This window comes from Pistacia vera, unplaced genomic scaffold, assembly GCF_008641045.1.
Source record: "Pistacia vera cultivar Batoury unplaced genomic scaffold, PisVer_v2 Contig78, whole genome shotgun sequence".
Classification (NCBI taxonomy): domain Eukaryota; kingdom Viridiplantae; phylum Streptophyta; class Magnoliopsida; order Sapindales; family Anacardiaceae; genus Pistacia; species Pistacia vera.
In genome coordinates this window covers 77,340-201,989 of record NW_022196645.1, presented here as the reverse complement: position 1 = coordinate 201,989, position 124,650 = coordinate 77,340, and the positions used below count along the sequence as shown (strand labels likewise).

General features: G+C 34.7%; 13 protein-coding genes and 1 long non-coding RNA gene across 20 annotated transcripts; 7 read left to right on the top strand and 7 right to left on the bottom strand.

The window, feature by feature from the left end:
* The first annotated feature begins 6,360 nt into the window (after nucleotides 1-6,360).
* Nucleotides 6,361-8,291, top strand: LOC116116634 (caffeic acid 3-O-methyltransferase-like). 2 transcript variants are annotated; one of them, XM_031402691.1, is made up of 4 exons: nucleotides 6,361-6,852; nucleotides 7,296-7,558; nucleotides 7,717-7,781; nucleotides 7,869-8,291. In XM_031402691.1, the coding sequence occupies exons 1-4, from the start codon at nucleotides 6,440-6,442 to the stop codon at nucleotides 8,169-8,171; spliced, it is 1,044 nt and encodes a 347-aa protein (XP_031258551.1). In that variant the 5' UTR covers nucleotides 6,361-6,439; the 3' UTR covers nucleotides 8,172-8,291. The 2 variants fall into 2 exon arrangements, with proteins under 2 accessions (XP_031258551.1, XP_031258550.1); XM_031402690.1 differs by having other exon boundaries at nucleotides 7,296-7,609.
* Nucleotides 8,292-17,896: 9,605 nt separating this feature from the next.
* LOC116116601 (mavicyanin-like) lies at nucleotides 17,897-18,857 on the top strand. The gene is made up of 2 exons (XM_031402666.1): nucleotides 17,897-18,173; nucleotides 18,408-18,857. Exons 1-2 carry the CDS (start codon nucleotides 17,897-17,899, stop codon nucleotides 18,707-18,709), a joined length of 579 nt encoding a protein of 192 aa, XP_031258526.1. The 3' UTR covers nucleotides 18,710-18,857.
* A 16,552-nt stretch (nucleotides 18,858-35,409) lies between these two features.
* LOC116116532 (mavicyanin-like) lies at nucleotides 35,410-36,790 on the top strand. The gene is made up of 2 exons (XM_031402592.1): nucleotides 35,410-35,622; nucleotides 36,349-36,790. The coding sequence occupies exons 1-2, from the start codon at nucleotides 35,457-35,459 to the stop codon at nucleotides 36,651-36,653; spliced, it is 471 nt and encodes a 156-aa protein (XP_031258452.1). The 5' UTR covers nucleotides 35,410-35,456; the 3' UTR covers nucleotides 36,654-36,790.
* Nucleotides 36,791-40,870: 4,080 nt separating this feature from the next.
* LOC116116534 (inactive protein RESTRICTED TEV MOVEMENT 2-like) lies at nucleotides 40,871-41,537 on the bottom strand. The gene is made up of 2 exons (XM_031402594.1): nucleotides 41,398-41,537; nucleotides 40,871-41,278 (listed from the first exon to the last, which is right to left on the bottom strand). The coding sequence occupies exons 1-2, from the start codon at nucleotides 41,525-41,527 to the stop codon at nucleotides 40,950-40,952; spliced, it is 459 nt and encodes a 152-aa protein (XP_031258454.1). The 5' UTR covers nucleotides 41,528-41,537; the 3' UTR covers nucleotides 40,871-40,949.
* Nucleotides 41,538-43,137: 1,600 nt separating this feature from the next.
* LOC116116544 lies at nucleotides 43,138-44,043 on the bottom strand. Its single transcript, XM_031402602.1, has 2 exons — nucleotides 43,898-44,043; nucleotides 43,138-43,771 (listed from the first exon to the last, which is right to left on the bottom strand). The coding sequence occupies exons 1-2, from the start codon at nucleotides 43,977-43,979 to the stop codon at nucleotides 43,239-43,241; spliced, it is 615 nt and encodes a 204-aa protein (XP_031258462.1). The 5' UTR covers nucleotides 43,980-44,043; the 3' UTR covers nucleotides 43,138-43,238.
* Nucleotides 44,044-47,760: 3,717 nt separating this feature from the next.
* LOC116116729 (annexin A3-like) lies at nucleotides 47,761-49,226 on the bottom strand. The gene is made up of 4 exons (XM_031402791.1): nucleotides 48,765-49,226; nucleotides 48,290-48,508; nucleotides 48,127-48,216; nucleotides 47,761-48,053 (listed from the first exon to the last, which is right to left on the bottom strand). The coding sequence occupies exons 1-4, from the start codon at nucleotides 49,014-49,016 to the stop codon at nucleotides 47,838-47,840; spliced, it is 777 nt and encodes a 258-aa protein (XP_031258651.1). The 5' UTR covers nucleotides 49,017-49,226; the 3' UTR covers nucleotides 47,761-47,837.
* Nucleotides 49,227-53,677: 4,451 nt separating this feature from the next.
* Nucleotides 53,678-57,203, top strand: LOC116116692 (binding partner of ACD11 1). The gene is made up of 7 exons (XM_031402740.1): nucleotides 53,678-53,802; nucleotides 53,908-54,011; nucleotides 54,437-54,512; nucleotides 55,224-55,295; nucleotides 55,376-55,429; nucleotides 55,968-56,308; nucleotides 56,550-57,203. Exons 1-7 carry the CDS (start codon nucleotides 53,797-53,799, stop codon nucleotides 56,692-56,694), a joined length of 798 nt encoding a protein of 265 aa, XP_031258600.1. The 5' UTR covers nucleotides 53,678-53,796; the 3' UTR covers nucleotides 56,695-57,203.
* Nucleotides 57,204-63,486: 6,283 nt separating this feature from the next.
* Nucleotides 63,487-69,908, bottom strand: LOC116116681. Of its 4 annotated transcripts, none has more exons than XM_031402725.1 (8): nucleotides 69,790-69,908; nucleotides 69,560-69,649; nucleotides 68,016-68,121; nucleotides 66,038-66,220; nucleotides 64,730-65,215; nucleotides 64,513-64,599; nucleotides 64,306-64,388; nucleotides 63,487-63,702 (listed from the first exon to the last, which is right to left on the bottom strand). In XM_031402725.1, the coding sequence occupies exons 2-7, from the start codon at nucleotides 69,605-69,607 to the stop codon at nucleotides 64,324-64,326; spliced, it is 975 nt and encodes a 324-aa protein (XP_031258585.1). In that variant the 5' UTR covers nucleotides 69,608-69,649; nucleotides 69,790-69,908; the 3' UTR covers nucleotides 63,487-63,702; nucleotides 64,306-64,323. The 4 variants fall into 4 exon arrangements, with proteins under 4 accessions (XP_031258585.1, XP_031258587.1, XP_031258588.1 ...); XM_031402727.1 differs by having other exon boundaries at nucleotides 64,311-64,388; XM_031402728.1 differs by having other exon boundaries at nucleotides 64,790-65,215.
* A 1,611-nt stretch (nucleotides 69,909-71,519) lies between these two features.
* Nucleotides 71,520-76,474, bottom strand: LOC116116581 (cystathionine beta-lyase, chloroplastic-like). The gene is made up of 13 exons (XM_031402643.1): nucleotides 76,277-76,474; nucleotides 75,915-76,083; nucleotides 75,708-75,820; nucleotides 75,369-75,439; nucleotides 75,193-75,284; nucleotides 74,952-75,039; nucleotides 74,769-74,880; nucleotides 74,216-74,312; nucleotides 74,038-74,119; nucleotides 72,919-73,036; nucleotides 72,590-72,697; nucleotides 72,398-72,500; nucleotides 71,520-71,949 (listed from the first exon to the last, which is right to left on the bottom strand). The coding sequence occupies exons 1-13, from the start codon at nucleotides 76,340-76,342 to the stop codon at nucleotides 71,774-71,776; spliced, it is 1,395 nt and encodes a 464-aa protein (XP_031258503.1). The 5' UTR covers nucleotides 76,343-76,474; the 3' UTR covers nucleotides 71,520-71,773.
* Nucleotides 76,475-76,607: 133 nt separating this feature from the next.
* On the top strand, nucleotides 76,608-82,278 carry LOC116116582 (tubulin-folding cofactor B). Its single transcript, XM_031402644.1, has 8 exons — nucleotides 76,608-76,831; nucleotides 76,935-77,086; nucleotides 77,410-77,528; nucleotides 79,007-79,068; nucleotides 79,271-79,312; nucleotides 80,568-80,701; nucleotides 81,225-81,294; nucleotides 81,766-82,278. Exons 1-8 carry the CDS (start codon nucleotides 76,727-76,729, stop codon nucleotides 81,811-81,813), a joined length of 732 nt encoding a protein of 243 aa, XP_031258504.1. The 5' UTR covers nucleotides 76,608-76,726; the 3' UTR covers nucleotides 81,814-82,278.
* A 2,653-nt stretch (nucleotides 82,279-84,931) lies between these two features.
* On the top strand, nucleotides 84,932-94,576 carry LOC116116569. 2 transcript variants are annotated; one of them, XM_031402632.1, is made up of 11 exons: nucleotides 84,932-84,980; nucleotides 86,166-86,850; nucleotides 87,972-88,149; nucleotides 88,267-88,492; nucleotides 90,377-90,516; nucleotides 90,793-91,082; nucleotides 91,242-91,454; nucleotides 91,543-92,031; nucleotides 92,168-92,839; nucleotides 93,408-93,944; nucleotides 94,076-94,576. In XM_031402632.1, the coding sequence occupies exons 2-11, from the start codon at nucleotides 86,572-86,574 to the stop codon at nucleotides 94,298-94,300; spliced, it is 3,249 nt and encodes a 1,082-aa protein (XP_031258492.1). In that variant the 5' UTR covers nucleotides 84,932-84,980; nucleotides 86,166-86,571; the 3' UTR covers nucleotides 94,301-94,576. The 2 variants fall into 2 exon arrangements, with proteins under 2 accessions (XP_031258492.1, XP_031258491.1); XM_031402631.1 differs by having other exon boundaries at nucleotides 88,264-88,492.
* A 658-nt stretch (nucleotides 94,577-95,234) lies between these two features.
* LOC116116711 lies at nucleotides 95,235-97,480 on the bottom strand. 2 transcript variants are annotated; one of them, XM_031402769.1, is made up of 5 exons: nucleotides 97,332-97,480; nucleotides 97,114-97,258; nucleotides 96,719-96,847; nucleotides 96,549-96,639; nucleotides 95,235-95,540 (listed from the first exon to the last, which is right to left on the bottom strand). In XM_031402769.1, exons 1-5 carry the CDS (start codon nucleotides 97,415-97,417, stop codon nucleotides 95,371-95,373), a joined length of 621 nt encoding a protein of 206 aa, XP_031258629.1. In that variant the 5' UTR covers nucleotides 97,418-97,480; the 3' UTR covers nucleotides 95,235-95,370. The 2 variants fall into 2 exon arrangements, with proteins under 2 accessions (XP_031258629.1, XP_031258630.1); XM_031402770.1 differs by having other exon boundaries at nucleotides 96,719-96,782; nucleotides 97,145-97,258.
* A 5,369-nt stretch (nucleotides 97,481-102,849) lies between these two features.
* LOC116116713 lies at nucleotides 102,850-104,036 on the top strand. Its single transcript, XR_004125841.1, has 2 exons — nucleotides 102,850-103,532; nucleotides 103,635-104,036. It is a non-coding gene; the product is annotated as an uncharacterized LOC116116713 (long non-coding RNA).
* A 6,875-nt stretch (nucleotides 104,037-110,911) lies between these two features.
* Nucleotides 110,912-114,368, bottom strand: LOC116116716 (FT-interacting protein 3). The gene has a single exon (XM_031402776.1). It carries the CDS (start codon nucleotides 114,224-114,226, stop codon nucleotides 111,056-111,058), a length of 3,171 nt encoding a protein of 1,056 aa, XP_031258636.1. The 5' UTR covers nucleotides 114,227-114,368; the 3' UTR covers nucleotides 110,912-111,055.
* Nucleotides 114,369-124,650: the final 10,282 nt, after the last annotated feature.

Sequence of the window (124,650 nt, the reverse complement as noted above, 5' to 3'; positions counted from 1 at the left end):
GGCCATTGGCAGCACTGTGCCAGTAACCAGTTACATGGCCACCAAGAAATCTTGTTCATAATGTTTTGGAAATTTAATGGTTTTAATTACTAATAAATGATTAATATTACAAGTTTTGTTTCACTTAATAAACAGAAATGAGGGTGATTAAACATAACAAACTAACAGCAAGCAACCTAGTGCAAAGTATGATTGTAAATATTGAAGCATCAACTTCTACTACGCAAGGTGGTAAATCTAATTGTTCAAAATGCCTTGTGATGACTGATATGTTATAAGTGTAATTTAAAGCATTGTGTTATTATTATTATTGTTATTTATTTTAAATTTTGAAGAGGGATTCAATAGAAATCCTACAAAACAACTTTCTGGCTCAAGAAATTTCTCTGGATCATGTTGGTGTTTTTGTAAATCGATCCAAGAATCTTTAGATCATCTTTTCTTCACTTGTGCTGTCACAAAGTCCAATTGGTGTTGTGTTCTTGTGGTCTCTTCGATCTCTTGGTTATAGGGAGGTGCCTTGGCATGACTATGTTAATTCCTTGTCTATGAATTGGAAGTGAAACAAACTCAAGTATCCCATAGGTAAATTATGCTTGGGTGCTACGGTCTATTTCATTTGGAGGGAGAGGAATAATAGATTTTTTTAAGGGATTTTATGGATGCTTGGACAATTCACAACCACATTCGGAACATGGTGAGAGATAGGGCTATGGACCTCAACAAAATGAAATCTTCCATGGCTAATAGAAGACTTGCAAAGATTTTGGGATTACCTATGACTATCTTCAAAACCAACATGTGACGAACATGGATTTCCCTAACCTAAGGCTTGTCCTGAGGTAAGAATGATGCTGTGTATTGTTGGGCTTAGTCTTGTTTAGGTTTTTTTGAATCCTATCCTAGGGCATATCCTGTGGTAGAATGTCTTTATCTTTGTGTTCTTTCACTTGCTCCTCTCCTCTTGTCTCTTATCTTTCACGTGCTTAAGATAGACAAATAAGGTGATATTAGGTTCTTAGTCTATTAGGTTTGTATATTTGTTCCTCTCCTAGGGCCTATCCTAAGGTAGGATGGTCAGTTTTTTATGACATTTCTGTATATTCTCTCTCTTTTCATGATACTACTTACTAAAAAAAAAAAAAAATTCTCTAGGATATGATTACATTACAGTACGTATAAAAGAAGAATAGACATTACTCTTCTTTCCATTTCTTAATGTGAATAATGGCTTTTAATTGTAACAAGTCGATTTTTTTTCCTATTTATTTAAAAATAATAATTAAGATTATAGTATAATGAGAAAGCATTTGTTTTACTTAGTTTAATATTTAAGAAATCTAATGTTTATTCTGGACGAAAGCACAGACGTTTCAAATTTTAAAAGTTCCTTCGAAAAAAGAATATAAGATAAAGACGATCAAACCGATGTTATCTGTGCAACGGTACTGGCCATTTTGCCAAAAATTGTCGCAACAAGCTAAAACAATTAGCTAAGATGCTTCAACACCTTTCTCAAATCACCCGATTAAATTTTACTGATGATGATGTTGAAAGCTTGTTCTCTGGTAATAATGAACCCCACTAAGACAATGTTCTTCAACTTACACGTTATTAATATTCAATAAAACTATACTTACAACTTTTTCATACAACTTTTTTATACAACCTTGAGGTGGCAACTTGTGATTGGTCAGTTTACACTTGGGCAGATGAGATCCACTATGAGCTAACCAATCTCGAGCTGCCACATGAGGATTGTATGAAAAAGTTGTAAATGTAATGCTGCTCATTGATATTTCATAATATAATATCAATAATGTTTTGCTTACAACTAAATCATACATACAAACAAACAAAAAATATACAAAAATTATGTAAAATTATTCAGTAATACTGTAGTTACAAAAAAATCTTACAAAGATTTTCATATAAAGTGAGGTAGCAAAAAATGAATGAAAGAGTGAAACAAAAAGTCAAACTCATTAAATTTACTATTTCATTCATTTTTTATCACGTCACTTTATATGAAGATCTTTGTAAATTTTTTTTGTAAGTGTAGTATTACTTAAAATTATTACCTTATTTTTTATTTTTTGTTTATTTGTATGACATAATGGTAACTATAACATTACTGATACAATATTGTAAAATTTGATGTACTTCTATATTAACTCTTAATTGATTCATAATTATGGGAGTTGACTACGGAAAATTAATTAAGTTGTGAATATTAATTGGCATCCCTTAGGACCCTTACTGTCTCTTGGAGGTGTTTACATATAGTTGATCATATTAATAATTAATTCGTTCAATTGACAGATTTCACGACCATTTATTTGCACCAAATCAGTGATTCGGTTTGACAAAATGTCACCGTACCATTTATTTCCACAAAATCAGTTTGGCAAATTAGCAAGATAATTAATAACCTCATTAATTTCTTGTATCTAATTTAATTTATTTTGAATTTTAAATTTATAACAACAAAATTGCAAATTGTTTAATTTTTTACTAAATTTAATGAAAATGATTATAAATTCTAAACCCTAAAAGAGCTTAACACAATCTTGTCCTTTAACAACTCCTTATACATAAAACTTTTCTATACATATTAATTTTATGTGTTTAAGGGAGAGAGAGATTTTATATTCTAACTCTTGGAGGGGTTTAAATATAGACATTATATTTGGATATATAGTTGATCATACCAATAATTAATTTGCACGGCATCCAATGATCACGAACCAATTATAGAACTCTACTCAATAATACCCTACTCAATAAGTGGATTGCATTAGTTATCCACTCTCAAGTTGGGCAATGAAAGGTTTGAGCAAAATCAATTCGACAGATTTTCGGACTAATGATTTTCGTTAAATCTATGATTCGGTTTGACAAATGTTGCCATAGCATTTATTTCCTTTGACAAATTAGCAAGATAACTAATAACCTTGTTAATTTCTTGTATTTAATTTAATTTCTTTGTTAATGTAACATTTTTTACATTCAGAAGCTTGAATATTTCGCCACCTCTTATGGCTAAAATTAGCGTCGAAATCTAGTGAAAGCACCAGATTTTAGTAAGAGTAATACTACAGTAATCGAAGGTTGTACATCGAATTTGTGCATCGAATGACGTGACAAAATCTTGATCGTTGATTAATATTAACTAATAATTAATCAACAGTCAGGATTTTATCACGTCATTCGATACACGGATTCGATACACAACCTTCGGTGATTCTATCATTTTCGTTTTAGTAAATGGGGACTTTTCGATTCTGATGGGACCGGTTGTGGCTTCTACTGTTCTACAAGCCATCCTCTTGACTTGACTAGTGTTAACAACCAGTCAACGGCAGTTGACCACTGACAGTCTACTTTATATATATATATATATTATGAAATTATTTATTTAATAAATTAAATGATTTAAGTTTATTTTATAATTTAAATAATTATGTATGGGTATACTTGACCTTTTTCAATGTAAAATCAGCTTTACAAAGAATCTGCTGTTTTTCAAAAGCGTAGTTAGCTTTTAGAGTCCTTTTATAAAATTAATTATTTTATAATCAGTTTCAAACCATTCAATTTTAAAAATCATTCCGGGAGAATAATGCAGATGCATAACATATTTAAGATGATGATTTTGGGTACATAACAATTTCCCTATAAAGTAATGTGAATATAATAAAAACTAAAAACAGAATAAATTAATCAACGCAAATGAAGTGGCGAAAACATTCAACAGTATTTTATCGACAATTTGACAAAGCTCTATAAAATATGTGAAGTTACACACAATGAAAGAGAAGCATATCTAACTCCACCACCAAACACAATACTTTAAAGAATATTATCAATTTAGGTATCTCCGTCACCAAAATTTAAAGAATATTATCAAGTTAGGTATAATTTGTTCATCAACTGCTAAAAAATGGACACAAGTTTCAATTTATTTAATTTAAAGATACTAAAATAGTAACTTTGTTCAATTTAGGGGAAAAAAAAAAGAACACAAGTTTTAATTTGTTCAATTTAGGGACACTTAATAGAAAACGAGAGCAAATCAATAATTGTATAAGTTATAAGAAAATTGAAAGCAAAGTAAATCTTTTAAAATAATTTTATCTAATAAAACGTTGACATGTTTAAGAATTTAAAAAATAAAATAAATATTTATAAAAATGAAAAAGGGAAAATTTGTTGCCTTTCCCTCAGGCCAGCAACACAACCAGCTAAAGGTGAGCATGAAATTAGGGTAGAATCAGAACTGTCGGGTACTCGAGGTCCTACTTGGGTACCCGCCAGTTCCTACCCAGAACCTACCTGTATAGCGTCTTACCCAGTTTCAGTTCCTACTCAGAATCAGCCTACACAAGTTTGGTTTCGGTTCCCTAATAGGTGGAATTGGTTGGAACCAGAACCAGAACTAGAATCAGACTTAGAATTGAGATTCGGGTGAGAATCGAGGGTAAAATGATATTTCATAAAATTATGAAGGGTATTATATAATTTTGGTTATTGAATAAGGAATTAGCTTCATTCGTTCTTCCCTTCTTCGAATTAGTTGCCGCCAATCTCTTGTGTTCGACTTTCCATTTGATTTTGCTCTCAAATACTTCTTCCGACCATACTATTGATATTCCGATGGTTTTTTGCTATGGTTTTCTCCGCTTTATACCATTGTGGCGTTGTCCTGAATCTCTTAACAAGGTAAACTAACTTAACTGTGTTACTTTGATTACTTTTGTAAACTTTGATTACTTTTTACTTTAAATTGATTCTGTTATTTTGTTATTCACTTCGGTTTGATTCGTTGTATTGTTATTGTTGTAGAAGTTGATGTGAAACCAAATATGACAAATTATACATTTCCATGTTATAATCAATAAAATAAATGTGGAATAAAAACTTTCACCACCCACACAAGTTATAATCAAGTATCAACAATAAAGATAAGCAATAAATGTGTAGGAAATATAAAATGAGTTGAGAGAGAAAAAATCCTCAGAGATTTATAGTGGTTCAAAGTTATATCTACAAGGCTCTTACATCTACTTCTTCAAGGTAACCTCCTCGAAGTTTTACTAGAATCGAATTGCACCTTTTACACTAGTTTGACAAGATTTCGCCTCTTAGATTCATAGGATTTCACCCACAAGATGTATGAATAAAAGTTGTGACTGATTGCCACTCAAAACTAGACTTATACACACAATAAGAGCAATAATACAAAGTTTTCAATATAAGTACAAGTGAGAGTTAATGATTTGAATTTTTTAGCTCAAGGGATTATGTGAGAAGGCTCTTTATAAACTAGTCTTTCTCTCTGATGTTCTCTCTATTTCTCTTGCACAATATCGCTCTATTTATTGCTTGTCTCCCCCTTTTGAAATTAAGAGTCATTGCTACATTTAATCCACTTCTAGAAAGCTACAGTACCTAGAGGAATAGTCGTTGCACCATCGTGAACGATCACTCCTAACATAACAAATACTTTTGCTCAAATCTAAGGTTTATGGAATGATCATTCAACCATCGTGAACGATCATTCCACTATATGGAATGGTCAGTCCATTGACTTCTCAAAATCTATAAAAATTTCAAAAGCATGAACGAATTTTTGGAATGATGTCATTTTACCAAGTAACGATTTTTGAGTTGGAATGGTTATATGGCATTGCTGTTTTGGTTGAAACACTTGTACTTCAAGTTGGGCTAGATCCTAGCCAACGATGTTGGTCTTTGTTGGTTGTGCTGCTGGCATGAGAAAAAGTCATCGACTTTTCTCTCTTTTTTTTTTTAATAAAATTTTTATGTTTTTAATGTTTTAAATTTGAAAATAGAAATAAATGTTCTTTCTTTTGTGCAAATTTTTTTCTTTAAAAAAAAAAAAAACTGCCTTTTCTCTTTTTTATTTACATTATTTTATTTTATTTTCTTATTATTTATAACATTTAAACTTTGAAATCAGACAAATTTTAATTTTAACTGATTTTTTTGTTTTGTTTTTAAATTTAAAATTGAAAGATTAAAACCAAATAAATAACTAGGGGTATCTAATTGTTTTTGTTGTTTTCTGTTAAAATTAACAAGTGCTCCTAAATTGAACGAAGTTACTGTTTAATCTCCTTAAATTAACAAGTGCTCCTAAATTGAACGAAGTTACTATTTAATTTTTTAAACTTTAAATTAAACAAAATTACTATTTAATATCTCTAAATTGAACAAATTGAAATTTGTCTTTTTCTAAGCATTTCATTAAAAAAGTATACCTCGATTGATGATATCTTATAATTTAACATATACCTGGGCCATTAGCCATTACATTACGACTTGGCCATTCCATGAACTAACAGCACACTTCCTCTCAACCACCTTTCAAATAACTCTCACCTTATCCTGCATCCAAATAGTAATTCAGAATAATATGAGTTCATTCAATCACCAGCTTAAACCCCAGAATGGTAATGATCAAGAAGATTTCTTGTTTGCCATGGAACTCGTCACCGGTACAGTGCTCCCTATGACCATGAAAGCCGCCATCGAGCTTGGCTTGCTAGAGATCATGGCAAAAGCTAGCCCATCTCACCTCTCTTCTTCTGAGATTGCTTCTCATTTGCGGTCGAAGAACCAAGATGCCCCAGTAGTAGTTGACAGGATCTTACGCCTCCTTGCTTCTCACTCTATCCTCACATGTAAACTTGTCACCAACAAAGATGGACAGGCCCAAAGACTCTATGGTTTGGCACCAGTTTGCAGATACTTTGTTCAAAATGAAGATGGAGTTTCTCTTGCTCCTTCCATGCTCATAGTTCAGGACAAAGCCTCTGTCGATTGTTGGTTTGTTTCCTCCAATTCAATTCCTAGTTATACATCTTATGAATATTTTCACTGCTGTCAGGGATGGAGACACAAAAGGCTCAGCGGGGCTTCATGCCCCCTCCGACCCTAATTTTTTGGGTTAATATTCTTAATAATAAAAAACCCTTTATTTTATATCATGAAGTAGTCTCAATGCATAAAACCAGCACTTTTTTTTTTCCCCTCTCTCGAAACTTGTGATTGAATATAGACCATCCAGTACATAAGCAAAATAACCAATATAACTTACAATTCCAAAACAATACTTTTTTTTCTTTTTTTCCTCCTGAGTAAATTATCTTCATCTATTTTAGTAGTAATATTAATCTATGTCTCACGTTTTTATTATATAGATGATCAATTCTTGTATTTTTAATGTTTTAATTTTTTTTCTTGCCCCCACTGACAAAATCTGTCAATAGGTACCATTTAAAAGATGCCGTGTTGGAGGGAAGCTTGCCATTTATGAAGGCACATAATGGAATGCAGGGGTTTGAGTATGCAGCACAAGATAGCAGAATAAACAGTCTCTTCAATCAATCGATGCACAATCACACTGCTTTAGTCATGAAGAGAATTCTTGAAATTTACAGAGGATTTGAAGGCTTAAATGAGCTAATGGATGTTGGTGGTGGCTTCGGTTCAAATCTCAGATTAATAGTTTCTAAGTACCCACAAATTAAGGGTATTAACTTTGACTTGCCTTATGTTATTAAAGATGCAATCTCTTCTTCAGGTATTTAATTAATTATTGTTCTATTATTCTTCTCCTTTCTTCACGTGATCTGAGTTTTGATCAAATTTGAGGAATGATTTGAATTTTTCATTTTTCTTTTACTGTAGGTGTGAATCACGTTGGTGGTGATATGTTCCTTGAAGTTCCAAAAGCAGAATATATTTTCATGAAGGTTGGAATAATTTACTTGAGTAAACACTTAATTGTTCTTGATAAATTTATACATAACCAAATGGTTTTGTATTTTCTAATGTTTCAGTGGATACTTCATGACTGGGGTGATGATAAATGTTTGAAGTTATTAAAGAACTGTTATAATGCTCTACCAGATTCTGGAAAAGTAATTATAGTTGAATCTATACTGCCGGAATTTCCTGAGAATGATGTTGTAACTAAAAATGTTTCAAGACTTGACCTATGTATGTTTAATACAATTCCTGGAGCGAAGGAGAGGACAAAGCAGGAGTTCCAGGATTTGGCAACCAGAGCTGGATTTGCAGTACCGGATGTTATATGTCGTGCTTATTGCTATTGGGTGATTGAGCTCTACAAAAGGAAGTGATCAATCTAATTAGTTAGCTATAATTAATATTTTCTTAACGTTTCTTCAAGAAGTTATATGTTATTTAATGACATCGATCCTGGGATATTTTTATTTTTCTATGTTAATGTCACTTGTCAACCTCACTTTCATATTACTGCTTAAGTTATTATTATTCTTCCTTTTATAATATATGAATATTTGCTGTAGTACAAGTTAGCGATTGCTTGCATTCTTCTCCTTTTAATTTACTAGGAGATATAGTCAACAATTAATGTCCTTTTGTCTATGCTGATAAACAATAACACTAGTATATATATATTTTCTAATGATTGGGGTGTCCGGATTAGCTTACGCATGTCTTAACTAATCCCCCAAGACTCTGAAACTATTAGTCGGATAAAAGCTTTAGTGGCTACCTCTATTAGCAACTGAGAAGGGATTGAGCTTAGGACCTCTTGAGTAATATAACTAAGAGTCTCGATCGAATCACTCGGCTACCCAAGGGTTGGTTAACACTTGTATATTTTGAATATGGAAAAATTTATCATGGATGTTTAAAGTTTATATATCTACTTCAATAAACTCTAAGTCAATGAATTAACTTAAAAATTGATCGATGAATTAGGATAATGATATGATAGAGTAAATAGAAAATAGAAAGCGAAACGTAAATGTGTGCTTGAAGGGTATAGCCGTATAGGGTTCAATAAAATCTTTGAGATTTTAAAAATTAATTCTTGTAATCCCTCTCTTTTATGATTCATTTGATAGGTTTTCCATGTCTTGTTTTTTCTGCGTTGTCCTCCACTTTTACCTTTTATAATGCTTAACTTCTTCTTATTATTTCTTTTAATATATATTTTATATTTTCACAATAGTATTACAACTCCTTTAATTTATTCAGATATACAAGTGAATAATAATGTCGTTTATTCTACGCTGATAAAGAAGCAAACTTGTATATCTTTAACATTAAAAACCTATGATTTATAAGTGTCAGAGTTTGAGTAGACAAGAGCGACAAAGAAAAAAGAGACTATTGAAGTACACTCAGAGAGATATCTTTGAGAAGGTAAGAGAGATAACTAGAAGTGTCGGAGAATGCTTTAGAGATATCTAAGAGAAATTCAATTTAATTATATTGAATTGTTGTAAATTGTATTGAGTATACACAATCTATTTATACAAAAATGTAATAACTATGTAAGGATATATTTCAGTAAATGAAAATCTTAATGTTAGGAAGAAACTTTATTGAAAAAAATGAATACTGAATTAAATGATATAAAATAGTATTTTCAATTAAGAGACATTAAAGGAAATAATATGATTCATTTTGATATTATTAAGTGGGACGTCATTGATGATAATCTGATACAGTAATATTATATCATATATGATAAGTTTTCAAATATGAGTAGTGTCCTTGTTCTTAAGCTAAACAAATTCGTAAATACATTTTCAAAAAAAAAAAAAAAAACCTTTTTTATTTGTTTTCATTTAATTTAACTTCAATTTAATTAAGGTACATCAAGAATTCTTGAGGAGCTTGATTGATGCAGGGGCCCCATGGGACGAATAGCATCGACAGTATCAGAATTTTTAGTGAGGTACTCTGAAACGGCCAAACAAGTTAGGCTTGCTGTAAAACGAGTTTTGTCATTTTTTTTTAGCCTTTGGGAATCTTTTTTGGGACCTTTTTATTAGTTTTAGGGGTGTTTTTGCAAGTTTTTGGCCTTTTGTAATTTTCTTGATAATTGTTTAATTTTTTTTGGTTAAAAGGTCATTGTATAAAAAGAAAGAATGAATACAAACACTATGAATTTTGGAATACGCAACTCTAGTCTCCAGTAATGCACATAAACCAATTCGTTTATTGTTCATAAAAGCCTTAACTTCTTTTTGTTTAGAGGGTCGATTCAAGCCCCTAACATGCCAACATGCAATTTTAGACATGGGAGGTAATTAAAGAAGGGGACTCCCCTCGTCTGTCCCCAAGATTGTGCTCATCTTGGATGTCTCTTCTGTTTTGTTGATCGGACTCACTCAGATTTTGTCTGCAGTTTCCCTCAACTTTATCCTTTTTCAGGAAGCCATACATGGAAGCTGTATCCGAGTCAACATTAGTTTCTACCATGTCTGAATCATTTCCGGAAGTAAACCCATTCTCTTCATTTGCCAGGTTATTGTTGGTTCCTTCATTAATAATAACATGCCCATCTTCGTCCATTTCAAGCCTGTTTAGACATTGAAAAGTGTTACCCATCCTGCTGCTATAATTACGCTGCTGCTGTTGGTTCAGGTTGTTCTTCCCTTTCTTAGAACCCTTTTTTGGTGGCCTCCTAACTTGAGGATTGGCAGTTTGCTTGTTTGTATTCACCGGATTTAAGCCACTCTCGCTTGAATGAGAATCCTAGCCCGAAGGTGGCCGTGACACGTAGCGAGGGAAGTTTTTTTATTATTATATTCAATGAAATATTACCAACCTTGTGTGGTTATTTCTTTATCAAATCTAGTATCCGAATCTTGATATAATTCGATGGTGGTTTTCTCGTATAACTTGTTGTTTTTCAGGTTTCAATCATCTTTCTTGATTGTTTCGACATCATTGATGCCTGATTGATATTGAAATTAATAGTTATCAATCAATTGACAAACAAAGAACAAGCATGAACATGAAAATTATGTAAAGCTTAGTCATGGAATTTTGCTTTAGTAAAACTCATAATTATATATCTTTTTCATTTAATATTTCTTGACTCAATTAATTATCTGAAAATTTAAAAATTCAATATTATTTATAAAACAGATAACATAATAATATAAAGTTGAGTAATTATTTATAGAATTACTCTTTACATTATTATTTAGCAGTTTTTAAAGCAAAGACAAGACTCTGGTCCGCAAAGTGCCTTTGATGCTAAATTACCATACGCTTGTCTACACAGTGAAAAGCATAAATCGGGAGTGCAATTCGCCACCTTGAATGCCCCTGGCAGCAAGCAAACCTTTCCTCCTTGCATTTCTGTGAAAAATAATTCAACGTTAGCAATCTGAGTAGAAGATTATTTCAAATATTTATAATCTTGAAATGACAAATGGAAATCTAATTATTAATTACCGATAGGTATAACAAGAAGAAGCATGACGAAGACGAAGACGAATATGTGAAACTTATTCATGGTTTCTCTTTTACTCTTCAACTAACTAGAAAAGAAATTGTGATATATATTTTGAGCATTCCAATATTTATATTGGGGGGATTAGCAGTAAATTAATTAGAAAATATCTTAATTATTTAGTGTATCTTGAAAGAAAAATATTAATGCCAAATCAGTATCAGAGTAAAAACTATAAAATCTAGGCCAAATCTAAACTATTAAAGAAATATATAAAAATAAAATACCGAGTATCAGTTATAGAAGGATTGAATTTAGGGATTTTTTCCTTTTTTTAATTTTTTAAATCTATATTATACATTTATTAATACATAATTAATATCTCTCTAATGACATTTCAAAATCAATTTTGGTGTCTTCTAGTTTTTTTTTTTTGGGTAACATCCCACCTCATTAAGCTTCTTCTACAACCTACTCACTTAGAATTTGAATTTTTCTCAATCGGAAAGAATTGATCTAGGATAACCTTGAGGGGCAGTTTGGTTCGGGGTTAAGTGGCATTACTGGGGTAATGTCATCTTATATTACTTGATTACCACGTTTGGTTGTCAAGTAATATAAGATACCAGTAATCTTCAAATACCAATAATGGTTACTATTGGTAATATAAGAGGTAATCTGATTATCTCCATTTTCTTAGGTTTTCTGAGATTACCAGGGTTATCTTTTTTTGTTACAATTTTATCCCTTATTAATAAAAATTTTGGACAATAATACCCTTACTTTAAAACAAATTTACATTAATATCCTATTTCAATTTTACCCTTGTTTAATTAAAATTTTGGACAATAATGCCCTTATATTTAAAATAATTTACAGACCACCACTGCCACCAAGCCACCACCACCACAGCCACCCAGTCACCACCGCCGACAGCGGGTCAACCACCACGGACCACCGCCGAAAAATTACCGGAGTCCCTAAAAACACTAGAAATTCTGTGGGAGGCTCCGGGAGGCTTTGATATGGTCGGAAATGGCCAGATCTAGCCAGATCTGGCCCGATATGGTCGTTTTCGGCCATCAATATGGCCGGAAACGGCCATAACGAAGTCTTCTGGAGCCTCCCGCAGAATTTCCTTCTTTTTTAGGAGCTTCGGCGATTTTCCGACGGTTGTTCGCGGTGGCGGCAGGAGGTAGGGGTGATTTCATCATGAATTAAAGTTTTTTTATAAGCGGGGGTGTTTTAGCTAAATCTGAAATATTGGGGGTTAAAAAATTATTCAAAAATTAAAATAAAATAATATTATAAATATTTAAAAGAGGGTCAATTTAGTAATTTAAATAACATACCCACCAATTTATTCCCATAACCAAACATATTATATAACATACCCACCAACTAACCAAACATATTTTCTTAAAGATTCCCAGTAATCTTCCAAGGTAATCTATCTTCCAGTAATCCAATTTCCCAGTAATCTAACATTCCTGAATCAAACGCCCCCTAAGTATCTAGGATATTTATTGTGATTTTTCTTGGATTCCTTCTATTTTCTTTCCTTATTTGTTTTTATTTATTTCCTAGTTTAAATGGGAGAAAACTTCCATGTCTGGAGGGATTTTCTTACCTGTCAGGTGCAGATTTTATTTCCACTTTCCCATTTTTATATTTATAATTATTTGTTTCTATCTTTTATTTATGATATATATGATATAACTTTATAAATATAAGGATTTGCCAAGCCAAATCTATGACCACCGATGGCCATGGGTGTATTTTTTTTTTAACTTTTCAAAAATATTTAAAAAAAATATTTTTAGTTGTTTATTAAAATCAAAATCTTTAGTTCTAGGTATTTGTCTTCTTTTTTTCTTTCAGTAATTATACAGTTAGATATAATAAATTTGAACTTGGGAATTCTTGGAATATAGTATATGTAGTACCCCAAATGTCGCAGGTAATATATTAAGCATATATACTAAATGGAATACTTTTTATCTTATGATTTTCCTAAACATTCGTGGAGTCTCATATTAATCGTGGGATCATATTCATATTAAATGGAATTAAATTAGATAATAGTTCTTTAATTTTATCAAAATCTTTTTATAATTCTTTAATTTTTCCTTACATGAAAGGAATGCAAACACCTTATAAGTTCAATATTTCAGATAAGTCACAAATTAATTTTATAATAAGTGACCCCAAAGCTTAAATCAGGAAGTCTATGAAGGGAACAAACATCCTTGACTGTCAGACTAAACCTGTTAGGGTTTATATTATTCTTTCTTGTATAGAGTTCTAGTTAAGCAAAGACGGTAATTATGATATTTTCGTTTGATACGAAATCGTGTATCAACAACTGGCATCGTTTGTAAGAATCATGGTGACAACCTGCTCTAGTTATGTAGTGGGGTCGTTAATCCTTAGAAATCAGAATGAACCTCGTGTTGAGAATAAACTGCTGAATGTAATGCTTCCTCCAAGCAAGAAAAAGAAAGCCAGGAATCTTGTTATCGGGGCCAGTGTAACGATGGTGGATCCGTAAGAAGTGCTTCTAGAAACCATCCATATTGCTAGATATAGCCCACTAAACATGAGAAGTTTTACCAATCGAAGGAATTTCCTGGGGAATCGAGATCCCATCATTGATCCAAGTCCTAGTAATCAAACGAAGACCCTTAACCTTAAGTGAAAACCGATAAGCCTCTAGAGAAAAATGTAAGGAGGTAGTAAGCATACAGAAGTTTACAAGTAAGCTCGGTCTAAGCCCAGCGTATTTACATCTTTATCATTTACATTAGACAAAGTGACTCAATTATTAACACATAACTTCCTGATATTTGCATATAATCAAGAGATTATCTAATAACTAGTAATGTTAAAATGGATTACAGTCCCAATTACAGTTAGGGTCCGAAACCCAATGTTTAAACCACTATTCTCTATTCTCATATATCGTAGCCCAGTGTAACCGTTATTGTCTTGTATTCTAAAATTTTCTCACACTTATATTAGAAGATACAAAAATTTCATATTAAATTAATCACATTAACTGTTTTCATAAAAAAATGGCACATATATATATATATATAATGGAACTCAAATAACATAAGTATAGGATTATTATAAGACCAACAACCAAATGATACTATAGGAACGATTTTAAGGACTTAAAATCTTTTATTTGTAGCGTAGAATGTCTTGACAATTAATTTTACAACTTACAATATCACTTAATTTTTTAATTATAAAATAACAAAATAAATATCATATAGATAAGAATAATGTTACATGTTTCAAATAGTATCTCAATTTTTTATCGTAAATGATGTACTTTCTCACATGACGTTAATGTGTAAACAGTTGTCTTGTATGTCCAAAAAGATAGGCCTGTCCGTTTTGGTCAGTTTTAACTCTCTCTTCAAGGATGCCCCTCGTATATTTACCATTTCCAGAAAAACAAATTATGTGTAAACATACCAAATAATTAATAGAGGATTGCAAAATCTAAATTATGATCTCAGAAGAAAAAGAAAGAAGATCACAACAATAAGGAGAATCAGAATGAAATAATGTTATGACAATAGATTTAGTTTGGAAACAAACTCCATATTCTTGACTCAGCTTAATCCAAATACCAACAAGAAAGTTCATAACCCATACAAAAAAATTCAGCAACAGAAGTAACTAGCAGATAATCTGCTAAAGGGGCTCATTTTGTAAACCAGTAATAATTCTGTCCCTTGTTTCTAGCTTTAAGCATTCACAGTGTAAAACCAACTTAATTATCATTTTAATTTATCAAATTTTCATGACATTAACGTAAATTTTTTTTTTTTTTTTGGTTTCCTTAATGTTTTCAGAAACATTTTCATTCAAAAAAAAAAAAAAAAAAACCCTTTTATTCATGTTTCAACTCCCACATCAGTTGGGAAATGATAAGAACCCATTCCCAAATTAATAAGAATTGTTGGATAGTGGGCCTTTGATAGGAATTGGGCTGAGCAGTGGGTCTTTTTGTGGGCTTGGATAGAACTCTCCTTGGAAAACCGGTTTGCCAAAGGAGGGTGGCCAAGCCCTTTATAATCCACATACCTCCATTTTCCTTTCCAATGTGGGATCCTAACATTCCCCCACGCTTCGAGGCCTAACGTCCATGTTGGCCCACTCTGAATGGCTTCAATTTGGGTTGCCCCTACCCAAATCGCCTCTTTCGAAACATCGTTGGCCCACTCTGGACGGCCTACTCTTAGAGGTCGCCCCTTCCAAAACATGGGCTCGAGCAAGGTTTGGCTCTAATACCATTTGATTGGAACCCACTCCCAAATTAATAAGAATTAGTTGAACAGTGGGCGTTTGATAGAAATTGGGCTGGAAAATGGGTCTTTTTTATGGGCTTGAGTAAAACTCTCATTGAAAAATCGGCTTTCCAAGAGAGGGCGCCCAAACTCTTTATAACCCACATGTCCGCTCTTTTTCTATTTAATATGGGATCTTAATAGGAAACTACCCTTTGCATTATTTAGCATGTTCTAGAGCAAAGACAATTTGATACACAAATTGATCTTATTTTTGCTGGACCGTAGGTTCGACCGTAATAGGATTCACATTTATCATAGCAATTTCGTGGGTGATCGCAATTCGGCAAGTCTGGTCGCTGTGGCAGCAGGCAAAGCTTTGGTTGTTGTGCTTCATTTTCTGTGAAAATAAAATCACCCATTAATATTCTGAGTAGGGGATTATTACAAGACCAGCAAGACAGCAACCAATGATAGTATATATGTCATATAAACTACTGTATAAATAAGAATAAGGTGATATCCCTCTCATGTAATATTTTAAATTTGACATTCATGTCGCAAATGATGAGCTAATGTACATAATGATATAGTATTATCAACCAACCCCTGGGTGCTGGAGTGGTTCGACAAAAAATCTTGGGTGTATTACTCAAGAGATCCTGAGTTTAAATCTTTCATCGGTTGTTAATAAGGGTAGCAACTGAAACTTTTATTCGACCAGTAGTTCCAAGGTCTCGGGATAGTAGTTGATGTGCGTATAAGCTGACTTAGACACTCCCGGTCACTAAAAAAAAAAAAAAAAAAAAAGATGTAGTATTATTGAATAAGATGACAAATCGCTTGAAATGTAAAATTTAGAATACTATTCATATTTTTTTTTAAATAAATGACTTGTTACAAGGTGAAATATATATAGCTAAAAAAATTTGGCAACAAAATGGACTTTAGAAAGAACTCTTGATGATCTAGATGCCTAATGAAAATCTATCATGTTGAAGTACTTACCCACAGGCATTAAAAAAACAAGCGCTAGCGTAAACATGATAAACATAAGAAACTTATTCATGTTTTCTCTTTTATAGTACTCTTCAACTCTTGAACTAAAGAAATCTGTGATATTGATGTTGGGAATTCTACTATTTATATTGAGGGATTAACCAGTTAGATGATATCCTAATTAATGAGTATATCTAGTGAGAAAGATATACATGCCAAATAAGTATCCACCTTAATTATTAAGCTTCTTCTTTAGCCTACTCATAGGAATTGAAATTTTCTCAACTAGAGATAATTGATGTATGACAACCTAAAGAATTTTTAGGATTTATCTTGAATTTTATTGAATTCTTTGTTTTTATTTTATTTTACTTTCTTTCCTTATTTGTTTTCATTTATTTTCAAGTTCAAATAAGAAATATTCCCGTACATAACCAACTTTACTAATCTTAATATCCAAACTGTACTTCAAGGGTTTGTTCAAAAACCAATTTCAACTATAAAATCACATAACATAACTTAATTGCTTTTAATTAAAAAATTACAAAGACAAAAATAGTTGGAATATACTAGACTATCAAGTTTGACACCATCTAGCATGATCTAACATGTTTTAATTAGACTGTCAGACCATAATATTAAATATCAGACTCTATTTAGGCTATCAAGTCTAACATAAAATCCAATGATCGACCAATTATATCCTCAATGAAATAATGATAGTCTAGTATATTCCAACTATTTTTGTCTTCGTAATTTTTTTTATTAAAAGCAATTAAGTTAAGTTATGTGATTTTATAGCTGAAATTGGTTTTTGAACAAACCCTTGAAGTTTAACACCATCTAGAATGATCTAACAAGTTTTAATTAGACTATCAAACTCTATTTAGGCTATTAAGTCTAAAATAATCTAACGCTATATATTAGTAATATAATATTTATTATTTCATTGAGGATATAATTGATCAGTCATTGGATTTTATGACTAGATTTGTACTTTAAATAAAAACTGTACATTTTGAGATAGTGGGACTATTAAGTTGGCTATATATGTTCAAACCCCTATATATATGGTACAAAACTTGTATCCGTTATCATTTTCTGTTTTAATTAGTGTTTGGTATTTGGAAACTTTCTTTTCTTATACAATATTAATAATGAAAGGTGTGTTTTATGCTATTGTAAATTTGTAATTATAACCGAGCTTGGTCGATAGTAGATTTTATGTAGCCGGCTCTTCCCCATATTCAAACTAGACCTATTCCACTTCTTGGGCTATGCCGTCCTTGGCCAGTTGCTTCTCATTTCTGAAAGCTAAAACATGACACTCTTCATAAATAGCCTTTCGTATCCTTGTAATAAGTATCAAGATTTTTCCAATAGAATCGCAATTTTTGTATCTCTTCTAATTTTCATTTACATTGTAACCCTTATGGCTTTCAGTCGTGTGTTTGTTGTCTTCATGGTCATTGTCACCATTGTCCCAAAGTTCAATTCTGCAAAAGAGTTCATTGTGGGGGATGATTCAGGATGGACGATAAACTTTGATTACAAAGCTTGGGCAGAAGGCAAGGATTTTCAAGTTGGCGATACACTTGGTAATTACATCTCTTAATTATTTAGTTGAGAATTTGATATTACGTCAGGATCATACTATTATGTCGGAATCATACTGAAATAATATTTTACAGATAATAATCCAATGATGATCAAGAATAGTTCTGATATCATAATGTCCTACTAAAGAATACTCAATTTCTAGCAATTTATAATGATGATAAGCTTTACTGAACTCGAATTAATCTGATTGGAAGTTTGATGAAATTTTGTAGTTTTCAACTATCCTGTTGGAGTTCACAACGTGTTCAGAGTGAATGGAACTGATTTCCAGAACTGCAGTAAGCCACCACTAAGCGAGGCTTTGAGATCAGGAAACGATAAAATTGTTCTGGCAACCCCCGGTAGAAAATGGTACATTTGTGGCGTAGCCAAGCACTGCGAGAACGCTAACCAAAAACTCTTCATAAATGTGCTGCCTCAAACACAATCTCCAGGTGCTGCACCGGCGCCTTCTCCAATCTACACCAAGTTTCACTCATCTCGGGCGTCAAAGAGGCCATTTATTTTTTGGTGAAAGTTCCATTAATAACATGTTTTTATTTTAATTTGTTTGAGAGTGGGATAAGAAGTTTAGAGTTGGGTTGGTTACAGATTGCATGCAATAATTTTTTTTTTATATTTTATAAAAATTAAAGAGAAAACGTTTATCACAATGAGAAAGAAAAGGCCACTGAAGTCTGAACATGTAATATGATATAGAAATGATAGTTCAGTTATCAGTTTGAAAATTTCTATGCATGAGTTTAATGATATATTTTTCCCTTGAATCTTGCTCAGAAATTGGAGAAATACTGGCAGTAAATGGAAATTCATGATAACAAATTATTTAGGGATATAACCTAAATACTTACATACATAAAACTTGAAAATTGAAATAAGCTATTCTTAAAGAGTAATAATACATTCACAATCCAATCTCATAACCTTTTTACAATCTCAACGTGGTAGCTGAGTTGACAACTGTCACATTAATTTTCACTATACCCAAGATACTAAATGATTTTGACTAAACACGATTATTACCAACTTTGTTATCAAATTAGGGTTGTAAGATTGGATTGTAAACGTAGTATTTTTTATTCGTAAATGAAATCACATGCAACCAAAACCTCAAGTAAGAATTTCACATTGTGCATGTCTGTAATTGGGTCGATGGAAAAAGCCAAAATCTTCATTTTCAATTTCATTTCTTCATCAAGTTAATTAATTATATCTTAACTTGATCCGGCACCCCTATACATAATACAAGTAAGTATTTCTAAATGGCATGAAACACGTTTACAAGGTCTTAATTAGTTTGTTAAAGCGACAGTTGAAAAAACAAAAGATAGGAATGTTTGTTGGACACCATGGCAGCATTATGCTGTTCAGTCCAAAAAAATCATAGATAATTAACTACTAATTAATGAATTCTTGTATATGTAATTGTCATAAGCTAACAAATTGTTATATTCAGTGTCTTCCCTTGCCTCATTTGAGGGTGACACAAGTAAATTTGTTATGCGAACTGTTGCAACTTTGAGGTTTTTTTTTTTTTTTTTTTTTTAAATTAATAAACCTTATTTAGAAAATAAAACCAGATATTTGCTTCTCCTTTAATTTTTAAAAATTAATTAATTAATATAAACTTTTTTTTTTTTAATTGAAAATGTTAACATCACACTGAAAAAGAAACTATTGATGGGTCAAAGACAAATTTTTGTATAAAATTTTTATGAATATCCGCGTAAAAAAAATGTCCCTAGAGAAAAGTTTAATTGGTTAGATCTCTTGTTTCAAGAAGAAAGTGGGCTAGAGATCAAAATTTCCCTCTTATCGGCTTTGGAGGACGATCAGTTTAATCACATTATGCGGCTTTAATTGCCACTCTACATAAAAAGACCACATCATACCTTAAGAATAAACCAATTTTAATTATTGTAATTAAAACTTTTATTCCTCCAATCAAATCATATATTTATATATAAGTATACAAGAATTTAGAGGATTCCCCCCAAAAAAAAAAAAAAATTACTTAAACAAAATTTCACGGATATATCATCTATAGACTGAATTGAAAAAATGTATGCATTAAAATCATTTAAGAATTCAAATATGGAAAAAAATATAAAGATTAACAATTAATACATTTGTGTTTATTAAGCGAAGGAAAAGAAGAAACAAAAGAGGAGAGAGAAAATAATTTATCATAAATGTGTTAACTTCAATGTACTATCTATTAAATGAGGTGTGTATACAATCAAATCTCAGTCATTGATTAATGTTTAATTTAAAGGTTAAAAATCGATGTAAAAAGTAGAGTGAAATTAAGGGGCTGTTTATTCTGCCAAGTGCCATGTATACATTTGTAAATGAATCTTACAAATTTTTTCATACAAGTCTAATGTAATAATTAATAATTGATTTATGATAAATTTATCGGACAAGAAAAATTATCAAAAACCAACTATCAATTATTATGTTAGGTTTGTGAAAAAAAGTTCGTGAGATTTGTTTGTCAGAATAATATTATTCGTACATATGTAAGTGTGTTGAAATTCGTGAATAATAAAAAAATAGAAAACACATGAAATTGCTTAGAAACCTAATTTGAAATTTATCCGAAAATTCTCCCTCCAGACGTGACCACCAATGAGGAAAAAATTAATAAGCTAGTGAGTTTTGTATCTTGGCCAACCTTTAAGGTAGCTCAGTAAAAAATTATCCTTAAAATTTGACTAAATTTTAATTTATTTATGCTAACGATAGGAATTTTGGGCATTATATATACATCCACAATCTTTAATTAATCTGGTTTATCTTCTAATTTTCTACTTTTATAAAACATGACCAAATGGATTCTAAATCGTATAATATAATATGCATGATAGTAGAAAACTATGTGAAAAAAAAAGGCCGAACCTCGAGCAAGTTAAATTTATTTTGAAGCTAAACCATGTTGTAATCATCTCCAATCATTCTACATAAACTGTTCTCTAGCTAGATAACTCATTCATGTCAATCCTATTCTCCTTGGGCGGCTAATGGCTATGCCGTCCTTAGCCGTTGGTTCACAAAAACCAAACCCTAGCAACACTATATATATATATATATATATTTGGACTTGGGCAGTCGCAAAACACATCAAACTCTAGTAGTTAATTACACCTCAGGGAGTTCTCATAATATTCTTGTGCTAGAAAATAAAGTTTATAGCGACACTCGATATGGGTTTGAGTCGTGTATTTGTTTTACTTTTGGTCGTCGCCACATTTGGACCGATGATCACTCTCTGCAAAGGACTTCTCGTTGGAGATCAATCGGGTGGACAGTTGGGTTTGATTACCAAGGTTGGGCTCTGGCAAGGAGTTTCATATAGGAGACAGACTTGTAGTTCCATCCTCGATCGGTTTACTAAATAAATTAAAGGTCTACTTATTTGATTATTATCCTAATGCGAGTGATTTGATTGATATATGCAGTTTTTAATTACCTGCGGGAGCACACATGTGTACAAAGTGAACGGAACTGATTTCCAAAGCTGCAATGCCCGCTGGAAGGCGCGCCGTTAACCATGGAAATGATACCATTGTTTTGGCAACTTCAGGGAAAAAATGGTACATTTGTGGCGTGTCCAACCACTGTGATCAAGGACAAAAACTGGTTATAACAGTGCAACCTCAAGCATTACCCCCAAGTGTGGCACCTGCTCCTTCTCCTTGGTCATATTCAGAAGGGAGCAAGAGGCCATTTTTCAACTTTAACTACCATGATCAATCAGTACTCAAGATTGTGACGATGGTCAAGGATATTAAATTATAGTTAATTTAGTTTTGAAGTTTAATTAAATAAAAATGGTGACTGCAGTTAGTAACTGCATTGTAGTAGATTGATTAAGGGAGTCATTTTTAGTTAGTTAAAGTTATGTTTGATTTCTTAGCTATGTACTAGTTTGAGAGAGTTCGACTAATAAATATTGTGGCGGGGAAGTTATTAAAAAGACATTTGAAGTTTACATTTATTAAAAGGCTATCAAGTTTTGAAATATTAACTAAATAGCCATATTTTGATTAAGGTAATTAGTGCTTAATTAGGATTAATGTAATCTTTTCAAAATTACTATTATTTCCACAAACCGAAATTGTTGCAAATAAACCCAAACTTCTTCCTCCCGCCATTAACGCATCTCTACCTGCATCTTCTTCTCTCTTCTTGGCGTCGTCAACATCTTCTTCTTCTCTCTGCTCTTTCTTCTCTTCCTCCTTCCTGTACATCTTCTTCTTCCTCATTCCTCTACATCTTCTTCTTCCGCATCTCTACCCCAGCCATACACTTTCTTCTTCCTCCCACCATTAACATCTTCTCCGGCAAAGATCCCCCTCCTCCTCCTCCTGACATTTCGCCTAAGTATGTGTTATCTCCTTTTTACATTTTATATTTAGATTTACAAAGATTAATAATGGATGGGGTTTGGTTATGATTTTGATTTAGTTGTTTAGGTTGTTGGGTTGTTTTGATGTAATGTAGGTTGAAAGGAGTGAAATTTGTTGAAAATTAGTTCTGGGTATTTTTTCTGGGTATGATGGATCGATTGTAGGTGGAGATGACTGAAAAGTGTTCTGGGCACGATGGATCGCTTAAACGATCCGGTGTATCGCTTAAGCGATTCGGTAGGTCTGGTAATGCAGCAGATAGATCGCTTAAGCGATCGGGTATGTGGCATAAGATCGCTTAAGCGATCTGGTTAAAGTCTGTTGTATGGGAGCAGATCGCTTACGCGATCAGTAAATGGCATAAGATCGCTTAAGCGATCAAGGTTATTTATATTAATCGCTAAGCGATCAGGTTGTATCGCTTAAGCGATCCTATATAATAACCTGATCGTTCAAGCGATACATCAGACCAAATATGCGAATGTGCAGATTCTTTTTAAACTATTTGAACCCTTAGTACATCATTTAAGAATTTGTTTTTCTTGCATTACAGGTAGTTCTATATATACATGGGAAAAATTATTTTGGGTGTTGAATATTTTGGTGAGTGGGTGGGGAAGAAAGTGTGGAAGTGGATTGGGAAGAGCAAGAAGTTCACAATTGCTGTGAGCACGGAGGTTAGTTTTGATGAGTTGTTTGATGAAATAATTAGAAGGGTAATTTGAGTTGCTCGCGTAGTGATTAGTTGTGATTATGCTTTACAGCAGCTCCTGAAAATTATAAGGTACCCTCCTGCTTTATTAAAGTCGGATGAAAGTGTGAACTTATTTATTATTGATATGCCATAGTGGTTCGAGGCCGATTTTAAGGGTTCTTATGTAGAAAAACCGTGGAAGTTGGTTCCAAGGAAGGGGATAACGGATGTAGGCGGAGATTTGTCTGGTTTTAATTTGAACTACGAGGCCATTGATTTGTTAGCTGAAAAATCAAGAGTAGACGGTCAATTGGGTGTGAGGAGGACACTATAGAAGAGGTTGGTGATGGGGGCAGAATGAAAATGTTGAGGAGGAGGCCCCCGTAGATGTTCCCACAGATGTAGAGATTCCTTTAAATACAGATTATGCAGAAGCGTAGATTGTGAGGAAGAGAACACTATGGTCGTTTATGCGTTCAAGGGGGCAATTGGAGGTAGTAGTGGATCAGCTCATGTCTTTACGGATGGATCGGACTTGCTATAGGGTATTTATTTGACAACAAAGAGAAGTGGTGAGGAAGCAAAACTTGTTCTGTGAAAGGTAATTTTGAGTTCATCACCAAAAGTCAAATTCATTGGCTGTGACGGTTGCATGTCGTGACCGAAACTGCAAGTGGCGGTTTATTGTAGAAGGTTGGCGGAGTCGGAAAGTTTATTCTTAGCACATATACCCGTGGCACACATGTGGTTTGGGAACTATTTCAGGTGAACATCGACAAGCGTCCGCTGATGTTATTGGACAATTTGTCAAAAGTCGGTTCGTCGAAGGGAAAGGTCCATCTCCTAAAGACATTCAGAGACTTGTGCGCACAGAGTTGGGATGTGTTGTTAGTTACTGGAAATGCGGGAAAGGTAGACAACATCACAAGATTTTGTGAGGGGCACCGAGCACCGGTATGCAGTATTAGAAGCGTACCGTTATATGCTTAGTTGACAACCAGTAGCAAGACGCTTTGAAGTGGGACAGGAATATGATGTTTAAATATTTTTTGTTGTATGTGTGCTGCTATAAGGGGTTTTGTAAACATAAAGGTTGTTGCTTTTGATGGTTGCTTTCTAACGGGAAAGTATGGAGGTACATTGTTGGTGGCACTGCACAGGACAGCGAGAATCACACATATCCTGTTGCATGGTGTGTGGTTGACTCTGGAATGAGTCTGGACTTGGTTTTTTCAGCAGTTACGTATAGTGCCTGACAGTGACGAGTTGTGCATAATATCAGATAGGCACAACTCTATAAGAAGGGGTTGCCACTATTTACCGTCAAGCATCACGGTTCTGTGAGGCACCTTGGTGAGAACATAAAACAAAAGTTTAAGTGTGCTGGCCTCCTTCAACATACTACATGGCAGCAAAAGCTTTCGGGTTGATGAGTTCAGGAACACTTCCAGCAAATCCGAATCAGGATGTTAGAGTTGCTAAGTATCTTGAGCATGAGTTGGTTTCGAGAGATGGAGTAAGCTTACTTTCCTGGAGAAGGTTTGATGTCATGACCACGAACTAGCGGAGTCCATAAATTCGAAGTTGTTATAGAAAGAGATTTTCAATAGTTGCACTTTTTGATGCAATCCAAAGGACACTGTCGCGGTGGTTCCATGAGCGTCGTTGGAGTCAGATAATTTTACTACAACCCTTGTTCCGTCAGCTGAAAAATTATTGCGAGAACATATGGAACTGTCAAATGCACTGTTTGCCTATCCTCTTAATGCTCAAGAGTTACTGTGCGCGGCTATGGTCCGGATGCCCTAGTTAACCTTGTTACAAAAACTTGCAGCTGTAAGTGCTTGACTTCACATTTACCTTGTCCTCATGCACTAGCAGCACTAAAACACCAACGGAAGCTGGATTTTGGTTCAAGAATTTACATGGAACTTTGCTCCCCTTTCTATATGACAGATCACTACATGCTAGCATATTCAAAACGATATATCCGGTGCCTCCAGAAGAGCAGTGGGTGTGCCGCCAGAGGTGGCTGACATTATCCTCCAGCCGCCATTGAAGAAGACACCAAAGGGGAGAAAAAAGGGTTAAGCGTATTCCATCAGCCTTTGAGGTTCCCCGGAAGATGAATAAGTGCTCAATTTGCAGCAACCTGGCACAAAAGCAGTTGCCAGAAGTATTAGGGTCGATTCGAAGAAGAGAAATTATTGATGTTTTAAATTTTATTGTTACCTTTAATAAAATATCCTTTATATTATGTATTCTTATTACATGGTCTAAATATTTGTTGGTGATTTTAGTTTGGAATTAGGCTGTCAAATTGGAAAAAGTATGGAATTAATACGTGTTGGTAATTTTAGTTTCTCAAAATTCAGGATAAAGTGCAAATGTTATATTGCCCACGATCGCTTAAGCGACTAAGTGTATCGCTTAGCGACAAAGTGTTTTCGCAACGGATCGCTTAAGCGATAAGGATCGCTTAAGCGATCGGGCACCTGGACTGATTGATTCTGCCCAGGTGCATGATCGCTTAAGCATCTACAATCGCTTAATCGACCAGGGGAAAAAGGCAATATTCGCTTAAGCGATATCACTGATCGCTTAGCGATCATGGACCTGGGCAGATTTGCTTCTGCCAATCGCATGATCGCTTAAGCGATCCATTGTATCGCTTAACCGATTCTTCTGCAAATGGTTTTAAAATTTAACAGATACACCCCCACCTACCCACGGTGACAGATTCTTGCCACCGGAGCCAGAATCTGACCGGAAAGGGCGTTTCGATGCACAGTGGTCAGATCGTCCGATAGGCCTCTATATGGCCTTTTCCGGCCAGATCGACCACGGATGTGGCCGGAAAAGGGCCCACGATCCGCCAGCACTGGCCGTAGACGAACGGAAAAATCCAGAGGTTGCCGTCTGTGACAGCCAAATATATGGCCGTCGTTGTCGGTCAACGATGGCCACATTTGGCCGTCATTGACCGTCAAAGTCGGACATTTCATTGAAATCCATGACGGGAAGATGTGGCCTTTTCCGGCCACATCGACGGTGGGAATGGCCGGAAAAGGTCACAACTGGCCATTACCGCCATTTCCGGTCGTTCTTGCTGTCGGCGGTAGCCAGAATCTGGGAAGTTGGGTGGGTGGGGTGTTTTTGTAATTTTTGAACTTTTTGTGTGGATTAATGAAATTAATTCACTTAATGGGTCGAAAATTAATTAAAATATACTGATATTTCCTAAATAATTAAGCAAACAAATAAAATATACGAACTGACGTGTAAAGGAACTATATGTTTGATATAAATGTAAAAACGGAACAAGTGCTCGGAACGAATCGTAAACCCTTATAGGTTTCATACTGTCGTGTAAAGGAACTATATGTTTGATATAAATGTAATAACGAAACAAGTGCTCTGTGAATCGTAAACCCTTATAGGTTTCATACTGACGTGTAAAGGACTTATGTTTGATATAAATGTAATAACGGAACAATTGCTCTGAACGAATCGTAACCCTTATAGGTTTCATACTGACGTGTAAAGGAACTATATGTTTGATATAAATGTTAACGGAACATGCTCTGAACATCGTAAACCCTTATGTTTTCATACTGACGTGTAAAGGAACTATATGTTTGATATAAATGTAATAACGGAACAAGTGCTCTGAACGATCGTAAACCCTTATAGGTTTCATACTGACGTGTAAAGGAATATGTTTGATATAATGTAATAACGGAACAAGTGCTCTGAACATCGTAAACCCTTATAGGTTTCATACTGACGTGTAAAGGAACTATATGTTTGATATAAATGTAATACAACAGTGCTCTGAACGAATCGTAAACCCTTATAGGTTTCATACTGACGTGTAAAGGAACTATATGTTGGATATAATGTAATAACGGAACAAGTGCTCTGAACAACGTAAACCTTTATAGGTTTCATACTGACGTGTAAAGGAACTATATGTTTGATATAAATGTAATAACCGAACAAGTGCTCTGAACGAATCGTAAACCCTTATAGGTTTCATACTGACGTGTAAAGGAACTATATGTTTGATATAAATGTAATAATCGAACAAGTGCTCTGAACGAATCGTAAACCCTTATGGTTTCATACTGACGTGTAAGGAACTATATGTTTGATATAAATGTAATAACGAAACAAGTGCTCTGAACGAATCGCTTAAGCCTTATAGGTTCATACTGGTGTAAGGAACTATATGTTTGATATAAAGTATAACGAACAAGTGCTCTGAACGATCGCTTAAGCGACCAACCGTATCGCTTAAGCAATTATTAATAAACCCATGATCGCTTAAGCATTTATGATCGCTTAAGCGATCTTTTCCGAGGCAGAATGACATCTGCCCAGACTATGATCGCTTAAGCGTCTTTCCTATCGCTTAAGCGTATTAATAAAAGACCCATTATCGCTTAAGCGATTTATGATCGCTTAAGCGATCTTTTCCGAGGCAGAATGCATCTGCCCAGACTATGTCACTTAAGCGATCTTTCCTATCGCTTAAGCGATAATTAATGAAAGACCAATTATCGCTTAAGCGATTTATGATCGCTTAAGCGATCTTTTCCGAGGCAGAATGACATTTGCCCGACTATGATCGCTTAAGCGATCTTTCCTATCGCTTAAGCGATAATTAATAAAAGACCCATTATCGCTTAAGCGATTTATGATCACTTAAGCGATCTTTTCCGAGGCAGAATGCACTCTGCCCAGACTGTGATCGCTTAAGCGATCTTTCCTATCGCTTAAGCGATAATTACTAAAAGACCCATGATCGCTTAAGCGATTTATAATCGCTTAAGCGATCTTTTCCGAGGCAGAATGACATCTGCCCAGACAATGATCGTTAAGCGCCCTCTCGTATCCTTAACGATTATTACTAAATACGAATGATTGCTTAAGCGACCTCTCGTATCGCTTGCGATTATTACTAAAGACACATGATCTTATATGGACAAACCTGCATAGTTAATTGAAACTGCTGATATTATCTTATATGGACAACAAAAATATATCCCAAATATCAGATCCAATTCTTTACAATGATCCAACCAACATAGTAAATTATTTATATTTAGTTTTTTATGCCAAACAGTTTAGAAGCCACAGTGATGGTATCAGGGCAGTCCATGCTTGAAAAGATGCCCACGACATCATTCTTCCCGATGCTTTCTGGCTCTGCACTAGCATCCAACAAATTCAAGATGATATCTACAATGCGGCTAATATGGTGCCCGGTGACTTCTGTGGAATTGACCATTCCATCTAGTGACCCGCAGTGTAAAACACCATAATATGAGAAAGGCATGAATTAGAAAATAGCCAAGCAATGAGAACAAATTAAATAAGCAGTTCTGAAGTACACATCAAAACACCATTGAAATGAACATGTATATACACCCTTATTGATAATTATAACAGGTATCACATAAACTCAACTCAAAAACCCAAGTACGAACATCAACATCACATAACTCAAAACGGATCCATCTGCCAATGGAAGCAGTCGCCAGCCCAGCGCTCTCGACATTCTGTCATTGTTTCGTCATTCAAGCTGTCCATCTGTTGGTCATGTCGAACTGAATAAATTTCAGGCATATGCCCCACATCCACGCTACAATAGGAAGAAACATTAGCATTATAATAAACTTTAGAACAATTGTATTATGTAAGTTAGTTTTAAACAAAATTTACCTTCACCATCTATTGGGCAGGTAGAGCGCTGAATTCGCCACTTTCCGGTTAGTACCTGATCACCCAACTGCCCAAACATCCCCTGTCACCAACAGCCGCGGGACACACCTGGACAGTGGCCCCAACTCGACCTCCAACTGCTTGTCTCGACAATGGTTGGTTGCAGTCAAGGATCTTCAGACACCCCCCCTCTAGATGCGCAGCGACTCGTATCAAGTGCATCTGTTTGACGAGGATGATGCAGTACACTCTTTAACAAAGGCCCACCGTGGCCATATTTGGGCCCAACCGTGGCCCCCTTACTTACTGCATAATCCTATCATCAAACCGAAAATCATCAGGGATGCATCCGACTCTGGTGCAGCCAATCATTTTCGCTTCGGTCCTTTTGCTACACCACTAGCAACGACATTTTTATTAAAGACCGATATGCCGAAACAAGCGTTTGCCCAAACCCACATCGGTGATAGCACAGTCGATACAACAGCTCCATCACTAGTTTGTCGTAGTCTCATCAGTGCCAATATCTCATCGATGTGCTACATCAAATAAAACAACAAGATCAGTATGGAAACACAGGAAAAAATAAGGAAAATTAAGTGAACATAACTCACCGAGTCCTCAAGCCATGTCCCCATCGTCAACAACTTCGAAACCATTCCCGGGGAATATCCCCTGTCTTACACTTTATATGGCCATCAATTCCCGATCCATTGTAATAGGCATAAAAGAGTTTTTTCCTTTCCTCTATTGGCCTATACAAATCGACATTTGAGTCCAATTTCCCTTCCCCACTTCCTCCCCCTTCCTCCAATTTTACATCCCCGCTTCCTTCGCCTCCCAACTCCCCCTCCTCCATTATCACCGCCCCACTTCCACCACCAACCTCCTCAACCTCTTCCCTTTCTGTTTGTTCCTCCATTTGTTTCTTCATTTTCTTCTTCTTTACCTGTGTCACTACCATGTAAGGTGATTTCACAAACTTGCTCTTTCGGCTCTCTCTTTTCAAGCCAGTTTGCACTTCAACCGCCTTTAATTCTCCACCAACTTCCTCCTCCATTGTACCAACTTCGCCCTCCATTCTAGCTACTTTCCCTCCCACCTTATCCACTTTCTTCTCCACCCTTTTCATTGTTTCTTCCATCTGCTCAAGCTTTGCATAAACGGCTGTTGTAAAACTCTCAAACAGGCCGTTGATGAGTCAACAACCTCATTCTCCCTACGCAGATGTCTCGGCAAAGCGGTACTGTTGTACCGGTTTGCTGAGGCATACGAACCTCTTCCCCCTCTTCCCTCCTCATCCTCGGCCCCCGAGCTTCATTATCCTCAGCATCACGACTCAAGTAATGGCCTTGCAACTGCCATCAATGCGTGACCCCTTTAGGTCCCGCATCAGGCGGTCTACTGTTCATCCCTTTCATCCTCCATTGCTTTGAAAGATGTGACATAGTCCTCTTCGCTTCATCCCCATAGGGGTCAAAAAGGGACGGACGACTCCCTGCAATAAGAAAAAAATCAATCAGATTGAAGCAAAATAAAAAAGCAACTGCATATTCAAAAGCTTAATCCTCAATCTTACCCCAGCTGCTTGAATCTCAATCTCTAATTGGCCATAATCCCAAGGGTTACAGCTCTCGACATGCCACCGCAACATCCTAGGAATTGCTGTTGCACATTCACATTGTTGCTCCTCCCCCCCGCCTTAGCGAAGACAGGGATGGCCTCGTACATCCAACCTACATTGTAAAAAAACAGTCCATGTCATTATCAAACACACATATTATAAAAAATATAACATAGAGCTATTAATATTTACCTGCATTGCCCATGGGAGCCAACACAATTATACGTGCTTGGTTTAGCCTTCCCCGCCCATTCGGCATGCTTTAACGCCATGTCTGGTTTTTTCAGGCTCTTGATGGTTCGCTCAAATATATCCGTCCCCACGGATAAGCATTAAAGAACCCAAAGTCGCTTATAACAGCAACCAATCTTTCTCAATAGCTTTTGTTGAGTCACCAGCCAATAAGATAGAATGTAAAAACAATATCAAGCACACTTTTATCTTCTCTGCATCACTAAACCGAACTGTAGATAGCCTCTTCTCTAAAACTTTTCCGTATAGACTTTGCCCCTTTCAAAACCTTTTTACAAAGTTTATGGCTCCCGCACTCTTCCTTACTCGTCTGCCCGCTCCGCCTTAGTTGGCACTTTCCCGCATCCTAAGCCCGTCACCAACGCATACTCCATCATACCAAACCGTAGTGGCTTTCCCTCCACCACAACCACATTTCATTTTTTTTCTTGCATTTACTGAGTGCATCAACATTTAATGCACTCCCTGCCCCCAAAATGACTTTTTCCACTTTTTTCCAATTCTTAAAAACTGATCGAACAAGTGTCACCAAAATCTCTTTCACCATGCCTCATTCTACTAAAGGGCCCTTATTCTGTCAAAAACCTCCCAGCTCGACCTCACTTCACCCTTGCAGGGAAGTAGGGTACCTTCTCCTATAGGCTCCAACTCGTACTCTCTACAGCTTACGTCCGCACAATCTGCACAATCGATATAAATAAAATGTCATCAACAAAAATAAACCAAAACCACTGTAGTCGCTTAGCGATCATGGATCGCTTAAGAGATCTTTATTGTCTCATGCAAGATCGCTTAAGCGACCAAAAGTTAACTGAGAGATCTCTTAATCTGTGATTCTGCCCAGACCTAAGATCGCTTAAGCCACCAAGAGTAAACACTCATGATTCTTAAGCGATCATTGCTGCGTCACGAGTAAACAGAATATCGCTTAAGCGATATAAATGATCGCTTAAGCGAATTACAAGCAACATCCAAACTACGTACCCTATCTTCGCCGGCCTTCTCCTCGTCGCCTGGATCCTCCGGCGACTCCTCCTGCCCTGAATTATCACCGGAATCCACCTCCTGGCCTGCATTCTCTCCGGAATCCTCCTTCTGGCCTGAAGTCCCGCCTGACTCCCGTCTTCAGACCCCTTTGCTGGTTCTTCCCTCTGTTCTTGTGCCGCCGGCGTCTCCTCTACGTGTGGACCGCCTTCATGGTCAGATGATCGACCGGAGCAGCCATTGAACTGCTTGCGCCACCGGAATCGAGGATTCGAAGTGGCGTTGGTTTGTCGTCGTCATTGTGAGTGTCAGCCATGGTTTTGGATTGAATTTGGTGTGAAAATTGTAGTTTGGATTGGAAATATGGGCTGTATCGCCGGAAATCGCGCAGATTCCATTTATAGTTGAAGAAATCGATCTTAGGGTTCACAAATCGATCGAAAATCGCGACTATATCGCCGAAAATCGCGACGGTATTCGGTTTAGGGTTCAAGAAATTGACTTAGGGTGCAAATCAATTGGTGTTGGATCGGAAAAAATCGCGTCTCCCTTTCGTCAAGAAATCGCGTTTTCACTGATGAATTTCGATTAAGCGACGGAATAGAGTGTGGGCTTGTTTTTTGCGAAATTTCAAATTTTGAAAACTTTCATTATTTCTGATTCGGCCCACATATGTTTTAATCTTTTCATTTTAACCCATTTTTCGTGTTTAATTAATCCTAACTATGCCACGTCATCTTCTCTAAATTATAAAATATTTGATGAACAGTTTCAAGGCCATTTTCTTAAATGCATACTTGGGGGGACCGGGCAGCTAAATTTTCTCATTTGTGGCTGATACATTCCTTCAGCTATGGATGATCATAAATACTTTTTCTTCACTCGGTCTATATTAATTTATTCTATATTAGATTTTATCCCACTTGAAATTGAATTGAATGGATTCAAATCCAAGATTCAGTTGACCTAATTATTTATATATTTCAAAGTGGCTTATATCCAATCAAATTTTATCTTGAATTAATCATGGTTAAGACTTACGACATAAGGGGCAGAAAACAAGAATTATCCCATAGCCCATAACAATTAAATACTCTTTTAATATCGTTGGAAACATATTTACACTTAAAATTAAACAATTTTTTTTTTAATAACTAGGGTTGTTCATACTAGCTTATACACACCTTAACTAATCCCTCTGAATGTTGGAATTATTGACAAGGTAAGAGCTCCAGTGACCACCCCTATTAACAACCGAGGAGAAACTCAAATTCATAATCTCTTGAATAATATAATCAAGAATTCTTATCGAACAACTCGATCACCCAGGGGTTAGTTAATTACCATTAAAATTGACTAAACTTTTTTTACCATCCCTATACCAGTTGAACATTTGCTTTTCCGCTGACATATATGCATGATCCCAATCAGGGGCGGATCCAACACTTGCCCTTAGCTTAATTTAAAAAAAAAATACTAATATGTACAATTTCTAGATTTTGGCTCACCTTAACAGAAATATTAATGGACGAAAATATTAATGTACGATTAATTTTAATTTTTGCCCATCCTAACAAAATTTCTGGATCCGTTACTGATCCCAATAGTAGAAATTTTAGACCAAGCTCTGCCGCTTCTAACGAATACAAAAAATATTTCTAATCAATTAATGAATTCATGAACTTGCTTGTTGTTGACACTTGATGTTAAACACGAAAGATTTCTGTTAGCAGTGGCATAATAAATTGGTGTGATTAATTACAAAATACTTAAGTCTTAAGAGCTGCTGAAATGCCAATAAGTTTTTCATAGTTTAAAATGTGTACGCAGTACTAATTTTTCTCTAATTTATTTATGAAAGAGCTAGGCTATCTGAACTTAAATTATTATAATACAAATTGTTTTTATATTTATCAAACACAATTAAGAAAATGTTAGTTTGTTGTATATATAGTATATTTACGTTATGACTCATGAATTGACTAGTGACTATAATCCAAAGTGTCTGCTCCAGTAAGGTAACGAATTAAATCTTTGTTTATAATATTTTAATAACATGAAACTTAATAGTACAGTACACTAGCACATGTACTACACAGCAAACTATTCATGGTACTTTCTCTTCCATCTATGAATTAATTCCAAGCTTCTCTTACACAATTAAGGAAAGGGGTACAACGACTCCATCGCGCTATGGCGCCAGGTTAATAAGCACAACAAGACCTATGACGATGCCAATGTAGCATGGTAGCAGACTTCAAAGTGTATTCAAATATATTGCAATGTCAAGATTAAATCGTAGTAGGCTAAAAAGTCTATATTGATCATACTTTATGTCGAAGAAGATAAAACACTTGTCCCGACATTTTATAGCGTCGGAAGGGATCGTTTATATTGATGCCGAAAACTTGTTGGAAAAACACATTTTTTCTTGTAGTGTATTGAGATTCATGGAAGGAGTAAAAAACCTCAAAACAAAGTGATGCAATGTGGTCAACACTCAACAAGTTAAAGAAGAGATTAATGTCAGAAGTATGCAACATCGATGCTCTCGAAGATTATCAAACAGGTTAGAAAGTATCATTTAGCTTTTACTTTTTAAAAGGCTATATAGATAGTTGAATTCTTCATTTATTGATCATACATTCATTGCAATCCTATAAACTTGAGATAGAAGATGAAATTACATACTTTTTTTTTTTTTAGTCACCTCAAAAACGTGTAAATCATTAGATTATTTTAACATATGATTATAAATTAGTGTCACAAATCAAGTTAAATCAATTTTTTACATCGATATAATATAAATATTTTTTTTGGCATCCGAAGGTGTCCAAGTCAGTTTGCGCATACTTCAACTAGTCTTCTGAGGTTCTGAAATTAACGGTTAAATAAGCCTCCAGTGGTTACCCCTTATTAGTGATCGTCGAGATTCGAACTCATGATCTCTTAAGTAATACATCCAAGAGTCTCAAGCGAACCACCAACTACTTAGAGGTAGTTTAAACAAAACAAGGTCTCATGATCTAGTGTTCACAACATTGGACTTTGATATAATATAATTCATGTGTAATATTATATACTATATGCCCATTTAATTTCAAATCAAAATGACTGAAGAATTTGGCCGGTGGAGTGGATCTATATGGCGGTAAAGAACTAATTAAACAACAAAGAGTAAAGAACATTGGAACAAATGTATTGTATTCCTCGTCTACAGCCGGCAGCTTTCAACAGTCAACAACAATACCTCGAATTAATCTCTAAACTTAAATCTATATATTAATTGTTTAATATTACCAAGTTCACCATCTTATTAACATATATCTTGACTCAAAGATACCCCCTCCTTGCTTTCGCCACGTCTAACACATTGTGTAATTACGGTATATGCTACTATGTAAGCCGATCCTTCGCCAGTTTCTTTTTTAATTTTGAAGTTAACGAAGTAATTTAATTACCATTGAAAATTTGCTATAAATATAGACTCTCCATGGAACCCTAATTAACACAATCATATTTGGAGCAAATTATAATTTACTTTAATCCAAGTAATTAAACTCCATCAATGGCTTCTAATTATACGTTTGTCATCCTTGCCATTTTCGCAATTCTTCTCCCTGCAACTGCCGTGGCTAAAGAATACATCGTTGGTGGTGACTCCGGGTGGACGGTAAATTATGATTATCAAGCTTGGGCTAAGGATAAAGAATTTCACGTTAATGACACATTAGGTACATTTTTTTTTTTTTTTGAAATTGTTATAATTTGATTTTCACTAATCAATTAGATTACGATATCGAAAATATATCAGCTTATAGTTTTTTTTCTTCCTTTTTGCTTATTTAAAAGAGTAAACGACTTTTTCCCATCCAAGGTTTGCCTTAATGACACTTTTTATTCTAAAAGTTTCAAAATACCACTTTCCCATCCAAAGTTAATATTCCGTTACTATTCAAAGCTGATTTCGACTGATTCTGACGGTGAAAATTCTTCCCGTCATGACCATTTGAACCTCTAGTCGCCTTTCTACAAAACCCCCTCACTCTGGCTCTTAGTAACAGGCTGAACGTCGGCTGAAAAAGTTAAGTGTATTCTGGGTATTAACAAAATATAAACTTTGGATAAGAAAGTGATATTTTGAAACTTTTTGGGTGAAAAAATGTCATTAAGGCAAAGGGTGGGAAAAAGTCATTTACTCTATTTAAAACTATACATCACGTATCCAATGATATATGTTTCCGAAATATACAAAATTTAGTCTCCTTTTTTGTTCTAAACGATCTCTAAATTCAATTTTGCAAATCCTAAACATATTAATATGCTCTGTAAATATCAATTTCTTGAAAGCCAAAGCATTGGTTCATTCTTTTCAGACAGAAGTATCACAGAAATTATTTTGTGATGGATCATGACTCCTTATAATAATAATTTTTTTTTTTTTTTTTTTTTTTTTGCAGTGTTCAAATACACGCCTCCTAATCACAATGTGTTCAAAGTGAATGGTACTGAATTCAATAACTGCACAGTTCCTTCATCAAACTCGGCTCTTTCCAGTGGAAATGACGTAATCACTCTTAGTACTCCAGGAAATAAGTGGTACATTTGCGGTAAGGGTAACGGTGATAAAAACCATTGTCAGCTTGGGCAGAAGCTTTCCATTACTGTTAAAGAGGGTGCTGCTCCTTCGGCTGCTTTCAAAATTGTGTCATCTGCCTCTTCGCTTATGGTTGTGGCAGTCATGGTTTTGGTCACCTTGATATAATGGTGTGAGATAACATCATAATAACCTCAGTGATTGTGTCAAAATAATTAATTTTATTAATAAAGTTCTGCATTATTAATTTGATTAAGCAGCATGGATAAGCTGCTTTTTTTTATGTATTCATGCGATCATTTGAAGCTCTAAAAAATAAATAATAAGATTATGTTATCATTTTTTGAGAGTAGGATTGTACACTTCAAAATTTGAAATTAATTCTTCAAAAATTTCTCTTGATATTTCATTATTATATCAGACGTATCTTCTCAAATCCATGAAAAGCCAACATTAATATGGAATTTTCAGAAAAATTAACCTGCCTGTAAAGGAGTTCTTCAATAATAATAATAATAAGTGATACTAGTAGTCTCATCTGTTATCTAACTAATAAGTGTGAAACTTCTGAGAAAAAGGAAAATTTTAGTTTCTGCAATACAACTATCTATACCTCTCTCTTTGTGGCTGAATAACAAATCCTTTAGACTCTGGGATTAGTTATACCCAATATTACTTTACTTGGAATATATATATATGTCCACCAATTTATCTCCTTTAGCTAACTTAATACTTTTCTAAATTTTCATATGGTTTCCATTTATGACAAATTTTACAAAATGGGTCAATATTTTCCATCAAATTTGTATATCACCTGATCCATATTTGCCAATTACAGTACCAATATTTTAATTTGACCAAATACGAATTCAATATATATTAAAGTAAAAACAAAGCCATCAATTCAACATATAAGAATGTAAAAGAAGGTCGAAGCATCAGAGTTTTGGTTAAAAATACAATTCACCAGTTAACACTTAATTAATTTTTTAACTTATTACAGAAGTTAGGAAGATATTTGCATATAAAGCATGCAAGAGCCGCCACCATAACTAATAGCACTAATGTCCATTCAAGTGTATCCTCTGATGGANATATATATGTCCACCAATTTATCTCCTTTAGCTAACTTAATACTTTTCTAAATTTTCATATGGTTTCCATTTATGACAAATTTTACAAAATGGGTCAATATTTTCCATCAAATTTGTATATCACCTGATCCATATTTGCCAATTACAGTACCAATATTTTAATTTGACCAAATACGAATTCAATATATATTAAAGTAAAAACAAAGCCATCAATTCAACATATAAGAATGTAAAAGAAGGTCGAAGCCTCAGAGTTTTGGTTAAAAATACAATACACCAGTTAACACTTAATTAATTTTTTAACTTATTACAGAAGTTAGGAAGATATTTGCATATAAAGCATGCAAGAGCCGCCACCATAACTAATAGCACTAATGTCCATTCAAGTGTATCCTCTGATGGATTCATGTGATGATCAATGAGTGCGAGCTTCTTCATGCTGCTTCTAACTAGAGTTGAAAACGATCTTTTCTTCGGGATTTCTATACGAAGAATACCACCAGTAAACTTGGCATTATATTTATTACCGTCATGAACTCTTTCAAGTTCAAAATCTCTTTGGAAAACATTCTTTGTATTTTCATCCACAGAACGTTCACCCCTAACGATTAGGATTTTTCCCTTGGGTTTAATCCAGTATTCATCCTTTTTGAAACCTATAATAAAAAAATATCGAAATATTATATGAGTTAATATTTTGTATAAAATAATATTAAAAAAATAAAACTTGACCAAATAAAAAGTAGTAAATTACAATGTAAAATTTAATACGTAATTAATCCTTTGACAGCAATATCCAAATACATTTTGATGACTGTAAACTCCGAAAAAGAGTAAACTATAATGAAAAATAAAGTGCCTTTCTTTTGATGATCAAAACAGGGATAAAATACAATACCATGGAGATGCATCTCAACCACATCGTAGTATATCTCGTCGTTTGGCCCTTTGCAATTCCTTTGCCATATGCAATAGGGTTCGAATTTTTCCTTATTTATCTCGGAAACCATTATTTTTTGTGTTGGATTAGAATATTTCGGAGGAAATATTATGCAATATTTGATTGAAGAAAGCTGTTACTCAGAATGTCTATATAAAGATTTTTAAGTATTCACTTTGAAAAATGGCATATATAGTAATTCTTTTCAATGGGCAAAGCATTAATTCCAAGAGGTTTCTTTCAAGTTTCCTCTTGGAAGAGAATAATTCTTTTTTGTTATTTTACGACTTTAGTTACTTTATATCATCAAGAATTCCTCTTCTAGGCATCTCTTTTTACATGGAGGAGAGACAATTGTCAGAGTTTGAGTAGGCAAATAAAAAAAAAAAAATACCGGAGTATGTTCGAAAGATATCTTTAAGAGACCAAAAGAAATAACTAAAAGATTGAAGTATACCCAAGAGATATCTTTAAATAATTCAACTTAATTGTATTGAATTATTTTGAATTGTGAATACATCACTTATTTATACAAATATTTAACTTTATAATAAGAAAACATAATATTGCAATAATGTCTACAATCTTCTAAAATAAGAAAACACAATATTGTTTCACATAATTATTTCATGATCCATGCAGTAAAATATTACTATAAACGCTAAACTAAAAAGTATAAATTCTTGAAAAAAAAATTCTTTTAGTGACTATTTAGATATCAATAATTAATCTCAAGTAGAGAAGACATAAAAAATATCAATAATAATAATAATGATAATAAAATAAATTGAACTCTGTATATAGAATGAATTTGTTAAAGATTATTAAGTAGATTTTATGTCGAATCCCAAAATATATAGAGGAGTGACCAATGTTTATATAGTAGTTGTAGAATCTTCGTATCCTAATAGGACTTTAAGTTTATAATGGTAGAGGTTTAATGAATATGAAAGATCTTGATTTACTTGTCCCAGCAGGATTAGGAGTCTTAATTCATATAAGATAAGGAATCGTGGACGAATTAGGATAAAATTCAAATAGAAAGAGTCTTAATTAACATGGACCGATGGGCCTGGCTTTAGGAGGGCCAATGATGATGCCCGGTCTGGAGAATGAGTTTAGGCCATGTGTATGGCCCATGACATGAATTCTAACATAGGTCCAACCAAAATTGGACTATAGCATCAGGCCTGCATGGTAAAGGCCCAAGACAATTTTTGGCATATACAATCCTTATGAATTCTTCTCAATTCAAAATGATTTTGGTTGACACAGAGTAATTTTGTCAATCAGCAAGAAAAGATGAGAGGAAATCTGTTTGTATTTCTTTAATTCAGTAAGAAGGCTTCATCAGGCAATTGTCGAAGACTTGTGCCTTCTTCATCTTTGGAGACTTCACTGTAGATCCTGGAAACAACAATTACCCAAACTCCACCCTGAAAACCCAGCAAATTTCAAGCCCTATATACAGAATGGCTTCTTAGATGGACCAACAGGACGCTTCCCTGACGGCCGCGTGATTGTTTGTTGATTCAAAATCAGGACAATTGAACGGTTGTAGTTCTGCTGGGGTTTACATACCCAAAAATTGCTATCAGGACCTTTCAGTCCTGGAATCTCTTCAGTGTAAGCCAAAGGATAACATTAACTTCTGCTTGGGAAATCAGAATTTGCAGTTACCTGCTTCAATCTCATAAGCAGTAATGGATGGCAAACCCAAACGTTGTACCTCAAAACTAATAAAGAAGCCCTAAAATCTAGGATAGGGTTTTATCTTTGTTGCATCACTTCGTACGTCAACCATACAATTAGGGTTTGATTACATTAATTGTTACAAATATAATAACTAAAATTTACGTATTTAAATTCATAAAATATTTTTATTATAAATTACAGCAATTATACATCATTAATTTAAATAATTAATTATTAATATAAATGAATTTTACATTTTTATGGGGTTAGTTCAACAATTATACAAATTGAATTATACCCGAAATCGTATCTATGTGATCCATATCCAAATCCATGATGCATGCAATCAAAATGTTAGAAAAAGATACATCCATCTCTTAAACTTGTTGAGCATCTATAACAATTTCTATTAGGCTGTTATTATTATTATTTTGGTAATCACCAATATCTTGCGCGTATTTTAACTTAAAATATTATTTAGTGCATGTTAGATAATTTTCTCACAAAATAAACGACTTTTCTTTCTTAGCATACATCACAGTAAACATAGCGAAGTTCGACCCAACTTTTTTGACCATTTCTATTGGAATAAATTTACTTGAAAACAGACCTAAATTAGAACAAGCAGCTTGTAAACATCTAAAGAAAAAACATAATCAACTAAACCTCACGTTTATTTCCATATACAACATTATAATTTTCAACATATATTTAATTTTCAAGTTTCAGCTTCTTTTAAGCACTACAGCACAGACAACAATTGATCAACACACATGCTGCAACGCCCACCATACCAATTCTCTCTACATATTTCCAAATCTTTTCATTGAAACACCATTCTGTTATGGATGTAATTGCACCCTTGGACGTTGAATCCTTCTCAGGGAAGGTTATAGAAAGAATACCTCCAGTAAACTTTAGTTTATTCTCATCTACTTCGCAATTTTTTGGACCTTCAAAAGTTCTCGTGAAGTTTTGAATTGTATACTGATCCAAAATACGGTAACCGCTAACTGTCAATTTACGTTTGGGGTCATCAAACTCGAGTAGCTCCTTCTTGAAACCTACAAAATATAACATACAAAAAGATTTTCTTTAGGAAAACTAGTTATGAAAACACTATGGATTAAAGAATTAATTGAAAATCTTCTTTGTCTTGACCAGAAGGGATGGAATACAATACCATTGAGATACACATGAAGAATAGTGTCCCTTCCGTCTTTTTGCCATTTGCAGTAGGGTTCAAATTCTTCAACGGTTTGCTTGGAAGGCATTATTTCCAATTTTTCTTTGATCATTTTGAAAGAAGACATTTCTACAGATGTTTGTCTTAAGAGAGTTTTTTAATCGATATCCCTTTATAGATTTTAAAGCAGTCTATGAGAATACTCAGTTACTTTAAAGAAAAGAAAAGAAAAAAAAAAAATCTTTATGGGTTTAGAAAGTTCAATGAAATTTCTGAAAGGCTTTTTTAGCTAGAATGATTCCTTTTTGTCTTTATAAGGGCTTTCAATTACTTGTTTCATATGGTCAAGTATTCCTTTCTTTATGTCTTTAATTTTTCATGGGGATCGATGGAAGACGACAATGATATGCTTGGCTTTTTGTAAAAGCTATCATTTTTTTACTAATGACCGTATGATTTAGGAAAGAAAAGAGTTGGGGCAACCATCTTTTTCCATCTGTATATTAATTCTTGCAATCTGAGTTTGACTATTCGGCAACATGAAATTAGATTGAGTTAATTAGAACTTCACCACGGAATTTTTTTTTTTTTTTTTGGAAATTGTTTCTAGTTTTAATTCTTTACAAATTGTTTCTAGCTAGGAAGATTCTTTCTCTAATTCTATAATGATCAAATCTTATTTATCAAAGTCGAATTAAAAAGAAGGTTTCGTGAGCTTCTGAGTTCGAGTTCCCTCAGACACTAATATAGGTTATCACTATAACTCTTATCTAGTTGACAGTTCCAAAACTCCGCCCGACCGACAGTTCCAAGACTCTAAGAGATTAGTTGAAATCAATGTTTTAAAACCCGACCTGGCCCGGCAGGGTTGAACCAGTTCAACCGGGACTTGGAAGCTTCAACGGGCCAGATTTAAATTTTTCCTATTCACTCAATACCTTAGGATTTCCAATGATGATCGGCGAACAATTGACTATCGGAATGTTGGGGCTTTTGAAGAGTAATTTCCAGTGAATGTAATGGTGGTGAAAAAGTTGATTTCCGGTGAGTAAATCGACCAAAAATCGAACAAAACTGGCAATGGCGATGATGAGATTTTTCCGACGATTAACGAGGCTAACGGGGGTGGGGCAGGGTGGATTTTGGTTGGGAGGAAAAGGGGAGTAATTTTGGGTTGATGGGGAGGGTTGTTGACGCTCGAATCGATGGGATCTAGCCTGGAATGCTGATGTCGTCGTCGGTGGGATCTGGCCGAAATCGAACCTATTTCAGCCAGATCTTGGGTATATTTTGATAGAAATGGGCTCAAGGGACGATTGGGGTTGTAGCTGGGGTGTCGCCGCCGCTAATCAGTTGTCGGTCGATTTGCAATTGAGGTGTGTTTGATAAATTTCAAACCTATAGGGACTTCACGGTAATTTTTAGGGGTATATTTGCTGAATTTTAATAGTTTTTGTCAACGGTCAACCCGGGACCCGAAAGCTTTGCCGGGTTTTACCCCGGGTTGGGTTTTAAAACATTGGTTGAAATGAGCACAAGTTGGCCCGGAGAACCCCGGTTAAGTTGAATTAAAAAAAGTACATTTATTATATATATTGTTATACTCATTATATACCATTTGTATATAATCTTGTTACGTCTTAAATATAGATTTATGCATTAATCAATCATTATTTGTAATTTCAATAAATTAATTAATGCAATATTTCTTCTCCGAATCGAATCTCCTGAGTCCGCCCATGGAGCTTATTTCATTTCAACACGTTAATATTTGTTATCAACATTTTGTTTCAAAGAGCTAAAATTAAGAACCAGAATTAGACTTCTGTATCAAGAGTTTAATCCTCAACTTGAAAAGCTTGGCGATATTTGTAGGCAACGAAGGCCCCGATGCTCACCACCACCACCACCGCCAATGCCCCAAGTTTCAGTGCCGTTTTCCCACTCATTTTAAGCCCTGTGATTGAACTTTTTATCTCGGCTGCGCTTTCTGTAGGCTTTCTTATCGTCTCCAACGAAGAACTTCCATTTCCATTGGCTGCAATATTATTATCCTTACTACCTGATTCTTTAAGTTCTGAACCATTAGTCTCTTTATCCTGATAATTAATTGGTTGGTTCGGGTTTTCATTTTCTTGAGCTAATGTATGTTGACCATGTGGTGTCTCAATGGAAGAAGTTTTCTTTCTCACTGTTATGTAGAGAATTCCACCTGAAAATTTTGCACGAATTCCATCTAGGTTGTAATTCTTGGAAAGATTTATTTCTTTGCGAAAGCGGCTCCTTCGATTTTCATCCACAGGACGTTCTCCGCTGATTGTTAGGAGACCATTGTTGTTGATTTGAACCCTCAGTTGATTTTTCTTGAAACCTACCAGAAAAAAAAATAAATAATAAAAAAAATAAATAAATAAACATTATATTGAAAGCTAAATTCAGATGACATGAAATAAAATTTTGATTTATTGTAAAATCATTAATTTTTCTTGAAATGTACCTTGGAGATGCACTTCAAGAATGTCTTGGGTTTCCTCTGTTGTCCATTTGCACATGGGTTCAAAATCATCGTAAGAGCTCATTTTTGCCAAGGAATTTCTGTAGCTTTAATTGATCTTCGATTTCTTGAAGGAATATGATAAGGAAATCTCGACTGAAAGATATGTGTCCCTCCATGTTCCTGTATATGGTTTTTATATTTAATGGCAGATTGTTCATGACGAGGTTTCTTTTCGGGGAATTATTCCTTTTTGAAACCCAAAGGATATTTGTTGTTTTAGGGTCTTTACTCTTTACTTACAATCCTTCTTTGCATTCTCCTCCTGAATGGGAAAGCCAATATTCCTACTTTGGTTTATAACTTTTTCTTTTCTTAATTTTTAGGCACGTGTTTAGGGTCTAGCCATTAAGCTAATGGGTCATTGATGTTGGAAAACACTCAAAAAAACATTACCGTTAAACTTTAATCTAATAACTAAAATTTGTTGATTAAATGATTTCATGGAAAAAAAAATTTGTATTCCAATCTTCTCATCACTAGATGAACAAAGAAAACCACCTCAAGGTGGCCGAGTGGTAGAATAGAGACTCTTAGGTATATTATTCAAGAGATCATGAGTTTGATTCTCCTCAGTTGTCAATAGGGATGACCATTAGAGATTTACCCAATTATTAACTTCAGACCCTGAAAAATTAATTGAGGTATGCGCAAACTGACTCGAACACTCTCAGTCACCAAAAACAAAAAAGACTAAAAACTCTAAATAAAAGATGCACCTATTCTTACTGAGTCATAATTGAGGTTATTTACTTGAGAGAAGCCAATTGTTTTTAGAGTAAACTCTCAACACATCCGATCAAGAGAAAAATCAACCTCACCTATCCTGAGGTTTGCATTTTTCACAATGACACCCGCAAGTTTAAAAGTTCTCTCAAACCTTCCCTCTCTACAGTTTGCTAACAGAATACGTTAGATTTACTCTTTTTTCCTCCCGGGAAAACTACTAGTAAAAAGTCCAGCATAAAGAATTAGATGGTTGAGCTCAAGCCAGATTACTTTAGGAAGTCATAAGAAGTTAGTTAAGTCTGTTATGCTCGTTAGTTCTGTTCTTCAGTGTTGGTTTAAATTACTTTTACCCCTTTACTTGCAGATTTTCTGAAAATATTATAAGGAAAAGTTTTCCTCTTATGATTGTAGAAAAATTTATGAGTAATAATAGTAAATTTCCTCTTACAGTCTTAATCTCTGGAAATTTAAGAGAGAAAGCTGATGCTTTCATCTTCCATTCAACTTCGTCTTTTCAGTTTACCACATATTTTGATAATCTAACTTATGAGATCTTTGATTCTTGAGTTTACAGGAATCAAATGAGAAAGATTTTGATTAAGTTGGAGATGAGTAGTAAAGGGCAAATGAAGCTCATTCCATTTCATTTCAACACATTATTCATCACCAACAGTAAGTTTCACAGTATTTGAACACAGCAGGATCAAGCAAATGAATATACAACAATGTATGTTAATTAGTCCTTAAAAAGAATGAAAAGACTGGCGAATTTTGTACGCTAAAAATCCTCCCACAGTCACCGCCACCACCACACCAATCGCTACCCCAAGTCGCCGTGCTGTAATTCTATCCACTCCAGTCCTTCGAATTGAGTTTCTCAGGGCAGTCATGCATTTTCTTGCGTTAATCCTGGTCAATGTAGCTACTCCAGTACTGGTTGCAGGCTGATCCTTGGCTTCTTCGAAACAATCATCATCTCTTTCATGGCTTCGTTTTTCACTTTCTAGACTTTTCTTTGGCATTATTATTTTAAGAATACCAGTAGATAACTTTGCATGAATTCCCTCTTTTCTGCAATCCTTGGGAACCTGGACTGTTTTGTGAAACCCGGTCGATTTAGTTTCATCGATAGGACGCTTTCCGGTGATTGTTAGAACACCAGAACTGCTGATTTGAATCTTTAGTTGATCTTTCTTGAAANTTTTTCACTTTCTAGACTTTTCTTTGGCATTATTATTTTAAGAATACCACTAGATAACTTTGCATGAATTCCCCCTTTTCTGCAATCCTTGGGAACCTGGACTGTTTTGTGAAACCCGGTCGATTTAGTTTCATCGATAGGACGCTTTCCGGTGATTGTTAGAACACCAGAACTGCTGATTTGAATCTTTAGTTGATCTTTCTTGAAACCTACCAAAAAAAAAAAAAAAATACTGAAATTAAAGAAACTAAATTAATGGCAATGAAATTTTGATGTATTCAATGATAATATAGTACTATACCTTGGAGATGGACTTCAAGAATGGATTGGTGTTCCTCTTGTTGCCATTTGCACATGGGTTCGAACTCCTCATGAGAACGTTGAGTTTCCATTTATATCAGCTTAGTTTTTGTTTATTTTTTTTCTTCAAAAGAAGTAAGAATTCTAGAAGAAATGATATGTTTCTCCATTTCTTGGTGTTGCGTCTATATGTAGTGAGTTTTTTTTGTAATAGGGTGGCATTTGAGGTTTCTTTGCAGTTTAAAAGAGAATAATTCCTTTTTTAAACCAAAAGAATTGATTTGGTTATGTTCCTGGATCATCCTTTCTCATATTCTCCTCCAATCATGACTCAAGACAAACAATATTTTGTTTTTGTTTTGCTTCATAGCTCAGAAAAATCTGGACTATAGGCTATTTTGGGCCTGTAACAGAGACATTAGAGACGTCTGTAAATTAGTTGATTTTTTTTTTTTTTTGGTTTTTGTTTTGGTGTCCGGAGGGTCCGGGCTAGCTTATACACACCTTAACTAATCTCTCGGGGTCCTGAAGTTAATGGTCAGGTAAGCCTCCAGTAGCTACCCCTTATTAGTAGTCGTGAGGATTCGGACTCAGGACCTCTCGTGTAATACATCCAAAAATCATAAGTGAACCGTCAAGCTACCTAGAGGTAGTTAAATTAGTTCAATTTGACATATCTTTTTCCTGAATATTTGTTCAAAATCCAATAAACTTGAATTCTCAAATGGGAAATTGGGTTCAAGCTAAAATAAATTAATCGAGAGATGTAAAAAGTCATTCTAGAAACCAAAACAGAGTGGAAAAGGACCCTATTGTAGGCACCTTTTCCTCATCCAAAATGGTTGCTTAGTTGGAAAAGTATGCTCCTTTTATGTCAGCAAGCCTCATATTAATGTTATTCAATAGAAATATCATTAAAGAAAGAGTAAACAGCCTTTTCCCACCCAAGGTTTGCCTTAATGACCTTTTCCCACCTAAAAAGTTTCAAAATACCATTTTTCCACCCAAAGTTTATATTTCATTAATAGCCAAAATACACTTCACTTTCTCAGTTGACGTTCAGGGAGTTACTAAGAGCCAGGGTAGGAGGGGTTTTGTAGAGTGGAGGCCGGTGGATCGAATGGTGGTGACTGATTGAATATTTATCTTTGAAATCAACTAAGAATAGGAAACTCTAGCTTTATAGTGGCCGGCAATTGGTGAAAAATTTGTGTTAGAGTAAGAGGGGTTTTGTAGAGAGGAGACTGAAAGTTCAAATTGTGATAACAGGGATAATTTTTGTAGTCAGAATTGGCTTTAGGTAGTAACGAAATATAAACTTCGGGTGAAAAAATGGTATTTTGAAATTTTTTGGGTGAAAAAGTAACATTAAGGCAAACCTTGGGTGGGAAAAAGTCGTTTTCTCTTAAAGAAATTCCTGACATCTTTTAAGTTTTTGCTGTCAATTGGTAAATGGTAAGCCCCCATATTTGAATTATATTCAATACCCTTAAAACAATTCCTGACATTTTTTTTTATGGGTTTTCAATGTCGCTTTTGCTTGAACTTATCAAAAACTCAAAATAAAGCACTCAAAACTCAGTAAAATGGTTAAATTGATTAGCTAGCTCTGCATGCTACAATCAACATATTCCTCTACTAGTATCAAGGAAATTATGAAACTGAAGTTGTTTTTGTGGCTAAAGCAACAAGAAAATCTCTGTAATCTCCAGATGGAATGCTCTCACATATTGCATCTCTTAGTTCCATTCCATATTTCTTCTTGAAAATCCTTTGAATTTCGTCCATGTCTATCTCAGCTCTGCTCACAATCACACGCCCCAAGGCCCCCTTATCACATGTGGTCCCCTTAATGCTTGCATACAATCTCTGAAACCAATATGCATATAATCAGAACTTATGGAGATCCGCTGTTCCTTAAAGTTTAGATGTTTGTGTTTACCTTAGCATAATAGTTGGGTGGATTTAGTATGCATTTCACAACCATCTTCAGAGAATCTTCAAACTTGGAGGAATTTCCCCTCTTAAGAGACTGACAATGTAAAGGTAATTAGCACAAGAAACCATTAAAAGATAAGTGAAGATGGTGAAGTAATGTTAATTACCTTTGTATAGGCATGTCCATAGATGTGTTTATAGCAAGAAAATGTGAGCTTAAGTTGAGGGATGCTCCTTTTACTGAAAATCTCAAGAACAACAGCTTCTTCAATGGCTCCTGGACTTCCCTCCCCTGTTTCATATAGCCTCTTTGCATCACACTTTGCTATATGTTGACTAACATCCGCATGGTGAGCCTTGTGTGACGTCGCCAGGGCCACAAGAATCTGTTCCATTTCACCATTAAAATATTCAACAATGTCCTCAATTTTCACACCTAATTTACCATTCAATGACCAAGCAATCTTTCTTGAATCTTGACATGGTTCTTAAACACCAATTTTTAATCAAAAACATTTCTTGTAAAAGCGCTCCACAAAAGCAGATCAAAAGGAACAAAAAATGGCTGTAAAAAAGCGCTTTTGAGAGTACCACAAACAGTCTTAAGTGGTGGAAAGTGTCTGATAAGATAAACAGGCTAACCTTTTGGTAGGGATGCGAGGGTTCAATTCTGACAATATCTTGGTCGAGTTGCCTTTTATATAATTTCTGATAAGCTTGTTTGATGAGGACAATATGACTTGATTTCCTGCCCACAAAAATTTCAAAAAGAGCTTTAAAATTAACATCACCTTGTTCAAGAGCTTCCCTAGCCACAATTGCATCTCTCTCATGTGAATCAACCATGGCTGCAGGTAACAACAACCCAGAACCCTCATTTCTCTGAGAACCCATCTCGCTCTTCTGCAAAAGAAAAGATTTTTCTTTTCAAGTTTTCCCACACACAATAGATGAACGTGAAGTCCATGAAAGGTGTGAGTGACTTAAAAGGGATTACTTGCAGGAGAAGGAAGAGAAATTTCTTAGCTTTTGAGAAGAAAGTATCAGAGAAATTATTGGTGGAGGTGGTGGGATTCAAAGGTGTGCAGCACAGAAAGTGAAAAAGTATACTGTACATGTGCCCATGTGAGTTTTGTTTTGTAGCATAAACAATATGGATTTCCATGTAGACTATGACTATGAAATTGGTCTTTCTTTTTTACTAACTTTTCAATGCCCATTCTCTTTCTTTTATACTCCTAAAACCATTTCTGTTTTTGTCCCATTAACTCTACTATGTATCATTTACTGTTTTTTTGGTAATGATTTTCTGTTGTTTTGGGCTTAGGATATAAGAAAAATGTTCTTCTATTAGAAAAATTCTTGATGCTCCTTTTGGCGTTTCCGCTCTTACATAAAGTTCTTGTTTCGACAGTAAATAAGGGTTTTTTTTTTTCTTAATTAATCGATGTTAAAAAAATCAGTGTATTCTGGATTGTTTTCTATATCAAAGCATATTTCTCTTTTTCTCACATTAAATTAATATGTATCATTTATGTGGCAAAAATTTAGGTCATTAATTGTTTTTTGAGAATGACTTTTTTATTTTTTAGATTCAGGAAACGAGAAAAATGTTCTTCTATCAGATAAATTTTCAATTCTCCTTTTGGGTTTTCAACTCTTACATAAAGTTCTCATTTGGACCAATGTTCTGAAAACCGGACTGGCCTTTCACCTGTTTGAGGGTTCTGTTTGGCCGGTTGGATCGTATACTGCAAAACTTTTTTAGTCCCTAAATATTTGAAATTCATCAGAACACCCCTAAAGAATTACACATGACTCCCTTAAGGTTTGAAATCTATCCAAAACACCCCTGTCGCGTGAAGAGATTGGTGAGTGGTGCGGCAACGACGATCGACGGCCAATCGAAGTTTGGAATCATGGGGCTTTTGATGTATAGGTTCCGACGAATCTTATGGTAGTGTCAAGGAGTTCTACCGATACCGGAATTTTTTAGAATCAAGAAGGAAGGTCGACGATTGCATGAACAATAGGTGGACAGTGATCAACAGCCAATCGAAGTTTGGAATATGGGGCTTTTGATATAGAGGTGCCATCGAACCTTATGGTGGTGTTAGGGAGTTCTAATGGCGTCGGAATTTGCCAGCATCAAGAAGGAAGTCCAACAGTTGCGTGAACAATAGGTGGACGGCAAGTGACGAAAGGCTAGACGGCGACCACTGAAAATGGATGGGTTTTGCCGTGGAGATGCCGTCAAGTCTTATGGTAGTGTTATCTCCCTCGAATGATGCCGGAATTTGACGAGATTGACTCGCGATTTGACCACGATTTGGCCCTATTTTGACAGTCCAACCGCATCTCAATCTAGTTTGATTAAGAATATCGGTTTTCAGGAGAAACCGGACTAGAGATGACGTCGATTCCCATTCAAACCGGTCCGATTATCTGGTCCAGTCTGATTTTTAGAACACTGATTTGGACAATTCAAAAGTAGGAGAGGATTTAAGGCTCCACATAATTGCTTCCAAAATTTAGGGCCATTAATTGTTTTCGAGAATGATTTTCTATTTTTCGAATTTGAGAAACCAAAAAATTGTGTGTATTAATCTTTTGAGAAAACAATCTTTGAGAGTACAAGATCAATTTCCAACTTTTGGTTACAAATGTTAACCATCACTAAGTGACTTAATGGTAAAAGAGCAAAAAAAGTTTTATAAGCTCCTGAGTTTGAGTTTTCTCATGCCCTAATAAGGGTGGCTACTAGGGCTTTTATCCAGTTGACAGTTCTAAGGTTTCAAAGGATTAGTTGAGGTACGTGTCAGCTAGCCCGAATACCCCTGGTGAACAAGAAAGAAAAATGCTATAAAACATTTGGAATTATTGTTTTTACTTTGGAAAGAGTTAGAAGCATGTCACATGTTAGTTGGTGACTTTGTATTCTGTATGGTAAACAAATAATATGTTGAAACTTGGGTTAGAATTTGACGTTTGAACAAAAATTGGTCTATAAAGTAGGATAGAAAAAATAATGAACCTCTTGAATATTATATATTAATAAATTAAAAGTAGGAATTTATCTTAATACCTGGCTAAATTTTCTGCTTTAATAGAAATAAAAAATTTAGTCAAAACCATCCTTACAAATCAACTATTTTGAGGCCACATGGTTTGAAAAATAAAATGAAAGTGACTGCGTGCACCACGTGCACTAATTTCACTAAAAACAGGTAAAGAGTAAGGGATGGACTGGACTGGACTGGACTGCAAATAAAAACATAATTCCCACCTTATTTATTTCCCTATTTCTTACCTCATTTCTAACTTCTCTTTTTTTTTTGGATGATCGAGGTGTTCGGATCAGTTAATGCAAACCTCGATTGGACTTTGAAACTATCGGTCGAGTACGAGCTCTCACGGCCACTCCGATCAGAAGTCGTGACTAGTCCACTCAAATTCGAAAAACCACTTAAACTTAAATCTTTTTTTTGTTCTTTTTACCATCAAACCATTCAATGATAGTTAACTCCTCTTCTTATTTTCTTATTTCATTTTTTTATCTTGCATATTGATAAACCTTGTGTTATCAAAAACAGCACAATATCACCAAATAAGTGATAAGATATACCAATTTTATATACACAGGTATTTAAAGAATAAAAGTTTGTGAAGTTTTCCGAGATTAATTAATTACAAGAAGCGACATTATAATATTGAGATAGACATTTTGTTGCACAAAGTCAAGATTGTAGATATGAAATGAGGAAGAGAATTTCCAGGAACTTGAGGCCTATATAATCCCAACTCAACAACCAGAGATATTATGTTAAAAAAAAAAAAAATTATTTAACATAATATACTCTCATTCATATCCTTGTTGAGTGTTGACAAAGAAAAAATATTTTGTACAATATATGCATCGGCATTCAACCAATTAAGAGATATTTACATGTCTTTTGTCGTAACGTAATACATTTATATTGATCAAATGGATGTTACATGTGTTACATAGTTGTCGTTTGTATCATGACATTCGATTATAAACCAATCAAAGTTTCTTAAAATTTTTTTTTTTTTTTTTTCAAAGTATTTATAAGAACACTTAGTGGATTAACATCTTTTTTTTCCTAAAAGTAACTTACCAACCTTATTCAAATTGGAAATATTTTAAGAATATGTCATGATGTTGTGCAAATAATAAAATAAGGTTCACGCATGAGATGAAACCTACATAGAGACAATACAAAGCAATAAAAAATAAAGCCAAAAAGTGAAAGTAAAATAATTTCTTGAAATGAAAACACAAAACAAAAGCAAGACTCATGCATGCTTGGGTTAAGAACATAAGCACCCCCGAGGTTTTCTCAAACGACAGTCTTCCTCTTTAGTCCTAGAAACCAACCAAGAGTTTTGGGGGTATTGTCGTTATTTTCCAGCACTAAAGGGGTTTATATGTTATTTTATAAAACTATGGGAGAGTATAGGAATTAGCCCTGCATGCGTATACAAGTCCACCAAAGGTCATGGTCGGCGCTCAAAGTTCAAGATATCTCCCACATATTGACCAAGAAAAGTATCATTTCACTGGAGGCTTTTGTTTTTACTCTTTTACCCTTTCACATTTATGCTAACTATTTAATTAATCAAATTATTATATTTTGATTGTGAAAAATATTTTTATTTATTTTGATAATACATTGACTTATCAAAATTTTTAATTAAGCAAGTTCTCATAATTTATTCACTTAATTATTTATTCATCCATCATTATTAAATGAGAGTATTGACTTTAGCTTGGTACAATTAATGATATTAAATTTTGAAATCATTTAGTCAATAATTATATTTATTATTTATACATGTCATGTGTAATATCTACCTTCAAATTTCAATATTTATTTTTATAAATTAGAAAGAATTTATATAAACAAAAAAGGTTTTTTTTTTTTTTTTCATATACCTTTAAGATTGTGTAATATGAACAATACCCAATTTTTTTCATACCCGTTTTTAAATTATTAAAAATCCTCTTTTTCAAAGCATTTTCAATAATTATATTTAGGTTTTTCATAGTTTCCGAAACCCTTAAGTGTCCATAAGATTAAATGATCTTGCAAGCTAAGATGACTTGGACAAATTATAAATAGTATGGATAGACACACGATCTTAGATTATATTCCCTATCTATTTGCAATTTAAATGAGGCCGTGCATCTACGATTTAAGTGGAGGATCGTGCATCTGTAATTTAAGTGGAAGATCATAACGGTTGGGTGCTGTACTAGTCTCCCTTAAGGATTAATTAAGGTGTGGTAAGTTGGTCCGGACACCTTGGTTACTAAAAACAAAAAAAAAAAAACAAAAAAATCTACAAGGGGCTGTAATAAACCTTAAAAGAATTGAGCCTCTAAATAAATTCATACTCTAGGAATATTTATGAAAAATAAGCATTAAAAAAAAAATTAATGAGCTGCCTGAAAGGGTAAAATGGGAAAACAAAATGGCTGAGGGCATTTATGAAAGTACATACATTTCAATTCTCCTGCTCACATTCCTTCTCTTTCCTCTAAGCTCCAACCTGTCTGTTAGTTTTAATTTCTCTCTCTATTTTTCCATTCTACCAAACAACTCAATCCTGCGCCACTCTATTTTTCAACTGCTGCTTCTACACATTAACAATGCAGGTTAGTTTTTTTGTTGGTTTCTTCTTAATCATCTTAGAAAGATTTCATAACCAATTTGTTTCACCACTGTCTTTTTTTTCTTTCTTTTGCTTTGTTTGTTGACAGACGAGAACGGTTCAAGTAAAGAATGTTTCAGATCTAGCTACTGAAAGAGAGATTCACGAGTTCTTCTCTTTCTCTGGTGATATTGAACTCATTCAGATCCAACGGTACGCTACTTTACGTGCTTATTTAATTTAGTATTTTATATTTACTTGCGTGTTTCACACCGTTTTAACTCTTTTTTCTTTTTCTTTTCTTTTTTCTTTAATTATGTGTTTGGTTGCCAAGAAAAAGTTAAATTAGTAAGAAAACGAAGTTTTGGATCTGGGTTTTTTTTTTTTTACTTCTCAAAAGGAAAAAAAATAAGTACACTTTATGGGTATTATTGATACTAATTTTCGGATTTTTGTATAGCAAAGAAAAGTTAGAAATTGTGATTATTTTTTTTTTTTTTTTTTTTTTTGGTGGGTTTGTTTATGGAAACTTGAAGGGGAAATTTTATGTTATTAAGCTAATTTTTAATTGCATTGCGGGAGAAATGAAGTGGAAAGTAAAGTCTAATAAAGATTGTTTTGTTGCTTTTTGTGTGTAGAGAATCTGGACAGCCAAAGACAGCTTTTGTTACATTCAAGGACCCTAAAGCGCTTGAAATTGCCTTGTTATTATCGGTGTGTATCCCCAATATGGTTTTTATATAGCTAAATTTGTGGGTTTTATTCAGTTTTATTTTTTGTTTTCAAGTGAGCTTGAAGCAATTTAGTGAAAGAATGACTTGAATACTTAACTTTAACTTCACCCTTTAAAGTGAACCTCTTTATTTAATTCCAGTACAGGCTGTAGCTGTACCTGCTTCATTAATATCAAATCAATCATAATCATTAAGATTAATCAAATTAAAATAAGTAAATTGCAAGATAATTATGCAATTAGAATTGACTTCAACTTGCTTCTTATATTGGGGGTAGGAGCCGGTGGGTGGTTTTATCTGATTGCCTATAATCTGTGAAAACAATAGGAAACTGTTTGTGTGGTATGTGATGCTTCAGTTTTCTCATTTATATGTAACAGTAGGAAGTTTCTTTTGTATGTTTAACTGTGACATATTTAGTCTTTTAATTGTAGTGCAAGTTTGTATAACTAGTATAGGAGTATGCTGCTATTTTAGAGTTACCAAATAAAACTCAGGACTTCTTTGGCCGTGGAACATTTTATCCATGTTCGTTCTCATTTACTAGGTCACAAATTGAGAAGTTTTAAGAAATTCATTTTAACTTGGGCAGACTTTCACTTGTGATTCGGAATCTTTGCTATTGTGCATATAAAGTTATTCTGCATAGCATGAATATGGAAAGTGAAAAACTTGTGTATATCTTCTTCAGGGAGCAACAATTGTAGACCAGATTGTAAGCATAACTCCAGTTGAAAACTACGTGCCCATCCTTGAAACTCATGTAAGTTGATTACAAGTTTTCATATTCCGTCTCTGGTTTAGAAGCCAAACTTCTTTTGTTCAGGAGTGTTATTCATGCAGGTAATAACAGTGGTGGACAGTGATGTATCTGTAAATCCTGCTGAATATAATGAGGTACCACAAATCACCAGTTTGGAGCTTACTTGCTGTTAAGAATGTCAATTAAAATAAGTTTGTGTCATAAACTTAAAGTATTATTCGGTACTAAACAGATACTGGATGTTGGAATGCTGCAGGACTATTTTGTTCATAAGCTTGATTTCTAGAATGTGGAGTTTGTTTATTTTAATATTGGGCTGCCTTGTGATGGCAATTTAAAGATTAAGTCATTGAGCAAATAACTTTTTAGTCTTCAAATCTGCATAATCTGATCCACTATAAAAAAACACCTATCAACAATAAAAATAAAAAAGTTCTCATATATGTCATGCCATCTTTAAAGCGAATGATGGTTGTATTTTTTTATGAATACATTTGACTTTTTGTGCTTGAATTATTCCGTCTATGTTATAGGATGCCAGCTATCTATAGATTTATAGTGCTCAAATCAACTTGGCTTTCGTTAGAGTCCTCTGACTCATTGTCAATCATTTGCACCGTAAAAGTTATCTTTGAGTTTTGTGATCTTAGTCTAATTTGTCTCTGTTATCAGGCTAGAACAAGCCCATCTAATAGTGGAAGAATTTATGCTAGCAAAGCACAAGAAGTTGTTACGAATATGCTGGCAAAAGGCTCAGCAATAAGGCAAGATGCAGTGAACAAGGCTAAAGCATTTGACGAGAAACATCAGTTGACAGCCAGTGCATCAGCAAAGGTTATTTCCTTTGACCGAAGGGTTGGACTTACAGAGAAGCTGACAGTTGGAATTTCAGTAGTTAATGAGAAAGTGAAGTCTGTTGATCAAAGGCTTCATGTGTCAGACAAAACAATGGCAGCTATATTTGCAGCAGAGAGAAAAATAAATGATACTGGATCAGCTGTCAAAACAAGCAGGTTTGAAGATTCCTTCCTAAACTAAAACATTAACATCTGATTCTCTGTTTCCAGTTAATGACCAATAGTTTTCAAATCAGAAAATTATGAGATAATATGAATATCTTATCTTTATACAATGTTTCTATCATAAATTTTGAGCTGGCTGTTCAACTTTCTAATGTTTGTTGAAGTGTTAACGGCAGTTGTGAATGAGATAAATCCAGATTGTTAATATTTTTCTTTTGGGGGTTGCGGATAGATATGTGACTGCTGGAACAGCCTGGTTGAATGGTGCATTTAGCAAGGTCGCAAGGGCCGGGCAGACAGCAGGGACAAAAACTAGAGAAAAGTTTAATGTGGCTGTGTCAAACTTAACCGCCAAGGTGGGTTTCTCCCTCTGTTAACGTTTTCATTTTTTTCAATATTTTTGTAGTTTGATTCATTGCTAGAGGAGCATAACATTTTGTTATACGCAGGATCCACCAATTGCTGTGTAAATCGGATATTTTGTTCACCAAAAAGTCGGTTTGTTAAGTCTTTCTACATTGATGCATTCAACAACCATGTTGCTCAAATTATCAAATGGAAAATGGATGCAGAGTTCAGAATTTTTAGGGTTGGTACAGGACGGGACGAATTCGCGTAATGTTCCCTTTATACCTATTTGTCTTTGGTTTGACGTGTGCACGATAAGTTTTGGCATTCAATATTTTTCTATACTTGTTATTCTTTGATTTGTAGGGTGCTCTGTTTGTTAATTCCTTGTAATTTTGCAGCTTGTCACATTGGTTTTAAGTGGTAAAGAAATTAAATTTTGTGGCAAGATGAAATCATTTCTTCCAGTTCAGGACTTAATGTTTCTTTCATCTGTGTAATTGCGAAGCAAATGAAAGCATTATTATTTCTGCATTCATAGGAAAATGAAGATGGGAGTGACTTGTAAAATACTGCAGTTGGACTCGTCATACCATACCTTTTACTTAAAAAATAAACTAAATCCAAAGTGCTATTTTCATTTATTCTTAAAAGTTCATGTTAATGAACCCACCAATTTTATTTGCAGCTCTCCTTCCATTCCAAGGGTGAATTTGTAAAAAATAAGAAAGAGTGGTGGTTAGAAAAATTGTTACAACCTACAGTTTATCCGAAATAAGATAATGAATTCAGAATTCTAAATAGAATTCTTCCCTATATTATATTTGATTAATATTTATTAATGAATTGATAGAGTCATAAATTTATTGGCATTCTTTCAATGTATTAAAAAAATAGTTTTAGAAAATAAAATTACTCTTTTTAGATTTAACGTAAAATATAAGATTACAAATTTAACCGGATGATATGATGGTTTTATAAGTTTTTTTGAGTTTGAGTCTTTTAGACACTAATAGAGATAGTCGTCGGGACTCTTATCTGATCAACAATTCTAGAGCTCTAGAAGACTATTTGAGATGTGTGCAAACTGGTTTGAACACTAAGGTGATAAAAAAAAATAATAATAAAAAAAAAAAAAGATTACAAATTTTCCTCTTTAGATGGGTTATTGATAAAACTAAGGAGAGCAATTTATCACCATTGTTTTTAAAATTTCACTAAAGGATAGGCTAGTTTACCTCATTTGGTGGGGTTAGATTTTAAGTTTAAGTTTAAATTCAAATTCAAATAATAACTATGATGCTTAACATGTCTCTTATATAAATAAAAGTCAACTTTTACAATTTATAACTTTTACAAGTTACCACTATCATGTTGCATTATTAAAGAAAAGCCCTTTTGTAATTTCATTTCATTGCCCTTAAAAACTAAAATATCAAAGCTATAAAAATGCATTAAGTTATAATTTTTCAGGCTTGGATTTCAATTCAACTGTGCTACGTAATGTTCTAGATTCTAATGGTTAAGTAAAGTCATTATCCAAAGTTATAACATTCATTTAATTATTTACTATCAACATAATCCCAAAAAAGAATCGGACACCCCATTTGTTTTCAAGTTGCATCTCAAAACAGAAGGAATATTAGACCTCTTATTGATATGTCACAATACAAAAATAACAATGTCATGACAGTATATTTTCTATATACACTATTGCTACCTCCAAACTATTGGAAATACAAAAAATGCTGATAAAATAAATAAGATTTGTGTCATCAACTTCTAATATAACTACCTAAGCTTTAATAACATATTCTATTTCGTCTCATTTTTTGGGCTCGATATGTTTCATTATTGCAAATACAGATTACCCGCAATGCCAGAAAAACAGAGAAAAAGGGAAACAAGCTAATAAAATTCAAACATTAGAAATTACCAGCAAGTTTGATTATTAGCAAACCTATTTTCTTAATAATCTGTAAAAATTCTTAACACTATATAATTCAGTCAGCTAACTTATACATATGTACACACCTGTAATAGAATAAATAGAACAACTTAAAACCCTGTTTATACAACACAATTCATCCATTCAAATTAAAACCATTAACATCTGATTCTCTGTTTCCAGTCAATGACCAATAGTTAATGAGAAAGTGAAGTCTGTTGATGAAAGACTTCACGTGTCAGATAAAAAAATGGCAGCTATATTTGCAGTGGAGAGAAAAATAAATGATACTGGATCAGCTGTCAAAACAAGCAGGTTTGAAGATTCCTTCCTAAACGAAAACATAAACATCTGATTCTCTGTTTCCAGTCAATGACCAATAGTTTTCTAATCAGAAAATTATGAGATAATATGAATATCTTATCTTTACACAGTGTTTCTATCATTAATTTTGAGCTGGCTGTTCAACTTTCTAATGTTTGTTGAAGTGTTCGTGGCAGTTGTGAATGAGATAAATCCAGATTGTTAATATTTTTCTTTTGGGGGTTGTGGATAGATATGTGACTGCTGGAACAGTCTGGTTGAATGGTGCATTTAGTAAGGTGGCAAGGGCCGGGCAGGCAGCGGGTACAAAAACTAGAGAAAAGTTTAATGGAAAATGGTTGCAGAGCTCAGAATTTGTAGGGTTGGTACAGGACGGGACGAATTCGTGTAATGTTCCCTTTTATAACTATTTGTCTTTGGCTTGACGTGTGCGCGATAAGTTTTGGCATTCAATATTTTTCTTTGATTTGTAGGGTGCTCTGTTTGTTAATTCCTTGTAACTTTGCAGCTTGTCACATTGGTTTTAAGTGGTAAAGAAATTAAATTTTGTGGCAAAATGAAATCATCTCTTCCAGTTCAGGACTTCATGTTTCTTCCAACTTTTCTTGTTCTGTTTCTTTCACCTGTGTAATTGCGAAGATGGAGTGAGTTATAAAATACTGCAGTTGGACTTGTCATACCATTCCTTTTACTTGAAAAATAAACTAAATCCTAAGTTCTATTTTCATTTTCCTCTTTTAGGGTCGGAAATTCTTTAAAGTTCATGTTAATGAACCCACCAATTTTATTTGCAGCTCTCCTTCCATTCCAAGGGTGAATTTGTAAAAAATAAGAAAGGGTGGTGGTTAGTGATATTGTTACAACCTACAGTTTATCCGAAATAAGATAATGAATTCTAAATAGAATTCTTCCCTATATTATATTTGATTAATATTAAATAATGAATTGATAGAGTCATAAATTTATTGGCGTTCTTTCAATGTATTAAAAAAATAGTTTTAGAAAATAAAATTACTCTTTTTAAATTAAATGTAAAATATAAGATTACAAATTTAACGGGGTGATATGAAGGGAAAAAAAACAAAAAGAGATTTTATAAGTTCTTCGAGTTTGAGTCTTCCAAACACTAATAGGGGTAGTCATTGAGACTCTTATCCGACCAACAGTACTAAAATCTTAAGAGATTAATGGAGATACGTGCAAACTGACTTGCCTAGGTGATAAAAAATAATAATAATAATAAGAAAAGATTACAAATTTTCCTCTTTAGATGGGAGAGCAATTTATCACCATTGTTTTTAAAATTTCAGTAAAGGATAGGCTAATTTACCTCATTTGGTGGGGTTAGATTTTAAGTTTAAATTCAAATTCAAATAATAACTATGATGCTTAACATGTCTCTTATATAAATAAAAGTTAACTTTTACAATTTACCACTATCATGTTACATTATTAAAGAAAAGCCCTTTTGTAATTTCATTTTATTGCCCTTAAAAACTACAATATCAAAGCTATAAAAATGCATTAAGTTATAATTTTTCAGGCTTGGATTTCAATTCAAGTGTGCTACGTAATGTTCTAGATTCTAATGGTTAAGTAAAGTCATTATCCAAAGTTATAACATTCATTTAATTATTTACTATCAACATAATCCCAAAATAGAATCGGACACCCCATTTATTTTCAAGTTGCATCTCGAAAAAGAAGGAATATTAGACGTCTGATTGATATGTCTCAAGACAAAAATAACAATGTCATGACAATATATTTTCTATGTACACTGTTGCTACCTCCAAACTATTGGAAATACAAAAAATGCTGATAAAATAAACTGGATTTGTGTCATCAACTTCTAATATAACTACCTAAGCTTTAATAACATATTCTACTTCGTCTCATTTTTTGGGCTCGATATGTTTCATTGTTACAAATACAGATTACCCGCAATACCAGAAAAACGGAGAAAAATTCTTAACACTACATAATTCAGCGAGTTTAATTATTAGCACTCCTATTTTCTTAACAATCCGTAAAAATTCTTAACACTACATAATTCAGTCAGTTAACTTATATATGTACACACTTGTAATAGAATAAATAGAACAACTTAAAACCATGTTTGTACAACACAATTCATCCATCCAAATTAAAACCATGAAATAAATATAAAAAGAAAAATAATTACCTCAACCAAATTAGGGCAAGTGAAGCCACGATTTGAGTATTGCCTCCTTAATTTATCATCTCATTAATAGCATAATTATAATTCACTATAAAAAATTATATAACAAAGCCAAAACCCTAAATACGAAACTAAACCTTCCAAAATAAAACTAAAAAACCCTTGAAAACAAAACTGAAATGTCTAGGTCTTGGAGAGAAAGAGTCGTTGGAGAGAATAAAACTAACAAACCCAAAGACCTTGGGAAGGGTCCAAGAATAGTCTCTAAACTCTAACACACCCCTCTGATGCATAGCTGAACTTGATTACAGGCTTTGTGACATAGATTCACGCAAACACAAAATGTAGTTTTCAAATCAGAAAATTATGAGATAATATGAATATCTTATCTTTATACAATGTTTCTATAATTAATTTTGAGCTGGCTGTTCAACTTTCTAATGTTTGTTGAAGTGTTCGTGGCCGTTGTGAATGAGATAAATCCAGATTGTTAATATTTTTCTTTTGGGGGTTGTGGATAGATATGTGACTGCTGGAACAGCCTGGTTGAATGGTGCATTGAGTAAGGTCGCAAGGGCCGGGCAGGCAGCGGGTACAAAAACTAGAGAAAAGTTTAATGGAAAATGGATGCAGAGTTCAGAATTTGTAGGGTTGGTACAGGACGGGACGGGACGAATTCGTGTAATGTTCCCTTTTATACCTATTTGTCTTTGGTTTGACCGTTTGACGTGTGCGCGATAAGTTTTGGCATTCAATATTTTTCTATACTTCTTATTCTTTGATTTGTAGGGTGCTCTGTTTGGTAATTCCTTGTAACTTTGCAGCTTGTCACATTGGTTTTAAGTGGTAAATAAATTAAATTTTGTGGCAAAATGAAATCATCTCTTCCAGTTCAGGACTTCATGTTTCTTCCAACTTTTCTTGTTCTGTTTCTTTCACCTGTGTAATTGCAAAGATGGAGTGAATTATAAAATACTGCAGTTGGACTTGTCATACTATTCCTTTTACTGGAAAAATAAACTAAATCCTAAGTTCTATTTTCATTTTCCTCTTTTAGGGTCGGAAATTCTTTAAAGTTCATGTTAATGAACCCACCAATTTTATTTGCAGCTCTCCTTCCAAGGATGAATTTGTAAAAAAATAATAAAGAGCTGTGGTTATTAAAAGGATAAAGATTAGTTCACAACTCCATTTTAAAAACTCTCTCGTGGTGTAATAGCTCGCAATTGGTCAATTTGCAAATAGGTAGACGAGACCCATAGCGAGTAGGTGAGATTTATTTGCGAGCTAACCAATTGTAAGTTGTCACATTAGAGTTGTGAGAGAAAGTTTATAAGATTGAATTGTAAATATAATATTAGTCTCATTAAAATTGTTACAATCTACAGTTTATTTGAAATAAGATAATGAAGTTTAAATAGAATTCTTCCATGTATCATATTTAATTAATATTATGTATCTTCGATTAATTAATGAATTGATAGAATCTTTCAATTGATTAAAAAAAAAGGTTTTTAGAAAATAAAATTACTTTTTAATTTAATGTAAAATATAAGATTACAAATTTCCCTCTTCAGATGGGTTATTGATAAAACTAAGAAGAGCTATTTTTTAAAATTTCACTAAAGGATAGGCTAATTTACCTCATTTGGTGGGGGTAGATTTTAAGTTTAAAAGACCTAATCCATTATCTACCATTTAAAAAAAGACCTAGTCAGAACCAAATAACTTCAAATTCAAATAATTAGATTACTATGATGCTTAACAAGTTTAGAGGAGATAAAAATCTTATGTCTCTTACATAAACGTTACTTTTACGATTTACCACTATCATGTTACATTATTAAAGAAAAGCCCTTTCATAATTTCATTTCATTGCCCTTAAAAACTACAATATCAAAGCTGTAAAAATGCATTAAGCTATAATTTTTCAGGCTTGGATTTCAAAATTCAAAATTCCAATGGTTAAGTAAAATCATTATCCAAAGTTATAACGTTCATTTAATTATTTAATATCAACATAATCGGACAAAAAGAATCGGAAACCCATTTGTTTTCAAGTTGCATCTCAAAACAGACGAAATATTAGAAATCTCATTGATATCTCACAATACAAAAATAATAACGTCATGACAAAATATTTTCTATGTACACCATTGTTACCACCAACCATTGGAAATACACAAAATGCTGATAAAATAAACAAGATTTGTGTCATCAACTTCTAATATAACTACCTAAGGTTTACTAACATAATCTATTTCGTCTCATTTTTTGGGCTCAATATGTTTCCTTACCATTAGAGTCTCCCATTTGATCAATGTTTCAAATACAGATTACCCACAGTACCCGAAAAACAGAGAAAAAAGGCGAACAAACAAATAAATTTCAAACATTAGCAATTACCAGCAAGTTTAATTATTTTCTTAACAATCCGCAAAAATTCTTGACACTACATAATTCAGTCAGTTAACTTATACAAACCCAAAGACATCTTCAAGAATTCAGCTCCAAACTGCGAAGCACCTCCGGTTATAAGATGTTATATACAACCCCCCTTGTTTCTATATGTGCAACTCGGACCTGCAGCAATAGATCACAAGAGTAAGTGCAATAATATGCAAATGGATTATTACTTGGTTGTTTCTTAAAGAAGATTTTTCAATTTGCATAAAGATCATAATCGACATATTCCTTTGAAAAAGCAGGTACCAACGTTAATTTTATTTTCTTTTAGACATAGAATCAACTTTTGCATGCAGATGTGCTATACGAACACTCAATTGTTGACCGATGAGTGTCTATGATACTAGATGCTAGTGCATTGGGCCGACACTAACTTCAACACTCAAAAGCATGCATGTGAGTCTGTCATGGCTACCTCAATGCAAAACTATCTCATGAATTTCAGTATCTGAAACTGTGTTCAATAAAATAAACAAGGAAAACTGTACTTCATCCTACTCACAAATCACAAGGCTTGCTCAAGATTAATAAAATAAAAAAAAATAAAAAAAGCTAAACTGGTAAGTAAAATACAGCACCCGGGTACAGATTAACTCTGAAGTTGCTAAGCAAATCATTGCCTGTGTGCTTGGTAGTTAACAGATTGCGATGCCTCAATCAATAACCCAAGAGCTACTAAAAGAGAAAGATAATTAGTTGTATATAAGGAAATAGAGGAACCTTACCAGTTTCTGGAGGCTATTCACTTCCAAAATCTTCATAACTTAGGCCTTCTGATATAGTGTCCAACCTTTTGTTATCTCCTGTAGACAAAGACCCCAAATCATGCCCCTTCTTTGTTTGAGAAAAAAATTAATATGATACGAAAATTGAGGGGAAGGCACTTGGAGAGGATGAGAGGAGAGAAGAGGAGAGGGTAGAACTCACCTTGATGTTCTCCTCTTTCACGAGAATCCAGGAAATTATCACTATCCGTAGCTAGGAATGGTGACCGAGGATAGCTCTCCAGTATATCTGGAAATATTAGAAGTGGAATTTAATCCTATTAATGCTTAAAAAATATGTCTTTTTGAGCACTGGACCTAGTATTGAGTGGACTCCAAAGCAATTTAAATTGAATCCCAGATACATTAACAGAACAAACCTGAACTCTGAGAAAAATCAGCGGCTAAATCTGAGAGACTGAAATTTCGAGGAATCTGACCTAAAAATCCAAATGAAGATGAGTCTGCATCTAGAAGTGATTCATTCAGTGGTTGAGAGGTGGACTCCACACTGCTAAAAGATGTAACAGATGCATCTGCAATAGATGGGCGTGGTTCCAGGACATTGCCATCACCAAACATATAAGGGGAAGCAGAGCTTCCTGAATATCCCACTTCTGATTTGATCATTCCCCCATTCATCCCTTGTATCAGATCTATGCTCTGAGTTGAAACCATATTAGGTTGGGCATCAATCCTGTTCACTTGGGCAGACATGTCAACAGAAGAGTGCAAATTTGAACGCAATGACAATCCTCCATTATTAAATGAAGTAGGTAAACCAGAACCAATTTGATGGTGCATGTTTTCTGGCTTTATACTGGGTCCACAATGCTCTGCAGGATAGCATGCTGAATTCTGGTGCACTGTCAAAGACAGTAACATCAGTTGTGATTTTGAAAAGAAACAAAGGAGCCATAAAAGTTTCTGAATTGTATCATGTTATCTGGCAAACTACAGCATAGTATATCCGAGATTTTCTTTCAAAGAAGTATTTTCACAAGTTTTCCTAAGGAAAAATTGCATGAAGTTGCATTACTCAGTCATAGAAACTCGACAAGGTTGATTTAGCTGAGCAAATTCAGATAACAAATCCATGAAGGTAGATCATAAAATTTATGGGAATGCTTTTCTATTCTTTTTACCTTTGTAACTATTTCAGTAATCAGTGATCATTAATTAAATATTGTAGCTCGAAGAAACTTGGTATTTTTCTATTCAAATCATATTGAGAAGATTGGATCTTTTACTTTTTAGGTTTTGGATAAGAAACATAGAAGCTTAGGGTATGATTATTTTACAATCCAAATGAAATTCTTTATTTTGAAAACAAAGGATACAAGTCAATGTTTTTAACCATAATGATATTAAAAATACGTTTCCGATTCCAAATAAAATTGTGAAATGTAGTCTACTATACTAAGTCATCAAATATTACTTTTACTCTTTTTTTTTTTTTTTTTTTCAAAGATTCATCCACATCATGTGCAAGTTCTTAACAACTGTTATTGGATCATGAACCAAACATGTCCATAAGAAATGAATCAGAATGCCAAGGGAACCATTGGCTTTACCTATGACTTACGAGAAGCACACATATAAAAGGATAGAATTTTCACTAATGCAAAGCATGCCCTTGATCAATTAGGCAGAGTAAGCATGTTAAATATGGCTAAAAGCAATCTTACAAGTTGGTACATGAGAGCCATTGGAATTAGGTATTGGAGAAACTCCAGCTGGACGAATTTGACTCATTAACTGCACCTGTTGCTCAAGCAGCCTATTAAATTCATCAATTTGGTGCTTAACCATCAACCTCAAATAATAAGCCTTGAAGAATTCTCGATTCTCTTCTTCAAGCTTTTGCCAAACTGCAAGGCAAGAAAAATTTCAAACTGACGAGGAGAATTAAAGAATAAAATACAGGAGAGAAACAAAGTTAACACTAACTTTCTGATAGTGGCAGAAATATATAGCTCCAGATTACAATTTATCTAGTCCATCCAGTCAGCAGAAAAAAAAAGTGTTAAACCCTAAAAATCTACTGGTTTGATCAATGAAATCATTAATAAGGAACAAGTAATATTTATGTCCATCTCTGTAGACTCAGAAGGGAGTTACAAAAAATCATGCAATAAGGTTACCAATTTCAAGCAGTAGCTGAAAGTCAGTAAAAGAGTTATTCCGAATATTTACTATATACATAATATAGGACCACTGTCTATCATAACAATAATAACATTAGATGTTAAAATCAATCCAACAATAGTAATTTAAGCAATCAGCAAATAAAACTCCAACTATATTACTAATTCTGCCATGGGTCTAGCAGCTTGAAACTATTTTGCCAAAGCCATCTGTATTCACTTGAGCACTACATTAACACATCCGATATCCAATGTATAATACTGCTCCGCTCAAGACTCATAAGGCTAGGTGATTAAATAACTTCATAAGAAGCCTTTTGTTTCTACCAAATGAATGCTTGGCATTAACTATTACCATTTTCAGACTTCTAGCTACGAAAATGGTTAACCAAATTAGAAGCCTCAAATAAGAAAATTAAAAAAAAATCCTCTGTTTATAAATTAACATAACTCATCATGCTGCGGGACTTTTTTCACTACCCTTCCAGAAACTGCACACTGTACTTTCTTTGGATTCTTCAATATTAAAAACCCAACTTAGAGTAGGGAAAAATCTTTGCAGCATACAGGGATAGGAATAACATTAGCTGTTTGAGACAAATATACAACACAAAATTTCTTTAAGAGAGAACCAAAAGCCACTTAAATGAATGTCCAACAACAAATGAAAGAAGCTTGCATAATCATAATTGTCCAGAAGCCTCATTTTAACAACCAGGAAAAAAAAAAAAGGATAGTTCATCATGTCTTCTACGCAACCACTGAACTTTTATCCCTAAAAACTTCTAAACAACCTCCTCTGAGTTTGTGCAAGTAAAAGACCCCCTTCATAACAGTGGAAGGTTCTAAAGCAAAGTAAGCATGCACTACTTTGAATTTGGTTCTGTAACACAAAAATGATCAAGACAACTATGCAAAACTATTCAAACTGTAATCCAGATGTGAAAGTACATTGCTTTCAATCCCTGGATTCCCCTTTTACATAACTTGAATATTCTTGAGCTATAAATTTTGCAGTTTATCATTCAATTAATCAACCCTCTATTTGGAAAGATAGAGAATGAATGGAAAACAGATATTAAAAACCAAAGAATATACAGCCTATAAACAGCTCACAATAATCTTAACAGATTTGATCTATTCGTAGAATAAAGCTAAGACAAAAGTTACATATTGACTCTTTAACAAATGCGATAATTAAGTCAAAGAAAAACTAAGTTCCCAGAATATCCAACCGAACATGCAATGCTTAAGACGTTGTGGTGCAAAGAGCAATGGTTCTAGAAAAATATTGATCAAACAGGACATAAAAAGTGAAAAAAGTTCAGAAGTTGTCTAATTTGATTACAGATTATTAATGTCACCATACACATACATGGAAATTAGCAACCACTGAAAAAAAAAAATTGAACCAGAATAATTTGGGGGCCAAAAATTATAAATAAAGTCATTTAGACAAGTTATCACTGGGCATTGAGGTTAGGTCTGCAAAGCATTAAAACTGATATTTAGTAATTACCGAGTTCAGTAAACCCAGGCTCTATCTTTGCCTGAGCTAGTAGAGTTTCCACGACTTCCTTCTGGTTCATATATAATTGAAGACATCGTTCTATAAGATTTTGAACCTGAAATCAGACATCAATAAACCAAAAAAATAATCACATTACACAAAAATTATGATAGATAAAGATTTGTAATGCATATTTGACAAGAAAACTTAAAACGCAAAATCAATAAGAAAAGGTAAGAGAAGAAAGTTTAGAGTTGATTAACTATTCTGAGTTGATTAACCATTCTGAGTTGATTAACTGATTGCATGACAACTCAACCACGAGATTTATTTCACCAGTGTTAACAACAATTATTTTGCTCAAGGTTTTGGGATGTACTCTCTTATCTGATCAGCTGCTCTCCATTTATACTTTCATACACTATTGGCAATATGATTATTCTATGACAAAATCTCCATTTAAACCCTAACCCTAAAGAGCTTGCCGTAGACTAGTCATATTGCCAATAGCGTATGAAAATAAAACTATACTCAGTCTTGAGTCATAAGGCCCAAGAAAAAAATATCTTAAAAGGTTAACAAACAAGGGATCACTTTCGCCTTTATTTGTGTATAAACTTATTCGTTTTTTCTTAATATAATATCCATTGAATTATAATTTTTTTTTTCTTTAAAGTACAGCTAAATTACATAATAGTTTTCAGTAATAATAAAAAAAAATGTACAACTAAAATAAAGTAGAAATAATAAACCTAATGTCTTTAATTTTATATTATAAACAAAAATAAAACCTATAAGATGATACTAAATAAAGAAAAAAAAAAACGTTAAATAAAAATAAAAAAGGAAAATAATACTAAAATTTTATGATTCAATACTTACGTTTTATCATATATTACTTATAACGATATAATTCGAAAAATAAATATGATAAATTATAAATACATTCTTTGAAGTATATAAAGTTTAAGTTGAATCAGATAATACTCTTTAAGTATAAAGTATACAAACACATATTAAATTTAAAACGTAGTAAACCGATTTAAATTACATATAAATATTTAAATTATCAATTAAAAACTAACTTCTGTCTAACAATTAAGAAAAACATATGACATAAATGATAGAATGTATAACACAATTAGAATAATTAATTGCATTTTTTAGATTTTAAGATTAAATTTATTTTTTAACTAAACCTAGAAATTCATTTTTTTAATAATTTATAATTTCTTCAGAAAGCTAGCCCCCTATATCCTCCTCCTCCACCTATTGCCATGAAAGTAAGCAGCTCAAGTTCTCTCGCAGAAAAGAACCAAACTAAGTGCAGCTTTTGGAATGAAAGTAAGAAATTAGAGCTCGAATCTTCACAAAACTATAAGTTAACTTCTTTTAACCAATCAAATTCAATATTCGTAATTACCAGCAGCTAAAATCATCCTATCACAATAAAACAATTCAGTCAAATTACATGATTCTCCGTTCTAGTTGCTTTCACATAGTTCTATAAAATAGAAGATTAACAAACAGAGTCAAACAGCTGAACATCTTACCAACTGTATATCTTGACGTGAGACTCTTCTCGACGGTCCACTCGACATCTTCAAGTTCCAATGCGAAAACACGAACAGCTCATACAACTTCTAAACCAAACACAACATCACAAGCCACGATCACCACAAATCAGCTCAACAGAAAAAAAAAACAAAAACTGAAAATAAATTCACAACGATTAGCTAGAAATGAAAACGCGAAGAAGTTAGATAGCGTATTCGATCTTTACCTAAATTCGACAGCAACGATATCTGAGAGAAGGATAACGAAGGAAAGGAAGCTTCGTGGTTAGCTTTTGATAGTGGAGAGACGCTTTTGATCAAATTGAATTTGTTTTCCTCTTTTCAGATCAAGGTGCTCTTATTTTTTTATTTTTTTGGAAATATAAAAAAGGATTTGTAATAATTTCAAAACACACCCAAGGGTTTCCAAAATTAACAAATACACTTATAAAATTGATTACTTTACCGTGTGGAGACTGTATAAAACTCCCAAAAGGAATTTATTTCAAAATTATTCTTTATCTTATTATACTTCACTCTTCTATTTTATTTAATTCAGTTTTTTAGTTTGTACTTTAGTTAAATTTAGACAAAGGGTATTATCGTAAAATAATCTGTATGTGGGTGCATTTGTTATTATCCGAAATCATTGGGTGTGTTTGATTTTTCTCAAACCTTGAGGTAATGAACAGTAGTATAAATGTGGGGAGTAGAAAATGGAGAGATGACACGTGGAATTAGCTAAAGAGGGGTCCCACTAAGAGGATCAGATCATTGATGGGGATTTTCTTAACCATCTGATGTGGATATATAATTGTTTTTTATTATTAGATGATACAGAGTATAATTGTTTAACCGTAATTTCTGGTAATTATTTGTCCTAAAACGGTTAGTCTTATCCATAACTTGAAACAAATTGAAAATTTATGGGTTAAATAAAGTGCTATAATAATTTTAAAAAAATATCTATATCCTAAAATGTAAAATGGTTTAAAATCTCTTTAAAATATATGAGGCCGGATGAGGTTTCAAATGAAAAGTGACAATAATGATTTCTAATGTCAAAAATGGGTAATTCTAACCGTAAATTAGTGAGATCGGCGAAAAAGTGATGGCCATGGGCCAACGAATGAGGGTGCAATGGGTAAGTGGATAATGGGTTTGAAAAGGGTTGAAAATTTTAGACCACAGTCCAACAACTTCCAGCAGAGGTTTGAGTGTGTGAAATATGTGGGGAAAAAATATATATATATATATATATATAACTCCTTATAAATTTTTTTGATAATAATATACTCTGCTCCTTCAAGTTTTATTCTATTATATGTGATAATATTAATAATGTGAAAGGGAACCTTATCTTTTTACATGTAAAATTAAAGAATCTTATAATATGCTTTTGTTTTAAAAAAATGTCCACCCACTTTATATTATGTGACTACTGCTGTGGATATTCACAAAACTTTATATTTAAAAAAAAAAAAAAAAATATGTCCCCCTTCCGACCATCTTTATTCAACATCTCCACACTTTAAAACTATTTTTTTTATAAAGTACAAAATTATTGGATCGATGAAATTTAAAAATCTTGTAAAACCGATGAATTCTATAACAAGAACATTATTATAAATTAACTATTAAAAGATCTTTAAATTAATTTCATATTATTGACTATTTTGAGAGCATCTTCTGTTGGATTTATATATTTTGGTCGTAGTTTAAAAGTGTATATATATATAAAATTTAAAATAAGTTATTTTACGTTTTCGAATCACTGTTTTATAAATTTGACTTTAATAATAAAAAAATAAAAAAAACTCTTGTACGTTTTCTAACCAAACCACCAACAAATTTTTTCGTTCAAGCTTTAAACTAAACGGAATTCAGTAATTTCTCTGTATAGCAAAACCATAACTACAAAATCAATCTAAAAGCTTCTCAAGTTGAATTCAAGTAGTAAATCATCTATAAATTAAACTTAATGTTTTATTAATTAATAATAAGTTAGATGATTCAGGAAAGAATATGAACAGAAGTCATGCAATATTCCCAAGAGTTTACAATATTATGCATCAACTCACCTCCTGAGGCGCTCAGCCTTGGCTCTGGCGCCTCATTTCCAGAGAGAAACGTAAACTACCTTCTGCATGTCTGAAGGGTGTTGTTCAATTAAGGTCCATGAAGGCCAAAAAATTGCGAGTATACAAGCAGCTACAGAGGTCCAGTCGCAAGAGCATTGTCTAAATCAGCAATCAAGTCATCGACATCTTCAATTCCCACAGAGATACGAATAAGATCTTCAGTTAGACCTCTTGCCTCGCGCACTGCTGCCGGTATGCTTGCATGGGACATAAAGCAGGGCATGCTGATGAGAGACTTCACGCTTCCTAAATGTAGAAGATAACCAGACAGTGAGAGTTGAAACAAGTACAATGTAACAAACTTGCATCTTAGCTTCAGGTAAAAAACAAGTTCACCAGACTGTAATTTACGACAAAATATCAGTTGGGTTTGTTTAAATAGTATTCACACAAAAGACATCTTCATTAACAGAGAGAGACAGAAAGGTGTGTTTTGAGGAGGCACTAAAAATTCTAAAGAAGTCTGGCAATATCTGTAGAAAATTTAGGGGATTTCCAAAAAGGCCAAACAACTGTTTTTGAAATTGAGGAAGATCAAAACAAGCCCTCACTTGATACAACCATATAGGTAAAATAAGCCGTTCATCATCACTGACTTGCTCATGAGGATTCTTGTATTAATTCATAACTTTAAACTAATTCATATTAAAAGATATGTAATCATTTTTATACTTTGATTGGGAAGCGTGATTACCAAAACTGACAGTAATACTGAAATACTTTGTCATCTCAACAATATGTTTTGAGAGTGCCAGTGATCCTGTCAGAAAGCTAAGTACAGAGCCTGGGCCCTTTGCCTGCAAGAACAAGCATGAGGTATTAATGGTAACGATATTTTTTTGGGAATAGTAAACTTGAATTTAAGATCCACCTATTTGACTATAACCTGAGAATAGTGTAAATCACGTCCAGGGTGACCAGGGAGACCAGCATAGTTAACTTTCTTCACTCGAGGATGGGAAGCAAGGAACTCAGCAATCTTCTGTGCATTCTCCTGAAAAAGTCGGAAATGGCATTATTCAAACATATTTGATGGTTAATCAACTGAGATGCATCACATAAACAAATGAAACTTATTAAATTCCACACTCAACTTGCACATATATTGGAATTTAGAGGACAATAAAGAAGATTAAAGGAAGGGAGGAAGCAGCATTATTCAAACATAATTTGATGCAAGGAGACTAATGTACTCAGAGTTGACTAAAGCAGAACCTGTTGCTTCTCTACACGTAAGGCCATCGTCTTGATACCTCGCAAACAGATCCAACAATCAAATGGAGCTAATCCAGATCCTTCTGCATTTTGTAGGAAATACAAGTCTTTTGCCAAGCTGAATGTAAAGATGGTGGGAAAAAGTTAGAAAGGAAAATGAATATAAATAATTGACAAGATGTCAATAGCAAGTTGTAGAAAGCAATTAAATCGGAAAAAGAAGACTATTATTGAACACCAATAAAAAAAATGAAGTGATAATCACATTGATTTCCTTGTTTAAACTTATAGTATTATTATTTAGTTCTGTAGTGTGGTTTTGGATGTGATAATAAAACATCAATTTTATGATATTATAAGATCATTAAGCTCAACTATATATGGAACCACAGTCAGGATCCAATTCAAAAAGTTCTCTCCAAAAAAGAAATAATATTGGAAATTTCAAAAATCATGTCAAATCTAAAATCCACAAAGAATATTCTAGCTGAATTAGAATGACTTTCACTTGGCATGCTGTTTACAAAAGATTAATACTTTAAAATAAGTAAAAGTACCACTCTGGGGATTAGAAAACTATTCCACAGTATATAGATATTTTACCAAACATAAGAAACTAATTGAAAATTTTCTACTTCTTGTCAAAAAAGTTAATGAAAACATTTTCAATCAATTGTAATGGAAACACATTTAAGAGAAAGAATTTAGTGGGGAGAAACCCTAGACCAAAAAAAAACTCATTTCAGAAAGAGAAAAGAACCTCACAGATTTAGAATGCATTAGCAAATTATTGGCAGACTTTCGACCAAAATTGCTGCAGCAAGGCATGCTTGATATTCAAAATACACATACAATGTGTCGTCATTAACATATTAATGTTATTCACTTCTTTCTTTATCTATATATATTATTTTTGTTTTTTGTGTGGGTTCTGATGGAGCACAGTTCTTCTAGATCTACAAGTGACATGTTGACCGATCCTTTTAAACAAATCTACATGCTATATTCATGACAATTATTACATGACTCACTTTTTTCAATGAAACCAAAGTATAGAAAAACAAAATGCTTCACGTAAGTATTCTAGGAGAGCACAAGTACAGAGAGAAGGGCTACAACCTTTCCCCTTTTACTGCAAGCACGCCAGCCATGACATCACTATGTCCAGCAATAAATTTAGTAGCTGAGTGCATCACAATGTCTGAAAAGGAGTTGCACCAATCACAATTAAGAATAATTTAAAGAAAAAAAATAGCAGTTCATTAAACTGAAGACATATCTCCACATGTTGTGATACCTGCACCAAGTTCCAGTGGTCGTGACAACACAGGAGACATAATGCTGTTATCGACCAACACAAGAGCACCATGTTCATGTGCCATTTCAGCAATTTTCTACAAGTAAGACAACAATTGGAAAAGTAAAGAGAAAGCATCAGAAATATTTAAAAACCACAACCAATTACTGTATTTCCATAACCGTAGCAAAGAGAGATAGATTAAAGTACCTAGTACAAATATTTAAAAGCCACTACCAAAATTATAATATATCATAAAGAAACTGTTTAAAAATCTATGCTCATATTCAAGGAAAGAAGGGTAGATGCATGGCCACTGCATTGTTCCAAAATATTATATTAAAAATCCAACACAAGATATATTTATTTTAACAGAATATCATGATAACATTTTCTAAAACAAATTATATATAAATAATTGAGCATGCCACATCTGCTGATAGTAAGATTTGGCACATTTCAACAACTAATTATTCCAGCAGTTAACTAACCTAAGTTGCGAACACATAAAAAAAAAAAAGAATTATAATTATAGAAAAGTAAAATATTTTACACGAATATCAGATATTTGTAGCCGAGGGTTGGTCGGACTCTCAAGCCACACAAGCTTTGTCTTGGGACCAATAGCAGAGGCAACCTCAGCTAGATCAGTTGTATTCACACGTCTGCACATTTTCCAGCATAATTATCTCAATCAGGGAAAATACTTTACATTCAAAACAAGAAATATACTAACTTCACCACAATCCCAGCTTTTGGAGTTACTCGCGATAACAATCTATCAGAACCACCATACAGATCATCTCCAGCAACAATTTCTTCACCTGAAAATAACATAAAACATACAAGAAGATTTCAATATTCACCATCAGCTGAAGAAGGAAGAAAAATACATTCATAGAAAGTATAGCACAAAGAAAGAGACACTATAAGCACACTTAATTTTATAAAAGGAAAGTAAAAAAAGAGAGAAGCACCATTTTCAACGAGATGAGAGACAGCAGCCAAAGCAGCCATTCCACTGGTGAAGCAAAATGCTCGATCTGCCTTATCAAGCTTTGCTAAGAGGCTAAGAAATCAGGAAAAGAAATTAAAAGAAAACTAACAAGAAAAAAGACGCATCAAAGAATCTAAAGATTGACAAAAGCCTAACCTTTCCAATGCATCTCGTGTAGGATTTCCACTTCTGGTATAGTCGTAGGGACCATTTTCCGTGGCTGAAGGCTACAATAAAAAGTCTACACAAATTAATACTATAAGGATCCCAAAATCGATATGTTGAAAATGGCCAAGCTTCCCAAAAGAACAATTACAAAATAAGTTCTATCCTACATTCCCACCTCCCTTCTCTCTCTACACCTCAATAAATAACTTCATACATTGCACATAATTTGTATTCTAAAATCAAGAATATTCTTCTGTCTTTCATAATTATGGTAAACACAAACCTCTATTGACAAAATGTGAACTGAAAGTATTCCATCGAGCTTACCTGCTTAAAAGTAGCTGTCTGGTAAAGTGGTATACTCATTGCATCATAAGGATCAAACTTACTCTCGAAATTCATCAATAACGTCGAAACACTAGGCTCCTTAACACTCATTTCTGCGTCATGTTAAACAAAATTACAATAGTGCCAATAAAACCACATATTAAAACAAACATGAACAAAACAAAAGGAAAAAAACAAAACACAAACCATTGCAACACTCTGCCAGATCATCAACAACAGCTGAAGTGCTCACATCCATGTCTCTGTCCATTGAACAATTCAAACTGAATTTCTTCACAAACAACAACTGGTTTTCCCTAAAGTTAAATTCTTTCTTGATCCCCAAACTTGTAGGGAAATTCCCAAGAGCGGAACCCTATAAGAAACACCAAAACATAATCATTTTGCAAGTACTCTTCCCTCAATGAAATAACCCAATTCAACAAGACAACATAAAAAGCAACGTATTGACATACGGCCAATCATTCTTGTCCATAAAAGCTTGCTAAAACATGCGAAATTGAATTGAAATTAAACAAAAGATAAGTGAAAAGAAGAAACACACGCACCTGGTGATTGTGATCAGTGAAGAGAGAGGTGAAGAAGGATTTGAGACATAGAGAAGAGGCCATCATTAACAGAAGCCAAGCACTAGCATTCCCACTCCCAGCTCCTTGGCCTTGCGTCTACGCAGAAGGCCACTTTCTCGCCGGGTGTGTTGTTTTGTTCTGCTTAAGTAAACCCCTTTTACTGTGTCTGTTTTTGTTAAAACCTACAACTTTTAACAATTTGAAAATGGCAACACGACCCGTTGGGTTGGGTATCCGACCCGCACTTTCAACGGTTAAAATACGGGTTATTACTTATTCCTGCATATAACGTTAATTGCCGTTTCATTTTACTTAACCTTTGTTAAATTGAAGAAGGGTTCAGCTAAAAAAGTTGTCTTAGATCGTGAAAAGACAATACTTTGATTGGACCCTTTCTCATTTGATTGGGTAAAGTGAAAACACAAAGAAATGGCGTCTCGGTTGCAGCAGATCGAAGGCGATGAGTCGGTTGTTTTACGCGTCACTCACTCTAACATCAAAACCTTCGCAGCTGATGTTCGCTTTTCCCTTCAGGTTTTCACCATCAACACAAACGATACTTTTACATTTGAACAATCTTGTTTTCTTTCTACGATAATTTTATTTTTATTTATTTATTTAATTATTTTTTATATAGATGAGTGTGGAATCTGTAAAAGATAAGCTGTGGAAAAAATGTGGTACTTCTGTTGATTCAATGCGCCTCGAGCTTTATGATGACACAAACTCTAAAGTTTCAGATTTAACCGATAATTCCAGACCTCTTGGGTTTTATTCTCCTCTTAATGGGTTAGTCTCCTTTTAAGCTTTTTCAAAGTAGAGGAAAACTGCTGAGAGCTTGGGCATTGTAGCTTAAACCTCGTTAATTTTGACTGCTGATTTCTGAAATGTTATGTCATAATAGTTGCATAACTTTTTTAGCTTGTTAATTTGAAATTTTGAGTATTTAATATTAACTGCAAAATATCCCCACTTTTTTTTCTTTTTTTTCTGAAACCTGTCTTATTGATCTGATGGTTGTTTTTGTTTTATTTGATTTCTTTTTTTGTTGTGTATGTACGTTCTTTTTCTGATTGATTTCATTTGGCCTGTATGTCTCTTCTCTATAAAAGGTATCGGTTACATGTTATAGATCTTGACCCGTCATCTGTAACCTCTGGTGGCTGGCTTGAAGACACATCATTGGTGGAGAAATACACTATATCTGAAGAAGAATATCGCAAACGTGATGGTAAGTTTCCACAGAATATGTTTTTGCTATCTTGGAAATGAAGTTGTATGCTAGGTCTTTATTTGACATTCATTTAGCATTATGAAACAATTTTTGAGTCAAGAACTTGAAAAATAGTTGATGTAACTGGCTCAAGTTGGTTGTTCATATGGTGTTATGGTTGACGGGGGTGGAGCCTTCTATCAAGCTAATCAAACTGTTGCACTTGAGACATAAGTTGAATTTGAGACTGAAATATAAATTGAGCATGCTGAAGGGTTTTATTCTTTGTGCTTTGCCTTGCCAGCCAGCACCTCCTCTACCAAGCTGCATAGTAATGTTAATATGCTTATCCACAAAATTATTTAATTGTGAACATCAACATTTTTGTGCTTTTATTAAGCCTTCATAAGTTTATTGTAGAGGCAACTGTATTTTAATCATGATGTTTAGGACAAATGTAAAAAGACATGCAGCTAAAGGGCTTACATTCATGTACATATCCACGGAAATTTGTACTCTAGTTATTTCTTGTGGCATGAAGTTTTGCATTGGTATGTAATAAGATGAGCAAAGGTTTCAAGTCAAAGGATTTCTGGAATTAGATTCTCAAAATTTGTGGTTATGCAGTAATGAAATTACACAGGCTAATCACAAATGACATTCTATTGTAAACCCAATTTATGGCTTTCATTGTATAAGTGGATCACATTACACAGCTAATATTGACATTGTAAAGAAAATAAATTTGAGAGACTACTTAAGTCAGAGATTTGAAAAGTCAAGCTTTGGAACAACTAAAGCAATTCCTCAGTACAGAGATTACTACTCCAAGAAAGCAGTCGCTTGCTTGGCTTGGCTCTTTTTCTAGTTAGGCTGGAAAGAAAGTGTCATAACGAGATATGGTGATTTGGAGCAATCAAATATCATATATGTAGAATATTTAGAGTTTTTTATGTGAATATTTGATGTTGAGAACCAACAAAATCTTTGTTTTTGCACTATTGACTTTGGCGATGGACTTTGAAGAGTTAAAGATTTTGTCCAGGAACTTGCCTTTGTTGGAAATTCATATTTGATTATGCTTTTTCACTTCATAAGATTCAATTGTACTTCTTAGAGTGGCATTATAGACAAAATGGATTGAGATGGTAGTTACACCTTAGGGCTGGAAATAAGAGAAATCTTATAATACAATAAATGGTTCTGTCTTTCTTGTCTTTTCTTACTGAAGTACTTATAAATTTTAATTCTTTTTTGTAAATAATGTCTGGATAATAGAGAACTTACTAGCATGATGCATGATTTCTTTTAATATTTATTTATTGTGGAAACACTATATTTAGTGCCAAAGGTTTTATTCTCAATTGCATGTATTGCTTATGTGATTGTATTCGCATGAAGAACCATATTTTATGCTTTAGTGGATAACAATTTCCTTATGTCTTTTTTTTTCCTTTGTGTGTGTGTGTGTGTGTGTGTGTGTGTTTGCACTTCAGGTACATTTAGAAAATTTAAGGAGAAAATGCAATCTCAAAATTCATCAGCTTTTGAAAATAAGGTAAGTTTCTCACTTTCCTGTTTTTAGTCTGCTGTGCAGTGTTCCTAATAAAATTGACAAGGGTTACAAATAATTAGTTGCAGCAGGCTGTCTTCTCATAAATTTTCAACTGAAATTAAATAATGTAGTAGTGGCTCGGCTTGAGGTTTCTTTTTCCTTCTTATTTTGATTTTTAATTTTTTAGTATAATTTTGATTGACAGATATCAGACAACTACATGGAAGATCTCTGTGCAAATATTAAGGTCAGTTAACTCGATTTTTTTTTCTTCTCTATCTTTCTACATATTCTCAATTATAATAAATGCTTTCAGAAGTTCAGTTCATTAAAGGAGAGAATGTAAAATTTGTCTGAAATGATTATGGGGATCAATGAAACTTTCATGGCCAGTAAAAATGAGCAAGAAAGAGAAGTGTCAGCATTCTACTGTCCAAGACTTTTCAATCCAGATTAATTGTTGTCTGTTGTTTTTTATGGTGTTCACTTTGTGTCTCATTGTTTTAGTCTTTTAGATGTTGGCATATCTTTCTTGCTTTTGGCTGGAAATGTCCTACGCATTTGTGCTTTCTTTTCTAATCAAAAGTAAAATAACTTGAGCTTCCTGACAGTATTGTTTGTGTAATTATTGTCTTTTCTTCCTTTTTAGTATAAAAAAGTCTAAGCAGTACAATTTAGAAAAGAACCTGAAATTCCTTGAAGTCAATTATTTCGTCATACTGGTTATCCCATTTATTAGAAACCATTTCATGCAATTGATAATTAATTATCCTGAAGAGAAAATGAGAAAAGACCAAGGGGAGAATTTCTCTTTTCTTGGTAGATAGACGGTACAAAATTCCACGAAGTCAATTATTTTGTGCCACTTAATGCACCTTAGGGCTGATGTGGGTAGTCTTAGTGATGGAACAACTGGTCAAATGTTATCGTTATTCTAGTCTTGTTCTTCCTTGTTTATTGTAGAGACAAGGATAATATAACTTGTACAGTAATATGTTGTAAGATTCTTTAATGCTCCAAGAATTAGAAAAAGTTGAAGTCTTCTTTGGTAATTAACAATTGCATAAATCCTGTTAGTAAAGCATGTTTTCTGGAATTGCCGAAGATACTTAAAAGCTTGGTGCAGTTAGAAACTTAGAATGTAATACTTTTAAACTACTAGCATTTGCATTTTTGAATGTGATTTTAATGCTATGGATTGACTGATATAAGATTATGTGTCCTAAAATGATTTTTTTTTTTTTTTTTCAAAAAACTATTGATGTTACTTGGTTCAGTGTGCTGGGTTTACTTGTTGTCTAAAGCTGTAATTGATACTTGCATCAATGTAGATGGCCACCTTATGCCTTTAGACTATCTGTTCTGTCTAATTTCGGTACAAGCAGTGAAGAGCATTCTTGAATTCCACAGTTTGTGATTATACAAAATAACTGTTGACTTGTCTTGTTTGAGACCCTTTCACCATTATTTGTTTTCCTTTTTCAAATTTTCCAACATCTAAGGTAGGAGACAGATGTGAAGTTGATCCAGGGGCAAAAAGAGGTGTTGTCAAATTTGCGGGTAGAGCAGAATCGCTTGCACCTGGTTTCTGGGTTGGAATTCAATATGATGAACCATTGGGAAAACATGATGGCATGTATGTGAACTGTCATTTCATTTTCTTGGAGTTTTTTTAACATTCTAAAACGTGTTCTCTAGTTTTCTTATTGTTTACTTGTCATTGTGTCTTATTCTTATTTACTAGTACTGTGTTTATTTTTGTATATCCCGCAAAATTAATTTTTTTTTTTTTTATCAGAACTGCATCATAAAACAAACTTTGATGCATTCATGTTATAGATTGCTTCAAATAACTTGGTAGATCATTATGCAATTTATTGAGTGGTAAGGGTAGCATAGGACAGTACTTCTAAAATAGCTTAAAAAAATTTGGGCCACTTAATACACTTTAGGGCTGCTATTATCATGTGAAATACCTTTAATAACTTTTAAAAATTAGTGCACGGTTTACTGAGAGCTTAATTTCTTAGGAGAATTTTGCTGTTGAGTTATGTTTATAAAATGATTGGTACGCTGAAATAAATGCACCTTTCTGTTTGTATATTTTGCTCCCATTCTGCATTTTCATTAATTACGTTTTTTTCTTGGACATGTTGCAGTGTGAAAGGGATTCGCTACTTTCAGTGCCCTCCACTCCATGGTGCAATGGTTAGGCCAGACAAAGTAAAGGTTCGTATGGCAAACTATGTTATGCTTCTATGTAGGAACTTCTTCATGCCAATGATACTCATTTTCCTGTCAAGTGGTTGAGCACTTCAGAGTTTTTAGCCATCCTCTAATTTAGGTGGCATAAGTGAACAACCTGACATAAGTGCCCACTGATTGAAAGCTGTGTCTATATATGGTCTACAAAAAACTGCAACTGTGATAAGGCTGTTGTCTACATTCTGTACACCACACTGCCGATGTCTTGACTTTTTCCTTTCGGTCTGATCTGCAAATTTACTTTTTTTTTTTCATATCATTATGCGGATATTCCCTAATAGCAAAGTTTCTCTTAAGTTTTAATTCTTTTTTGATGCCCTCCGAAACTTAGAAGAGTAGCCTGTCGAAAAAATGTTACGGATTACTTTACTTGGCCTTCCTAAATTATACTGCCTGATGTATTTGGTTAATGTTGTTACTATCTTATTTTTACAGGTTGGTGAATATCCTGAAAGAGACCCGTTTGAGGAAGACGAAATATAAGCAGGGCATTGATAAGCTTAAGAAGATAATGCCCCGTTTCTCCATTTATCAGATCCATTATTGGAACATCTTATGGATACTCAATACTGGAAAGAGTTATTCAAAATTCGCTTAACAGGGTAAGAAACAATGAATGAGGGCATCACCTCCATTTCTCTTCTTCTCTAAAACTATTAAGGAGCTGAGGCTTGCACGTCGCCTGCATCATTGCCGACCCCTTGAACATCTTTCATCGTGTGTATGTGTGTTATCAACAGTAATCTACTGCAGTCTAAATTGCATTTGAAATGTCAAAATTAACTTCTTGTCTTCGTTTATAGCATTACTTATGGAGGAAGGCTTCAAATCTATCTCAGCCACTGGATGACTCCAATGATCAAAGTAAAAAATGACCATCATTAGTGTCATTCAATGTTTAAGCTCATTTCAGTACTAGTTTATGAGTAATCTGAAATTATTTTTATATTTCTAAAGGAAGATTTTGTGGTTGAGAAGAGTCAGCTGACAGCTTCACTTGAGTCAGAAATAAGAATATGATAAAATGCGAACATGGCCATTGTAAAAGTCGCCATTGAAATTGCCAAATCGTGGTTGGAAATGTCAGAGCTACTTCAACTGACTTTGTTTTGTGAAAGAAGCCAAAGATAAAAGATCATATCTTGGCCTTTACGTTCAGCTACCACAAAATTATCACAACTCACTTTGGAAACCACATGGGCTTTTGTACATTTCAAGCAATTCCTAATTTCCATAATTAATTAACCCCTAAAGTTTTAACAGTAATGGAATTTATACGTTTTTTTTTCTTTTAATTTCATTGGCGGTAACGTCTAAACGTTTGAGCGGTTCTCGAAAATACTAAATATTTTTTATAAATTATCAAATAGTTTTCTAAGATTTGGGTTGTTGGAGTGTTTTTGTCAAATTTTAAAATTTTTTTGGGGGGTTGTTTAGTTAAATTAATAAATTTAGGGGTTTACAGGAAATTGAAAAATTTAGAATTATATTTTGGAAAATAGGTGAAACAAACTTAACTTTTTTGAGAAAACTAGAAAAGTTTTCCTAATATGTGAACCAAACGAAGCCTAAATATTTTTTGGAAATTATCAAATAGTTTTCTAAGAATGTCAAAAGTCCTTATAAATCGTTTGATTGTGGTCAGATGGTAAGACTTTTGTTATCTGGATGAGTTATCCATATGTCTTGTATTTGAGTTTCACAAAATGTGGTTACTTATCCATTAGTCTGGGCACCTTGGTTACTCACATACTATTGTCCTCCCACATATGCATTTCAATCGCTAAAACTTTTTCTTTCTCCCGGTTTCTTTTCACATTTTGATACATGCATTTTTTTGGATGATTAGGGGTACCGAGTCAGTTTGCATGCACCTCAACTAATTTTTTTAGACCCTAAAGTAAACAATCGGGTAAATCATCTCCGTAACCACTTCTATTAATGTCTGGAGAGATTTGAACTCAAGAATCCATGTTGAATCTCTTTGCTCTTTTATCATCAGGTCACTCAATGATGATTTGCATTTCCTTTATTTGGAGGTGAAAAAATTGTCATCACCCAAGTTTTCACTTCCACGGAGAAAGACAATATCGAAATTTTAATTAAAAAATTTATTTTGAGATAAACGTAATTGACTTCAAAGATCTGGTACTTTATTAATTAGTTTGAATTTGTGTTGCACACTTTCATCGAAATTAATTGAATAATTTTATTCACCTACTTAATAAAGAAATTTAACCCTAATCTCTGTTTACATCAAACTCTTGTTAGATATTTAGGTTCTGCTGCTTTTAATAAAAATTCAATTTAATGCCACATGAGTTGTCACGTTAAAGCTCAAACACAGCCAGTCACATCATGACACGTCAGCAATGCATCGTCACAGGCGGATGTGTTGGATTAAAAAAATCAGTTATTAGGTGAGACACATCATCGTTCATGGACCACAGGGATCTAAACCGTTCAATCAGAGAATATGCTATTAGCGGATTCGGGACACCCGCTCCTCGTGCTCACGTGGTCACAGCTGGGCAAACACGTGTGATCATCCCAAATCAATTAAAAAAAAAAAAAAATTTAAATTACATTAATTGAAAATGTATTAAATTTAAAATATATTAAATAAGGAAAGGGTCATAAATTAATTGATTTTTAGTTTTTTTTTTTTTAATATTCCCAACAAAGTTATTAATGTGTAATTTAAGGCTACATGTTAAACACTTTAAAAATAAAAAATATATTTATATTATCTCATTATATAAAACTTTAATAAAAGAAATAAATAATTTATTCCTTTATAGCCCTAAATAAAGGCTATTTTTATCCTTAAATAACTATAAATAAAATATTTATAAACTCTTCCATCTCTTTAATATTAATTTTTTGTAAATTGTATTAATTGCTTATTAAAATAGAAAATAAAATTACCAAAGAGGACACCGTGCATCAAATATACCTTATGATTTCACCAAGTTTTTTAATACTAAAAAAAAAGAGTATTTATTTGAACAAAGCAATTGAGATAATTTCATGAAGCCAAAATTTATGATTTTATCCAAATAAATATCCTTTTAGGGAAAATTTTATTATTAATTTAAATTTTTGTAAGAAAAAAAAAGGATTTGGTTGACCTTAACTGATAAGAAGATGGGCAAAATGGTCATAACGACCACAAACTTCCAACAACAACGAAGTGATAGTTTGCAACGGCCAATCAGAAAAAGGGACACCACAAAACTACCAAAAAGGGCAAATTAACTAATTAATAAAATAAAATTTCTTTTTACGCACTTTTAGATGTTGTCATCAGTTCTCTAGCCTATTTTCTCGCCACGTGTCACTGACCGCATCACTTGTTTACGTGTTCTAAGGACAACTCAGAATCGCTCTATACTTTCTCAAACAAAAGTCCAAGGACATTTTCGTCATACGTCATTTCAAATTTCCCAAACTGCCCTCAGATTTGAAACAGTTCGGTTTCTCTCTCTGTGTTTGCGTTGATGTCTTTGGTCCCGTCGGCATATTCCTTTGTTATGTTCGATTCTCTTCCGTAACATAAATAACTTGCTTTTTATTTTTTTCTTTGAGATTCTTATTGTTCATAATTCTCTGCGTTTTCTCTTTAAAATAAGCATAAAGAAAAGTATCAGGTAATGTACAAATCTATTGAATTTAGGGCCCTTTTTTTTTTTTCCTGTGGATTTTGTGAAGTTCTGTTCATTTTGTAAGTGGGTTATGATTTTCCTTTTGTGGGTATTACTTATTGTTTTGTTTTGATTCTGTGGGAATTGGTTGGTTTTAGATTTGTTTGGTGTGTCTTAAAGGTATCATTTTTAGGTGGGCAGGTTTTGTATCCTTGTTTTGGATGATTATGGTGTTGTGTTGTCTTCCTGTTGAAATTTGTGATTTTTTTTGGTTGCTTTGGTTTATTATGATTAGTGTGAATGAAATTTTTGTATTCTGGATGTGGGAATTGAGACTTAATATGCTTTATCTCATGCTTTGAATAGTAAGAAACTTTGTTTTTTGCTGTAAAGTTTTTATTTTTTTATTCATTTTGGTGGAGCTAGGAGTTGTATTTGGGGCGCAATGCAATTATTTTTGGCTTTATTTTATGGACTATTTTTGGAGTCTTGCGATGAATGAGTTCAAGCCAATGTATATTTTTTCTTTCGTATAATTTGTTTTTACACTCAGTTTGTGATCAAATCAAACCCAGTCGGTGACTTTTTTTGTCTCTTGAGTTTCCTATTAAGGTTTACCAATCACTTTTATGTAAACTTGGATCTTCTTTGCCTTATAATTATTTGCATTTCCGTGCATAGCTTATGCTTCTGTTTATATTATGCATTGTGGGAAGTTTGTATAAAGTTTGTGTCTTCCAGTGAAGTTACGTGTCAGTAATGCCTGAGGTCTAAGAAGGATAGCCTCTGTTGTGATATTGAAACGTTCTATACTGATTTTTGTTAAGAGCTATGTCTGTTCTGCTTGAATTTTGTTTTTATCATTGTATGGCCGTCTTAGTTGTTAATCATGAGTCACTTACATATTTCCATTGAAACCCGATATTTTTTAGAAACTTTACTATGTAAAACTTTATCGAGGAATTATTTGCTTTTGATTGCCTAGTGGGCACCAGATTTAAGGGCAACCCACTCTTTTTGTATGAAGGAAAAAAGTTTCCCTGCAGTATTTTTTTTTTTTTCTGATTCCTTTTTTTTTTTTCTCAAATGAGGGATTACCCTGCTTTTTCTGGTCTGTGCATACCTGTGTTATTTGTATGTGCATATGCATCTTTCTGGTTAATTTGACAATTTTTTCATTTCTTTTTGCAGAGATTTTATTGACTGAAAGAACTTTCAATGCATTGTGTTGTTTGTTTGGTTGCTGGAGATTTCTCTATGGCTTGTCAACTTTGATGGGGGTTTGTGAATGGCTGCTGCAATTGGTTTGCGTTCATAAGAAGGATGGCGATGATAATGATTTGATTGCAGTATTTTAATTCAATTCTAATTGAAATGGATCTATTTTTCTCTTGATGCCTTGTTTGGAATATCTGCTATAACATGGACTAGAGCTGCTTAATGTTAGTTGGCCTGGACTAACTCCTTAAGAAATTTAGAGAGTTTAGCCCTTGACGTTATATAGGCATATAGATATTTTTAAGCAGTAGATGCCACTCCTGTCAAACTAACAACTTTGTGAACTAAGAAAGTGCTGATTAATTTCCATATACAACCAATGACGGAGATATTAGTTTCGCCTCAAGGACATAAGCAGAATCTACAAACATCTGCTCGTAAGCATTCACCTGGTGGAATCCAGAAAGATCTTTGTCTTGTTGTGCGGGAAGGGTCTTTAGCTGATGTAGATTCAGCATTAGCTCTGCTGAAGAAGAATGGAGGTAATGTTAATTCCAGGAACTTGTTCGGTCTGACTCCTCTTCATATTGCAACTTGGAGAAACCACATTCCCATTGTTAGGAGGCTTATTGCAGCTGGTGCTGACCCTGATGCTAGGGTGTGTTATTTTTCTTTATCCTTGTTCATATAAGTAACCTGGTGTTACAAATGAATGCCTGTCCATTGTTTTACTTTAGAGTGTTTATGATCTTGTTTCGGTGTCAATAAGTTATGTTGTTGCGTTTATCTTATCTATCCTTTAAAGGTGTTTTAATAAATGTCTTTCATCATCTGTTTCCTTTTATACTTCTCGAATGTTGCATGCAGTCTTCGGTTATGTACACTTGGTTCTTAATTTTTGTGTAAATTTGATTACATAAGTCAAGTTCTGTTGTCTACTTGGACGGAGAAATTTGCTGAAATCATGTTTACTTTTGAAAATTGGTTGGAAGTGCTTCATTCATAAGCTGAATTTGTATCTCGTTCTGGGAACTCCTGTTTGCTTGAAAATACCAGAAACCAAACTGTCATGGGAAGCCTTGAAAATTAGTGCCTCCACATTTTAATTACTCGGTGCATGTGCTGCTTAATTATATATCATAACACTCCCTTATTCCCTGAATTATTGTGCTAATTTTAAGTTCAGCAATGTTCTGCCGTGTTTAAATATAATGAATTTGTAAGCATGTTGCTGCAGGGAAAATATATTTGTAAATGTGTAATGAACTTTACTTCTTTTGGATTCATAATCTTGATTTTTGATCTTGGAGGTTTGACATATTTAAGAATAGATCAAGTTAAAGAAAATCATTTATCCTCCTAGTTGAAAAAATGGTGTCTCTTAAGTGATGATGCAGACTTAACACCTGAGATACATTTTGAAATTAAAAGAAGAAGATGAGTGAGATAACACAAATTGGGAAGTTGGTAAAGTTTAGCTGGTGTTGTGGACTTTTCCAGTTCAGGGAGGATATAAGAGTCACTTTTATCCAATTTGTAGGAGCCAGTTTTATCCAATTTAAGTTATGGTGCTGGATTAGCTGTGAGTAATAAGAATACATTAAAGTCAAAGAAAAATAGTGATAGTATAACTTAAATAAGAAATTATCATGAAATTGAACAGATTCAATAATCTGCTATTTAATTCAGGGTAAGAACCAATCTGGAAGTTCACATTTTGCAAACTTTATAATAGGGCATTGCTCCTATTTGCATGATCTTTATACCATCCATTTTCAGGATGGAGAATCAGGATGGAGTAGTCTTCACAGGGCTCTACATTTTGGTCATCTTGCTGTGGCAAATGTCCTACTTCAGTCTGGTGCTTCTATTACATTGGAGGATTGTCAATCACGAACTCCAGTTGATCTCCTATCTGGACCAGTGTTGCGGACTGTTGGACCTGAACATAATTCAGGTATTTTTTTTTTTTTTTTTTGCTTTGTTTTTGTATGATTTATGTGGATCTTGTTGGTGCATAATGAATGTGATTTTGTTTGGGTATAACCTTAGTGCTTTTTTGTCTCTTTAGTAGCAACTGAGGTGTTTAGCTGGGGAAGTGGTGCAAATTATCAACTTGGGACTGGAAATGCACACATACAAAAGCTACCGTGCAAAGTTGATTCACTTCATGGTTCTATTATTAAGTTGGTTTCTGCTGCAAAGTTCCATAGTGTTGCAGTTACTACTCGTGGAGAAATCTTCACTTGGGGATTTGGGAGGGGGGGCCGCCTTGGGCATCCTGAGTTTGATATCCACAGGTATGGATCTTTTATCTATTACTATTAAATGCATGTTTACAAGGTTTAAAATTTTTGATCATAAGTCCAAAATTTACATTTTTCTGACAATTTGGTTTTGCTATGTAGTACTCACAGACTTAACTTTTGAAAATTATAATGATTTTGAATTTCAAAGGTTCAAGGTAACATTGAATTGAATATTCAAATATATGGGCTTCGTTTGGTTGCATTTTGGGAATACTACTTTTAGTATTCCCAAAAAAGTTAAACAGTCAAATACCTAAAAACTCACAATATTTTTCAACTTTTTTTAAACCCTCTAAATTTGTTAATTTAATTAAATACCCCTAAATATTTTTTTAAAAATTACAAAAACACCCCAACAATCCACATTTACCAGATTCCGACCACCACTACCGGAATCTGGTAAGATGGCGCACTACCGGCTGAATCTGGCCGGTAGTGCGCCGATCTAGCCTTTTCCGGCCAGATCTAAGGCCAAAGATCTGGCCGTTGACGGCCAAATCTTTGGTCGTATTTGCTCGTCAACGACGACCGTTTGTTGGCCGTCGTTGACGAGCAAATACGGCCAGATCTGGCTGGTGGATTTGGCCGGAAAAGGCCATATCGGCGCACGACCGACAAGATCCAGCCGGTCATCCATCGATACGGCGACTCCGGCCACCCTCCGGCGTGGTGGCCGGCTGTCCGTATTTGAGGTTGGGTTGGTGTTTTTGTTAACTTTAATGTTTATTATAGGGGGTATTTTGTAAAAAACAAACATGGGGCATTTTATAATTTGTAAATCCTACATCGTAATACCTGCCCAATTTAACTTTTTTTAACTTTTTTCAAAAAACTTTTTCCAAAAACACAAAATTGTGAATCAACGGAGCTATGAATATATATGTATTACTAACGTTCTACACTATATGTTTAGATTTATGATAAACAAGTGTGGTTGTGTTTCGTGGATGGTTGCTAAAACCCAAAGAATTGAGATATACTTAAATGGATATTCATGGTTCCATTTACCACAAATTTAAATGCTGTTACCAAAAGGCAAAAGCTAAACTCTATGGCTCCGTTTGGTTCACATTTTTGTGTTTTTGGGAAAAGTTTTTTGAAAAAAGTTAAAAAAAGTTGAATTGGTCGGATATTACGATGTAGGATTTACAAATTATAAAATTCCCCCTATGTTGTTTTTTTACAAAACACCTCCTATAATAAACATTAAAAGTTAACAAAAACACCCCCAACCCACCCTCAAATCGACAGCCTGCCACCACCGCCGGAGGATGGTCGAGTCGCTGTATCGGCGCATGACCGACTGGACCTTACCGGTCGTGTGTCGCTATGACCTTTTCCGGCTAGATCCACCCCGGCCTTAGATCTGGCCCCGTATTGCTGCTCTCAACGACAGCCAAAAACGGTCGTCGTTAATGGTCAACACGACCGTTTGTTGGCCGTCGTTACCGACTGGTTACGCCAAAGACGGCCAGATCTTCGGCCTCAGATCTGCGCGAAAAAGGCTAGATCGTGCACTACGGCTAGATTCAGCCGGTAGTGCGCCATCCTACCAGATTCCGGCCATTTTTCGGTAGTGGTGGCCGAAATCTGGTAAATGTGGATTGTGAGTGTTTTTGCAATTTTTAAAAAATATTTAAGGGTATTTAATTAAATTAAAAAATTTAAGGGGTTTAAAAAAGTTGATAATATTTTGAGTTTTTGGGTATTTTACTGTTTAACATTTTTTGGAATACTAAAAGTAGTATTACCAAAAACCAACCAACAAGCCTTTATTTTGTGCTCTGTTACTGTGTTTTTTAAGTTATTATGCTTACTGGTGTTTATAAAGACCTTTGAGTCAACAATCAGATGGATTATATTTATTCTTTTCAGTGGCCAAGCTGCAGTTATAACTCCCCGTCAGGTGACTTCTGGTTTAGGGTCGTGCCGGGTGAAGACAATTGCTGCAGCTAAACATCACACTATTCTCGCTACTGAGGGTGGGGGTGTATTCACTTGGGGATCCAATAGAGGTAAAATTTATTGGGTCTTTGGCAGTACGTGGATTCAGAATTTGCTGACCAGATTGTATGGTTGTGATTTAGATCAAGTCTTGTTTAGCTGTGTGATTTATAATTCCCATTATCTAATTTATTTATTGAAAAGACACCAATAAGTTCTGACTTTAGTTAATTTGTGTTTAAAGTATAAAGCAAATAAATATGAAAAAGACAAATTGGTCCTTTAAATTCTCTGTATGCTGTTTGCATTTCTGCTTTTTGAATGTTTAATTCTTTGATGGTGTGCAGAGGGTCAGCTTGGCTACACATCTGTGGATACTCAACCCACACCTCGTAGAGTGAGTTCTCTTAAGTCAAGAATCATAGCTGTTGCTGCAGCAAACAAGCATACTGCTGTGGTTTCTGAGTCTGGTGAAGTTTTCACATGGGGCTGCAATAGGGAGGGTCAGCTCGGTTATGGCACCTCTCATTCAGCATCAAATTACACTCCTAGATTGGTCGAGTACTTGAAAGGCAAGGTCCTAGTTGGAGTTGCAGCTGCAAAATGCCACACACTTGTATTAGGAGTTGATGGAGAGGTAAATATAAGCAGAATTGATTGTTGTGGTCAATAGTCTACTCATCATAACTTATTTACTTCTTAACCCAAGTAGTCGGGCTAACGTACAACTAGTACTATGTATATCATTCCACCTTCTACTCTAACTAGGGCCAAATCTATTTATTATGTATGTCAGGTCTACACTTGGGGTCACCGACTTGTTACACCGAAGCGTGTTCTCACTGCTAGAAATTTGAGGAAGAGTGGGAACACCCCTTTGAAGTTCCATCGATCGGAACGGCTTCATGTGGTTGCTATAGCTGCAGGGATGGTCCATAGTGTGGCTCTCACTGATGATGGAGCATTGTTTTATTGGGCTTCTTCAGATCCTGATCTTAGATGCCAACAGGTTTTATTTGACTGAACTTAGTATCTTGATCAACTTGTACCTCTGCCATGTAATAAATGTTTGACTTATATTTTCCTCGAACTTGTAGTTGTATTCACTGTGCGGAAGAAATGTGGTGAGTATATCTGCTGGGAAGTACTGGATTGCTGCAGTTACAGGCACAGGTGATGTTTATATGTGGGATGGGAAGAAAACTAAAGATAATCCACCACTTATTACTCGGTTACCAGGTGTAAAGAAGGCTACTTCTGTTTCTGTGGGTGAAACACATTTATTGATTATTGGATCTCTCTATCATCCTGTCTATCCTCCAAGTGTGGCTAAGACTCCTCAGAAGCTGAAGTCAAATGTTAAGAACGACCTAGATGAGTTTGAAGAAGATTTTTTGTTTGATGACATGGAGTCCAGTATGTTATCTGCTGTCGAAAATGATGATTCTGGGCATAGGCCTGTACCAAGCTTAAAAAGCCTTTGTGAAAAAGTGGCAGCAGAGTGTCTCGTGGAGCCAAGGAATGCTTTACAACTAGTTGAAATTGCAGATTCACTTGAAGCTGATGATCTAAGGAAGCATTGTGAGGTATTTTGTCATTACCATATTTGTCATGGAAAAGATTCAAAATTTCATTTGAAGATTTAATTTGTGACTGTATCCTTCCCTGACTTTATTATGCGGAATTTAACAATTTGTGATTTTTCTATTTATTTGTGTGCAGGATATTTGTATTCGCAACCTTGACTATATATTAACAGTCTCATCACATGCTTTTTCTAGTGCATCCCTGGATATTTTAGCTAACCTTGAGAAGTTGTTAGACTTGAGGTCGTCAGAACCTTGGTGTTATCGTCGGCTCCCAACACCAACTGCTACTTTTCCTGTTATCATCAACAGTGAAGAGGAGGATAGTGAGAATGAGGTTCTAAGGACTCGCAACAACAATATGAAAAAATCCACCTTCAAGAAAGAGGGAAACACAAGATTAGACTCCTTTCTGCAACCCAAAGATGATCTCAATCAAGGCATAAGCAAGGAAATTCGAGCTTTACGGAAAAAACTGCAGCAGATTGAGATGCTTGAAATGAAGCAGAATAAAGGGTGTCCTCTTGATGACCAGCAAATTGCAAAGCTTCTAACAAAGTCAGCTCTTGAGAATTCTCTTGCTCAACTTGGTGTTCCATTTGAGTTACCGCAGTTAATAACATCATCTGCAGCCTTGCCCGATGGAAAAGGGAATAAAAAGGCTGGAGTGTCAAAAAAACAGAGGAAAAAGAGCAAACATAAGGCAGAACAAGTGGAAACAGTTTCTGGTTTTACTGTGACAGATGTGGAACCAACTCCTGTAAAGGATTTCCTTGACGCTGAAATCTCACAAATTTCCAAGAGTAAGGTATGGTTCCATAAACTTTCATACACATTACATCCATACATTGGTTGAACCAAGATTAATTAATGGCTAAATGCAGTATATTAGTGGTACCATTTAAATCTCTGGTGTTTGTTCGGGTATTACACTTCAAATTTCTGGTGTTTAGAAGGGGATTCCTGGTTTTCTGGGCTTGTCAAGGCTTCTATGTTTTTCCATGTAGTGGCAATTGCATTTAAGTAAACAGTAACTTCAGCACAATGGCCCTCCAGTTTGGAAAGAGTCTTCATAATGGAATCAGCAATTTTTTATAATCTTACCATTGCATTTTTTAACATTTGAAATTGGTCTTCGAAAATATTGTCTGATTAACAGTATCTGTAGGTTTGTGACCTTTGTACTTTTGACTTGATCATTACCTTATAATAGAGGTGACCAGACTGCTAGTGGTCTTTATGTTCTCTTACTTGGATGACAGGATTTTGTTTGAGTAGATCCTCTAGAAAGTAGTGCAATCATCAGAAATATAAGTCCAGAATTCTTTTTATAACATAATACATCTGTTGATTTCTTTTTATTTTTACTTTTGTAGGAGGAAGATGCTGCGTTTGAAGATGATAAGGTCATCGAATCTTCCATAGAGTCCACTTTCTTGGTTCAGAAGATAGACAGTCCAGAGACACCGAAAAGTAATAGTTCTTTACAAACGGCACCTAAGAAGAATAAGAAGAATAAGAAGGGAGGGCTTTCTATGTTCCTGAGTGGTGCTCTTGATGACACCCCAAAAGATGCCCCCCCTCCCCCACCAACACCAAAAAGTGAAGGCCCTGCATGGGGCGGGGCTAAAGTTTCAAAGGGATCTTCTTCACTTCGAGAAATTCAGAATGAGCAGAGCAAAATCAAGGTGAACCAGCATACTAAAAACAAAGATCAGTTTGAAGATCTTTCTAATGGTAGAAATGAAGGAAAATTTCTATTAAGTTCATTCTTGCCTTCAAAACCAATTCCTGTGGTCTCCTCTCGAACGTTGCATGCATCTGATGGAGAAAAAGGCACACCCCCCTGGGCTGCTTCTGGGACACCTCCCAATCCTTCTCGGCCATCTCTGAGGGACATCCAGATGCAACAGGCAAGCAAAATTACAATCTCTCTCTCTCTCTCTCTCTCCTGATTCTATGTCAAATAAAAATCGGTTTTGTGAAGTGATTTCTTAACTTAGTAAATTGAGATGGGCTGAAATGTTATTCTTTTGTTTCACAGCAAGGAAAACAACAATGTCTCTCTCACAGTCCTAAGATGAGAACAGCTGGATTCTCAATCTCCTCTAGTCAGGGCTCACCATCAGATTCTCCTGGAATGAACAGGTGGTTCAAACCTGAAGCTGAAACCACCTCATCGATTCGATCAATTCAAATCGAGGAGAAAGCTATGAAGGAGTTCAAGCGCTTCTACAGCAGCGTTAAGATTGTTAAAAACCAGTCATAGAAGAACAAATGATATTTCTTGGTGAGGCAGAAATTGATGTTCTTCTTTGTTACTTTTGTTTTTTCTTCAATGCGCTGCTGTACATTTGACTGTACAGATAATCTCACTGTACATTTTAATCTTTTAGTTTTTAGGATAGTTTATAGCTGTCAATCATCTTATTTGTTTTTCTTGATGCTTTCAAGTCCCCTGATGTATCAACATTTAGACGTTTTCATCTGGAAACTGTAAATTTTTCGAGTCAATTTAGTCTAATAAACAGATGGTCTGATCTTATACTCAATTATCTATTCAATTGGTGCATGGATTTCCTTGGCAGCCTAGAAAATTTCTCTGGGTGTTGCAACTTGCAAATTTTCTGCCGCGGAACCGGGACTACACAGTTTTGATTCTTTTGATTGAGCAGGGGATGAATGTCTATTGTCCAGTCTGTATGTAAAAGCAGCCTACATAATTAATTATTTTGACATATACGATGATCAAGTTTCTGCGACAAAGACTTTCTCACAACTAATATTTGTTCATCAAATATTAATAATTACTGGAATTAATTGAATGGCTATGCCCAACAAGTTTTGACCTGGAAAAATCATTAATGAACTGTTAAAAGTCTTCACCACTCATAACATTGACACCTTAAAATTCAATATTTGGACAGATAAAATTAACTCTTCATATTTTCCTTGTGAAATGTTAGCATCTTTATTAACAACTAAGTTCAATCGACTATAGAATTTATCAACCCCAAGAGGTTGGTTTGACAATCAAGGAGGTTTACTCCCTTCTTTATGTTCATGGGTTCAAACATTAGGATCACCTATCACAATAACATTGTGGTTTACCTGGTCTTTTGTGCTTGTAAGGTGTTCAATGAACTCCGGAGATTAGTTGAGACATGCACAAGTTGGTTCGGACACCCTGGTTACCAAAAAAGAAAAAAAAAAAACTAGAGAACCTATCCATTATTGTGAAACTTAAAACTCCGAGATTAATTGAGTAGCTTTATACATTAGTACCAAAAACAAAATGCAACAGAGCAATAGCCTTCATTTACAATACTAGATTAGATCTCAAGATTCCTTGGAAACACCCTCTGCAGTTGACTGCAAACTTCCATTCTTCAGCAGCAAATAGGATGGAAGAAAGTGAGGAATGATTAAGGCCAATATCAAGCAGATTGTCACGAAGACAACAACCCACCAAGCTTCGTAAGGAATGCCCAACAATAGTTCATCACAAACTGTCATGAGCAACAAGATTAGTTAACTACCAAACTAAATGCTGTGCTGCTAGACAAGACAAGATATGGACATTGGATCATAAAAGCAACAAAAAAAAGAGCAAAAGGAGGATGCAAACAAGATAAGTAGTTGCTATTTTATTCGAGTTAAAAGGAAGGCGATGGCCATTGTCAAGAGGAAGCTAAGAAGGGAAACAAATCAGATGGCAAGGGAATATGAATCATTAAAGTAGGGGACATCATCCAAAGAAAACAACCACCGATATTTGTGTATCAATTGATGAATGACAATGAAATCCAAGATTCCTTCTGTTGAACGAATAAAAGAGAAATGAAAAACAACTATCCAGCCAATTCAACTCCAAAAATAAGCTTAGTTTAATCAACACATTTACTCAAATGTCATTATAGGTGTCTGAACATGTGATGGTAATCTTATCATATGTCTAGGATTTTGGGTAATCGTTTATGAACCCATCTCACAAATACAGATAAGAAAGAGTCAGTACCATCACAAATTACAGAACAGAACTGGGATGGCATCATGGCAACAATGCAGGAAATAAATAATTTAAAAATTTATTTCTTAAACGGATGCTGCATACAAACTGGCTCTATAGAACATGTGGAAATCACATAATGAAAAAAGAAACCAGTAATTGAGGGGAAGAGCTAGAAGATCTATGATAGGGATGAAAGTGGGAGAGGTCTTTGGCAGGAAATGCCATCACCTTGTCAATAACTACAACAAACATGGTTCAGATTAACTCCTTCCCAAATCTGTCCGACCCCAATATATAACTACCCATATCCATATTCCATCCTATTAGGTGCAGTTATTCATGGGACCCTGAGTCCAAGGGTCAACCTGCCTTACTTAAAACTCCAAACGAGGTCCAGTGACAAGAAAGAACAGAGGAGCTTAACAAATTTTAGATGCAACAATGATAAGAAATTTCATAAATTAATAATGTGATAAATACAGTTCTATATGGATCTAATGTTTACCTATATTGAAAATGATGAACTCCCTCTCTTGCACATGCGGTATTGCAACAATCCCCTCAGGCTCCACAGTCACTAAAACATACATTCCACCCTGTGCAAAACACCAAACTTCTAACCATCCTCATAAAACATGGAACATTGCATTCAAAAACTCAGTAACATAATCAAACCTGATCATCGATCACATCGAGATTATCAGTTTTGAAAATCAACTTCTCTGTATTTAGTAACCTCCTGTTCCGGTTCAGCACCAAATCTAAATTACCTTTCTTTAGTTGCAAGGAAAAGCTAGCAGGTATCTATCATTAACAAAAAAATAAAAAAATAAAAAAAAAAAAAAAAAATTAGATGTAAGTCCTAAAAAAGGGAAATCACCTAAATTCACAAAAGCTCACAAATTTAATTTCATCAAAACCCTACCTAATACTGTTAATTCATTCATGTATTTTTCATTGGTTTAAACCTCTCCCAATATGTTTTCTCTATACATACAAGATGCCATTTTTCTCTTCTCAAAATGATAAAGATGCAAAATAAAGATACAAAAGATACAAAATTTACATACAGAAGCTGGATATGATATCTTCACTTCGTACCAAGTAAAAGATTTGAGGCCTTGAAGATGGTACAATCGAGTACCCCCTTGTAAAGCCATACTTTCCTTCCACAACTCTTCCCCAACATTCAAAATTTTTGCTCCAGCATCAAACCTGAGGTCAGACAAACTATTTCAGACCCAATTAAACATAATTCCTTTTTTCTTTTATACGAGACCATACTTACATGCCCACATGACTCGAAGATGGGACAGTAAAAACAGCAAGAAAGTAGATCAGAATCGGCAAATGGTATGTGAATACATGGATCATTGTGGCTTCGCAGAAACTAAACAGTAAACGCGCTACTCTGCTACTTCTAAATGCAGTCAGCAATCGTACAATTTTACTTAACAGACCAAAATTTTCAGGTTTCTCATTTTCTGGACTGGCTTGAAGGAACCATATTTTTGGGGGTCTTTTGGAGAATTACTCACTTCAAAATATTCTAAAATTCACTTTAATGGACCATATTCGATAATATCCATGGATGGCAAAAATACGGGTGTTACTGTTACCCAACCCAACCCAACCAAATATGAAGTTTAACCCAATCCAATTTAACCCAACCCAATATTCAAAATTTTATGTTCTTAAAAAAAATTCTGATTTTTTATAGTATAAGCTATATGGATTAGTTTGGAAGCAATCGCTTCTTAAACTCAAAAGGTTTTGTTGAGTTTATATTGAACTATTTTTTCCTTTTGTATGCTGGTTAAGATTATCAATTTAGAGTGATAAGGGTAAGGATGGTAAAAAAATCCAACGAAGTTGAATTACCAAAAAACCATGCCTCGCTAAAAGGAGAATCATTGAAAAGGTTTGGGACTGGGGATAGGGAAGGCCAAAATTATATCCCTCTAATCAAGGATAGGGCAAGGTGAGGTTGGGGAAAGGAGGAAACCCGCAAAACCTAGCCTCATCCCTGTCTTAGGTAAAAGTATATAATTTATTAAATAGAATATATCTCTTTATAGTCATACTCTATATAGGAATAACTTTCATATAATCATAAAAATTTTTTGTCCCAACTTAAGTCAGTTATAAATAAGAATAAATTTCATATTGTAATAAGTTATAATTTTTCTAGGTCTCGTCTTAAAGAATTTGCCTCTCTGTGGTAATAATTATATGTATATTGTAAAAAAAATATACGTTTTGTTACATTAAAGGTTTAAGATGAAATAAAATATTTATCCAAAGTTGTTTGAAACAATAATTTATGTTTTAGAATTGTTACCACATCTTTTATCTTGCGGGTTCGTAATAAGTTGTCAGCATGGAGACCTTCTCGTTAAAGCCAAAATATTTTTAGCTTTTCAAACATATTTAGAGCTTCTTTTTTGTACTTTCATCTTGAGGATTATCTCATTCTTCTTTATGTCTAATTCCAATAATGATTTCTTCTTTAGTGAAAGCATACACGACTTGTTGCTCATTTGGATGATTGAGGAAGACATTAATATCTATTGGATTAGTGAAGTGAAGTTGTTGAATCTAATCAATCAATTATGCAATTACTCTTAGATATCCATTTATGTACTATGCTAACTATACTAAAACAATAAATTGAAATCCTAATACTACTAAAACATAAATAATAAAATAAGAAATCAAAACAATAATTTTTGAATCAAAACAATAATTAGGTTATAACTTTTTCATAATAATTAATTTAGTTAGTCCTAATATTATGACTATGGAGAGGTTCTACTATAAAATTAATATTTTATTTAAAAATTAAATTAATAAATCTACAGATTTCCAGGTATGAGACTACTGAGTGTAGCCTCCTAAAAATCCAAGGTTGGCATCGAGGATTAAAGGAGTGACATCATCACAAAGACGAGGTTGGAGATGAAGGTCCTTGACCCCATTCCAAGATATTGCCAACCCTAAACAAGCCTTGACAATTTTCTCTTATTTTCATTCAAACTCATGAATTTAAATAATGAAAAAGATTTTAAGGGATTTATTATGTTATCCATCAAAGATTGAATAATATTAACTACCTCTAGGTGGTTGAGTGGTTCGATAATGACTCTTGGATGTATTACTCGAAAGGTCCTAAGTTCGAGTCTCTCCTCGGTTGCTAATAGGGATAGCCACTAAAGCTTTTATCTGATCAGTAGTTCTAAGGTTTTAAAAGATTAGTTGAGGTGCACGTACGTTGGTCCGGATATCCTCAATCATTAAAAAAAAAAAAAAAAGATTAAATAATATTATCAGAAGAATAACTTTAATGAGAATTTGATGATAGTTTTGAGATTTGGAATCATAGATGATGAATGGAAAGTGTACAAGGAAAGGGGAAAGCACAAGGAAAGTGGGCCTGTAAATAGGGTCCATGGATGAAAATCAATGATGGTAGTCCCAATAAGAGAGAAAATGGGGAGGACCCAATTGCCAAACAAACAGAAACAGCCAGAGAAGTTGAAATAGTTGAGCCAAAAAGAGTAGACATTGATTAGACTGATAAATATGATGTGAACAATGAACATCTTTTGCTTTTGCATTTGAAGTATCAATCGATATGTGTATGTATGTGTAAGTGAGAGGAGAAAAGAAAAGAAAAGAAAGTTAATGGACCCATTTGGTTTGGAAGAATTTGGCAAAGGGACAACAAATCCATCAACTTTTTCAATTTCCACTTCAATTCTTTAAACCAGATTCAATAATTTTGAACTTGATGATGTAATTCTCTTCTATGTTTATGCGTCACCATTAATTTTTTTAAGGGTATGTTTCTATGATAGGCTCATTAATTATGATGATATTCATAGGATATGTGCCTAATAATGTTAGTGGGTTGTCATTAATCTAATCAATATTGGATTTGATGTAATCATGTAAAGTATATAATATATCAACCAAATATACAAAATCAAATTTAATAGTTTATAGAATCAACATTACTAAGTGGGCAACCTATTGGTCCTTCAAAACAATACATATATTTTTAAATTAAATAGTTTAATCATGCAATGAATAAGACAATTTGTTGATACATGCCAGATCTAGACACATGATAGGTGGGTTCTAGAGGTATCATTTGCTTTGGGCTCTAAACCCGCATGGTTTTATCCGAAAAATACATCTTTGGGTGATGATGATGTTCTTGTGTTATATAAGCGATCAAAGTCCTCGTCTCCTAACTAATGTGGGACTTTGACACCAACACAACTTATTTAAACAAGTCTAATGGATTAATTTAATTACAAACCTTAATTGCATGTTAACATAGCCAGGTTATGTCGATTATTCATGAAAGAATTCATTGTGTGAAACTCTTTTGTAATTGTATGATTTGTCTTGATTTAATAATTTATTTATATAATATACAAGTAATATCAGTAATTAGTGATGATTAATTTGATTATTGATTACTTTGGAACAAGGTCTATGGTGACCAAGACATAAACAAGACAAATTCGGAGCTTCTGTTTCTTAATTACAAACCTTAATCACTTAATAATTATAAGGGGTTTGAATTTTCAGTCACTTTTTTTCTCTTTTAGAACTCTTTAATCACCAGAATTCAAACAAGGTTTTATATTAATAAGTGTGGTTAATGATTGCATGGACAATGAGTTACACAAAATTTTATCCTTCAATCTCTCAATCATAATGCCTTGAAAAACACAACTACTCTTTAGTATAAACAAATATAAACTGATGTTTAAAATGAACAAAATTCTTTGGAATAATTTCAACGAGAAGATATGGAAAGCAACCATGGAAGGGGACCAACCATGAAAGGCAATTGAACTAGTTGTTTCTATATATATAATTTACATAATTTCTTTCTCTTTTATGTGTTGTGTCGTTATCGCGACTAAATATATTATACTTATTTTGAATACAATACTATTTATCATAATATGAAGAGAATAATATACTCATCCACGGATAGTTCAGATGGTTAGGACAAATTGAAGATAATGTAGATAGACGTACAGTCTCAAATTCGATTTACTATTTGAGTGTCCACGATTTAAGTGAAAGGTCGTGATGGTGGGTTGTTATGCTAGTTTTCCCTAAAGATTAATTGAGGTGTGCGTAAACTAATTCGGACACTTTAGTTAAAAAAAGAATTAGAATAATAAAAAAAATAAAAAAATACATACTTGTATATGCATATACATATAGACAAATTTATATAAGACGAAAAGATAATTACATGGAAACTTATGGCATCTAAACTTTTTCCATTTGAAAAAAGAAAAATGGAATTTTTTTGTCTCTTTGGATCGAATAAGAGCATCATTATAGAATTCTTAAACAGAATTCCAAAATAAAATTTGTAGGTATTAAATATGAAACAGAAATCTATATGAAATGACATTCATATGGGCGCTCTTTGTTTAATGTGGTGTGCCATTACAACTCCAGTTACTTTGGATATATATTTTGATGCTTGAATAATTTTTCAATGTAGATTATTATATACATCTAAAAGGTCAAAATCTTTTAACTTAAAAATTTGAATGGTTATAAGATCTTACTTTTGCCTATTGATTTCAATATATTGCTAATAAGTCTCCTGTGCAATTAATTTATGTCCTATTTTTAGTTAATTAATCAGCCTCAATGAGACTTCTTTTTCTGTGACTTGTTGATTGCGACATACACTTCCATTCTAAATTCTTATAATGCTTTCCTATCTAACTAGCTGGGGCTGCACCTTTCTATCGACGAAGAAAATTCAATGTAGCCTTTTGAAGTGGTAGCAGGTATAACAACTTTGATAGCAAGACTAATCCTCGATCAATAATTTCCTAAATCGATCCTTTACGTCATCTTTATTTGGTGACTTTGAATGCATCAGGAAGCTACACTTGTAATGCCTTGAGTGAGTTCACATAGCAGTGATTCATTTCTAAGTTGAACATTTCTTTCACGTATATCAGATATACATACAATCTCCCTATAAGAGCGTACGTATCATACACGCACGATGACATGACACATCTTCATTGGGTGGTTATACGTACATTGGATAATAATCCTATAAAATTTTACAATTATATCTAATCAAACATAATTACTTATTTAAGATAATTCAAAGATTATAAACAGGTCAAACTCTTGTTAAACAGGAATATGAGAGTCTGAGTAACCAAAAAGCATGAGTGATGGCAATTATCTTAAAAAAATAACCCGCAAAGTAAAAAAAAAAAAAAAAAAAGTAAGTGTTGTGTGGTAGTTTGGACACTTTCACACTCCCCAAAATGACATAAACTAGAAAAAGAATGATAATGGTATAATTGAATAAGTTATTGGGATTCCCCGAATATATACTGTTGCTTTTCACCAACTTTGATGAACTTCAGAATACTCAATCTCCCTCCCACTCCCACTCTCTCCAGAACATATATATATTCTTATAATTTACAATATAATTAAACAGTACACTATTCCATACTAATTAACAGGAGAATATATATATATTGATCAGTAGTGCTCATATGATGCTTTGATTTGGCCGGTGATGTCTTTTCTTCTTGATGGAGATATCTTGATTGTTGTTCTAACTTTTCTTAATGTGCGATCCTTACTTTAATATCACATAATGGAGCAGTAAAAGACGAAAAAAAGAAAAAAATTAAGCCCATAATATGATATTAAATTGCGCCAAGTGGGAGCCCATATCGTTGTTTTCTTTGGTCCTCTCCTCGTTATTTTCAGTGCAGAGAGCTCTTTTTTCCACAGAGGTAGGCTGTAAAAGCTAGCCTTAGAAGAAGACAATATAGTCCCTGCAAAACCCACCACACTTTTCATTATTTTATGAATACAATGACCTGTCTATCATGTGCTTTTCCTACATTTATCTGTTTGTTTTATTTCTCTCTTTTGCTTCCGTTTAGTCTTTTGTCGTCTCTCTTTTTTACAATTGAATGCTTTTTTCAATTTGGTTGTTGTCTGTAAGTATAAATGTGTGTGTATAAAAGAAAGAGAAAGAGATAACTACTTGAGTATTGCTGCAGGCTGCAGCCTTGTGGCTATTAGGTTTGATTGTTGAATCATGAGAAAATTAAAAGAGAAAGAGCAAAGAGGGTTTTCGAAAGAAGGAAAAGAGGTGTCTGGAATGAAGTTTGATCCAAGATCCTATTGTCTCTCCTCCAACTCTTTGTTTTGTGTGTGTAAATTAGGATAGTCTCGAGGAAGAAAAGGTTTTGAATGGGATGAGTTCTATAATATCTTTCATTTGCTTTGAAAGAAGAGGAATCCAAGAGAGATCCTTTCATTTATGAACCTTCTTCTTCTTCTTCCTCTCTCGTCACTTGTATTTGGATAACTTCATGGACCGATCGATCTCGGACCAGGCTTCATTCCTCACACCAACTTTTTCCTTACTCAACTACAGGACTTCATCATCTCAAAGAAGGTATACTACCTCTCATCTTTAATTAATCTCTAGAGATAAACTCGTTTTGATCTGTTCAAGATTTATATATCATTCAAATTAAAGCATAACTATTTTCACCAGTGGATTTCGTAGGTGTATAACAGTATTGGATCGATCTTGTTTGATGAGAAAAGGGTTTGATTTCGGGTTGTTCTTCACGTTTGATATATTTATACATTTACATATATATGTTAAGGGTTTTGTGTTAAGATGATCCTTAAAGATGATTGATCATATCAATACCCTATTACAACTTAGGCTTTTCTTCATTAACCCTATTGTTTACTTTATTTGTTGATATATCTGATAATGCTAAAATGGAAATATACAACATCTCTCTTGCTTGCTCTAGCTTCTCTCTCTCTTTACACAGACTTCGTCAATTTGTCCCTCAGATTCTTGGACAAATAACATAAGACATGCACGCAAAAGAAAGAGAATATGAACATGTCATCATCGATTACGAAAAAGGAAGAAAAAAAAGTTAGAGAAGAAGAAGAAAAGAGTATTGTTTTATTCATTAAGTTAAGATATAATTAGTTTTATCTGACTTACAAATTGGATCTGTCTTGAAGAAGTCGTTTTTCAATGAGTTCAGGATCTAAATCGAATAGCTTGAGCACACATATATATAAACCCTAGCAAAAGCTTATAGTTTGATTCAAATACTTCTCAGAAATCATGTAAACATTCCAAGTTATGAAATCAACCGACAGAACTGTCTTTTCATGGTGATCATCATGGGGTAACTTACCATTGTATCTTGTCTTAAGAAGGAGAGAATGAGGGTGCTCAATTATTTTCCACAGTGCCCATGTGGCACTCAATGGTAGGTGTATTTTTCAAAAACATATACGGATATATTTTTGGTTGATACATGTTGTCACCAAAAAATGGCCAATAATTCGGGCTTTTCATAAAATTAATTTCAAATCTTTTTGCCCATGCCGCAAGAATATGGTCTAGTAGTTTATTAGGGTTTAGTTCTTGGAGTCAGAAAACACTTTTGTTTAGGGTATACTACTTCTTTCTTTTGCTTACTCGACATGTGCAATATATCAAAATTTTGTCTCTCTCTCTCTCTCTCTCTCTCTCTCTCTCTCTCTCTCTCTCTCTCTCTCTATATATATATATATATATATATATATATAGGAACTGTATTTCATTAGTTACAATTTCTGGAAGATTGTATAATCAGAATGTGTTATTCAGAAAAGGATGGAGCTGGTAATACTGGCTGTAAACTTTACATAAATCTCAAGTCTTGAAGTGGGAAGCAGATTCTTCCAAGATGAATTGATTTGCTCTACTGTTTACTACTTTTTGTGTTATATATCTTAGTGTATCATGTGATTTGATGTGATGTGGATCTTGTTTTCTTCTTCTTGGTTTATCTATGGTAGACGAATGTAATAATATAATCTATAGATATAGATATATTAGTCGTATTTATGAAATTAATGTTGTTGGTGCTACAAAATTTTGTGCAACACACAATCATTCCATACTGCATTCATAATGAAAGTTAATGTCAACGACATTTTGATCCAATTTTTGTTCTGTAGTCAAACTCTATACCTATATATGATTCCATTTACTTGTTTCAAATTCAACTCAAGTCGTATAATTAGGGAAATTGTTGGCTTCTGTGTGAAATCTAGTCAAATTAGGGAATATTTGATGTATGCCTTTTTATATAATTGAAATTGTGATATCCAAGATTCAAAACTCATTCTTGGTAAGCCTCGATTCAATGATTCATTATAGGAAGGCCACATTTTATTTGTTCTTATTTATTGTTGTGTAGTAAATCTCCGAGGGACGGATTCACGTCACATGTATGTCAATATTTTTAGGTCAACTTTATTTACAAGTTTATCACTATAATAATATATAAGCATACTTTTTACCCAAATTAGGGATACATAAATTATTCAATTTGTTAGTCACACTTGTGCGCAGCAAAACAAAGATATCAATACAAAAACAGTAGACGTAGGATTTGCATTGGGCATATGAAATACTTTAAAATTTGTTTTCCTTGTATGATTACTTATTTTCATTTGTATTTATCATCCATAAATCGATTCAGCACCAAATCTTTCACAAACTTATATGGAGATTCTTCCCAAATCCTACGTACTTCTCATTAGTGCAAATCGTTGCATCAACATATATGTCCTACTTTTATGCAATTCTTGAACCATTTTAAACCTTTAGATTCAGATATTTTAGATAAATACTGAAATTAATTATATCATTCAGCAGTTCATCATTCGGATACTATAGCTCTTATAACGTCTAAAAATTATTATATAAATCACAATCTAGGCTCTGTCTAATTGTAGCCTTTATTAATTGATGATCTATATATATATATATATATATACACACACACTAACAATAGGTAGCTCTAATATTCTATAAAGATTTTCCATTAAATCTTCGTCATATAATTAATTTTATTGGCATATTATATGTAAGATGTGCAGCCCTCTACCAATTTATTTATTTCCTAAGGCATTTTAATAGAGTCAAATGGATTCTCTAGGCTTTATAAATCATAATCAAACCTAAGTACTAGCTCTAGCTAGCACCATGCATATAGAAAATAAATAAATTACGAGGATTGGCTACTAAAAAAGTTAAACAATTTTTTCATATAAAATCTATATATATATATTTTTTAATCTAATTGAAATATGTAAAGTTGAAGTTGTGACATTTTGTTTTGATACTATATTAAATTAACATTTGTATTGAAAAAAATTAAATTAATAATTAGGGATTAAATTAATCTATTGTTGTTTTGCTAGTCAGAAAATTAATGTCAGCTCAATTTTTTCGGTATATCAAATAAATTTTAGACAATATAATCAAGGACAGATCCAGAAATTTCTATTAGGGTTGGCTAAAATAAAAACTAATTGCACATTAACATTTTTGTCTATTAATATTTTGATTAGGGTGGATCAAAATCCATAAATAATACATATTAATATTTTTTTTTTAAACATGGCTCACCCTGAAATAGTACTGCATCTGCCTCGGAGTATAATGAAAGATCGACAAGCCATTTATGTTTGATTATATGAACCAAATAAACTTTAATTTTTCATACCTTGGTAGCTTGTTGCTACTCCTGACAGAAATAAAAAACTTAATTATACATGGTTTAATATTTATAAGAGTAAACGACTTTTTTCCACTCAAGGTTTGCCTCAATGACACTTTCCTACCCAAAAAGTTTTAAAATACAACTTTTCCACCCAACGTTTGTATTCCGTTAATATCTAAAATATATTTCACTTTCTCAGCCAACGTTTGGCGAGTTACCGGGAGCTAGGGTAATAGGATTTTTGTAGAGTAGATGCCGATGGATCGAATGTTGGTGATCGGTTGAATATTCGTCACCGAAATCAGCTAAGAACAAGAAACTATAGCTTTGTGGTGGCTGGCAATCGGCAAGAAATCAGGTGCCAGAGTTAAAGGGGTTTTGTAGAGAGGAAACCGAATGTTCAAATGATGGTGACAGAGAAAATTATCGCCATTGAAATCGACTTTGGGTAGTAATGAAATATTAACTTTAAGTTAAAAAAATGGTATTTTGAAACTTTTGGGGTGGGAAAGTGTCATTAAAGCAAACCTTCATGGGAAAAAGTCGTTTATTCTATTTATAATTGTTTAAGCTCGCTTGACATAATAGAAGATGTTGATTGGACCTAAAGCAGATATTTTTCAGAACAATAAAGCTAAACGCACAAAGAAATTTACAAAGATTATTTGTACAAAGTGGGGTGGTAGAAGATGAATAAAAGAGTGAATACAGAAAATCAAACTCATCATCTTCAGTCTTTCATTAATCTCCTGACACATCACTTTATACAAAAAAATCTTTATACAGTTCTTTGTACACGTAATATTACCCTTTTCAGAAACCTTTTACATACATATGTATAATTTCAGCAGGCGGTAGATTAATTTCTGCCTCTTGTCCATTCCAATAAAAGAAACTGTAATTTCTGTAATTGCAAAGTTTTTGAAAATCGTGTTGATCATATTTTGCACCTTGTAATTGCCATCTACTCTTTTTTGTTCAGTTTCTTTACTCTTCAAATAGCTTTTCTATCCACCCAATAAATGCTATGCACCATATATTATATACATATATGGAATAGCTATAAGTTTAAAATATTATTAAAGCAATTACTATAAAGATAAAGATAAAATTAAAGCCTGCCCCATCACTCAAAAGAAACATCAAAATGAAAATGATATAAATGAGAGAATCTCTTCCATCTTAAGAAACCAAATTAGAATTGTTAATATCAAACAGTATATTCAAAGTTTTGAAAACGATCACGTAGAGAGCGAGTTTTCAGTTTTACAATATGTATCAAACAATTATATCCTCAACATTTCAAACATCGTTGATAAAAGAAATTCAGAGATATTGATATTGTTCTTTTGAATAAGATCTCGATTACAAGACAATTTCATTAGATTTTTACAATTAAAATCCTTTTTTTTTTTTTTTTTGAGTCAATTCCTCACCACCGTGAACCCTTAATAGTTAGATTCAAGTTCAATATGTCAACCAAGGGATGTCTGACGGTCAAGAGTTTGCTTCTTTCTTTGAGTTTCTAGGTTCAAACATTGATGTACCTACCAATAACATTGATTACTTGATCTTTGGGTTTGTAGTTTCAATAGACTTGTGAAGATAGCCGAGGGTCACGTGCAGCTGGCTCGACACCTCATCGCGTTTCCCCAGACAAAAAGACATAGGTTAAACATGTCAAGAGTGATGCGTTTTAGATGCTACATAATTGTTAGGAACTGCGTGTAATAGGTTGCCAGTTACGGCTAAAACAAAACGACTAACTGGTTACACTCCAACGTGTCGTAAAGGGCCTCGGCTGGGCTCGCATCGCACATGTGAGTACACAGGCACAGAATATGCTGACGGTGGTGCAATCAGAGAATTCCAGTTTACCGATCAGATCGGCTATGTAATCATCGGTGAATAAGAATGAAGGACATCTGCTGCAGGCCAAACTTGTAGGTTCTGTCGTCGGGGTGAACGTTTCTTGTGTGGACAGTGCGTGCGGTGATACGCCACTAGACGAGTAGTGATCTGTGCTGCCACTTTAACTATCAGTCATATTTCGTGCGCATTGGGTTTTTGCTAACCGACCTAAAATGGGTACAAACACACAAAAAAGTGCGCATGGAGTAGCTCTGTGGGGGTCCTCTCGCACGAAGACATTCACAAGAACTACAAGTATTGCTAATCCTCCGCACGTAACCTAATAAAACAAGACTAGTTTGTGACGCCTGAAAAAACCACCAAACGGTGGGGGGTAAGTAGTAGTAGTAGGTTGTGTTGGACTATCGGGGGTTTTGTGTTTTCCATTTTGCACACACGAAGATCGCGATATTGCAATACTCTCACAAAAACCAGCGAGACACGTGAATTAAAAATTACACCCTTTGTTTTATAGTCATTTTTAGTTGGCCCTATTCTCTATGGAATAGGCTTGTGCTCAACCCAACACACCCCATGTTTCCAAACACCCCAATTAAAATTTATTTTATTCATCATTATTTTCAATAAAATCAATTAATAATATTTATATAATATATTAATTTAACAATAATGATAATTTATTTAAATATGCGAACATGTATTTAAACGTAATTTCACTTATTTAATTTTTCTATAAATTAAATAAAGTCTACCTCAGCAGATTTAATTGCACTATAAATTACCAAAATACCCTTTCGCCTAAAAAGACGAAACATCATTCTTTCTTCCTGGCTCTTAAATTATCTTCTATGTGTGTGACCTATAGGCTCCTCATCATACCGATAGTGTATATTATCAGATTAACACCAATTAATCGTCTCACTAATACACAGACCAAGATTGGCCCCTAGCAAGGCATCATGGCCACCCGATAGATTCAATTCAGCAAAGTAGCTACCTTTCAACGATATGGTTATCGTACAATTCGATCCTTTCATCATACTGTATCTTGACGAGACGAAGACATATAAATAGTGTCAACCTTCGGTTACTCTCGATATTATGTATTAAGTTTTTGGACCAATGACCTGTATTATAATCTGGATAGACCATAACTCATCCCACTGTGGCCACAGTTTTAGTGTCATTGCCATATACTGAATTACACCGTGAGATAACTTCTCCCGTACCTGAGAGTGATGAATCCTCTGTCATTCCACCATAGTCTTAATACACTCCTTGATGCAGCCAATCACCACCGTTTGACAGCTTTCATATAACTGCGTTAGGCTAGTGTCAAACTGCACCAATCGGTGCACAAGACACTCCAGTGATCTCAGTCTAAGGATCACATGCACCACCATTCGTTAGAGGATTTATTCCATAGACACTGGGGTTACCATCCATATGGAATCCTCTGGTGGGTTAGTCTATTGAACTTGCTGCGGTATATCCGCCTACAGCAGGCACCCATGTTTTGCACCAGGTTGTCACCAACAAACCTTGACAAGTGAGATCAGTCACTGTCTTTCGACAGGATCGTTCAACACTATGATAGCCTTACCGTATTATCTGTGCCCTTATTTCAGAATAATACTAGGGCTACACGTTTTTAGAATGGCCACCATATGTGCTCATAAGATTCTCACTATCAAGATTTGATACACTTGATACCCTCGTCACGGTTCTACCATTCTAAGACATATATCAATACATATTGCATAATAATGATTTACCACGATATAGAAAAATGTCTTTATTGATTAATGAACATTATTACAAAGCCTCAATTCTACAATAATTGATTAACTCAGGGCATCTACTCTAACACAAGAATATAAGATTAACAATTTTTCTTTAAGTTCACTAAAAAATGCTTTGGATTTAAGATAAGCATTATTTACTTAAAGCGTGCCAACTTGTATAAGATAACATAACCCTATTGAATCTTAAACTGATTTGTGGCTATATAGAATGTGACATGAATGTTCAAGAACAAAATGATTTTTATATAAAAATGTATAGTGAAATTTTTTTTTTTTAATAACTGAAATGTCTGCGTCAGTTTATAATAGACCTTGACTCTCTTAGATAAATTATAGAGAAAGATACTATCTTTACGTCCGAACCTAGGATAGGAGATTGAAACCATGTGCAACCTTCCTTTGTTCGCCCTTTCCACGTGCCACCCATGGGCGGATAGTATTGTGAATTTTAAGGTCATGCTTTAATAACTTTTGCAAAGTAGCATACGCATTTTCTGCAACTGCAGATTTAGGGGCTGACCTGTGGTTTAAAAAAAAAAAAAAAGGAGAAATTATATTTATTAATTGCTTAGATAGTCTCCTGCTTTCTTAGCAAATAAGGAGGCTTTTATATCAATTACAAATTAATTACTTTTTTTATTAAAAAAAAAAAAAAAAAAAACTAAGGCTATCAACTTAGGTATAAAATCAAATGGCTTGCTATCAAACTACATCATTCGATCACACAGTGATGGCAGCCTCCTAATGAAATTCAACGCCGGTGATGGAATTTGATCACGGAACATCGGATGGCGGAGATAGTAGAACCCAAAAGCCATTGACACCATTTTCGACGGTACTAAATACAGAATCATTGCCACAATGAAACATAACAGTACAAATATCCCCGTCGCACGTGGGTCCCTCCACGTCACCAATGCCTGCACACGTTCTCCTTGCGTGGCCAAATCACCCAACAATGTCTGGACACGTGCTCCAAGCGTGCGTAGCTTGTCGTATCTGATCCTTACCACTTCATTTGGTCTGGTACTTGGCACTGTATCAAACTCTTCATCAAGTTCATCACGATCAACTGTATCAGCCAATGAGAGCTTCGGATCAAAGTGGGGCAGTGGGTCCCGTGATCGAAACCTATAGTTCCATGCACCAATCACAAAGACGTAAAACGCTAGTGTGGGGACGATCAAATCAGGGAACCAGACCAACATCACCAACAAGGCATGCACAAGTATAGTGGCAGTCGGATTCTTCCACGCGCGCGTGTTGTCCACCCACCTTATGATATCAATCACACCCGCAATCACGTTGATGATCCTGAACCAATTTGCACGTACTTTACGCATGCTGAAAGCGTGGGAGTCCAAATCCAGCATGTAAAGCACCACCTCTTGCCTAAGCGGCGGCTCTGATCTCGTCAAGTGGGCGGCTACGATCTTCACAGCTGTGCTCCTCATCATCTCCTGGTGGACCACTCCAAGCGGCTTAATATGATGCATCAACGGTAACAAAGGCTGCGAGTACACATGTAAGAAATCCAACGTTGGACTCAGACGTATGAACCTTACAGCCAATTCTATCTCACCCATTTTTGTCGTCCCATTGTGTCCCAACAAAAGCAACGGATACGTATTTCTATACACCTTACCCGTCTCCAAAGTAGAGATACGTACCCGTACTTTACCAATACGACAATCAGGACGTGTCGTTTCTTTGTTAACGTTATCAGCTTCGAAGACTCCCCAACTATCAAACACTCCGATGGTTAAAACCGTGCATGGATCGTAAACCCTAAACGTGTACTGTTCATTCCACCGTGGCTCCAAGCTGTCAGAGACCGTACGTGTCCGAATCCACTTGGAGGCGTATTTAGCTACCACGTAAGCATCTGTCGTGCCTTTACCAAAAACTGTTTTCATCGGTAACAAGTTCTTGCATCCAATCACACCGAGTTCAATGGTTCCAACCGGCGGTTTCCACAGCTGCCTGGCCGTCGGTCGGTAGTCACTGCACACGTGCGCTGCCTCATCCATCACGTGATATCCACCGTCAAAACATAACCTTAAATGGACTCTACCTTTGTAAACTCCCTTATCATCGTTGGTGTTTTCAAAGATGAACCATCTAGACGCAACTTTCCGGTCATCGACTCGCCTCTCTATAGTTGTAAGTGGGATCTTCGTGATCCCTAATGTTACCGGTCCTTTAGGTTGCCGGTTTTCTAGAACAAAAGTCAAGTGGTCCGTTAATGGCTCGGCGACGACAAAGAGCAGATCCTCATTCCATGACGGAGTTCCGTTACGTGTAACGGAGACCTTGGTCTTCTGCACTTGGAACCCTAGCTGGGCTTTGATTGTGAATGAAGCTTCTCTTGACGCCGCTACTGGCGACAAAATGTCTTGGGCTTCAATTACAGTGGCTCTGAGATACCACAATTTTGGTGAGACATAAACTTTGGCTTTAGAATTAACGTGACCGGCTGTGTCGGTTTTCCATGCATCAGGGAAGGACTCGTCAGCCTGAGTGCCAATCCACGTGGCAAGCATAAGGTCACCATTGTGGGCTCCACCACCCTCCAGCCTGTACCATTGTGGGGCCAAAGGGCTGTCCGGTGGATCCCTCAATGGGATCTCTGTAACGTCAAAGCAAATGCCACCTAAGAACTTACCTTCTGCTGACACGTCACCTCTCGGCGGGTCCCACAGAGAGACTTCTAAGTATGTGGATGATTCAGGAGAATCGCGGCTGAAAGCAAATGTCTGGTCCCACTCAAAAAACGAAGTTTTACGCGCCGGTTTTGATTCTGTGCGGTTGTTTCCAACCGATATTTTTACAACCGGGCTGCCGTTGGTGGGTAAGAACCTCGCTTTGACAGCACGTACAAAGAGGTAATGCATCTTCTCCACCAGATCGAACGACGAGCGTTCGATGGAAATATTATCCGGTGGGTCCGACGCGTAGCTTACCATAGATACTGTCCTCGAGACTGGCAGCGGAGAGTTTATCGGAGGAGCTAATTTCACCTGCGGCTGTGATCCGGACACGGATGCAGCCATCACATGTTCGGATGGAGCTACCGGCGGGTCCCACTTGGGTCCACTTAGATCAAACTCAATATCACCTTGCTCTTGCACTGGCTGTGGTGGATCTTGTTCTTGAGCATTTTGTGGTGGTTCTTGATCTTTTGCTTCAGGAGGTTGCTCTTGTTGTGGTGGTGGTGGTGCTGACGTGTCAGGTTGAGGTTCCTTTTCCCCTTCAGGTGCCGCATTTTCCGGAGCTGGTGGTTGTGGTGCAGCTTCAGTTTCAGCTTTAGCTTCACCTTCAGACGGTTCTTCAGCGGGTTTCTCATCAGCAGGCGGTGACGGTTCAGTGCTTGACGGAGCTTCAGCCTTTTCATCAGGCTTCGCCTCTTCAGGTTTCGCCTCTTCAGGAACAGGTGGATCTTTTTCCGGTGGAGGAACGGGCGGCGCTGGAACAGCATCAACATAATAAATCTTCAACCCAATTTCACCTTGTATCCAACTCAGCAAACTCTTTTTCTCAAGAGGATAATAAATCAAAGCTTCTTCTCCTTTCTTAACAAACTGACTCGAATTCAACCGAAGCCTCCCAAGAAAATTGTTTCTCCTCGTGGGGCCATAATTTTTATCGTGGTAGACGTCGAGTTCAAGGATGTCACTGAAAACTTCCGATGGCTTCCCCTCGTCGAATTCAAGAACCTCGTTCCATGAGGGGTTCAAATCACGAATGACAGTGCGGGTTCTCCTTCGTTTGCCGTAGTAGTCGATTGAAACGTAAGGACTTGAAGTGCCGTGTCCATCTTTTGGCATCAGATCGCGTGCATCCACGACTTCTACAATCAGTTTGCGAGATGAAGCCATTCGATGAATTAGGGTTTTCAGAAGAAGAGATGGAGAGCTATGTTGATTGGTTTGTTTTGCAATGGAACATTATATGTTTTGTTTATGTGTGCGTAAATTTTAGTTGCTCGGAGAGTGAAGAAAGAGGGAAGTATTTGTGTGCTGCAGAGACTGATTATATAGTGTGAAAGAGGTGAAGAGGTTTATTAATTAGTTTTAATTCTTAGTCTTTCTTCCATTTATGCATGCATTGATGGCAAAATAACAATGTCGTCCCTAGATTTGGTTTTAGTAACGCTTTATTTCTATAGAATTTTTTATTAAGTTTTAGTCCGTTAGGTTTTTGAATTCAATAAAGATTGACTCACAATCTAATCTTACAAACTTTCTCTTACTATCCCAACGTGACAGCTCACAATTGATCAGCTCGCAATTAGGTAGATAAGACCCATTATATTGCAAGCTGAACATTGTGAGCTGTCATGTCGGGATAGAGATAGAAAGTTTATGAGACTAGATTGTAAATATAGTATTGTTTTTTTTTAGGGTCTATTATGTTCAGATTTCTATTTAGACTACTATGATAGATCAATTGATTCTAATATACTTTAAATTTTATATATATATATATATATATCCACCACCATTGGCGGTCGTCGTAATAGCGCACAAACGGTCGAATCTAGTCGTCTGTGCACTGATCTGACCATTTTCGACCAGATTCCATTAGATCTGACTAGAAACGGCCAAGACTATCCAGGCTGTTGCCTACTAGATCCATGGTCGTTAACGGCCAGATCCCGTATTCCATAGTATGTTTTAAAAAAAAAAAAAATGTTTTAGAATTAGGATTTAATTAACCGCTGCTAGCCTGGGGGGGAGGGGGGTGTATTTCGGATCCATAGTATTAAAAAGGTCAGGATTTTGATTTAATTGACCAAAAGGTAATTAAAAAATTTTACAAGACTAAATGTTATTAGTTAGGCCAAACCTCAAAGACAAGATTGATATATTCCCTATATTAGAGAACTAAAATGATATTGGTGTGCAGCGCAATAAAATAATAATAATAATAATAATAATAAAGATGGAGAGATTAAAGGTGAAAACCTGATGGGCAAGCAGCTTTTAGACCAATTGGTGAAAACTAATATGAGCATTGGATTGCTTGTTGTGAGAGATGATACTTTAATTACTTTATTTTATTTTATTTATATTTAATAAGAAGATTGAAGATTCCTTCTTCCTTTCTTTAACCTAGCTTTTGCTTTTTGGCCGTCCCTAACCTTGCTATGTACCAGTTAAGATGCATTATAATGGAGAAGATAGGATACTTTTTTCAAAGATAGTCCTCTTTTGAGTCACCGACCTGGATTTTGTCACCCCGACATCTCTTTAATTATTATCATATATATTATAATTGGGTAATATATAGATACATTTTTGACAAAGAGATATATATACAAGTAGCTAAAGACCACTAACTTATATCTCTTTTCACATTCTTCAAAGCTTAATGACGCGTACCCACTATGGATTTGGCTTTGGCTTTGGCTTTGGCTTGATTGGAACGTGTAGGGCAATACTGCCATTCAACTGAGCGGTGTTCGGTGATTATTGCTGAGCTGAGTAAAAAGAGATTTCTTGGTCATTAAGAGTGTTGCAAGTGATCAACAAAACCTTGGTCATTAAGAGTGTTGAAAGTGATCAACAAAACCTTGCTCATTAAGAGTTTTCTTTTTGTGGCTAAGGTCATTAATCAGAAACAATTTTCATGAACATTTAAGTTCAATCAATAGAAAGAAAGAAAAAAATTCTTACAGTTTTTTTTTTTTTTTTTTTGATAATCAGGGTGTCTGGACCAACTTGCGTGTATCTTAACTAATCATCGAGGTTCATTGAACACCTTACAAGTAGGCATGACAATAGGGCTGGACGTGGATCTCATTCACTGTACCTATCCCCGCACTCAAAATCACTCCCCACCCTTGCCATATCCCCGTTATGGGGATGACAGGAATTCTCCTTCCCTGCCCCATGGGGAATGTTGGAGGCTTGTCCCCGCCCCGTTAATTTTACATTTACATTTACATAAATTAATTTGAACATTACCAAACACAATAGTTAATTCTCATCCACATGATAAACACTTAAATTAATTGCTTAAACATAGTTAATTCTCTTTCATATGACAAACACTTAAATTAATCATTTAAACATAATTAATTTTACATAAACATAAATTTGAGCATTTCCCTTGATTCTCCTTATAAAAACATAATATGAGTTTATACAGGTAGGATAATTGTGTAATTAGGTGAAATATAGAGGTATTACTGAAAAGTATATATATATATAAGGCATCACCCACCCCCGCCCCTATCCTCGAAAAAAAGACGGGTCCTCGGAATTTCGGGGAGCATTGCAATGCCTACTTACAAGCCCAAAAGATCAGGTAAGCCACAATGTTATTGTGGTAGGTGGCTCCAAGGTTTGAATCCAAGAACTCAAAGAAGGGAGCAATCCTCTTTGACCACCAGACCAACTTCTTGGGGTTAAAATTCTTACAGTTTGTTTTCCTCATTTTTAATGTCTTCTACTAAACACCGTTAATCTTCGCTTAAATTCAAGAAAAATTATATAATGAAGATCTATGTACCTTCACATGGTATTGTTACCTGTGTGAATTAAACTTCCAATTTATTTATATTTCTTATGGCTGGCTTTACTTTATGATGGATATGATTTTATATATGTGCAAATCAGATTAATTTCCAGATGCCCTTATGATTTTTGAGAAAGTACTTTTGGGTAGTGAGTAGAATGATCATGAGCTTGTATATCCTCACCATATATATATTTTGGAAAAGGTAAATTTCATAAAAGAAGAGAAGCTATACAGAAAATTAGAGACATACCCCTAAAGAGGTTTAAAGAAAACCAAAACAGATGTGACCGTATTTTTGGACAAAAGGATGGGAACAATTGCCCACTAGGGAGCACGCACGCTCTAAACAAAGAAGGGATCGCCATATATATATACACAAAAGGCAAGCGTATATATCCTCACCATATAATATATATCCTCACCATATAATATATACAAAGGGCATCAAAGTTAGCTAGGGAGGATACTTGGTAATAGTATTATATAGGATTTTGTAAAGTGGAATCGCAAGGTTTCACACTTGAAAAGAAATCGCTTCCCATTGTAGAGGAAAGAAAAGAGAAGAAGACAAGAAATAAAAGGGCAGATGAACAAAGGTGAAGCTTCATGCAGCAAATAAAAACTTTAAAGCTAGAAATCAATGCAATCACATGAAATTTAAAAATAAATTAATCGTTCTAAAACAAGAATTTTATGGTAAGTAGGTTAAATAATAAGAACCAAACCATATAATATCAAAGAAGGAAATAAGTTGGACAGCTAATGAGGAAAAAAGAAAAAAATAGCTTTTTCCATGCTCAAAAAGCAATAGGTATGTGAAATAAATAAAGTGGCTTTTGTACAAGCTAAAACTTTTAGAGTGCGTTTGTATTGGAATGAAAATACTTTTTGGTAGTTGATGAAGATGTTGCCGCAGAAGAAAAAAGTATGCAACGGCAAAGGAGGGAGTTGAGTTCTGGAAAAATTTTGGCGTGGCACGAAGAAGAAACAAAGGAGAAACGTGGCTAGGATGCCTGCCGCAGCGAAGAAATTTTTATGCCACGATGCAAATGCAGTTCAAAAATTTAAGTGTTTGAGAGTTTGAGTTAAGGATTAATTGTATTCGTTTTTTATTTTGAGTTGAATTAGGGAAGTAGAATTTGTTTAGGATAATTATTCCTTTTCCATATTTAAGTAGGAATTTTCCTGAACCAAAACTGAACCGATTAAGGGGAATACCGGTTTTCCCCTTAACTTGTTTTTCATTTTAATTTTTCCTTAATTTATCTTATTTTTTATTTTGAGAGGGAAAAGAACAGTGAAAATGGGTGAGGACTAAGGAGAAATGTATGTGTTTGTGTGAAAAAAGAGAGGAGAAATGCGTAAATGGTGAAGAGTAAAGAGAAAATCATTTAGGGTTTTAGGGTTTTTTTAATTTTAAAGTGAAAACTGCTTTTATAAACCAAAGAAATAGTCAAAATTTAGAAAAAGATAAATTGCAGAGCAGACAATTATCAAAGAACAAAAATTTAATTAGATTCCCAGAAATGTGAGGAAAGATAATTGTTAACTTATTATGCATGCTCGTCATCATTATGGCTTGTGTTGATGTTGGATTTTGACACCAACAACTCACACGTGCAAAGTGCTAAGCAGACTTAGAAATTACACGTGATATAAAAACATGAAATGAGAGAATAAATGAGAAGCGGTTTTTAAAGTGGTTCGGATACTCAAAAGCGAATCCTACATCCACTGTTGTAGTATTAATAGGTGGATACAATCAGGTCGCGTGTGGCGAGCTGAGTTACAATCGAGAGAGAGAGAGAGAGAGAGAGAATATGTATGCTGTTTCAGACTACAATAAGCCAATCCCGTAAATAAGAGGGGAGTCTTTTATTTATAGTGGGAGAATTCAAGGTAATGATTATAAGTCTGCAAGTGGGTAGGTGCCATGCAAGTCCTTCCTTGCATCCTAATGGTTATCTGCACGAGAAATATCTTCAAATTGTGTAGGGCTTGGGTAGGTGGACGATCCCTGGCCACTTGCAAGCCCAGCGTTCACCTACTGCACTGACAAGAACCATAACGTGGCAACGTCTGGACAGCACAAAACCTTCTTGAATCCTGATTGGCTCTTGTTGACGAAAGTCCATGTTAGCCCTAACTTTTTAGGCATAATATAAAGTCTCCCAATTTTTAAGGTTTAAGGATTGAACCTTGAAAACTTCATAATTATGCCATGACCTGACTTGTCTGAATGATGTTTGGTCGAGTTGACCGAGCTGCGAGGAGGTCGCATGATACATCTCTTAGCATAGCACAAGCAACTTGAGGTGGTCTTCTCCCGTAGGTTTAACGACCTGGATTAGGCCTCACTCAGTGCCTTACCGACATGCTTCAAATCTCATTCGCAGTTTGTGACCTGAGAATACTTAGCACATTTTTACTGAGAGCAAGGAATCACATCGTCTCGAAATCGATACACGATGAAGAGTGTTTTTCCTAAACGACCTCTTCAGATGTTATCCGTTATGCTTGATAGCTAGTCTGGTCAATAAAATAATCTTTATTCTAACAGACATGTCTAATGCGCAATAAGTGCCAGCCATGCGCATTAAATGCAAGCCATGCTGAAACGACATTCTCTTTCAGAGCATTAAATACGAATGAGGGTGCATTTAATGTGGAGGAGATAATCAAGCCGTCACTTGGTTGCTCCAATGGAGGGAAGAGTTGATCGGCACTCTCGAAGCGTGGCGGTTACTTCTTCTCGCGGATTAATAACATGTGGTCGTAATCAATGGTGAGAAAGTATCCCTCTCAAGCGTCACTTGCCTAGGGAAATCAATCATCGCTTCTTCCCCCTATAAAACCCCAAGCTCGCCCAAGCTTTGTCACAAAACTCATACTTTCAAAGAAAGAACAAAGCTCTCACGAAATTGGTCTCCCCTTTTTCTAGTTGATGCGCACCCTTCGTTACGATATGAAGTTCATTACCCGTAGCCAAGAGGTAAGGAGGATTTCTCCTTTGCTTTCTTTTATTATTTTGTTAATAGCTTGACTTGACAATAATGGTGGGTATGAACTGTCTGGTAAACTTTCGTGGTGCGTATTTCCAGGCAGTGGTGAGAAGAAGGCTTTTTCTTTCATAAACAGTGAAAATTTAGGGCACGAATCCATGGGGGTTGATTCCCAAGGGTTTTTAGGTTTTTCTAGTGTTTAAGGAAGGTACATTAGGGTTTCTTTTGCTCTTCCACGTCATCGTATGAAATATTGTACGAAGACTAAGTTATCTCTGCGTGTCACCCTTATTTTAGACCTTAGGAGCAATGGATGCCTCAACGGCTAGAGCAGCTGAGGGGACGAGCTCGTAGGCGCCAGACGCCCCAGCGGGTCCTGTGCAAGAGATTTTGTTAGTGGCCACCCGAGATGAGATACAGAAGGTAGTGGATCAATACATACTTAGCGTGGATGTCTACCAATGCAAAACATATAAAGCTCTGAATCCCCTAAAGGGAAAGGCCGTAATCTTGTAGGCGATCTTCAAATGCGGGGCATTGATACCTTTTCACCCCTTCAATAGATCGATCGTCGACCACTTCGAGGTCACGCCATTGCAATTGATGCCCAATGCATATATGATATATGTATCTATGTATATCGTATGTGGCGAGAATGACCTCAACTAGTTGACAACACTAGAGCTCGCATGCTCTTATTATCTGAAGAAGAGCAAGGATAAAGATTCTTTTTACCTCTCGAAGAGATCTACGATCGAGGGAGGAATATTTGGTTACCCCAATAACGTCGGGGCCTATGAAACCAAATTTTTCTTTTTTCAGTACGATGGCGTCTGCTAGTTTAGGGAATCGATTAGGTTTTCCCTTCTTTCACTTTGCGAATTGTTCCTTTTCCTTCAGTCTTTGCTTTCTAACGAACTTTTTCGTCTCATTGCAGGAAATAAGATGACCAGCCTGACGACTCTAACTGATTTCAACTGCATTGTAGCATTCAGTAATCTATCTAAGCAAAGTCGCGATGTGAGATTGTTTGTGACTACCGCGAACCTGAAGAAATAAGGTTTCTTCAATCCCGAAGCGTCTCTGGAACCCTTAGTCTGTAAGTGTCTTCGCACTTAGAATTTCTTTCTTTTGCCTGTAGTGGCCTTTTTTGCTAATCATGCTTTCATGTAGCAACCATGCCACCAAGAGTTTCGAGGCTGACAACGAGGACCAAGGGATTCGTTTATCCCTAGGTCACCCCGACTAAGCCAGCCAAGGCGATCCCTGGTGATATCCCTGTAGGAGGGATACAGATGGGTGCGTGAACACCCTCAGAACGACAAGGGGAAGCTTCTTAGCCCGCGGCTACTCGCATCCCCAAGCAGAAAACCATGGGCCAAAAAACTAAAAAAACGAAGCAGCTACAAGTTGAAGAATCAAAGTCTGAGCCAGAGGGCTTAGGGGTGCAGCCCGGGAGGTCGCAGCCTTACTAGGCTTTCCACTCGGGGGTGACCCCGAGGTCTACGTCTGGCATTTAGATGATCCCTGAGCGCGAGCACAGAGGATAAGGGGAGGTCGCGGTTGCCCACAGGAGAGTGGGCAAACAACCGGTCGACGAGATGCCAGTTCCTTCAGGGGTAGACACACCTATGTTGGACTCCATTGTACAACTTCCAAAACACCTGCAGCCGAGTATACCCTATTAGAGTGCTAACTTGCTGCGGCCTTTGAGGAGTTCGTGGCCTCCCGACCCGCGGACCTGATGACTACAATGCTCCAGCTACAAAGCCAGGTCAAATAGCTCGTTTTTGTCAAGGACTTCCCAATATCAGTTGATTTTCTTACCCTTTATGATTTTCAAGAAAATGGAGGTTAACCTTTGTTTCATTTCTCAAGCAGTCTTTGCTCGCCCTGTATATGGCCCAACAAAAGACCAATCTGGACTCTGCTAGGGGGCTCCACGAGCTAAGGGAAGAGAATACAAAGCTGAAACAGGACTTTGCGGCTCTGTACGTAGAGACAAAAACGTATCAAATCTAGGCAAATCAATACTTGGTAAAAAGAAACCCTGCCCTCGCACAGTGGATTTCTAAAAGGCTAAGCTCGAGAAGAGAGGCAAAGAGAACAAAAAGCTCTAGAGGATAGTGGCCAGACTCACCAAAGAGTGTGGCGAGAAAGAGCATGAGTTGAAGGTAAACTTTGAACGAGCCATGAAGGTAGAGGAAAAGAGAGCTCGGCTGTGGGAAAATTCTAAGAAGCAGAAGATAGCATTGGAGACAGACCTCGAGTTTTCCCAAGGGCAGGTCGCTTTATTAACTGATCAAATAAAGCGGCAAAACCTTGAAATCGAGAAGAAGGCTGTTGACTGGGCAATTTAGGCCATCTACAACTTGCCACCAAGGAATCCGAGGATGGACCTCTCCGACCTCCCGATCGAATATCAGAACATCCTCGCTTTCATGGCTCAAGCTAATGATGACGCCGAGGAGGAAGAGGGACAAGAGCCTCCTCCAGAGGATGACCAACAGGAGGAATACGTCGTAAAGAACTCGGTAGCTGATCGGATGGTCGGCGACCAACTGGGGGATACAGAGATCGTGCCCACAAGGCCTGGAGGTGGAGACCAATAATCGTTTTTCCTGCTTTTGCACAATTTTTCTTTTGACTTTATCTTTGCATTACTTAACTCTTTTGTTTTTTTTGTTGCCCACTATACTTATTCCCATTACATATATAAAAGAAATATTTTTAGCCGTTTGTGATAGCAGTTACAATTTTGAGTACTTCACAAGACTAATGTTACATATCTGAATAGGAAACTTGTAAAAACATCGCAACGAACAAGACGATTCAAGACAAATTTGTTCAAGAGAACGATCTTATTTATAAAGGTTACAAGGAAATGAAAAATTAAGAGCGAGTTCGGAATTACTGGTAATAGGGCCGAAGATGTTCAGCTTTCCAAGCTCGCGGTACTTCAGAACTTTTAAGCCTCTTGAGGTGATACGTTCCGGGTTATATTACTTTGACGATGCGGTATAGGCCTTCCCAGTTAGGTCATAGTACCCTTGCACTTGATTCCCTTATGCCGAGAAAGACTTCTTTCAAAACCAGGTCACTGACCTGAAAGTCTCTTCTCCTAACCTTAGAGTTGAAGAACCTTTTCACACGCTGCTGGTAGGATGCTATCCTTAATCGAGCCTTGTCGCGATGTTCTTCAAGTAGGTCCAGACTTGCGAGTAGAAGTGCTTCATTGTTTGTTTCATTGAATAGGTCTCTCCGGAGTGAACCAGTCACTACTTCCACTAGGATCATAGCCTCATAGTCATATGCTAGCGAGAAGGGAATTTCTGAAGTAGAGTTTTTTGGAGTTGTTCTATATGCCCACAAAACTTCTAGAAGGTCGTCGACCCAATTACCCTTGGCAGCGCCAAGCTTGGCCTTCAGAGTGTGCTTAATGGTTTTGTTGATAGCTTCAACCTGACCATTGGCTTGCGGTCTTGCAACTGAGACAAACTTTTTACTGATCCTCAACTCATCGCAAAACTTTTTGAATTCCTCATTGTCGAACTGCTTCCCATTATCAAAGATGAGTGTATGAGGAATCCCGTAGTGGCACACTATATTTTTGAAGATGAAGTCTTTGAGCTTCTTAGTAGTGATCACGGCCAATGGTTCAGCCTCGACCCATTTGGTGAAGTAATCTACTGCAACCACAGCATACTTGATGCTCCCCTTTCCAGCTGACATGAGCCTAATAAGATCAATTCCCCACATGGAGAATGGCCAAGGGCTGATCATTGTTGTTAGCTGGTGGGAAGGAGCTCATGGGATGTTCACGAACCGCTGGCACTTGTCACACTTTTTTACAAAATTGGAAGTGTCTTCCTGAAGTAGGGGCCAATAGTACCCTTGGTGGACAATTTTGTTGGCGAGGGATTATGCAGCAGTGTGATTACCGCAGATTCTTTCATGTATCTCTCTCTCATGAGATAGTCTGTTTCTTCATCGGTTATACATTAAAAGAGAGGGGCGCTAAACCCTCGCTTATACAGCTGATCTCTGACGAGTGTGTAACAACCAGCTCTGGTACGCAGGATTTTTGCCTTAGTTTTGTCACTAAGCAGAGTCCTATCTCGGAGATACTGAATGATTGAAGTCATCTAGGAAATTGACTCTATTGTAGCTACGGTCTGCTCATGCGAGCTGATACTAGGAATATTTATGTACCGAATCGGAATACTTTCCAGCACATCTGAGTCTAGCGACGAGGCTATTCTTACCAAGGCGTCCGTGACAGAGTTACTGTCTCTCAGAATTTGCTTGATTGTGAAGTGCTTAAAAGACTCGAGTGCGGCCTTAGCTTTCTTCAGGTAGCTAATCATGTTCTCTTCTTTGGCTTGATATTCTCCCAAGATCTAATTGACAACCAGCTGGGAATCGTTGTGAATATTGATCGCATTTGATCCCATTTCTCTTGCCAATCGTAGGCCAGCGAGCAACATTTCACATTCGGCCTCGTTGTTCGTAGCTTGGAACCCAAATCGAAGAATTCCATGGATACGAGTCCCTTCGGGATTGAGAAGGAGAAGACCTGTCCCGATTCTTTTCCTGTTCGAGGAACCATCGATATAGAGGTTCCAGGTCGATAAGTTCTGAACGATTTTCTGGGTGACTTCGCTGGCTCGCAGCTCAGATTCCTGATTCGGTTGGTACGAGAATTCCAAAATGAAATTGGCAACAACCTGCCCCTTGATGGTAGCTTTCGGTCGGTAATGCAGATCGAACTAACT

Coding starts and splice junctions, on each gene's coding strand:
- LOC116116534 (XM_031402594.1), bottom strand. CDS start 41,527: ATGTCTTCTTTCAAAATGATCAAAGAAAAATTGGAAATAATGCCTTCC. Junction 41,279..41,397: donor TCTTCATGTGTATCTCAATG/GTATTGTATTCC, acceptor TATATTTTGTAG/GTTTCAAGAAGGAGCTACTC.
- LOC116116692 (XM_031402740.1), top strand. Junction 55,296..55,375: donor TGCCCATCCTTGAAACTCAT/GTAAGTTGATTA, acceptor TTATTCATGCAG/GTAATAACAGTGGTGGACAG. Junction 56,309..56,549: donor TCAGCTGTCAAAACAAGCAG/GTTTGAAGATTC, acceptor GGTTGCGGATAG/ATATGTGACTGCTGGAACAG.
- LOC116116581 (XM_031402643.1), bottom strand. CDS start 76,342: ATGATGGCCTCTTCTCTATGTCTCAAATCCTTCTTCACCTCTCTCTTC. Junction 74,881..74,951: donor AAAGCTGGGATTGTGGTGAA/GTTAGTATATTT, acceptor GAAAATGTGCAG/ACGTGTGAATACAACTGATC. Junction 72,698..72,918: donor TACGTGTAGAGAAGCAACAG/GTTCTGCTTTAG, acceptor CGACTTTTTCAG/GAGAATGCACAGAAGATTGC.
- LOC116116711 (XM_031402769.1), bottom strand. CDS start 97,417: ATGATCCATGTATTCACATACCATTTGCCGATTCTGATCTACTTTCTT. Junction 97,259..97,331: donor TCTTCGAGTCATGTGGGCAT/GTAAGTATGGTC, acceptor GTCTGACCTCAG/GTTTGATGCTGGAGCAAAAA. Junction 96,640..96,718: donor TCGATGTGATCGATGATCAG/GTTTGATTATGT, acceptor TGTTTTGCACAG/GGTGGAATGTATGTTTTAGT.
- LOC116116716 (XM_031402776.1), bottom strand. CDS start 114,226: ATGGCTTCATCTCGCAAACTGATTGTAGAAGTCGTGGATGCACGCGAT.
- LOC116116729 (XM_031402791.1), bottom strand. CDS start 49,016: ATGGGTTCTCAGAGAAATGAGGGTTCTGGGTTGTTGTTACCTGCAGCC. Junction 48,217..48,289: donor ATGGACATGCCTATACAAAG/GTAATTAACATT, acceptor TTACATTGTCAG/TCTCTTAAGAGGGGAAATTC. Junction 48,054..48,126: donor CACCCAACTATTATGCTAAG/GTAAACACAAAC, acceptor TATTGGTTTCAG/AGATTGTATGCAAGCATTAA.
- LOC116116582 (XM_031402644.1), top strand. CDS start 76,727: ATGGCGTCTCGGTTGCAGCAGATCGAAGGCGATGAGTCGGTTGTTTTA. Junction 77,529..79,006: donor AGAATATCGCAAACGTGATG/GTAAGTTTCCAC, acceptor TTTGCACTTCAG/GTACATTTAGAAAATTTAAG. Junction 79,313..80,567: donor ATCTCTGTGCAAATATTAAG/GTCAGTTAACTC, acceptor CCAACATCTAAG/GTAGGAGACAGATGTGAAGT.
- LOC116116544 (XM_031402602.1), bottom strand. CDS start 43,979: ATGAGCTCTTACGATGATTTTGAACCCATGTGCAAATGGACAACAGAG. Junction 43,772..43,897: donor TCTTGAAGTGCATCTCCAAG/GTACATTTCAAG, acceptor TTTTTCTGGTAG/GTTTCAAGAAAAATCAACTG.
- LOC116116569 (XM_031402631.1), top strand. CDS start 86,572: ATGACGGAGATATTAGTTTCGCCTCAAGGACATAAGCAGAATCTACAA. Junction 88,493..90,376: donor CCTGAGTTTGATATCCACAG/GTATGGATCTTT, acceptor TATTCTTTTCAG/TGGCCAAGCTGCAGTTATAA. Junction 91,455..91,542: donor CTGATCTTAGATGCCAACAG/GTTTTATTTGAC, acceptor TCGAACTTGTAG/TTGTATTCACTGTGCGGAAG.
- LOC116116681 (XM_031402725.1), bottom strand. CDS start 69,607: ATGTCGAGTGGACCGTCGAGAAGAGTCTCACGTCAAGATATACAGTTG. Junction 64,600..64,729: donor TGATTTTTCTCAGAGTTCAG/GTTTGTTCTGTT, acceptor TAATATTTCCAG/ATATACTGGAGAGCTATCCT. Junction 64,389..64,512: donor TGAAAGAGGAGAACATCAAG/GTGAGTTCTACC, acceptor CTTTGTCTACAG/GAGATAACAAAAGGTTGGAC.
- LOC116116634 (XM_031402690.1), top strand. CDS start 6,440: ATGAGTTCATTCAATCACCAGCTTAAACCCCAGAATGGTAATGATCAA. Junction 6,853..7,295: donor AAAGCCTCTGTCGATTGTTG/GTTTGTTTCCTC, acceptor ATCTGTCAATAG/GTACCATTTAAAAGATGCCG. Junction 7,610..7,716: donor AGATGCAATCTCTTCTTCAG/GTATTTAATTAA, acceptor CTTTTACTGTAG/GTGTGAATCACGTTGGTGGT.
- LOC116116601 (XM_031402666.1), top strand. CDS start 17,897: ATGACACTCTTCATAAATAGCCTTTCGTATCCTTGTAATAAGTATCAA. Junction 18,174..18,407: donor TCAAGTTGGCGATACACTTG/GTAATTACATCT, acceptor GAAATTTTGTAG/TTTTCAACTATCCTGTTGGA.
- LOC116116532 (XM_031402592.1), top strand. CDS start 35,457: ATGGCTTCTAATTATACGTTTGTCATCCTTGCCATTTTCGCAATTCTT. Junction 35,623..36,348: donor TCACGTTAATGACACATTAG/GTACATTTTTTT, acceptor TTTTTTTTGCAG/TGTTCAAATACACGCCTCCT.